The sequence below is a fragment of the Danio rerio genome, chromosome 3 (genome assembly GCF_049306965.1).
Source record: "Danio rerio strain Tuebingen ecotype United States chromosome 3, GRCz12tu, whole genome shotgun sequence".
NCBI lineage: Eukaryota > Metazoa > Chordata > Actinopteri > Cypriniformes > Danionidae > Danio > Danio rerio.
The window spans coordinates 44,310,911-44,432,687 of record NC_133178.1 but is presented as its reverse complement, the minus strand read 5'-3'; the positions used below and the strand labels follow the sequence as shown (position 1 = coordinate 44,432,687).

Sequence of the window (121,777 nt, the reverse complement as noted above, 5' to 3'; positions counted from 1 at the left end):
CTGAATATTACTCGAGCAAATTGTCAAAAGTGGTTTCTATCAATTATAGAGCATTGCTTAACTGAAGCCTTTTCTGTCTTTTAAGGAGTTGGAAATGATTATCAACTTTTTTATTAGTTCCAGACTGGACTATTGCAACTCTTGTATTTAGGAGTTTTGCCTACTTGAATTGTACGCCGGCCTGCAGCTGCTTCAAAATGTAAATGTTCAAAAAAAGAGGTGGCAGGGCTTTTTCTGTCACTGCCCCTCGTCTGTGGAATGGTCTACCTTTACATATCAGTTCATGCTCTTCCTTGGGCGCTTTTAAGTCTCATTTTAAAAATCACCTTCTGTTTCTTGCTTTTGACTAATTAATTCATTCATTTTCTTTTCGGCTTAGTCCCCTTTATTAATCTGGGGTCGCCACAGTGGATACAGTGGAATGCCAACTTATCTAGCATATATGTTATACACAGCGGATGCCCTTTCAGCCACCACCTAACCCTGGAAAACACCCATACACTCGTGCATTCACACACTTATACAGCCAATTTAGCTTTTTCAATTCACCTATACCACATTTCTTCAGACTGTGGGGGAAACCCACGCCAACACAGGGAGAACATGCAAACTTGACACATGAATGCTAACTGAACCAGCCGGGACTCGAACCAGCAGTCTTCTTGCTGATAGGCAATCGTGCTATACCCACTGCGCCTCCGTGACGCCCTGATTATAATTATAAATATAGAAATATAGATTTTGTTTGTTGGTTGTTTTGTAAAGCACTTTGGTCAACATCTGTTGTTTTTAAATGTGCTTTATAAATCAATCAATCAAACAAACAAACATTTATTATATTTAATTTTATATTTACTGTTAATTTAAATTGTTAAAATATTACAATTTTTGATGGTGTTTTTCTTACAGGATCAGCACTTTTACATACGATTTATTGTTTCATAAGAGGCCCCACATCATGTGTCTATTTTAAAGACCAAAACAACAATCATTGTCAGTCTACTGCTTTTATTTTCACAATTACACAATTTCTCAGAAATAGGAACGAAAAACACGGGAAAGAAAGAAAATTCCTTTGGGCTACATAAAAAAGTATTAAACTGTCTTTCTAAAACGGCGAATGTGCTTCAAAACTAATCCAGCTGTCTACCTAGATGTCCAAGTCATCGCAGCGCATGCCCATTCATGCGTTCTAAAAAGTGCAGTCTACCTAGGCAGCTCAGTGCGTTTTTGAGACGCCGCCCTTGCAGTTGTCTGTAAAGGGAGGAGGGCAGAGCTGCTCTCAAACTCAGCACACTTCCTGCTCTTGCTGTAGTTCCATCAGTCAGTCAGTGAATCCGTGAGTCCGGCAGCGGGAGTGCAGAGGAGGGATGGCGGAGAAGAGCCCTGACCCGAGCGGCTCCAACGGTCGGCGGTGTCCCGCTCCTTCTCCCGGAGAGAGGCTGCAGCCATCCGGAAGCGGCTCTTCCAAATGGGTTCGTCTGAACGTCGGCGGCACCTACTTTCTAACGACGAGGCAAACGCTGTGTAGAGACCCGAAATCTTTCCTGTACCGCCTGTGCCAGGCCGACCCCGACCTCGACTCTGACAAGGTATTCAAACTAGCTTGATTCACTAGCACGACAATGAGCATTATTTTTCGCTTATATTGGCTCTGAGCAGTTCGGTTAAACCGGGGAAACCCGAAATGACGGCTCTGCGGTGTTCCCCTTCGCTATCTTTATGTTTTTGAATATTTTAGCTTAACGGCTAGCTGATAAAGTTACATTAAACGGAGCCCCCCTTACTAGCTTAGCTTAACCGATAACACTTGGTGTAACGTTAACGTTACTGGGTGAAGTCAACATTAGCTGTAGACCTAAAAATATGGTCAAATATGTATATTTGTTCTTGTTTGAGCATTTCGCGTTAAAATGCATAACCGTACTCCAATACCGTTTCTTATAGGAGTAACGGTAACGTACATGTCACGTTCTAACTGATTAAGTTCCACTAGTGTTGATTTAACAAAACCTTAACTCTTTAAAACGATAACATTACCAATGCTTGCTCGAGTAAACATAAAATATTACAAAGATACTTTATACATGTTTTCATTTACCCCACTGTTTAAAAAAAACTGGGATCTTGAGTTACCAAGTCGGACTAAACTATTGAAATAGTGGTCACAGTTTACATCAAGTCTTTACCATTAATTAATACGACCTAGCAATGAGCATATTTATTTAACATTTTATTTTTAAATGTATAATGTGTACCAACAATGAGCTAACAATGCAGCATAATGTTGCCATTAAGATTGTAAATACTGGAATTTGTATTAATTGTTAATTGTATGTAATGCAACACATATTGTTAAATTTACAGAAAGTCCTTGCATTTTTATAATTGCTCATTTCTTCTGACTGCTGGGTTTCTTTTTTTTATCTTTATAATTTTTGTATTGTAATATGTAGTTGGTTTTTGCCATCCATGAACATGTCTTTGGATGTGAATTGGCAATAATGTGAATAACTAATTTATACATAATAATTTAACAGTGGGCATAAAGCATATGTTTAGGAAAAAAAGTTTTGATCTTTTTAATTTAATAATACATAAAGTAAACAAACCAACAAAAAAGTAATATTTGAAGTTCTGTCAAATGATTAATCACATTAAAAAAAAAGTTCAGATTTATAAAATATATGTGCATACTGCCTGTGTTATAACTATGTCATAACTGTTGTGTAAAATATTTGTGTATGCATCTGAATTATTAGCCCCCATGTTTATTTTTTTTCTGTTTAACGGAGATAATTTTTTTCAACACATTTTTAAACATAATAGTTTTAATAACTCATCTCTAATAACTGATTTATTTAATCTTTGCCATGATGACAGTAAATAATTATTGACTAGATATTTTTCAAGACACTTCTATACAGCTTAAAGTGACATTTAAAGGCTGAACTGGGTTAATTAGGTTAACTAGGCAGGTTAGGGTAATTAGGCAAGTTATTGTATAACAATGGTTTGGTCTGTAGACTATTGAAAAAAAAAATGCTTAAAGGGGGTAATAATTTTGTCCCTAAAATGGATTTAAAAAAAATTCAAAACTGCTTTTATTCTAGCCGAAATAAAACAAATAAGACTTTCTCCAGAAAAAAAAAAAATTATCAGACGTACTGTGAAAATTCCCTTGCTCTGTTAAACATCTGTTAGGAAATATTTAAAAAAGAAAAAAAAATTCAAAAGGGGGCTAATAATTCTGACTTCAACTATGTATAATTTTTTTAAATATATTTAATTTGTACTTTGTACAGCATGTGTGTATTTATACATACACAAATATACACACTACACATGCATATATTATGTAAATACGAACTGTTATCTTGTATGCGATTAATAATTTGACAGCACTGAATATTTTACATTCATCTCATAACATTTATTTTTCATTCTTTGTGATGTAAATGTCATTCTTATGAATGCTTTTTTTATTTTTTCCAATTGCAATAATTGGCTTAATCTTTTTAAAAAATAATAATTGATCTGCAAAACAATTAGCACACAAATAAACTGGTTATATATATATATATATATATATATATATATATATATATATATATATATATATATATATATATATATATATATATATATATATATATAAATATATATTTATATTTATATTTATATATATTTTCTTCTTCTTCTTCTTCTTCTTCTTCTTCTTATTATTATTATTATTATTATTATTATTATTATTATTATTATTATTTATTATCCTCCAGCATCAGTGTTTTTAATAAATCCTTCAGTTTCTTCCATGTGTCACAAGAAGAAATGGGGTTGCCTGCATGCCTTTAAACTTTTAAAGGTCACTATGCATCATTTATTAGGGCAACGACATTTGAAAGCCGCTAAATAGACAAAGAATTTCTTCTGTCCAAAAATATTTCTTCCAAATTAATTTCCCTATCACAAGGTTGAATTTGCGTGACTTAACTGTAAAGGTCGCTCTCCTGAACGCTTTAATGCGAGCGTGAACGCTGTGGAATAAAGCTGACTTTTCTGACCTCGGTATCGATCTGTGGTAATGATGTTGTGCTGGAGATGGATCAGCGTCCCTATGGGCTCTGCTGCATGTATGTTAAATGTCAGCCACACCTTTTCTTAACAGACACGCTTCTGTATCCATCAACCACTGTTTGCCATTACTTGAAAATTCCTTCGAACAAAGATCCAGAGGCATTGAAGCCAGATTTGGAGCTGCAGAAGGTTTGCATTCATCCTATAGGTTAAAAATAACAAAATATATATTTAATTTTCTAAAAATTGTCACTGCATAATAAATGTTTACTCGCATTGTTTTCTATTCAATCTCAGACTACGGCAGTGATAATGTAGCAGAATGCAAATAGAAAATAGTTTGTGATTTGTAAACATTTTGTAAAACAGAAGTAGTTTAGAGGATGTCATTTCACATGATTAATTTTGTCAGATTACAGAACAAACAGTATGGGTCAATCTGGAATCTGCTGACTGTAAAAAGTCATGTGGTTGTGATTTGCCAGCACATTTATATGACTGGATTGGACAATAATCAGATTCATGGATTGATTTACTCACCTTTGACTTGTTTCAGAATAATAAAGATATTTTAAAGAATGTTGGAAACCTGTAATTATTCACTTTCATAGTATTTGTTAAGGATGGGAATGGTTACAGATTTTCAGCTTTCTTTAACTTATTTTGCGTGCAACAGAAGACTCGCAAACTGGTTTAGAACAAATCAAAGGTGATTCTTAGTTTTTGGGTGAAATATGCCAAACAAGGTCAAATATTTTAAAACATTAGTTAAGACTGTAGGGCTGCTCGATTATGGGAAAATCATAATAACGATTATTTTGGTCATGATTGTAATCACAATTATTCTAAACAAATGTACAGTTGAAGTAAAAATTATTTGCCCTCCTGTTATTTTTTCTTTTTAATAATCATTTTCCCAAATGATGTTTAACAGATTCAGGATTTTCTTTTGCCGCATTTTCTATAATATTTGTTTCTTCTGGAGAAAGTATAATTTGTTTTGTCTTGGGTAGAATAAAAAAAGGTTTACATTTATTTTTTGACCATTTTAAGATCACTATTAATCCGCTTAAGCAATATAAAAAAAACTACAGTTCTACAATGACTTTCCTTATTAACCTAGTTAAGCCTTAAAATGTAATTTTAAGCGGAATATCTTAATAATATGTAGTAAAATACTATTTACTTTCATCATAGCAAAGATAAAATAAATCATTTATTAGAAATGAGTTATTAAATGTGTTATGTTTAAAAATGAGTTGAACAAATCTTACTTCCATTAAACAGAAATTGGGGAGAGAAGGGTCACTTATAATTCAGGAGGGCTAATAATTCTGACTTCAGCTGTATATATATATATATATATATATATATATATATATATATATATATATATATATATATATATATATATATATATATATATATATATATATATATATATATACATATACATACAGATACTATGGATGTCAGTGATTGCAGGTTTTCAACATTCTTCAAGATATCTTCTTTTTTGTTTAACAGAAGACAAACTCAAACTATAAATATATTTTTTTGTGATCTGTCCCTTTAATTGATCATGAAATTTATTTAGTTTAACTTAAGGAACCCTTTGAAATGTTTTACTTTATCAAATTTAGTTTTATTCAATGTTAACAGTGAAACATTTAAGATGATTTGTGGCATAATTATTTAAAATAAAGTTTATATTATTAGTAGTTAGGAATGGGTACCAAAACTCTGTACTTTATAGGTATCAGTGCTACATTATAAAAGACAGAAGTATCGATAAGCTTTGATGTTAACGGTTCTGCTATCGATACTGGAGAATTATTGCTGAATAAACATTACTTACAGTAGCATCCCGAGTGGACAGCGACAATGCTCATTGCAACAAAGTATCTTTCAAAAAGGCATTAACTGCAGAACGGCTAATGAAAAGTTTTTGACTGCCTAGCTAATAACGCTAACGTGTTACATCATCCACATTATTATGCCAGCAGTCGATCACCTAAATTAGTATGATATTAATAGTTAAATAAACACACACATTTGTTTACAATGACAACAGTATTTTGTATATACATTAAAAATGTTTTTACATCAGCTGTATTTACAAATATAGCCTATTATTCATAAATATAGCCTAATAATAAACTATGCTTATAGCAAATATAGCCTAATAATGAACTATGCTTATTAAGAAAAAATTTTTTACATTGCAAGATGCTTCAAAACTTCATTAAAACACGGGTAACTCTCAAAACACTGTTAACTCATTTTTGTGAATGCGTTAATGAAAAATCATAAACATTCTCATTTAACTGCATTTTACAACTCAAAGAGGGCATTTTCAACTGCAGGGATTGGAAACACAATAAACCAAGAAAGATCCGACTTCTGTCAGAAAAGGCAAACATGTTGATTTTTCTCCAGAAAGTTTTTTTTTCTCTTCATTTTTTTACAGAAAAAAAAAATATATATTTGTTTTACAATTATTGGTTTTGTTTTATTTTACAATAAAAACGTGATTGTGTAAAGTGTTGTTAATTCTGTTCAAATAGTTTTTTGTATTTTCGGTAAAAGAACACTACAAAAAGTACCAATAAGAGAACTGTTAAAGTACCGAACCGATAAATGGTATCGATAAAATTGATAATACTGTTAATAGCTCAACGATACCCACTGTAATAATAGTAGTGGTATTTTATTTACAGCTGTATTATATAGATGTACATTATTGTGGAGAAACTGATATGAAACAGTATTTTGTATTGTAATAGCGTGTATATTACAATGTAATAACGTGGTTAAAATAATTGAATGTGCTTTATTGCGTATAGTATTTGTTATATTTATAAAATACAAACCTACTGCAAGCTCCACTTTCATAGTCCTCAGTTGTATAAATGATGTTTGTCATGCTAAAATTCTTCAGAGGTCAATACTGTGTTTCTAAAAATGCTGTTTTCTCTTCTAGGATGAAACGGGTGCTTATTTGATAGACCGAGATCCCACTTATTTTGGTCCAGTGCTCAACTATTTGAGACATGGGAAGCTGGTGCTGAACAGAGGCCTGGCAGAGGAAGGTATGACAGGAACTTTAGGATACGTTCAGACATGCTTTAAGATTTTTTCTGTTGTTTAACTGACGGCTAAATTCAGTTTTAACTTGTTTGTTAGCTGTTTTTGTAGTCTGATATGCGGTTTATGGTTTATTATTTAATCAGTGAAATGTTCCCCAGGTGTGCTGGAAGAGGCTGAATTCTACAATATCACTTCACTGATTAAACTGGTCAAAGACAAAATCAGGGAGAGGGATTGTAAGACCGCTCAGGTAAGATGATTTTATTTTATTTATTTAAATGTACTCTTTTTCAACCATATTTTCTAACTTATTTTATCCTTTTGAGGTGATCTTTAACACTGTTAATCCAAAAACAGTTTTAGGGTCTTTAGCCCAAAAATAAATTGTACAAGTTTAATATCATTTATAACAGTATTATGATTTTTCTCCCAAAAAATTAAAAATAAATAAATAACTATAGAAGCTGACATAATGTTAAACAAACAAATGAGAAATAATATGATGCTCTGCTCTTCTTTTAAGTGAAAATCTCCTGTTACTTCCTCTTTTCACGCTGTTGAGGTCACACGTCTATATATAAACAGTAAAAAGATGCTAAGTAGTAGGGCTTGGCAATTCAGCAAATTTACAATTCACTAATTTACATGTTACTATTTGGGTTTGCCTTTTTATCTTGGACTTTGTTTTGAATGAAGCACATTTGCAAGAGACGACGTTTTGGTTTGGAGTTTGCACCTAGGTAGATGTTCAAGTAATGCCTTTGTAATTTGTGTTTAGTAATTGTATGTTCTGCTGGGCGATGTGAAAAATCTTATATCACAATAAAAGTCATCTCATATACTGATAACAATATATCATAATATATTCAATCATGTAATATTGACCACATATAAAATACTTTTTAAAGTATATACTCACGTTTGTACTCCTTCATATGTGATTATTTTTTTTAACTTTGGGCAAATGTTTGATGTAGGAATGTAGAAATCTAAAATCAGTTGTAATAAAAAATATAATAATAATAATGCATAATAAATATTTGCATTTCTAACATAAAATATTGATTATATAAAATGCCAAAAATTTTACTTTTAAGCTTGACAGGGTTTCTGTGGTTTCATAAAATCCAAATTTTAAAATCCTTAATTTACTGAAATATTGTGTTGTAGGTCTTAACTTTCCTTTGTTCCTGAATTGCTATCCAATCTGGCCAACACCCATACAATCTATCCATCTCTGGACAAACTGTTGTGCATAGATTTAGTTTATTAGAGTTTTTAAACTTTTAAAACATTTGTTCATTTTGATTTTTAACTTTAAAAAAAGTTTATTGGAAAAACAGTGTAAAGATAAAAAGTATAGCTTGCTTGTTTTTACAGTCTTTCAGATGTTTTGCTTAAAAATATGTAAAATATTTGATTTTATATTATTAATTTTAGTATTGTATTAAATTATTATATTTTTTGATGGGTCTAATTTGAAATTCCTTTTGAGTCTAGCCCTTTATGAGTCTAAAACTTGATTCTGAATGGTCTCAAATGTCTTAACTTTTTGCTTGAGACTTCTTCATCATGCTGTTGATGCATAATTCCTGCCTGCATTTAGAATTTGCTCATCCAAATAATGAAACATTATTACCAGGGATCGATGCTAAGGATTTCTTCTAGTGGCCTGGTTGGGCCAGTGGTAAAGATTTTTACCTGCCTTGCCAAAGGTTGAAGGTCCCAGATCACCAGTTGAAGCAACAGAAATCTTCTTAAAGTGAAATTAAACCAGATTAGTAGAGTGTAGCATTACACTAGTGTATTTCATAAAAAAGAATATTTTATACAGTTTTTCTGTACTCGCATTCATAGCTTCAAGTCAGTAATCCAAAACAGTCCATCTCAAAAAGGTTAAGATTAAGACAATACTCTGATTAAGAGTCGACCATGTAAACAGCAATTTTTTATTACCTTAATCCAAATAAAGTCATAATCAAACTAATCAGAAATTGAAATGAGGCATGTGGACTGTCTTTTTTAGTGGCATTATTGAAGTGCAGTACAGACATGCAAACACCGCAATGAAACTATTTTCGTCGCATTTTGTTACAGGATATTCCACACACTCTCACACACACATGCTAGTTTGACACTATTTTCTGCACCTATCGAGTCAGTGAAGGACCACAGATACCCGCATTGCAAAATGCAGTTTTTTTTTTTTTTATTTTTTTATTTTTTATGTTTTTAGCCATTTGAATTCAATTTAAAAACAACACCCTTCCATCAGTCCTTACCTCATATTCTTAACCAGTACCTCAGTTTGTCACAGGGGCATGCATAAAATGTTCTTGATTGAAAGTGAAACTGGCAAAATGTTTTTAAAGTCGAAGAATTAAAAATGAAACGACCAAAATTACGTGAAACATGGACAGCATGGTGACGCAATGACGTTAATAGAATTGTGTGCTATAACATCTAACACAGGATCATGAAAGGAACATCCAAAAAGCAACTCATGTAAACACCTCAATCATATTCTTGTCTTATTCAGATTAAGGCAAATAATTTGGATAAGGATGTCCATGTAAATGGAGTCATAGTTGACCTGATTTTAATATGAGCACTCTAGCACTCTAGTACAATTTCCTGATGAGCGACATCATGCACACGCACACTGCATGTTAGCCATGCCCACTTATTTACATGTCACGGTATACACGGGGGAAAAATCTGTTACGGTTGACAGATATTTTTTTGGTAATGTTATATACAGCCAGTCCTAAAAGCCAGTTTTGCATAAATTGGGTAGTTTTTTTTTTTGCCTATTTCTTTAGGAGACAACATTTACACATTTGTTCTTTCTGTAGAATTTGACGCAATAAATGATCAAAATGTCTTTGTTAGATCTGCAGATCTGTCTTTTGCATGGGATTTGTCTTACACTGCATTTCCAGGTCTTGTCAAAATGCTCCCGCTGTATCCCATGACAAATGTGTCCTCTGAATCTGCCATCTCAGCACCTCCGTCTGATGACATCTGTGGGTCTGCAGGAGTGCCCGAATCATTTCACAGCTAAATTACAGCACTGTCAAGAAGAAAAGTTGTGCCATGCTGCTTTTTCATAGTTGTTTTTTTTTTGTTGTTGTTGTTTTTTTAGCTTCCAGTAAAGCACGTCTACAGAGTCCTGCAGTGTCAGGAGGAGGAACTGACTCAGATGGTCTCCACCATGTCAGATGGCTGGAAGTTTGAACAGGTGATTAGAAATACAATGGAGTATTGGATTACACTGTTTCACAGTTTGTCATATGATAGATGATCATGTGTTATATAGAGATGAGGAAATCAGCTTCCATGAAACGAATGAAGCACAACAGTCTTAAACACTGATGATAAAACATATTTTTGAGCAGTAAATTGACATATTAGAATGCTAACCCTGGTTGCGGCTGGAAATCTCTGGGAAATATTTTACATAATATCCTTTCATATTTATTGGCTTATTTTCAGTTGGATGCCCTGTATAATTGCAATCCCCAAAAATTCAAGAATTGTGTTGATTCAGCTCATTTAAAGTAATTTTAACAAGAAGCCAAAAACCGAATTATTTTAGGGTTTAAAAGTTTTAGCTCAATCTTTTCGTGTTTATTAGCTGTAGTTCAGTCAGGCACCATATATAATTTGGATACAAGCTATTAATTGTGTGTTTAATATAATGACCTATTTATTCTGTGCTGGTGAACAAAGTGTGATGGCATTCAGCTTACAGTGTGGACAGACTGCGGTCATTAGTTGTAGACAGTGTGTAACAGCCATAATTAATACACTGTTCCTTTTAAATGTCACGGTTTAACCATCTGTGATCCTAAAGCCAGTGGTTTGAGTAGGTGCCTCTGCTATTTTCAGTGGTTAGATGTTACTTACAGAGTCAAATTTTGGGGATGCTAATTTTACTATGATTCACCAGTTTGCAAAACATTCTGCTTGCATCTGTTCTTTGAATGTGCTTTTTCTTTCTCTTTGTATAGACAGCAACCATCTAATTAGAATCCAGAGCTAAACCTAGAGTGAGTGGCGTTTGCTGTTAAATGAAAGGTATACAGTGTTGAATTGAGCAGCGCAGGAGGGTTTTCCCTGGTGCAGTGAGTGAGTTGTATGCACTTCTGACCTGCATTTGGCTCGTCTACAAGTGTAGCCTTACATGGGCAGCTGGAAGGTGACAGAATGTCAGGCATTTCGCTCGAATGCACCTTTTAAAATGCTGTGTATAGAAAGCGTAGAAGATAAAATCTAGTTAACAATTGTAGGATGATAATATCTGTCGTGAAATGCCTTTGTTTTAAAATATTATTTTTTTTCTAGTCAATTTAAATTTGATTATGCAATTTTTTTTTTGTTGCGATTTTATTAATAAGTTTTTATCTCTGTATATATTGTTATGATGATTTTGACCTAAGCTGCAAGAAAGTTACATTAACGAGTATAACAAAACGTGTATATATATATATATATATATAATTGAAGTCAGAATTATTAACCCCCCTGAATTATTAGCGCCCTGTTTATTTTTCCCCCAGTTTCTGTTTAACGGAGAGATGATTTTTCCAATACATTTCTAAACATAATAGTTTTAATAACTCCTTTCTAATAACTGATTTATTTTATCTTTGCCATGATGACAGTAAATAATATTTGACTAGATCTTTTTCAAGACACTTCTATACAGCTTAATATAACATTTTAAAGGGTTAATTAGGTTAACTAGACAGGTTAGAGTAATTTGGCAATTTGTTGTATAACGATGGTTTCTTCTGTAGACAGTCAGAAAAAAATAGCTTAAAGGGGCCAATAATTTTGACCCTAAAATCGATCATAAAAAATGAAAAACTACTTTTATTCTAGTCAAAATAAAACAAATAAGACTTTCTCCAAAAGAAAAAAAAAATATCAGAAATACTGTGAAAATTTTCTTTCCCTGTTAAACATAATTTTGGAAATATTTAAAAAAGAAAAAAAAATCAAAGGAGGACCAATAATTCTGACTTCTACTGTATGTATCTTTGGAGAAAGTCTTATTTGTTTTATTTCGGCTAGAATAAAAGTTTTTTTTTAATTTTTTAAAAATCATTGTAAGGTCAAAATTATTAGCCCCTTTAAGCTATATATTTTTTGCGATAGTCTACAGAACAAACCAATAACTTATACAATAACTTGACTAATTACCCTAACCTGCCTAATTAACCTAGTTAAGCCTTTAAATGTCACTTTAAGCTGTATAGAAGTGTCTTGAAGAATATGTAGGCAAATATTATTTACTGTCATCATGACAAAGATAAAATAAATCAGTTATTAGAAATGAATTAATAAAACTATTATGTTTAGAAATGTGTTGAAAAAATCTTCTCTCCATTAAACAGACCAATCAGAGCAATCAAGTATTTCAAAAAAGTACTTTACAGAAAAGTCTGATTAGTTGATGGATTTAAATAAACAGTTAAGGCAGATATGTAAAACAGTTACTGTGAATATTAGTTTAAAAAATATTATTTTAATAGTTTTCAATAAATTATGTATTTTTGTTATTAAGCCCATTTATTATAATTATTATAACTTGTAATCAGATTGCAACTTTTTTTTTTTTTTTACATCATCTAAGATTAATACAAGTATTTGTTGTTGTTCAACTATCAGAACCTTATTGCTATACTGTATATCAATCAATATTTCAGCATCTAGTATGCCAAATGAATTTGAAAATGTTAATGCTTAAAGTAACTAAGTCTCTAAGCATGTGGCACTGTTATGAACATCATTGCACGTATAACATGACCATTTAAAAAGCACACTAAAAGTTTATATACTAAATACTTATTCACAGTATTTTGAAGTGCACAATATATCAGTACTGATATATAAATCGTATTAGTGTATGTCTATTTTAAGCAAAAATAACTGAATAATTATTAAACAAAGAAATGATTATGCGTTATAATTATCCACTTCAGCATGTATACTTTTATTGTGTTATTACTCCGATATTTTTGCTTAGCGAGTGCAGTCTATAATGTTTTAGGGGCTTTAAATGAAATATTTTTTAAATATGAATCAATCCAAAGTTGTAAAGTTTTTTTTTTTTAATCAAAAGTAAACCTAAAAAAATAATATTATTGTTATTATTATCATCCTCATTATTATTATTTATCTATTTTATCTTATGTATTGTATATGCTGTTTTTTAAATGTGAATCCTTCCAAAATTTAACAGTTTTTCTATCAAAAGTAAACCTTAAAATATTTTTGTTTGTGTTGTTATTATTATGTATGTATGTATTTTATTGTATGTGCTATTTATTACTGTTGATGACTTATTTTTATAATTATGGAAAATTATATTTTTAAGATGTGGTAAACCTAAACTTTTTTTTTTTTTTTTGCCATGACAGCCAGAGAAGCTGATATGGAAATAAACTCAAAGCTCTCTGTATCATGTTTAGATCACCTAACCATCTAAGTTCATGTAAAAGCAATGGAAACTTTTTTGCAAGATTGCTTTTATTTGAATAGCAGGATGCACATTGTTTGCTTGCTATTTTTGCATATTGGTTTTCTTGCGGTGGCAGGGTCAGGCACAGAAACGCGCTTGGGGCGTTCGAGGGACAAGCTGTAATTTGTGGTTTAATGGGGATGTTCGAGGCTCAGATATGTTAATCTGCAGTCAGTGGCAGGTGTGAGGAAGCGTCTGTGGTTCAGCATCCTGTGCTGAGTGAGGCGTTTAAAGTAATGTCTGCTGGTTCAGTCTAATCAGCAAAGAGACCGAGGCATCAGAATTCAAGTGGAGTTAAATGGTCACCTTTGTGAAACTCTGACGGTCTGACTCTTAGTCCAAACCAAATGTTGATTGCGAATAATTTGTGATTTTGTTCATATTTCTTGTGTACTTGACATTTTGTCTTGTGCTTGGTATTAACAAACCATCTATTCCACCCAACATAATGCAAAATATAATCAAATTAAGCTGTAAATCAGCTGAAATCAGCATATTTCATTGTTAAAATTCTTGTACAGTAATGATAATTTGTAATGTTTACAAGTTTAGAACACTGCCACAAGATTAGTTACTTAAAGCAAAAAAGTCAAAGTCCGAAATAGTCTTAACAGTGTCACTAAAACTGCCCCTAATCATACCCTTATTGTACCCTTAAGCCTAGTTATAATGCTTAATCAAACCTAAACTGTATCCCATGTCAATAACAACGACATTGTTTTGCAATACAACATAAACCATAGAGTACATTGTGGCTTACAGTCTTATTTTAATCTTTTATTTAAATGGTAAAATATACTTAATATAAAGTGAAACTTTGTTTTTTATATATATAATTTAATTAAAATATAGCTTGGAAATATTTTTGAGAGTTTTGAATTAGATTGTCAGTGGTTTGAAAAAAAAAAAAAACACTATTTTGGAAATAAGGTCATTTTACAAGACCCCTAAAGTTGTCTTAATTTCTGGCTGTGGTAATAGCATTGTTTTAGCTTAGCTTAACTTAGCATAAATCATGCATTCGGATTAGACCGTGAGCATCTCTGTCTAATTAAATTGTCGTTTAATAATGTAAAGTAAAACAAAATGTAAACTGCCATTAACCAATCAAACCTAATCATAATGCTTAATCAAACCTAAACTGTATCCCATGTCAATAATACAACATTGTTTTGCAATGCAACATAAACAATAAAGTAAATTGTGCCTCATGGTCTTATTTTTATCATGTATTTAAGTGGTTAAATATACTAAATAAAAAGTTGGACCTATTTATTTTTTTATATTTTGTGATAAAATACAGCTTGGAAATAATTTTGAAGGTTTTGAATTAGATTGTCCTGCATGGAAGTCAGTGGTTTTTAAAGAAACACTCCACTAATTTGAAAATAAGCTCATCTTACAAGACCCCTATAGTTGAGTTTTACCATTTTTTCATATATACATTCAGCCAATCTCTGGGTGTGGTAAGTGCACTTTTACCTTAGCTTAGTATAGCATAAATCATTGATTCGGATTAGACCGTTAGCATCTCTCTCAAAATATTCTAAAAAAGAAGTTTTGATCATTTTCATATTTAAAGCTTGGCTCTTCTGTTTTGGCTTTGTGTATTTAGACCGGCCAGGAACTATACTCTTATTTTGGTGTTGTAATCAAGGAAATTCACTGCAGTACCATGGTTGCTCCAAGCACAGTGTTCTTACAGTACAGTGATATACTGTTTCTTAGCTGGAAACTATTTTCTGATGCTGCATAATATTGTGCCATGCAACCTCCATGGTACAACACGAAAGTTACTTGAATATTATGCCAGAATGAGAGTATAATTCCTAGCCATATCAGTGTAAAAAAAAAAAAAAAAAAAAATTGTGTTACTCCTAGTTCCCAACGTAACTAGAAGAGTCAACCTTTAAATAGGAAAATTGTCAAATTTTCAAATTGGCAACAAACTATTTTGTAGCTAATGTTCTAATCTGATTCAGTGATTTATGCTACACTAAGCTATAATTACTCCCTCCAGACCTGGAAATCGGCTGAATGGAGTCAAAAATATTGAAACTCAACCATTTGGGTAGTTGTAAAATGAGCATTTTTCTAAAAAAATAAAGTTCCTTTAAGTCAGAGATGCCCAAAGTAGGGCCTGCGGGCCAAAGTTGGCCCATTGTAACCTTTGATGTGGTCCACCATCCCATCTGAGAGGAGAAGTGAGTACTAATTTGACGCAACCTTTTTCGTTTGTTTTATTGCTGAGCTACTAAAAAACAACTGAAATTAAATGTTTCAATTAAATGTTGTAAATTCATTCATTCATTTTATTTTCGGCTTAGTCCCTTTATTAATCTGGGTTCGCCACAGCGGAATAAACCGCCAACTTATCCAGCATATGTATTACGGAGTGGATACCCTTCCAGCTGCAACCCACCTCTGGAAAACACCCATACACTCCCATTCACACACGTACACTACGGCCAATTTAGCTTACCCAATTCACCTGTACGGCATGTCTTTGGACTGTCGGGAAAACCTGAGCACCTGAGGGAAACCCACGCCAACACCGGTCAAAACTGACTTAGCTGAGGCTCGAACCAGCGACCTTCTTGCTGTGAGGTGACCGAGCTACCCACTGCGCCACCATTCAGCCCAAATGTTTTAAATTAATCAGATTTTGTAAAATACTGATTGTTTTGCTTTTATTGTAATATGTTCATTATTAGATGTAAAAAAAAAAAGAATACAGTCAATTTCTAAACACTGTTAAATAAACTAAGAAATTACCCATAGCAGCTATATTTACCTTCAGCCCACTAGCCTCAATCAAGTTTGGTTTTTGGCCCTTCATAAGAAATAGTTTAAGCACCCCTGCTTTAAGTAGAGCATCCAGTGTTTGGCCTCTGTTTCTTACAAATACAATTACTCATGATTAACAGCTACATATATAAACATTGAAAAAAATTGTGGATTCGTTCATATTTCCTGAACAAACAGTCATCCAATCAGCTGACTTTGAAACGCTGTCGTCATGTGTTTTCCTCTCTTTCTCTCTCTCTTCTGGCCAGCTGGTGAGCATCGGCTCTTCATACAACTACGGAAACGAGGATCAGGCCGAGTTCCTCTGCGTGGTCTCCAAGGAGCTGCACAATCAGTCATACGGCACAAACAGCGAGCCCAGTGAAAAGGCCAAGGTGAGGCTCTTCTTCTCCCTCGTGCACCCACAGAAATAGTCACTTACGCACACATCGTAAGAAAAAAAATAAAAATCCCACAGCTCCAGTCTTCACATGATCACATGGCATAACAGCAGTCAAAGAGAGCCGATTAACCACATCAAATGTTTTGTTCTTTCCTGCATGCCATGCGCACTGAGGATGTGGAAATAATGTTTTCTTTTTTTTTTTCTCTTTCTTGGTGAGGCATCATTTACATATCACTTAAGCTGATAATTAGGTCTCTGCTGAATGCTGAAGAGTCGCACTCTCTCTCTCTTTCTCTCTCTCTCACCCGAATCTCTCAGTTTGACGCTTGCTAGATATTAGAAAGCCCTAGATTTATGGCCTCAGCTCATTGAAGGCTTGCTTTCCTACTGGTAGATAAAGCTTAATATTTAATGCGCTCTCATCAGTTGCTGCAGCCACGAGTTTTAATCACAAAAATGCCTTCGTTTGACTTTGTTCCAGCAGTTTTCTGACAGGGTGGTAATGCAGGTTCGGGTCAACAGGGGCTTGTGTTGTAATAAACACGCTGGGATGATTTCATCAAGGCATTGTTGTGCGCTTCCTGTGAAGTTCACACAATCACTTATCCAAATATAAGCGAAGGGCTCACGTTTAGGGCTGGGTCATTTAGTGTACAAATAAAAAAAGTACATGTTTTAGTATTTATTATGTGCTCCGCAGTGGCGTATGGCTACACATATAAAAGTATTATTTTTAAAATATTCATTTATTTATTTTTTTTTATTAAGGGAACATGCATGCCTCTAACAATGTAAATTTCAGAGAGGTAAAATAGTTGTAATAGATAATAAATCTAACACATTTCCACACATTTTTGTTGTATCATAGATCACAAATATATTCAATATATTTATTGTAAAATATACACCCACTGGCCACTTTATTAGGTACAACTGCCTGTTGATACAAGTTTGTAATCAGCCAATTGCATGGCAGCAACTCAATTCATTTAGGCATGTAGACATGGTCAAGATGATCTGCTGTAGTTCAAACCGAGCATCAGAATGGGGAAGAAAGATGATTTAAGTGACTTTAAACATGGCATGTCTGTTGGTGCCAGACGGGCTGGTCTGAGTATTTCAGAAACTGCTGATCTACTGGTATTTTCACACACAACCATCTCTAGGGTTTACAGAGAATTGTCCAAAAAAAAAATATATATATACAGTCCGTGGCAGTTCTGTGGGCTCAAATGCCTTGTTGGTGCAAGAGGTCAGAGGAGAATGGCCAGACAGCTTCCAGCTGAGAGATAGGCAACAGTTGCTCAAATAACCACTCATTACAACTGAGGTATGCAGAAGAGCATCTCTGAACGCACAACACGTCCAACCAAGAGCAGAAGAAGACCACACAGGGTGCCACTCCTCTGTCAGCTAAGAACAAGACACTGAGGCTAAAATTCACTCAGGCTCACCAAAATTGGACGTTAAAAGATTGGAAAAATGTTGTCTGGTCTGATGAGTCTTGATTTCTTCTGCAACATTCAGATGGTTGGGTCAAAATTTGGCATCAACAACATGAAAGCATGGATCCATCCTGCCTTGCATCAACAGTTCAGGCTGGTGGTAGTGATGTAATGGTGTGGCTGATATTTTCTTGGCACAGTTTGGGCCCATTAATACCAATTAAGCATAGTGCCAATGCCACAGCCTACCTGAGTATTGTTGCTGACTATGTCCATCCCTTTATGACCACAGTGTACTATCTTCTGATGGCTACTTACAGCAGGATAATGCACCATATCATAAAGCGCGAATCATCTCAGACTGGTCTCTTGAACATGACAATAAGTTCACTGTACTCAAATGGCCTCTATGGTCACCAGATCTCAATACAATTGAGCACCTTTGGGAAGTGGTGGAACAAGAGATTCACATCATGGATGTGCAGACCAACAAATCTGCAGCAACTGTTTGATGCTATTATGTCAATATGGACCAAAATCTCTGAGGAATATTTCCAGTACCTTGTTGAATCTGTGCCACAAAGGATTTAAGGGCTGATCACACCAAACACGATTTTTTATGAAGAAGTCTCTTCTTCATCTTCAAAAGTCTCCGTAGTCATCTTGACAATACAAACATTGCAGGAACCTTAACGGAAATCCCGCCTTTGCTTTCATTTAATTGGAGAAAAAAAAGACGCAAGACACGTAACACACTCTTTTCGCTCAGTTGACTTTTTTAACTGCGAGTGCACGGTGCATAAGGGTAAAAACTTTAGCCACAGCAGACGCTTTAAACGCAAGGTGCGCAGGGATGCATAAGCAGTGCGCAAAACGCTCACGGCCGTTAGTAAACCATTCAAGAAAAACGCCCCTCAGCGCATAAGGCGCGTTCGATGTGATCAACTTCTAAGGCAGTTCTAAAGGCAAAAGGAGGACAAACTTGGTAATAATAATGTGTACCTAATAAAGTGGCCGGTTAGTGTATATAAAACATTTATAAAAACAATTATTTACATCTTTTTTTAATAGTTGTGTGTTTTGTTAAAAACATACGTTTTGCTTTATCTAAACTACTATTTATTTTAATTTAAATGGGAATGTCAATTTGAGCAGTTCATTTCATAAAACAAACAAAAAAAGTATGCCATGTTTTCAGAAAGGTTTATATTCATTTTAGACCACACTGTGATGTTAAGAAATCAGTTTTTCTGGAGGAAAAAATCTCTGAATATTTTCATTTATGTTTTATATTACAAGACCATTAATTGTAAAAAAAAAAAAAAAAAAAACAGTATGATTTAACTCTAATCCATACCTAATAAATTCAGAGCAATTTCCATGCATCTTACAATTTATTCCATAGATCTATGTGTGATTTATGCAATTAAATCAGATAAATAATAATAGCTTTTTATATATGCAGCATTATTTATGTAGCGATTATAAAACTATTTCATGAACAATTATAACAGATACTATGGAGATACTTCAGTGAACATCTGCAAGTTCACTCACAACCAATTATGTCTCTTTAGTGCTGAATTATAAATCCTGTATTGAATAATTGAGTAGCTTCTATTTTATCCTGCCATCCTGACTTTTACCCATCCCATCCATTAACAGTTGTTTCTGTCTTGCAGATTCTTCAAGAACAAGGCTCTCGAATGTGAAACAGCTCGTGTTTTATGGCCTCGGGATCTCCTGCAGTTGCCGGGCAAAAAAAAAAAAAAAAACAACAACCCACCACCATATCACACTGAGAGAGAATATTCAAGTCAAGCGGAATGACAACCTATTTGGAATGGATGTTCTGTTTTGTTTTGTTTTAGATGAAATGACACTTGTTTGTGCCTGCACAGCTTGACCGGACTGTTTATTTCTTGACATTGGCGGATCGTTTCCGAAACGTTATTTTTGTCTGGAAGGTAGGAATATGCATGTCATTTAGTAAGGCTCAATCACGTCTGGTCCAATCATGTTTACTCAGGGTCTCTTTATCGGCTTTCACAAAATGTTTATCATGCCGTTTGTGGTCCAATGAGCAATTTTGTCCGAAAAAAAGGAAAATATTTACAAATGTATAGTATGCCGGAAAGTTAAACCTCATCGTTTAAAATCGTAATTATGAGAGTTGAGTTTAAAAAAAAGAAAAGAAAAGAAAGAAAAAAAAAGTATTTTGAGATTTCTTTATAAATAGTGGCTTGCGTGTACTGGTGAGGGGTTGGTGGGTTTTTATAGCAAAGATTTGTTTTGGCATGTTGGTAATAACAGATAAGACTGATCTTTTTTTCCTTCTATTGCATAGTGTTAGTTATGCCAGAAGGGTGAACAGTCTTCAACAGTTTGCCTCAAAGCTTCCTCCCGTTTGGTGAGGTTTGACTGTTGCTGCCTTGAATTGGCTGATGAGAACAGAAAATGTTTGTCTTCCATCCCCACGTGTTCATTCCACATGGACTCTGCTTAAACTGGAACTATTTTAAATGCCTTTTTTTTTTGTGGGGGAAGGGTTGAAAAACAAAACACCTGACACTGTTGACTAATGAAACGTGTTCAATTTGCAACAGATGGTTTTGGTTAATTGGAGAGCATTCACGGGTTGTTTCGCCGCTTCATTTAATCATCCTCGTGTCATTCCATGACCTGAAGACATTTTGTTGATGTTCTGTAGATCACTGAAGAAGAACAGCTGAAACTGGTCCTTTGTGAGAAATACAATGCACGGTCCTAAAAACAGGATGCAGATAAAACAAAGTTAAAGTCATTAAGCAAAAAAAAAAGAACGAAAAGAAGAAGAAGCTGAACATTATTATTTACAGCATTGTTATCTTTAATCTGTAATAAGCAAAGGTGGCATGGTGGCTCAGTGGTTAGCACTGTCACCTTACAGCGAGATGGTCTCTGATGTCCCCCCACTGGGTCAGTTGGCATTTCTGTGTGGAGTTTGCATGTTCTCCCAGTGTTCCTGTGGGTTTCCTCCGGGTGTTTCGGTTTTCCCCACAGTCCAAAGACATGCGCTATAGATGAATTGAATAAACTAAATTGACTGAAGTGTATGAATGTGTGTTTCCCAGTACTGGGTTGCAGCTGGAAGGACATCCGCTTTGTAAAACATATGCCGGAATTGATTAATTTTGCTGATAAACAAGGGACTAAGCTGAAGGAAAGCTAATGAATGAAAGTAATAGGCAGGGGTGTAACAGTTCACAAAATTCACGGTCTTGTTCGATGTGACATCTTGTTCTTGTTCGATGCTCTGCGCCAGAGCATGCGCTTCACGCGGAAGGATCAATCAGCGTTTAGCATGTTTTTTTGATAAAGCAAAAAGACGCTGATTTCCTTAATGTTTAATTTTTTGGCAGCATTTTTTTATTAAAACTAAGATCATTAATCATGACCTTATTTTGTACTTTCTCAGCAGCTTATAAACAGCTCTTTATTTTATTTTATTTTATAGTAATAAATAAAAATCAAATACAAAGAAAATAACACTTTTTAAAAAAATAAAATATGGATTTGACTATATTATTACTATATTCGTGTGTTTTTACACAGATCTGCTTGATGTGATAATGTCGCCTGCAGTGGGACAACTTCTTGGCTTTTTGTTTTAGACCTTTCACTTCATTTACCCTATGGGAAAAAATTACTAGGAGTAATAAAAGCTCAAAGTGCTTGCTCTACAAACAACTGTTTATGAAAGTACAAAAAGAGTTTAAATATAAGACAATACAAGATGGCAACATCAAACAGCATAATGAGCTGTTCTACGGCTAAAAATAAATAGAAGTAAATGAGACCGAAAGACTCGAGGCAATAAAGTTCCAATGGCAGCAACCACTCGTGCGTGAAAGAATAAGACAGTCAGGAATTACGGTCTGTCTGGGAAACGGGCTTGGGAAGGAATAGTGTAAGGGGCCATTCACACAGAACACATCTTTGTGTCTAAAAGCACATGACACATTGCTTGGAAATGCTTTTCCTCCATGATGGCATTCAAAAAAAAAAAAAAAAACAGTCAACGACACCGACTTGCAACGTAAACAGGAGCTCACAAAACTTGCCCCGCCTCTGAGTATTTCTGATTGGTTCACTGCTTTGGAACTGTCATTGATGAGCTCCACTGCATGTAAAAACCTCTAATGGCGTCTCAAAAACACAGCGCTCATTTGATGCGGACAATTGTGGGATTGTCATCTACATTTGTTTTACACACTTTAGACTTTTTTTATCTTTCGATTAAAAAAAAAAAGGGTTAACTCTTTGCTTTGTAATTCATAACAAACCAAAAGCGAATGGTTCAAGACGAATAATGCGACTGTCATGTGCATTCATTTCACACACTTCAGACTCTTTTATAATTCTGTTTGTAATTCATACCAAACTAAAAGTTCAGTATCAATTTGTGTATTGTTACACCCCTTCATAATTACATATGCACTGACGCTGTTTTGTTCTGCCTACTTTTTAGACTCTCAAAGAGAGAGGAGTTGAATTACGTAACGCAAATCTCCAAACACCACTGTTTCAGCTACAAATCTCCTTTAATGTTCTACTGAAGGAATTAAAATTGCGCTGAGGATGAGTGAATCGACAGCATTTTTGGGGGCGAAACTTCCTTTAAGGCAAGGCATGGCCACAACGACATTGAGTTTAATTTGTTACGGCAATACCATTGAGAACAATGCTTTATTTACATGACAGCGACTGTTAATCAGTAGTGTTGTAGGGCTTATCGCGTTGACGCTTTGAGACGGAGACTGAAAACTTTTAGAGGAGTGACACATTTAACAACGATTTTGCATTGCATCGGTTTAGCTTTTTAAAAGTTGAACGTTTATTCCACGTATACATTGTCCGGTTGTTTATTTAACAAGAGAAAAACCATTTTATTTTTGACAATGTTGCCTTTAATGAACCTCCACAAGATCTGAATTGATTTGGAATTGTGGTCAGGGAAATAACACATCACTTTTGCTAGGCTACAAGCATATCTGATCAACATCTTGTATATAATCTAAAGAGCATCATATTCAGCGCATGTTATTTTTCCTAATCCTCTCTCTCTCACACACACACACACACACACACACACACACACACAAAGGGCTTTTACTAGTGGAATTAAAGCTATAATTTTTTGCCGAGATTCAAATCTCGTAATATTGCCTGATCAAGGCAGAGTTTACATGGTTAGTGTTTTATAAACAATAATACTACACGTTTACTTACCTTGACTTATGTGACGCCACATTCTAGTTTGGTTTCAAGACTTGTATGTTTACATATCTTCTTCGATTTACCTAGTTAGTTACTGTCAACCTTGTGTCTTAGCAGCTAGAGATCGGCATCAGTCAGAGCGTTAAGTTGCTCGCTGTTTCTGAAAGGTGAAATTGAGGCTCCACAGTGCATGACGTCCCGCACTGAAAATGCCCACCGTTCACTGCTGACGTCCAGGCCGTGACACTGGAGACTGCTGGTCATCACTGTGTCGGGTGCCGAAGCCCTTAAATTAGCTTTTTTTTATTATTATTTATGTTATACATGTCGTCTGCATCCGCAGATTTTGGTGGAGATCTTCGTTTATCATCTCCGTTACATCTGCTGGACTCGGTCAGCCATGTTTTTTACATTTCAGTTGCCCGTTTACATGAACTCGTTTCTGATGGGCACCAGTTGTTTTGTTTGTATTCTTGAAGCAGGCGTCTGATATCCTGCATTGGATTATTATTTTCTTTTGTTTTAAATTTTAAGCGTGCAATCTGCAAAACGTATTTTGAAAATGGGCAGAAGCAAACTGAAACGTCTTTTGCTCCACTTTGGTCACTGCTGTTCCTATACTTATTATTCTATAAAATGTTTTTGTATTTGTATTTTTTTTTATGCTTACAATTTGTGTATTCACATAGTATATTATATTATATTATATAAATATGTAATTGCAAGTTACGACTGGGGAAAAATGTATATGATGGTAATGCTAGAACCCGGTCAAACTAAATAAACACTTTTGAATTCTGCAATGTTTTTTTTTTTTTTTTTTTTTTTACTGTGATTTCTAGTTGTCTTTTTACCTTGGTATAAGTTCACAACAAAGAAGTGAAGGGCTTTAAAGCTTCTTAATCTACAGGATGTTTGCTTAAATCTTTAAAAAATGGTATTATGAATGTAGCCTTGTTAATAGTGTCCTATATGAACATGTTTTGCATTAATTTTAGTTAAAAAAAAATTGTATTTTAATATGCAGCAACTATACAGTGCATTCGGAAAGTGTTCATAGTATTTTACTTTTTCCACATTTTTTATGTGACAGCTTTATTGCAAAATGGATTAAATTCATTAATTTTCTCAAAATTCTGACAGTGCATGTCAATGCACAAACCAAGAATGAAGACAAAGGAATTGTCTTTAGACCTCCGAGACAGGATTGTCTCGAGGCACAAGGCTGGGGAAGGTTACAGAAAAATTTCTGCTGTTCTGAAAGTTCCAATGATCACAGCGGCCTCCATCATCCGTAAGTAAAAGATGTTTGGAACCACCAGGACTCTTCCTAGAGCTGGCCAGCCACCTAAACTGAGTGATCAGGAGAGAAGGGCTTTAGGGCGTACTTACACTATGTACAGTTGTCTTGAACTGGCCAAAGCACGCTTCTTCCCCGACAGCCTGCACTTACATTACATTCGGGCACACCTCTTCCAACCAGGCCAGGGCTGGCCAAGTGAACCTTGCCTGAGCCCGATTCAGAGCACTCACACTTCTCAAATGATCTGGGAAACGGGCCTGGGCACGGTTCGCATAACATAGTGTGAGTGTGCCCTTAATCAGGGAAGTGATCTATAACCCGATGGTCACCCTGTCTGAGCTCCAGCGTTCTTCTGTGGACAGAGCAGAACCTTAAAGAAGGACAACCATCTGTGCAGCAATCCACCACCCAGGCCTTTATGGTAGAATGGCCAGACAGAATCCAAAGTGAGCCTGGAATTTGCCAAAAGGCACCTGAAGGACTCTCAGACCAGATGTAACTTCTCTTGTCTCATGAGACTAAAATTGAACTCTTTGGAGTTGAATTTTACAATACATTTGGAAAAAAAAACAGGCAGTGCTAATTACCAGGCTAACACCATCCCTACAGTGAAGCATGGGGACGGCAGCATCATGCTGTGGGGATGTTTTTCAGCAGCAGGAACTGGCAGACTAGTCAGGATAGAGGAAAAGATGAATGCAGCAATGTACAGAGACATCCTGAATGAAAACCCGCTTCAGAGAGCTCTTGACTTCAGACTGGGACGACGGTTCATCTTCCAGAAAGACAATGACCCAGAGCACACTGCCAAAATATCAATGGAGTGGCTTCACAACAACTTGGTGAATGACCTTGAGTGGCCCAGCCAGAGCCCAGACCTAAATCCTATTGAACATCTCTGGAGAGATCTGAAAATGGCTGTACACCATCTCTTCCCGTCCAACCTGATTGAGCTTCAGAGGTAATGCAAAGAGGAATAAGCAAAAATTCCCAAAGACAGGTGTGCCAACCTTGTGGCATCATATTCAAGATGCCCTGTAGTTGCTGGTGGGCAAATGTGTTGTACCCTTCAATGTAAAATTGTAATAGGAGAAGAACATTTGGAGATGTTAGTTTTACTCAAAGGATATTGCTGTCTATCAAAAAAACTCTAGTTTAAAGTAAAGACATCAGTTGAATGGTTATGTTTAAATGGGGTACTATGAAAGCAAATATCATTAAACAAGACTATAAATAACCTTGATTTATTAACACATTATTCCCTAATTTCCCCATGATTTATATACTTACAAAGTATTTGCCCAACTGAACATTTAACAGTATACAAAAAACTATAGATCTCTTGAAAGATTTGATTGATTTGGATGAATCTAGGGACCTTCATGATTATTTTGTTAAACATTGATAACTATAAACTTCGACAGCTAGAGTTGCCGGTGGGCTTAAATGGGTTTTTAAGTAGAGAATTAGTTTCTCTAGGTATGAATTTAAGGTAAATGGGTCTTGGTGTTTGGTTTTGGTTTGTTTTGTTTGCAATGCAGTGACAGATCTAGCACAGCAGAGGGCAATTTTAGGTTTTGAGTTGGAAGAAATGTGAACGAATCACAAACAGTACATTCTCAACTAGTATGTGTGCGTGAGTGTGTGCTTCAATAAGTTGTATCAAATAAGTTTCATTTTAAGACAAATAGAGCTATTTCACATACAATTTGTCAATTTATGTTGTTCATGTTATTTTAAACATTAAAACAGACACACTGCTGAGTGTAATATTCAATAGGGCATTTAGGGCAACAAATTTACATTTTAACATAAAATAACATCGGAAATAGTTAATATTATTGACAATAAATATTTCTTTATTTGCAAGAAAAGAGACCACAGAACTATATTTCATTTAGATTTTAATTTAATTACTCAATAAAAATCAGTTTTTTTTTGGAAATCGAAATAAAACACCCAAAATTCTGTTATATTTCTCTCTTTTTTCTATGTATTTTTTTACAGGACACCTTTAAAGTTTCCAAATGTCCTCAACCAAGTAAAACCCTAGTTATTGTTGTCAAATGAATTAAAAAATAACAGATCTGCTGGAAGTTTGCGTACTTCCTACATATGAGACCATATTGATTACATAGTCTTACAGTGTTCATACATTTAAAAACCAGCAATACAGGGGGTTTTAAAAACAATACCACAACTTTGAAAATCTGTATTTAATCAAAGAAACATGATGGAACCTTGGCTAATTAAGCAATGGGAAAAATACTTGGTAGGGCTGGGAAATCAATCGAAATCGACATTCAGCACCTATAATCGATCAAATTGTCCAGGTCAATTTTTTAAAATTATTTTCTCTACTGCGTGTGGAGTCCCGTGACCTCACTTGTTTATCGCCAATTCATAGTTTTGCGTCGAGCACATGTGTATGGTCCGGTGCAGGCTTCTTGCGGTCTCATACCTGCTCACCTTTCAAAAAAGGTGCACATTGCTATTTACTTCACTTTTTATAGGAAAAAGGTAACGCTGTTTTTGGCAATGGTTGTTTACTTTTAGTTGTTCAACGTTGATGTTCACCTTTCATTCAAAAATCTCCCACTTGTAATATGTGAGCATCTTTACTGTACATAACTTTTCAGTTAACAATGAGGGCAAAAAATGAATAAACAAAGTAATTGGTCATTAATCGTAATTGAGATAAAATGTTCAATTAATCAAGATTTCGATTTTAGGCCAAATTGCCCAGCGCTAGTACTTGCCACAGTTTTTCAAAACTTCAGAGCATCCCTAAATCAACGACAAAAACAGCTTAGCTCTCCTTTTCTCTTTTGCAGAGTTCTTGATTTCCAAAGTTGTGGTATTTGTTTTGAATCACCCTGTATTTGACGTATAAATTGCAGTGCCCACTACTAAAGTGAGTTCTGAATACTTGTGCCTAACAATTGCCCCAATTTTCTCTTTATTTAACCCAGGAGTGATCCTTTTGAACAAAGTGTCAGTTGATGTTTTTGCAGAAAGGTGCATCGTTCATGCAGACGTCAGAGAGTGTGGTTCAGGTGCGTTTGTGCAATTTCCCATGATACTTCAACAAGCTGCGACTCGCTTTCCTGCTGTGTGTATCTGTTTCTGTGTGTTCATTCAGCAGTGTGGGAATGACCGGTTTCTCTCAGGAGTCGCTGCACTCTGACTCTTAGCAACAAGCCAGCCAATCCTCCATACAGCCTGCTCCATGATCCGATTCCTATTGGCCAAGGAGCGAGACAAGAACTAAACGTTATAAAAGAGAATTTATCCAAACAGGTCAGTCCTGTTGCATCTTCACCTGATTCGGTGGCGGGTATGTAAGGAAACCACTACTTTAATTCCAGCAAACACTATCAGACACATGGTTTTTCTTCAAGAGACATGCAAATTTATTGAGACGTGTTGTATTTTGTGTGAAGACTGAGAGATTCAAACAATCTGCTCAGATTGATTCATATGATAAACTTTAATGCAAATAATAAACTTTTAAAATGATATCTTCTTTAATTCAAATGAGGACTGCATCTATACATCTCTGCAATGACTCAAATAACTTAATAAAGTCATCTGGAATGGCAAAGAAAGCGTTCTTGCAGGACTCCCAGAGTTCATCAAGATTCTTTGGATTCATCTTCAATGCCTCCTCCTTTATCTTACCCCAGACATGCTCAATTATGTTCATGCCTGGTGACTGGGCTGGCCAATTCTGGAGCGTCTTGAACTTCTTTACTTTCAGGAACTTTGATGTGGAGGCTGAAGTATGAGAAGGAGCGCTATCCTGCTGAAGAATTTGACTTCTTTGTAATGTAATAAGCAGCACAAATGTCTTGATACCTCAGGCTTCTGATGTTGCCATCCACTCTGCAGATCTCTCGCACTCCCCGTACTGAATGTAACCCCAAACCATGATTTTTTTTTTTTCTTCACCAAACTTGACTAATATCTGTGAGAATTTTGGGTCCAAGCGTGTTCCAATAGGTCTCCAATAGACAGATTGGGACGCAGTACAACAAATGACTCATCAGAGGAATTAATTGATCTTCTGCCACTTAAGTCAAGTTATTTGTTGCTCTTACAACTGGGATCAACGACATGACTTTTGTCAGGTAGTGTACTTCTGGCGAGATTCTGTAGTGTTCATCCAATGGACGCTACACTATCCCATAATGCCTCACAGGGGAATTCATGAATGAATGTGAAGCGACTGTTGTAACTTGAACGGGAGCAGGCGGTCTAACAATATATCGCTCCCGAATTCCGACATTATTTTGGAACAGCATCTCTGTGATTTCCTCATTCTTAATGAGCACCAGTACAGCCAGTGCTCAAGAATATTATGCATGCTGAACGCAAGACCAGTGCTTTCTGCATGTGCCTTTTTTTTCGTAAGTCTGCGTGCATCATCTGCATAACGGTCCCCAAAGCAGGCTTTAACAACATGGGAGAGCAAAGTGAAGGTGCACTGTTCTTCAGCTTGAAAACGGTCAGCTTACTATTAGGGAACCCCCATTAGGCAAGTCTTACCCTTTGCGCAATGTGAATACCTCAAAGTTTTACCCTTTAGCAGTCACAAGACTGGAACCTCAGGTTGATGGCGGCACTCATGTGTCATCACAAAGGGGCAAACAAATATTTTGGTTGTACCCAATTTTAAACAGCAGATTTTAGAAACCAGAAGTAAATTTAGTGGGAACGGTCAGGTAAAACAGGGGTTTTCAAACATTGAGGCGTGTACTCGAGTAAATTAGGATGATGATTTTTTTGCGTTCACTAGAGGGAATATTATTATCGACGTTAGCTCCACAGCTAACTATAAGCCACCTGTAGAATTAAAGCGTTGAAGTAAAATATATACAAATAAACTCAGCGCTAATGACAATGTCTGACAAAAAAGTGCCCTTCTGGGATCTTTCACTTATTTTGAAGACTACTGACTAAAGCCTGTTTTATACTTCTGCGTCAAGTGACCAGCGTAACCAACGGCGCAGGCAACGCATGTAGCTGTGCATTTATACTTCTGCGCGCTGTCCCTGTTGGTCTGCAACACCACTTCCAAAACCCTAGTTGGCAGTGAGGTGTAAATGTGTCTCTGTGTCGAGTTTCTTCGCTGCTGTTTTGTTTTTTTCTGAAAGCTTCCTGTACAAGTGGCTCAAACTAGCTCATTTTGAGGCAGGAACCGGCGGACGTGCAACAACTTTAACTATGAGATAAACACAAAACAAAACTTTCCATCCGGAGCTCCTTCCCGGGACTCCGCACTTGTAAACAATCGCTCCATTGGGCTTAAACGTTTACATGGACATCAGTAAAAGTTATTTGCCTTAATCTGATTAAGACAATAATATAATAACGTGAAGTGCTTTTTGAATGTTGCATTACCAAGCTATTTACATTTCCTGCGTCTCATGTAATCTGCGTCTCATCCATTCCCTGAGTCTCATGTAATTTTGGGTGTTTTATCTTCAGTTTCTCGACTTTAACTGTAGTTCGGCAGTTTAACTTTCACTCATTCATGCCCCCGTGACAAACTGGGGTATTTGACGTGAATATGAAACACTAGTGGAAGAGTGTTTTTATTGATACCGCACGTCGAATGAAAAAAAAAAAAAAAACTTGCATTTCGTAATGTGTGTGTGTGTGTGTGGTCCTCTACTGACAGCCGCATGTATGGATCTTGTCACAAAACGTGACGAAAAGTCCTACATGACAGTAATAATTTGATTGCGGTGTTTACTTCAGTAATGCCACTAATATACGCATTCTCCACGTCTTTCCATTTCTGTTTAGTTTAATTATGACTTCAGTCAGATTAAGGTCATCAAAAATCGCTGTTTACATGGTAGCCCCTAATCAGAATATTGTCTTAATCATATTAGATTATTGTTGCCCATGTAAACATATTCAATGTTCGACTCAACCACACTGTCAGGGCTCTTTGAACTTGTCTTTGCGAAGCAGCATTTTCTGTATGTACGTACATCAAAAGCAAGTACGCTGTGGCTCATGCTTATTGACAGTGGAAGATGATTTACAGTTAGTCGTGTCAGGAATCCGTCCACAAATTAGCATGTTGTCCTCACAGACTCAGCTATCACACTGAATCAGGTAAGCTGTATATTTATGTTTCAGTGTAATTAATTCTACACACTTTAAAAGCAGCAAGTAATATGTAAATGATTTTTGCTCATGCATTATAATTTTGACTCGAGGAAGAGGTGCCTGGGGGGCGTGAGTGAAATTGGACAAACTTGGAAGTGTGTGTGTCCTAAAAGTTTGAAAACCTCTGGGGTAGAAAACAGGGCAGGTCGGGCAGCGGGTAAACAAAGGCTGAATATACGGCGGGAGCAGTCGAGTGTGGAATAAAACATTGCAGGAGCGGGACTAAAAGAATTGTCCAGTGCAGATCTCTAACTCACTGTTCAGCTGAGCAACAAGCCAGCCAATCCTCCATCCAACCTGCACCGGGCTCACATTTCTATTGGACAAACTGGCAGAAGTAATTGATCTGTTGAAAAAACAACACAAGAACTAAGCATTAGATGAGAACTCAAACATGTCAATCCAGGTGCATCATCGCCAGATTCAGTGCCAGGTATGTAAGAAAAACATTGCTTTTCTTGCCAACGTTCACTTTCAAACAGATTGTTTTGCCTCAAGAGATGGTCTAATAAAGCTTATATGACTTTTTTACGAAGACATGCAGCCATTTATCTTGTCACTTACATGAAAAGGTGATAAACGACGTGCCTTTGAAGTAAATGACTCATTTTCTGCTTCTGATCTTGGATGACATACATCATGCGGCGCTCTGAGGATCCACAGAATTATCCCAATCCACAGGGAAAAAAGCAATAAAGATATAAATGAACAGTCATTAAAGGTCATGCATTTTTAATCCGTGTCCTATATTGAGCATCCCAGCTCTTCTTTATTGGCATGAGGTCTGTGTGTAGATCAAGTGTGCTGTAGAACGGTGGGCTTCAGGGGGAGAGAAGAAACACACTGTTGGGATTCAGAGATGCTGGTCTCATGTTACAGCAGACCTCAGTCAAATGACCTTCAATACGCAACAACAGGATCATCAGTGACGGCGGTACTAAAAATACATTCATATAGTGTATATATACTCACCGGCCACTTTATTAGGTACACCTTACTAGTACCAGGTTGGGCCCCACTTTTGCCTTCAGAACTGCCTCAATCCTTCATGGCATAGACTCAACAGGGTACTGTAAATATTCCTCAGAAGACTGTGGAGGCCATTTACTACGGTGAACTTACAGGCATGTTCAAGAAATCAGTCTGAGATGATTATGATTATGACATGGCACATTATCCTGCTGGAAGTTGCCATCAGAAGATGGGTAAACTGTGGTCATAAAGCGATAGACATGGTCAGCAACAATACTCAGGTAGGCTGTCGCGATGACACAGTGCTCAATTGGTATTAATGGGCCCAAAGTTTGCCAAGAAAAAAAATCGCAGCAAAATTGAATCTTCTTTTGGTCAATTTTGGTGAGCCTGTAGGCTGGATGTGTCGTGTGTTCAGAAATGCTCTTCTGCATACCTTGGTTGTATCAAGTGGTTATTTGAGTTACTGCTGCCTTTTCATCAGCTCGAACCAGGCATTTTCGCCCACAGAACTGCCGCCCACTGGATATTTTCTCTTTTTCTGACCATTCTCTGTAAACCCGAGAGATGGTTGTACGTGAAAATCCCAGTAGATCAACAGTTTCTGAAATACTCAGACCTCAGATCTGTCTGGCACCAACAACCATGCCATATTCAAAGTCACTTGAATCATCTTTCATCCCCATTCTGATGATCGGTTTGAACAGCAGCAGATCGTCTTGACCATGTCTACATGCCTAAATGCATTGAATTGCTGCCATGCGATTGGCTGATTAGAAATTTGTGTTAACCAGCAGTTGGACAGGTGTACCTAATAAAGTGGCCTGTGAGTGTACAGTCTATGGTTGTAGAAAACCTGTGTTTATATTACTATAGCTGTATGTTGGTATTTTTTCACAGATTAATTCTAATAATGTGGTTCAAAAGCAATGTAGTGTTTACTATAAGTTACAATAGTACTTATTTTTCATGTGGTTGGTTTTTGTTCATTACTGAACTTTATTTTTTTATTTTTTGGAAACTAATTCACTAGAGAAATATATATTTCCAACAGAATAATTCCAAAACATGAATTCTCCACAACACTACAATGTGAGTCTCTGGTTGAACAAGAGCTTTTTTTTTTTTTAAATAAATATAATCGAATACTCTTTCAGAAATAAACACGTAAACTATTGTGTTTTAAAACCTCTAAGTAAGCTGCAAGTCAGTCAGTACTGTAGCCCTAAAAGTAGTGTAAGTGTACTATTATTATCCACACCAACCTAACCTACTGTCAGCCATCCGATTTTATTAAACGATTTAACACATAACAGACTGCATGTAATCCATATACTCTTCATGGCATTCATTTTGTGTGTGCGAGTGCATTTATAACTCAATACGGCACCCTGATACGACAGGCTGAAATCCTGTTTGACGAGATTTTCAAATGAATCTAAAACTGTTTTTTTCTGTGACTGAGAGAGCAAAAACACATTTTCTTTCACATTCTGCATACATGCTGTGCAGTGCTGGTCAAGACAAGTCCACACATTTAGTGTGCTCAATCCTTCACTGTCATCTATTCCTTCTGAATACTGAAAGGCATCCAGGTTTTTACACTTTCAGAAATAAAGGATCAATGTAAAACCCAAAAAGTTAAGGTAGCTCGATCCATTTGAGAAAACCGATTGCAACAAACCATTTAAGTTAAAAAACGAATCCTTAGGAGATCTGTGAACTTAATCTATTTGAGTAAATGAAGCAATTCGAGCACAGTGAAACCCGATAAATGAAGAGAACTCAAACCAACTGAGTACTGTAAAACCCAATAAGTTAAGGCAACTCAAAATGTTTGAGGAAACTGATTGCTGCAAACCATTTGAGTTAAAAAAAATTATCTATATAAGTACTGTAAACTTATCTCTTTTAAGTTAAAGTAATAAGTAGACCCACACGGAATCTGCGTGTGCAGATTTCCGCAAATTTTTGGCCATCATTGATTCTGTTTATTTACTTGTGTAAACGTGCGTAAATTCAGATTTCTTCAGTTTTTTAAATTAATTTCAGTATAATTATTGACTAATGTGAAAATGTTCATATAATTTATGTACAATACAGTTTGTAGAGTAAAATTTTCTTTAAGTAGCTGTATTATATAAGACTTGATTTGTTTATCAAATAAAGTGGATCTAACTGAATTTGCTTTGTAAACATTAAATACAAGTTAAAATGTACTTTTATTTCGTATATTAAGGTTTTAGTTATGATACTCCCAAAATAATTCCGCATAAATCCGCAGATTTGAACAAAATTCTGCGCAGAAATAGCAAAACATGTCTGCAGATTCCGTCTAGCCCTAGTAATGAGGTATTTCATTTCTCGTTACCTTCAACACTGAGTTCAAAACTCTTTTTAAATAAGTAGAATTAACTGTCTGTATTTTGAGTTAGCTACACTTATTTCACTTGATAAAGTTGGCTGTTTTATAGTGTACAAAAATTTCTCCAGGGGCAGTACAGTTTCAAAATGTACACCTCCTTACTTTTTATGCACGAAATTTTAACCATTTGGATTAATGTGCACCTTTTAAAAAAGTGTTTTTACCTTTATTTCTCTGATTGTATGGCATATAATAAATAAAAAATATATATATCCAAACCTTTTCGAAACCTAACTGTTAAAGGTAATTCAAATATAAACATGTACAAATATTATAATAATTATTATTATAATATAATAATAAATATTATAATAATATTATATATAAACAAATATTTCTCTTTGCTATAGTTTGTTTCTCTCATGAAGCATTCATTTAAATTGTGTAAAAGGGACATTTTTCTAGTTTAGTAAATGGTCAATTCAAACGATACTGTGTAAAAGAGGCTGGTAATCTGTTTCACACTTAAGTCTTAAAAATTAAGGCGCCAAAATGGAACTATAGGTGACGCGGTGGTGCAGTTGATGCTGTCACCTCATAGCAAGAAGGTCGCTGGTTCTAGCCTAGGCTGGGTCAGTTGGCGTTTCTGTGTGGAGTTTGCGTGTTCCTCCTGCATTTGCGTGGGTTTCCTCCGGGTGCTCCGGTTTCCCCCACAGTCCACAGACATGCGGTACAGGTGAATTGGGTAGGCTAAATTGTCTGTAGTGTGAGTGTGAATGACTGTGTATGGATATATATACCAGAGATGGGTTGCAGCTGGAAGGGCATCTGCTGCGTGGTGACCCCAGATTACAAAGGGACAAACCAAAAAAAGAAAATGAACGAATGAAAATGGAACAATATTTGGTTTCCCCCCAAAATGTTCATTAATCTGTTATTTAAAGAACCATTTTTTTACGTGACGATAATTATAACAATAAATTATAGACTAAATGAAACATTTGTGGAATGAAAATGTTCCATTGATGTTGAAGGTTTTCGTGGAATCAGTCATCAATGCCATTGAAGAACATATTTTGAAAGAGTGTCGAGCACTGTTCATTATGTTAGAGTAATCTGACACTGCGAATTTGAGGACACCCCTAATCCATCAACACCAGTCTAGCAGCTACCAGAAACTACCTTTTTTTTTTTTTTTTTTTTTTTTTATTAAAGCGTTCAACAAGAATACAAAAATATACAAAAAAGGTACAAAACCTTTAACAACAAGGGTAGAGAACAGAACAAAACAAAATGACAAACTAAAGAATATGCCAGGGGGAATATAAATTACAAAAAGCACTTTAAATTTAAAGCAAGGTCACAGTGATGTTTACAAGATCACATACAATACAGTCATCTATTATAAAAAAGAGAGAATGCTACCAGAAACTACCTGAACGAGGCTGCTGCTGCTCTGTGACGTCACGACGCACCGCCGCCCTGCAGTGTGTTCAGTGATTTTAGGAAAGCGCTGGAGGACGCGACGGCACACCAACACGCTAATATCACTATAGGAATCCGCTAGATATTTACCGACAGACCGGCTGTCAAGAAAACTGCTGAGTCGAGGAGAGGCTCACGCAAAACCGCTCGGATTTGGGCTGCTCGCCGAACTCTTCATCTCGGTCGGGCGCGCGCATCTGCTGCTGTTCTCTAGCATCGGGCTCGCGCCGGACAGTGCGACGGCTGGATGTCACATCCAAATATACAAACAAGACAAAGTATTTCGCCTTCGAGCCCAGCGCGTAAGCATAACATTTAGCGGTCGGAGCAGAGCGTCATTGCCTGGGTGGAGTTGCAGTGCACCGTTCAATTATGCATGAAGAAGCGGTCACGGCTAGCGCGATAGCAGCGCAAGCTAACAACTGCCCCGTATTATGACAGTGATCTGCATGCCTACCGCGTTTGCCAGTCAAGCGCGTTTGACTTTAATGCTAGTGTCGGGCACGTTCCCCAGTGGAAATTAACTTTTGCCAGTCATTTCGTTGTCATGGCAAACGGTTAGCCTGGAAGGGCCTAGCTAGCCACGGTGTTAGCTAGCAGAAATCACTTCACCGGATTACAGACGGCATGCAAACCGCAACTGTTTGTTTTCAGTGAGTAACACCGGGGTCCGACGGGCGTCTAATTCAGGATGCGGAGCGAGTAGAGGCTGACAACCAGCTGCAAGTAAATAACCGGCTGCTAGGTGACTGCCAACTTGACAAAACAGGTTTTAATATCTGGAAAAAAGTGGCAGGCGTGCGCGTTTCACAATGCATTTTCTTAAGGCGAGATCGGGTTGTGTCACCGAAGCAAACACTTGGATAATAGAGTCACTGCCTCCAGCTAGCTAGCTCTTCGAGGAGTTACATGCCAGATCTTGAGTCGATTTTATGGTCTAAATAAGCAGCCAGCGTTTGCACTCGTTAGCCTCGGCTGGCAGTCGTAGCTCGATTTTCTCGGAGAGAGGGGATGCCCTAAACACTTCAAGCATGTCCAGCAAATCTTCCAGCAAAGAGAAGAAGTCCGGCTTCAGCAAGAAGCTGTTCCGCCGGGGTTCGGTGCGCTCCGTGGGCAGTTTTATGAGCAGGGTCCTCAAGACCCTCTCAACACTCTCTCACTTCGGCTCTGAGCTGCACGCGCCCGATGGAGAAAAGGACGACGGCGGATTCACATCCTTCAAGAACGAAGGAAAGGGCTCAGTCGCGTCGGACGAGAGCGACTGCGGGGGCTTTCTGTCCAGGGACAAGATCCCCGGCGTGGCCGGTTTGAAAAACCACGGCAATACGTGTTTCATGAACGCTATTCTGCAGTGCCTGAGCAACACAGAGCTGTTCGCCGAGTATTTGGCCCTGGAACAGTACCGAGGAGATCAGACTGACGACGAGAAGCCCAAGACCAACGGGGTCGTGGGCAGAAAGGGCGCTCAGGACCGGGGAGAGGTGACCGAACAGCTGTCCGGGCTGGTCCGAGCCTTGTGGACATTTGAGTACACACCGCAGCACAGTCGAGACTTCAAAGTAAGTTCACACCTGGGAATGTTTAACACTTCTGCTGCAGCCAAGCGTAAAAAGGTCTTGCTCAGAGGTGTCCAGTCTTGTTCCTGGAGGGTCACTGACCTGTGGAGTTTAGCACTAGGCCTAAATACACACCTGGACCTGCTAATCAGGGTCTTCAGATCTTACTCATCTCAAAAGTCTTCAAGGCTTTGGCCCTCAAGGAGTAGGATTAATAGACACCTCTGAATTGACTTGCAGGAAAAGGCCTGTCCCACAGTTGAGGTTTTTTTTTGCGCTTGACCACTTTTGGTGATGCAATTTGGTCCAAATTTGTGTGAAAATCATAAGTTTCTGTAGGATCTTTGCGTTACCAATCCACTTTTAAATCTATTGGGAGACTGTATCTGGATGTCTACTCTCCCGATAGCAGTTTATGCCCACTGTTTAGTCATATCACACATTAAAGTCAGTCTTTTACTAAATGAGGGTGCACAATGTGGTCTCTGCTCTTGCCGCATCCCAGACACTAATGTTTATAAAAGACGAATCGCTGTCTGACCATCTGAGATTAGAAATGGATCTAAACATTACAATCATGCGCTTTTCAATAGCATCACAGCACACTATGTGCGTACATTAGTTCCTCATTTGGCATCTGATGGTAGATGGTAATTTGTTGGCAAAAGAAAACTAGAGCAAGGTATTTTTTTCTGTTAAAGTTAGTGTTTGATGGCCAAAGTAATTATTTTAGACAGAGAAGAAAATCGATTAGAGAGTGCAAGTAATGTAAGGTCAGGTGATGAAAAGTTTTTAGCTCTTAAAAATGACCATGGACTCAGATTATATTGCATACAATAGAAGTAGGGCTGTACTATATTAAAGAAAAGTGCCATAGCATGCTAAATAAAATTATTTAATTAGCTATATATATAAACATTGTTATAAACAACGTTTCTTATTATTTAATGGAAAACAAAGTGCAACTTCTGAAAGTGACCAGCCATGTATAACTGTTGCATACAACAAATTATAGACATTGTAAACAAACAAAAATAAATTAAATACATGTCCACACTTTCCCCTTTGGTATAGTTTTATCTATCAGACATAGCTTGATTGCATGGTCATATTTCAGGATCCATACTAACAATGTTACAGATTTCTGGACATACATACAGTACATGCATGCATAACTAAATGTCCACTCTGCTTGGTTTCAGATAAGCTGAGAAGTCTTTCAGAGGGTGTACTAAACGCAGGCACACGAAAATAATTTACTATTAACTCACTCATTGTTTAGAAATCATTGGCATATGTATATTGCAATATGTACATTTTGCTAATTTAAATATTTTTGGTATATTGGGCAATCCTTAAAGAAGCCATCAAAATCAGCAAAAGAGTAATAATTTGTAAGTGCAGTGACTTAGTTTGCCTAATCCTTAATGCGAAGCAATTTTTGTTATTTAATTATTTGTTTATTTTAGTAATTATAAAGTAGATGGAATATCGAATCGTGCACATGCAAAAAAGTGTTTTCCCCAAAAAATTTAGTTGTGGTTTAATTTAGTTAATAGTTTAGTTGTAGTTCTAATGCTGTGATTTAAAGGGACATAACATAAACATTAGGGGTGTAACAATATTAGTGGGATGAACTCAGTGGTTCGAACCGCAATACTCTTATAGGGAACCAAGTTTATCTTTCCTGTGGTCAAATACAGTCATTTGTGTAGAAATGCTGTCTTGGTCATTATTCACATGAACTCTATATGAAAGTTGATTCGTGGAAAGGTACTTGAAGCTATGATAGATAGATAGATAGATAGATAGATAGATAGATAGATAGATAGATAGATAGATAGATAGATAGATAGATAGATAGATAGATAGATAGATAGACAGACAGACAGATAGATAGACAGACAGACAGACAGACAGACAGACAGACGTGTAATGTGTAACATCTAGTTAAAGTAACTTATGGTGCTGTTTTTTCCTTGATATCCCACAATTTTGAGATGGAGTTCTTAAACCTGATGAATACTGACATCTTTAAGATGGTGTGTGTTTAGTGTTTGTTAGTTCACCTAAAATGTAGGTTTTCAATTAATTTACTTGCCGTCAGGTCATTCAATTAGCATTAAGTTGATTTTTAGCAGAAACTGTGGTCCGTGGTGATTTATAAAATGCTCTAGGGTCTAATAAAATAAAAAAAATAAAAGTAACATACTGGCAATGAAAAATGAATAATCTTGGCACGGTATGAAGCAAGACTTTTAAAAACAAAAGATCAGTTTGTGTGAGAAACTGAACACTAATTTCAACACTATACCACCATCTAATACACAGTTTTGCCAAACAGTGCCAGGCTTATTTTTGACAGTCTTAAGCATGAGCTTTGTGTTGAGTAATGATATGTTCAGGCTCAACTATTTTGTTGATTTATGAAAATAATACTTGTGCTGGGAATTGCTGCCTATATTATCCTAAAAGTTGTAAACGAACAATCTCAGTGCACATCTGACATCAAAAAATGTTCTAATGAAGAAAAAGTAACATCTTGAATGGCCTGAGAGTGAGTAAATCATCTGGAAATATTAGTTTCTTTAGGTTAACTTCCTTTAGGTGCATTAAGCTTCACCATTTTTGTATGCATACTGACATATTGTCACGTCACATTTTATCACATGTTCTCAGGTTCCTAATAATGAGTTCACACTAGGCATGGGACGATAACCGTTTTCAAGGTATACCGTGGTTTGAAAAAGTCAAGGTTTTAAAACTGCTAAAATTTTCTATAATACGATTCCTAAGGTGTCTATTTTTCAATTACTTTTTTTTTAAAAAAGCTTTTTAGGACAACAGTATCTCCAGCAGAAAAAATATCCAAAAATGCCTTTTTAAATTGTAAAGAAAAGTTGTCATACCAATTCACACTGCATAATTTTAGCCATGATTTTAGCTTCAATGACGGAGTGTTAATGATCAAGGATGTAATCAGAGAGAATTGTTAACCTGAAATATTTGGCATAAGTAAAAATCAAGCTGTGTGAAAGTGTTCAGGCTGAAAAAATCTTCGCCAGTGACCTACAGCCAATCAGATAGCAAGACACAAGGCAGCGTGGAGTTTGGGAAGGAGTTCTAGACCACCAATATCAGAATGAAAAAAACTTTGCAATAACATTAAACCAAACCAGAACAAAACAGCAACATTGGGTGGGGGGGAAAGCAAATTTTATTGCGATAAGTGAGATTATTATCATTGTGAGACCATTTTAAAGAGCCCATATTATGGGTTTTTGAAAATTCCCCTCCATGTAGTGTGTAACACAGCTCTAAGTGAAGTGAAGTATCCAGCTAAGGCTTAAATCTGTAAGAATACAGTGTTTAAAACGGTTGATTCATCTATAAAAGAGTCGACTCATAGTGCTTCAAACGAGTCGCCTTGATACCGATTCATTTGGTGTTTCGCCATGACGTACGAACGAAACCAAGTTATTCACGTGCACGCGCAAACCCGGGAGATTTCAAACCTGAGGCCCCGCCCTCTGACGCAAAACCCAGACACACACACACACCCACAAACACACGCACACCCACAAACACACGCACACAAACATGCCGGTCGATTGAAGTCACACTGCAGATGGATATTATATTGAGTCTCTACCCAAAGATGAAACATCAGCATTATAACCAAGCAGTTGGAAACTTCTGGAAGCTACATGCTACAAAGAATACTTCATCTGAGTTTGTTAAAGGAAGGATCAGTAAAGAGTAACTGATGGACGTCAGGATGGGTTTCTTCCATTTCTCAAGTGTAAGTACGTGCGGTTAAAGTTGTTGCCTCGTTGACTCTAGCTTGCAAATGTATTTAGTTGTGATTTGTTACTTGTAACCGCGTGTACTGTATCAGGTTAACTGGATATATTCTCTTATCGCTTGCAGTCACGTTAAAAACGCGACGCGTGCTGCTTTGTTTATGAAGCTCCGTGCTAGAGTTCTGTTCCCGCGATTTATTCGGAAATTTATTCCCGCGCCGCAGAAATCTGGCCGCAGAAATAAATTTCCGAATAAATCGCGGGAGCGGTCGGTAACGTGTTTAATTTGGGATGGGAGCGGGCTGTCTAGCAATATCACGGATATTGCTATGCGAATTAGAAAGAGAGAGTCTGCTTGGTGCTTGTGTGTGTGTGTGTGTGTGTGTGTGTGTGTGTGTGTGTGTGTGTGTGTGTGTGTGTGTGTGTGTGTGTGTGTGTGTGTGTGTGTGTGTGTGTGTGTGTGTGTGTGTGTGTGTGTGTGTTTAGTGCGCACGCGCGCGTATGAGAGAGAGCGAGAGAGATAGAGAGAGAGAGAGAGAGAGCGAACGAGCTTTGTGTGTTTGGTGCTGTGTGTGTGTGTGTGTTTATACAGACAACTTGGCTGTCTGGACTGTATACTGGGTGATTTTTGGTTGTGTTCTCCTCCGCTCTAGCGGGATCGGGCGCGGCGGGCAGAAAACGGAGCGGGTTCTCAGGCTAAAACCTGGCGGGTGCGGGCGGAAGTGGGAGCGTTGTGTTCCAGAGGTGTGTGTGTGTTTTTGTGTGTGTGTGTGTGGTATGGCGAGTACACGACTGTCTCCTTCGTTCGGTTATCCGTGGCACTATCCACTCGCCATAGTGTGGCAGCTAAAATCCACGCCTACACTATCGAGCGTGTATGAACTGTGATTACTTTTTATATTGCTGATTGGCTATTGGCCATTTCACTCTCTGACTGAAGGCAGTCGACCAATTGCGACAGACTGTCATCGGTCCAATCAGCGCAGATTAGCTTCGCGCTAAGGAGGGGTTTGGGAACAAATGAATCACTGGACGATTCATACGGGAGTCGCTGGGATAATTAGGTAAAAATAAATGCAGATTATAAGACCATGAAAGTGTTTTTTGACCTTGCATGCATATTAGACTGTTGTTGGAGACCCTTACAACCAAGATATGACCCTATTTCATGTATAATATGGGCTCTTTAACATTTTAACACAATAATACCATCATAATGCAAGTACACTCTTTTAGTGAACACATAATATTTTAATCTTAAGAATATTACATTTAATTATAGTAATTTTAACAAATTAATTATTAGATATTGGATTCAGAACATGAAAACGAATATCCTAAACCAATAAATAAAATTAAAAATAAATGTTAACAAAAATGTCCAAGGTAATTTGGAAAAAAAACTGTATAAACAAGGGTGGGGCTGATAGACGATGCCATTGCTGCTTCAGTCCTTCACTTTCACACTTGTACTTAGTAATTTTAGTGAAAACCTCAGATACTATTGGTTGTGCACCTTTTTTACCGACCAACCTCTCGTGGAAAAAGTGATTGACAGGTGGTAATTTGTGTGCAACTTAGGGGTGTAACGATATTAAAACCGAACCGAAATATCGCGATACACCAACCACGATATGTATCGCGAAACTCTCGTGGCGTACCGCGGTACTCTCACGCCCCCTGCTGCCCATTGTTGAGGTTGACGTCACTTGTCTCTAACTAATTGAACCAATTTAAAAACATCTTTATTATAATATTTGATTAAATTGTTTTAGTAATGATGAGAATTTGTTCTAAATATTATATTCTAAAGTTAGTATTTTAGTGCATGTTATGTCATGTGACTTGAGAAAGCATCACACTCGTTACTACTGGACGCAGGATGGCTGCTTCACATAGTACTGAGATTGCAGATCCCCAAGACACATTTAAGTCATCTGTGTGGAAACATTTTGGTTTTCCAGTTGAGTACAGGAATAGAATTCGTGTCGTAGATAAAGCGCACGCCAGTCTGTCTCAACTGTTTCACGAAACTTACTTGTAAGGAAAAACATTTTAAAAGTGTGGTAATTTCACAATGTGAGGGTGTAAGCAACAGAACTGCCAACAAAAGTGATTTAATGTACAAAAGTGAAACCAGAATAATGCCCAAATATACAAAAAAAAGAGAAATATTTACACTAATAAAAATAATATAATAAAGTAACAAATTCAAACAAAAGTATCAAACAAAAATTAGTTAAACTCGAGCAAAGGGGTGATAGTGAAGACAAACAAAAGATATAAATATAATAAAACAATTCTAACTCATGAATAACTCTTACCTCGCTAAAACTGATGAAAAGAAAAAAAAGGTCTTCAGCGCCGTGCGCCGCATTCTTCCCTATACTGAATAAAATAAACAAAGATGACCTTCACCTCTTACCTGATGTCTTTAACAATACATTTTCTACGTGTTTGCAAAATGGAAATCGTATGACATTTTCCCTATCCACCTTACACTAAGACTAAACTTGAGGAGATGCAGCTATATTGTCGGAAAGGAGCGGAGCTAAAAATAATATACAAATCAATTGAAATAATGTACAAACCTCACAAAATGTCTTAAAGTGGGCAAAAGTAATGCAAAATAATTTTACCCAAACGAAAGTTAAGCAAAAACAACGAAAATCATAGTCATGTCAAAAAAATACACGAAAAACGAGATCAAAGGAAAAAGCGCTCTCTCTCCCGCTCTTCCTGAATTGCTTTTTACATTCCCGCGCTGTGTCGCCAAATGATGATAGATCGGTCTCCTGACCAATCAGCTGTCAAAAAGGCGGACCTACAGAAATGACAGGCATCAGCTGACGTGAAGGCGGACCTACATAAATGACCGGCATAGAGGGAGCGGGAGAGAGAGAGAGATCGGGAGGCAAACATACAGCCGGCTACAACCCTAACATTAGTTTCAGACACAACCGCAATGTATTTTACTGGTGAATATGTCATGAAAAAACACTTTACAAACACAGTATATGTATATTTTTCATTAATTTAAACGGAAACCTATCTATCTAAATAAAACCTTATAATTAAAAATGAGCGTCTGTGTCAGCACAGAGATCAAGCCTCTCATCGGAGAATGTGGATATTATGGTGTTTTTGAAGAAGATCTTTCACTAGTCTACACTGCAGTTATTAATTTTTATTAAATAATTTTATTTTACTTAGTTAAGATGGCTGCACTAAAGAAAATTGTTTTTTTTCTGACTAGTCTATATTGGAGGTATTTATTTAATTCTAGTTGTTTACTCGGGTATCCTGACTGTACTAAAAATGCGATGACAAAGTTAATAAAGAAGAAGTTAAGATGTTCTTGTTATTAACTGAATTGTCCCTTAGCATTGCTGTTAACATGACATCAACCCTAACCCCACATCAAACAGAAACCGAACCGTACCGAACCGAACCGTGGCTAAAAAACCGTGAACCGAACCGTTCCTTTTGTGTATCGTTACACCCCTAGTGCAACTTATCTTTATTTATTTATGATTTGTTTATGGGTAAAACAAAGACCATGCGGGTCAGATAGTTAAAACGGTAGGCTACAAATAATTAATTTGTTATGAATTAATTATTCATAAATAATTAATTCACCTCTGCCTATAACGACGAAGCCATCGTCCATCATGATATTTTACATCAGACATCGTACGATGCCAAATTGGTCGACATTGCCCAACCCTAGTGTGAACTAGAAAAAAGTAACAGATCTACTTTCAGTCATCAGGCACCCACATGAAAAAAAATAGTAATAAAGTATAGTAATTTATAGTAAATACTGTGACACTGACACCTCCAATAGAGTTAGAGAGGCTGCACAATTGTTTTTTCATGCATCCACGATATATGTTGCATCACCAAAAATGATTGAGGACATGTTCACGTGTTGTGTGATAAGTCATTATTGTGACAGGTCCACCCCAGATAGTTCTGCAATCTGAAAGCAATGACTTTGACAATCATGGAGTGTGAAGTCGCCGTAAGAAAGAACAGACGAGTTGGTGTCGGGGCTTGCCCGTTATGCACTTGTCTCTGTGACACCTCAAGGGATGTGATTTAGCTTGAGTCAGGTGTTTATGAGGATAAATGTTAAAAACCCATTTGAACAAGTGGTTTATGAGTCAGAGTATTTAAATCTAGTCAAATGCTTTTTGAGTCTTGAGATCATGATAAATAAGTTTGAAGTTTTGATCCTGTTATTGTAGATGCTCTAGTAGATGATTCTACAAACAATGCTTTTTTGATGTTTAGTTAGTTGCTTTAAAGTAGGGCTGTGTGATATACATTTTTTCTGTGGTTTTAAAATGGTAATTGATTTAAGCATGTGCAATTTTGACATTGAGAATATTGCAAAAGCCAAACAACACACACATACTGAATGCAAGCATATGCAGCTGTGTGATGAAGTCTGGTTATAAACTGGTATTTACTTCTGGCGTACTGACACTATGTACAGTTGCCTCGAACCGGGCTGAAGCATGCTTGTCCCCCTTCCCGTCTCCCCCGACGGCCTGCACTTACATTGCAATCGGGCCTGGGCACGCTTACGTCATCGATGAAACGCTGGTCAGAAGCGCTCTCGCTCAGCACAGTGGAGATTTCTTCAGTTATGACGCTTATTCGTTTGGGATGCGGTAACACGCAGTCAAATATTTCGCCGAACAGATCAACCTCTTTGACGCTCATAAACAATCATGAAGCCCTCATGCTGCAGGAATTAGGAGGTTTGCTAAAGGTGCAGCTGTCGTGCAGTGAAGGGTTTGCTTCCCTTAACCCCTTACAGTCCCTTAAAGGTCACGTCTCGCTTTCAGTTTCAGGCTTTGGCATGTTTTGCACTCACACACAAGCGTACTGCGCCTTAGCCCAAGTGAGCCCGATTCAGCGCACTCACACTTCTCAAATGATCCGGGAAACGGGCCTGGGCACGGTACGAATAGCATACTGTGAGTAGGCTCTTAGATTGTGTTTTTTTCACTACATGGTTCAGTTCGGTCTATGGCTGCATGATTCTGGCTAAAATTAGAATAATGTTCATCAAGATCACGATTTTCTCACGATTCTGTAGATGTAAAATAAAGGTTAATGTGAGTAGGCTATTATCATTGTATTGTAGTAAACCAATAATAATATAAGGTCTATGTGTAGGTTTACTATTGGTTAAAATGCTACATATTGTAAAGACTGAATGGTGCAGTTGAACAGACTTTAAACACGTCCTGTTTGTTAATTCACTTTAAAATGATGACATCAGCGTACAACTATTCATAATTCTAAAGTTGAATTATTGTGTTTGAGATGTATGCTTGCAATCTGTCTTTGACAATTATTGACATTATTAGACCAATTTTTCTTCTGGTAAAATCAGATATTTGTCATTATCAGATTCCCTCATGCATTAGTCTATATTAGGGTTGGGCATCTAAGCTATAATGCCGATCCGATACGCATCTCGATACAAAGAATACGATCCAATATATTAGCGATACGTTTGTGACATATTGCGATGCAACACGATACGATTCACACCCATATCACGATACGATGCGATATTTCAGCACTAACTAATTAGATCAAGTTTATGAGATGATGTGAAAGAGGATGCTGTGCCATTGAATGAGTTTGATTATTTATAAACCAAGCAAAACCAAGACTTTTTTTTACAAACTGGCTCTTCTCTCAGAGCCAGAGTGTCAGTTTACAGTAGAGGGCCATTTTAGAACATATAGCACATATTATTTAAGTATTTTCAAGATAAACAGAATGTATAAGTGCAATATATATTAAATATATATATATATATATATATATATATATATATATATATATATATATATATATATATATATATATATATATATATATATATATATATATTTGCACTCTTTCAACATAAAGGTTTACCATTGCACAACAAGAATTGTGATTTAACTTTTCAACTATGAAAACAAGTTTTACAAAGATATTTTGCCACTGATTATTCAAAACTTAAGGTTGTGAACTAGCAGTGTTATGCTGCTTTCAAACATCACTGTCACTGTAAACAACAGGCTAATAAAAATATAACAAACCAGCAATCTTCTTGCTGTGAGGTGGTAAAACTACCCACTGTGCCACCGTGACACCCATTATTTTTATCATTATCATTATTATTATTAATATTATTATTATTATTATTATTAAATAAAAATTAACAGGAGGAGGTGTCTAAAACCTTCGTTCTCCGTGACACTAGGCTGAATATCTTTGCAGATGAACAATGCAATAGCATTCGTTATTGGCGTAGAGCGCACAAAACTGTTGCGCACAGGAAAAAAAACTTGCAATGCTTTTCTCACCACTTTTGGAGCTGGTTGAAGCAGTGCGAAAGCCGGGGATGCAGGAACACTGGAAGATGCTTTCACAACAACACCGTGGCGCCGCTTCAAGTGCGATTTCAGATTAGTCATACTGCCCGCGTATTTTACAGATGCGCGGCATATTTTGTAAATTGCATCTGTCCTGTCATGTCGTACATCCTTAAATCCATAATGTTGCCATACTTTAGATTTAAAACTCAGTGAGGAATAAAATGTTTGTTTTGCTTCTCGCGCTTTCTGAGGGCGCTCCACTAGCTTCATCTGCACACCTGACAGAGTTGTAGTGTAAGTGTACACATCCGCAAATGCGTTGCTAAGGCTTACTTTATGTAGGTCAATTAAATTATGCGCCAAAAACAGGTTGACAACACTTGTTAATAAATAAAAAATACATTCTATATTAAAAATATAAGCTCTATCTCGGAAAAATCGATGCATCTCGCAAAAACCGATGCATCTCGATTTGCTTCCAAAATTTCATTCATCCTCTGCTGCTCAACCGATGCACTCGCATCGTGCACGCGCATGACCGTGTATCGATACATATCGATGAATCTTCCCATCCCTAGTCTATATCTAACATATAAGCTAGAGTAGTTATACTGACACTGTTAAACTTTTATTCTCATGCACAACACTTTCATACCTGTCAACATTAGGATTAGAAAATAAGCGATATACCCACGATAATAAAGGATGCCCCCACACCCTCCCTAAAAAAAATCTTCAAACTACTAAATATGTTTTTTTGGAGCTGTTTCACTGAGAAAAAACAAAACAAAAAAAAAACTGTTAAACGGTCAGTAATATGTTTTATTATTGTTATTATTTACAAAAGAAAAAAAAATAGTATGTATTAGCAGCAAATAAATTAGCGAACAGTTGAGCTTATTAAAAGTAATGGCTTTCATAAAGAAATAGAATCAAGTTATGAAATATCATTTATCTTTTCTTCACTGTGTAACTTACACATTCTGATTAAAGAGCTGTGAATTAATCTCATTTATTAGAATTTTTTGTTTGATTACATTAAATAACAGGTGTCACTTACAAAAATGCACACATCTAACGTTATAATGAAAGCATTCGAGTGCTGTCCTAACTTTTTATGCTCATTTAGGACAAAATTAGTTGGGTTTGGAAAAAAACCCACAAAGATCTTCATTTTTAGATGTTCTTATTAATTATGTGTATATGTCTGTTCAAACACGCACCCAAAACCCAGAGTTTTTATATTCATTTCAATGTGTTTTCATGCCTAAATAAAGTGAAAGCACAGAACTCGCATTTAAGAGCAAGGGGCGGCCCCTGGTGGTTTGGCGGTATGGGTTGTGTATAGGAAGGATCGGCTCTTAAAGGGCCATGAAACCCCCTCGTTTCAGCAGGGTGTTTTCACACCTCTACTTTGGAAAAAGTCAGAAAAGTGGGCGTGTCCAGCTCTGTTTAGGGGGGAGTGTCGGAGGAACTAAAGTGGGATGGTGTGGGAGTGTCTATTTGTGCACGCGCAAGTTTCAGAGTCAAAATACACAACCACAGCGGACAATGTGACTGTGTTTACATGGACATCTGTAGTCGAATTATTTGCCAAATTATTAAAAGTTGGACTTTAACTGCAGTTTGGCTCTTTCATTCAGGGAATTCATTCATGCCTCTCGCGACAAACGTGATATTTGATTCAAGGAACTGCTGCAAGCAAGTATTTTTCATGCAATGTTTGATACCGCACAGCGAATGAGAGAGAAAAAAAACTCCGCATTTCCCGGAAACTTAGATGCACACGGCAGGTAGCATCAGAAAGCCGCGTGTGTTATTCCGGTCACTAAATGCGGTGCTAACATTTCTGCACTCAGTGCAATAGTAACTTAATTCGGTACGAACAAACTGAATAAACAAAGAGCACTGGTCGCTCACTTACCAAATCTGTAGAGACAGGACAATCACCAGCAACTAGAGCCGCGTCTTTATGGAGAGAATACTACAAGCGAATTCAGATTTCAGCGTTTGCAGATGAGAACAGCTCTCAGGTAAACAATAATCCTCAGACACGTAAGTTATTGTTGTCGAGCGTCGCGTACACTGTTAATCCACACGTGAGACTGAGCTCTCACAGAGAGAAAATGAAAACGAAACTTAACGGCAGCAAACTATAAAAGCAACACTTCACGCTTGTTTTGCCAACACAACGTGGCGTCTTTGTGGCGTAAACACGGTGACACTAATGAATATTAATGAAGTTCCACAATAGAGCGCGCTGATTGGTTTGAACCAAGCCTTACTCATGCATTAATGTATCACACTGTAAGACGTAATAAGACTCACTCAGGCACAGACGTCCAGTCTGCATGCTGGAATACACGCTATTATGTCATGGCCGTGACGCAGCTTCAAAAATTCGTTTCAAACAGGAAGTACAAATTTGCTTGAAATAACGCAAAAACAACCAATCCTCTCAGTAGTAAACGGTAAACAGTGTGTCAGCTCGTGTCATTTCGCGGACATCAATACGTCATTATATGAAGACAGAAATGACATTTTTGGTTGAATTATACCTTATAAATAAAGTGACTCTTTCAATACCATTTGGAGCTGTGAAGACTTGTGCCACCTCCTTATGCTTCTCCCAAACTTGAAAATATAATTGTCTGAATCGTAGAGATGCTGAAATAAGATCGTGTAGGGGGGTCGAATTGAGATCATGGTCTTTTTTTCGATTACATGTGCAGCACTAGTTCAGTCAAATTCAAATGTATTAAAGTTTATATGAAATGAGCCTGCTCCCTAGCAGGTTTGATCTACCAGAACTGTTGCTATGACAACTCTCGGATCAGTTTTGAAGAACGAAATGATCCTGGATCGTGTCAAATCATCAATAAACAAATCCGGCTAACTGAGGCCCCGTTTACACTAGGGCTGTAACGGTATGAATTTTTTACGGTATGATAATCGTCTAAAACAATACCACGGTTTGACGGTTTTGCGGTATACGGTATGTTACAAATGTTACAAAATAATAGAACAGTGAAGCAAATTTGACTTTTTCCAAATAATATATTTTCAGTTACTATAAACAACACCACTTACAATGAACAAATAAAAAATAAGAAAATAAGAAATAATGTGTCAAAGTCCAAATAAAGTCCAAATAAACATGGTGCAAATCCTCAGTAAAAAAATAGATATAAATATTTACTATACTATAAATAGTTACCAAACGAAACTAGATTCAATATGGAACATCCTTAGGTTTTATGTGCCAGCATGGATATGGTTGTCTGTGGATATGGATTTGGATGTGGTTGTATGCAATGCAGACAAACAGCTGCACCTTCATTTGCGTCTTTTGAAAACAGCAAGAGCAGCAGTTCGTCTTTGCTGTGTCACTGTTTTGTCATGTTTCTGTGCTGCTGTGCATGCAAAAGTACTTAGTATGAGAATTATTTCATGCAAAACTTTTTTTTTTGCGTTTTATTTAGCCGCGCATAAATGTATGCCTATCTCTCATTCCGTGTTGTTCAAAAAGCTCATTGTTGGTCCACAAACAAAAGCGAAACCTATGCTTATTGGTTGTGATATAGCGAGTTTGAACCAATCTGGGCATGGAGGAGGGACAATGCATCAATGTATCATGTCTGGTTTGTCCGGAGACACAGTGACGAGCGTTTCTTTGTCAAATCAGCGTTGTCAAATTTTGATGACATAACCTCACTGATTCCGGGGCCTCTGAAAGTCCGCAAATGTTATGTGATACATCACTGGAAAGCTGAGATTCTCTTCTTTATGTCAATCTTTGAATTGTATGAATCGGATCAGGGGATCAAAAGTTATTAAACATTTAAGAGCAATACTTATTTTTAGCCGTGGGCGGCTGTCTCGGTCTTTAAGGGTTAAAACCGTTGATATGCAATTGTTCATGGTATGATAATCGTGCACGTTCAAATCCTGGTAGACCGTCATACCGGTATATTGTTACAACCCTAGTTTACACTAGTGCGTTTTAGTTTTAAAATGGCGTTTTGGAATGAAAACGATCCGCGTCCACACTAGCGTTTTAACCAGCATTTCTTAACTGCTCTCCGTCCACACAAAAGATCTTCTACCCAGATGAAGATTCTTTCTACCCAGATGAGAGCTCTGCTAGTTGGACTGCTCATCAAGCATCTCCCGCTGGATCTAATCTCACTATATTTGCTAAATGTGATATTTCATTCATCTTGTTGTCTTTATCTAACGACATGTTCCCCGACTTTGGTCATTGGAATCTATTACTTGTTCTCAGGTGTTTTGGTTAAGCGCAAAGATAAATTAATGATTAATCCATGTACATTCTGTATATTGACTGATCGCTTGCCTTTATTTCCTATAATGTATAAACTTATTGTATGTTATACTTTTATAATTATTGCTTATTAAAAGTGATATTCAGCAAAAGAGAGGGTGTGTTTCGTATTTTCACTAAAATTGAAAGGAGGCAGTTGTTATCGGCTCCGTTTTGTTATAAATATCCACACAGTGAAGATAACGCTCATATTATACAGCGCGACGCCTCAACATTTCTGCTGTCTGTTAAGTTGTTAATATCAAAATGAAAATAGGCAGTTCCTTTAAATCATGTTTTCATTTTATTGTTGAGAAAGTGAAACAACGTAGCCAGGGTGATGTGAATGAAGTTATAAAGTACATTGTTCCCTTTGAAGATTTAGTCTGTTTTCCATATCAAACTGAGAAGGGGGAGAATGCAGCCTTGATCAAACGTGTGAAGTCTGACTGTCAGGATGTGAGACTGAACTGTGTGTGTAGTAGGGTTGTAACGGTATGAATTTTTCACGGTATGATAATCGTCTAAAACAATACCACGGTTTGACGGTTTCGCGGTATACGGTATGTTACAAATGTTACAAAATAATAGAACAGTGAAGCAAATTTGACTTTTTCCAAATAATATATTTTCAGTTACTATAAACAACACCACTTACAATGAACAAATAAAAATAAGAAAATAATAAATAATGTGTCAAAGTCCAAATAAAGTCCAAATAAACATGGTGCAAATCCTCAGTAAAAAATAGATATAAATATTTACTATACTATAAATAGTTACATAACGAAACTAGATTCAATATGGAACATCCTTAGGTTTTATGTGCCAGCATGGATATGGTTGTCTGTGGATATGGATTTGGATATGGTTGTCTGCAATGCAGACAAACAGCTGCACCTTCATTTGCGTCTTTTGAAAACAGCACGAGCAGCAGTTCGTCTTTGCTGTGTCACTGTTTTGTCATGTTTCTGTGCTGCTGTGCATGCAAAAGTACTTAGTATGAGAATTATTTCATGCAAAACTTTTTTTTTTGCGTTTTATTTAGCCGTGTATAAATGTATGCCTATCTCTCATTCCGTGTTGTTCAAAAAGCTCATTGTTGGTCCACAAACAAAAGCGAAACCTATGCTTATTGGTTGTGATATAGCGAGTTTGAACCAATCTGGGCATGGAGGAGGGACAATGCATCAATGTATCATGTCTGGTTTGTCCGGAGACACAGTGACGAGCGTTTCTTTGTCAAATCAGCGTTGTCAAATTTTGATGATGTAACTGCACTGATTCTGGGGCCTCTGAAAGTCCGCGAATGTTATGTGATACAGCACTGGAAAACTGAGATTCTCTTCTTTATGCCAATCGTTGAATTGTATGAGTCGGATCAGCGGATCAGCGGATCAAAAGTTATTAAACATTTAAGAGCAATACTTATTTTTAGCCGTGGGTGGCTGTCTCGGTCTTTAAGGGTTAAAACCGTTGATATGCAATTGTTTATGGTATGATAATCGTGCACGTTCAAATCCTGGTAGACCGTCATACCGGTATATTGTTACAACCCTAGTTTACACTAGTGCGTTTTAGTTTTAAAATGGCGTTTTGGAATGAAAACGATCCGCGTCCACACTAGCGTTTTAACCAGCATTTCTTAACTGCTCTCCGTCCACACAAAAGATCTTCTACCCAGATGAAGATTCTTTCTACCCAGATGAGAGCTCTGCTAGTTGGACTGCTCATCAAGCATCTCCCGCTGGATCTAATCTCACTATATTTGCTAAATGTGATATTTCATTCATCTTGTTGTCTTTATCTAACGACATGTTCCCCGACTTTGGTCATTGGAATCTATTACTTGTTCTCAGGTGTTTTGGTTAAGCGCAAAGATAAATTAATGATTAATCCATGTACATTCTGTATATTGACTGATCGCTTGCCTTTATTTCCTATAATGTATAAACTTATTGTATGTTATACTTTTATAATGGCCATTATTGCTTATTAAAAGTGATATTCAGCAAAAGAGAGGGTGTGTTTCGTATTTTCACTGAAATTGAAAGGAGGCAGTTGTTATCGGCTCCGTTTTGTTATAAATATCCACACAGTGAAGATGACGCTCATATTATACAGCGCGACACCTCAACATTTCTGCTGTCTGTTAAGTTGCTAATATCAAAATGAAAATAGGCAGTTCCTTAAATCATGTTTTCATTTTATTGTTGAGAAAGTGAAACAACGTAGCCAGGGTGATGTGAATGAAGTTATAAAGTACACTGTTCCCTTTGAAGATTTACCCGTGTCCTCGATAGTCTGTTTTCCATATCAAACTGAGAAGGGGGAGAATGCAGCCTTGATCAAACGTGTGAAGTCTGACTGTCAGGATGTGAGACTGAACTGTGTGTGTGGGCTACTTAATATTGAGGAAAAGCCCCAATCAGATAGTCGAATGTCTGTAGCCCCGCCTCCGTTTTCAGATGTCTTCGTTTTCCTCCGTTCACACTGAGACGGAGTTTTCAAAACACTCCGTTTTTGGCGCTCGAGAACTCTGGCGTAGTGTGGACGGTTGGCGTAACCATAGCAAAACTTATGCGTTTTCAGACTAAAACGCATTAGTGTAAACGGGGCCTGAGTAATCCACGTACGATGAACAGACCCCATGGTTTTACACTCGTAAAATTTACATGAGAATAAGGAAACAATGGTTTCTGAGGCTCACAGTATGGCAGTTTCTATATACTGGTCTCTTATTTTTCGCCTAGATATACTCAGATTTTCTTTATAGGGCACTATTAAGCATTGTCTGTCCCTGATGTGAATGGATCTACAGAATATGAAGAATATCAAAAAGTTAGTAGTCAACTGTCCAGGATACTCTTTAAAATAGCAGAGCAATAACACACCCAGTAAAATATCGTCTGTCATTTCATTATATATTTATATCATCACACACCTAGGTAGATTATTTTTTTTTTCTGATGTTGCAACTGTAAAGCAAGCCATGGCTAATTGGATTTGAATGAAAAGGCTTACTTTCCAAAAATTTGGGGAACCAGATCTTTCTTCATGTCAGTTGCTTTACTTGATTAATTGAACTGAGTGATTTAAATGTACACTAAATCACCTAGAGTGAAACGTTCAAGCTTTAAACGTGTTATTAGAAAACCAATGATTAAAATTATAGCATTTAAAACTAGTGATTGTTTAAGAAATGTTAAAATAAACCAGGTTGTGCTTGTTATCCAATCAGAACACTTGTATTTAACTTTAACAAACAATGATTTCTTTGCAGTGCCGATTGGTAGGTTATTAGTCAGCTTTAAATTAAAAAGGTTTCTCCTATCCCACTGTACAGCTGTAAGAAAGATAGATATATTCCATGGACACAAATAAACACTGCAGTGATTTTGTCCAAGTAATTCTGGGAACCGTTTGAAAATGTTCATATTTTTGGATTGTTGTGCAATGACGCCATAGTGACACAGAAATTATACAAACCTCCTTTAATTTATTTAAGTGGTCCCTTGGCAGTCGAGACCTAAAACACTGACATTATTTCAGAAGATCTACTGTTTGCAAATGCAGAATGCATGGTTTAATTCAGTGTCATATTTAGGCTACCTTTAAAGCCTGACATACTGTATGAAATGATGGACAGAAATATCTAGATATTTTTATTTTAGTTTTTATAGACCCGAATGGGGAAAAAAATGTGGTTACTGTATGGGTATGTATTTAAATAAATTGGATCTTGCAATGATAATAAGAAACTTTTTTAACAGTATACTATAGATTGTTTACATATAATGCATATCCTTCTATTTAAAATGCTTTGAATGTTTTATATTTTGTTACAGACAAACGTTGTCATCCTGCAACTGTTTTGCAGCAAATGAAATATCCCAAACCCTATTTTTAACTGTCCAAAATGGGATAAAATGTTGTTTTTAATCTTTAAAGTTAAAGCAAGTTAAAAAAAATCCATGTTATATATGCATTAAAAAAACATTTAGGAAATAGAGTTTTATGTAAATTCGGACCACGAGTCTACATATTTGAACATCATTTTTTCTCTAAAAGTACATCATATCAAAAGATGATACTTAGATTTTTATTCTAATTAGGTTGCAATAAGCCTAAAAAAAAAAAAATTCATTTAAAAAAAAAAAAACACCTTGGGCCTTAAGAGGATGTGTCATTAATCACTTTTCTTTTATAATAATAAATTCTGACTTTTATAGTTAAGAGTTTGTAGTGTTGAATTTTTAGGGGCAAAACAATCCTAAAAACTAAACTCTAAAACAAAAGACTGATGTTTTTTTTTTACTTTTATATAGAGTTGGGCGATGTGGCCTAAAAAATCCCTAATTCTTTTTTTTTTTATTATTCCAAAAAAATTATTTACAATTAAAAATACTTGCAGTTGAAGGTTATTAACCTACATAACCGTATACTTATAATAAAGTATAGCATATATAAATGCTAAAGACAAAAAGCTAAAGCTAAATGAACAAGATTTATTTATAATTCCATACAAGACATTTATAATAATAATAGTAATAATAAGATTAATAATAATAGTATAAATTAAATTATTTTATACAACAACAGTGAAATTAAACTCATAATGATTCTTAAAAAGAGGACCTTTGCCAAAATTATTAATTTAATCTATTTTTTTTTTCAATTAACTCATTTTTATTTATCTTATATCAGTTCATATAAATTACTCAGGCTAGGCTAGTTAGGCTAGTTGGCTGAAGCGACCCGACGCAATAAAATGCATCTGGTAGATTAGTCTAGTGCACTGAGCAGGTTTTGTCAGTGTTGATATTTACAGCAATGAATGACTTTGCGGCAGGGTTACATAATTTTTCCGGAAACCGCAACGTTGGATTCCAACATTAGACTGATAACAGTTCTTTTCATCTTTTCTCAACTTGCTGTCATGTTGTTTGTGTGTTCCTCTGGCACACTCATGTTTATTGATAACATCAGCCGTACTCTTATATTATTTTATACATTTTAATATGCTTCCAGTTGGATACTCAAGTCAACAAAGTTGTTGGGAACACTTTACATAAGGTTGTATTAGTTAATGTTAATGTGTATACAAACATGAACGTACAATGTACAATACAACTGTGTATCTCACTTCAATACTTGACCAATACCCTTGACTAATATACTGTTTTTTTTTTTTTGGTAGAATGCTGTTTCTAGGAGTGCCATGCAATATCGGGGAAATGCACAACACGATGCCCAGGAGTTTCTTCTCTGGTTACTGGACCGCGTCCATGAAGACCTCAACCATCTGGTACACCCCAACATCAGAGGATCTGTTAAGGTATGGCTCATACCATAACTTAAAATCCTATTTCTTGCTAGTCATAGTTAGGGCCAGACGGAATCTGCGGACGTTTTTTGCCATTTCTGCTGAGAATTTTGGTAAAAGGGAGTATCATAACTAAAATCTTAATAGATGGAATAAAAAAAATTCTATATTTTTAACTTTTATTTAATGTTTAAAATGCAAATCCAATTAGATTCACTTTATTTGGTGAATAAAGCAAGTTTGTCATAATATATCTAGTAAAAGACAGAAAATAATACCTTACAAACTGCATTGTACATAAATCAGATGAACATTTTCATATTAGTCAATAATATTACTGAAAAAAAAAACTGAATAAATATAGATTTACACACATTTACTCAAGTAAATAAACAGAATTAATGATGGGCTAAAAATCTGCAGAAAATCTGTGGAATTGTGCGCGTAGATTCCAGGTGGGCCTAGTCATACTTTTACATCATAAAGGGTTGTAATAGATAGTTCATGACAAAATCACAATTTACTTGCCCTCAAGTGGTTCCAAACCTGTTGGAGCTTTCTTCAAAATAAGATATTTGAACTCTTCCCCAACATTGATGAAATATATTGTCAATTAAGAGACGACACTTCGCTACAATTGATAAGTTTTTACAGCAATTCATATTTTAGATAAATTCCAGTAATGAAAACCCTAGTACATGTCCTTAATGAGTTACAGAACTGTTCTCTGCTTTTTTTTCATAAATGTTGCATTTTTAATGAAGCTTGTATCTTCATTTATATGTTGATAAAATGTGAATACATGAACATAAGATAAAAAGCTTTTGTTTTTTTTTTAAAGCAGAAGTTTTTTATGTATATAATATGCTATTATTTATGATGTTAAAATATGGTCATATATTCCTCTGGCAGAAAATTATAGGGTCATCAAATTTAGGTGAAATCATTATAAAGGATGGAGTTGGCTGGCAACGTTTTCTTTAACACTGGAAAGATTTCAAGAATGTGGGTAACCAAACAGTTGACTGTAGCCGTTGACTTCCAAAGCTGGAAGAATGGCCACTGCAAACTGTTTATGTTCCGTTTTTCAACGGAAGAAAAAATTGTAAATGGTTATTTTAACAACCAACCAACATTAATTTAACAAGCAATATTTCCATATCATTGCATCCCATATTTATTAGCTTTATTAAATGTATCTATTTTTGTTTCATCAGGCCAATAATAATGACATTAAAGGGAGAGATCACCTAAAACTAAAATACTGTCATCATATACTTCTTCACTTGTTCCAAACTTTTAGTAAATGTATCTATTTTAGTTTAATCAGGCCAGTAATAATGACATTAAATAGATCACAGAAAACTAAAAATATTGTAATCATATACTCTTTCTTTTGTCCCCAACCTTTATGAGCATCTTTCTTCTTATAAAGAGAGAAAAACATATCGATATTTTGAAGTAAGCTGAAAACCAGGTACTATTGACTTCCATAGTATTTGTTTTTCCTATTATGGGTGTCAGGTTTGAAACCAGTTAAGGGTGATTAAATGCTGAGGGAATTTTCATTTTGGGGTGAAAATAAGCATTTATTAGCTGACACCAATATGTCCGCTGATCTTTTTTGAGTGATCTATCACTTTAAGGTCATCTGAATTAGGAGACGTTAACCACTCTAGCTGTTTACAAAGGCTGCACAGAAGGGGTTTTGTATTGGCAGCCCCATAAAAGTTTGAGATTTCAATCGTTTAAATGGCAGAACAGGAGACGAGCCAAACGTGGCTGGATTTATAGAGCTATTCTGCCCTGGAATGGCAGCTCAGAGGTTCACATCAGACATCAGTCTGACAAAGATCAGGGCGAAGGAGTTTAGGGGACTTAAATTCTGCCCTTTGTCAAGTCCATTGGACGGTAAGTCACATCCTATCAGCTGTTTGGAAGGAGGGCTCATTTGGTTTCTTTTTACAGCCTGTGGTGTCCTGGTCAGGGTCGGCCACTTGCATCCTCGCATGAGGTCATTCAGCTTGTCCGATTGATTTAGATGAACGTTGTGGTTTCCTGGAGTTTGTGCCAAGAAGCTGACAGTTTCCTGGCTGACTGACTGATTCGCTCACTGGCTGACTGCACTGCTCTGGAGAGACAGATGCTCAGCTCAAATCCCAAACTTATAGAAGAGTCTCTGAAATTATTCATTATTTACACCATCTTGCCAATATATACAGGGTTTGTTTATTGAGGCTTTACCTTATGGTGCAGCATAAACAAATGCATCTTGACTTTGGCCTGTGAGAGTGATCTGGATAATGGAAATAATGCTGAATTTCAAAGGAATGTATCCACGTGTCTAGATTACAAGTTCTGTTTAGTCAACACCATTAGACTTGATTTCAGCCTTAATTATTTATTACGATAATATTAATTTCCTTTTGAAACATCACAGGCGGAACAAATATTTGTAACATAATAACTGTCTCCTGCCATTTCAAATAGGATTAATGGATCCTAGTTTACTAAAACTTTATTTCTTACAGCGCATTTCCACTGGCATGTTGAAAGCACATCATAGTTTCCATAGGGTATCCACAAGGTCTTAAGTCTTAATTTTTTTTTTTTTTTTTTTTTTTTTTAGTCCTAAAAAGTCTTTTCATGTATAGCTACCCTATCTGGCCATTAACAGTTACAATCACCAACAATTAAACTTTTAACTTTTTATTTAAGAATGGCATTCACTTACTTTCTTTACAGTAACATTTTCTTAAAAATTATTTACTGCTGAAGTTACTGACCTGACCTATATTTTTTATTATTAAATTAATATTATTATTATTATTATTGACAGAAGTAATTGACAGCTACAGTTGAAGTCAGAATTGTGAGCCCTCCTTTGATTTTTTTTTTTTTATTTTTCTTTTTTAAATATTTCACAAATTATGTTTAACAGGGCAAGGAAATTTTCACAGTGTGTCTGATTATATATTTTTTCCTTCTGGAGAAAGTCTTTTATTTCAGCTAGAATAAAAGTGGTTATTAATTTTTAAACACCATTTTAAGGACAAAATTATTAGCCCCTGTAAGCTAAAATTTTTTTCAATTATCTACAGAACAAGCCATCATTATACAATGACTTGCCTAATTACCCTAACCTGTTTAGTTAACCTAATTAACCTAGTTAAGCCTTTAAATGTCACTTCAAGCTGTATAGAAGAATATTGAAAATTATCTAGTCAAATATTATTTACTGGCATCATGACAAAAAGATCCAATAAATCAGTTATTAGAAATGAGTTATTAAAACTAATATGTTTAGAATTGTGTTAAAAAAAGAAACTTCTCTGCGTTATACAGAAATTGGGGAAAAAAATAAACAGGGGGTCAATAATTCAGGAGGGCTAATAATTCTGACTTCAACTGTATGTTTTGTTCTATTCTTGTTAAGGGTTATGGAATTTGTAAATGGATATATTTGAAAACTAATAAAAAAACAAACAAAATTATTATTATTGTATTATTAAATGGATACAGTTTTAGTAATTGTTTGAAGGGGCAAGTGAAAATCTTTTCTAACTGCGATGTTTGAAAAGAATCCTTAGCATTAAACCGTGTATAAGTCTAAAATTTCATTCACAATGGGCTTAATGTCCTAAAGTCTTAAATTTAACTTGGTGAAACCTGCAGAAACCCTATTTTAGTTCATTCATATAAAAGTCAGGATTAAACGTCCATACAGTGCATTATGGGATTGAAAGTGTCATGACAAAAGCATTGTAAATTGTATGGCAATTGTAAACGCATCAAACGGATATGGGTCACAATTCAAAGAACATGTAAACGGACAGGCAAAAAAGTCAGAAATAGGCAACAAATCGGAATTGGGCATCAAGACCTAACAGTGTAAACGGGGCCTTTGTCTCTATGGAGCGCTTCAGCTGACAGTCACGCACCAATACATTAACTGACTGGTTTGAGAATTGCATAGGAGGGCGACGGCACCTATAATGAAAAGGAAGGGAGTCCCGCTGTTTTTTTATTTATTTATTTTTTTGTATTTTATATTCATTTCAAAGTGTTTAATGGCCAAATAAAACTAAATCTAGATAAAAAAAAAAAAAAGCCAGGGGTCTCCTAGTGGTTCGGCGGTATGGGTTGCGCATAGGGAGGATTAGCTCTTTAGTGACTTAGTGTTTATTGCCACCCTTTGTAAAAAGATAAAAAAATATGTAGGAGAAATACTGGAAAATATTATGTGATGATAGCGGGATAGAATTGTAAGAATTTCAGGAAAAAGAGAGGGTTGACAGGTATGCAAGGGAAGGATGCAAGAACTTTGTGTAGGCTATTTAATATTAAGGGAAAATCCCCAGATAGGCGAATATCTGCAGCACCGTCTCCGTTTCCACATGTGTCCGTTTTTCCCCCATTCACACTGACACAAAGCAGCAGCATTTTAAAATAAAAATGGCCTCTTCAGCATTTTTAAAATGCTCTGTTTTAAGGGCTCGAAGACTCTGGGGTAATGTGACCAAAAGGTGTGACCGTAGCAAAACTTGTGTGTTTTAAAACAAAAACGTATTCGTGTAAACGGTGCCTTAGAAAACATTGTGCAATGCTGAGTGTGCTTCACACAGATGAGTGGTAGCTACTAATTCAGCACTACGCCTATAACTAAGGTATATGACTTGAACCCTGGAGTGGACACACTCACTCCTCTCCATATGCACCAGACACTTTCCTATCAACACTCTATGTTTCTGAGAAATTTGTGCAGATATTTTTTTAAACAACCTTAAGACTTGTCATAACATCCATATATTGCTGATCTCTAGTGATTTGAAGTGCTTGTTATCCTCCCTTGTAAATTGCCGTATCTGCTATATAAATAAATGTATCACTACATTTTTCTCGCTCTCATGTTTGCCGTCATAGCCACCCACAGAGGAAGACGATGCAGCTTTAGAGGGACCTTCCCCTCCTCTGTCAGCCGGCTCATTTGTCCAGGAGCTGTTTCAAGCTCAGTACAGGTATGGCCATTGATTTCTGCCTGGTGACTGCATGTAAATGTTTATCTTAGTTGAAATCTCTCACTGTGGTCTTTGTTGGTTCCAGATCCTCGCTAACCTGTCCACACTGTCAGAAACAGAGCAACACTTTTGATCCTTTTCTGTGTATCTCCCTCCCGATTCCATTACCTCACACACGGTAAGAACCACCAGCTTTGGAAAGGCTTTCTCTGAACTTTGAATCTAATACTCTCAAATAAGCTTGTACAATTTTCATACTCTACAAAAAATAAGCTTTTATTATAATATACGTTTTTTTGTCAACATGTTGTAAGTTACTAAACATTGTAGTAGCTAAAAGTACTAAATCCACAGGCCAATAAAAACTTTTATTAATACTTTATGCAGTCATGTAAATAAAAATATCTAATTTATTTTCTTTATTACAGATGAGCTTCTAATACCAGAACGTTGAAAGTGCTTATATTCACTGTTTATCAAAAATAACATGCAATACAAAGATTATTTAAACATCCCTGCATGTTGCTTACAATTAAATTTAATTAAATTAACAGCACATTAAAGGGTTGGTTTACCCAAAAATTAAAATGACTTTAAATACGCACACACTCTTGTCAATCCAAACCCCTGAGATCTTCTTTTGTAATATATGAACTTAAATTAAGATATTTTGGATGAAATTCGAGCGCTTCTTCATCCTCCATAGACAGAAAGGTTCCAAATAAAACACACACTCAAAACAGTTCATATGTCTTCAGGGGTTAAATCTAAATATTATGAATCTATTAGAGTATTTCATTGAACAGTTTCTTCTCCTCAGTATTAGTATGAAATGTATTCAGAAGAGCGCTGTGTGCTAATCTATATCCCGGATGCCCACATGTGGCTATCTCTGTTTGAAACAAAGCCCAGATGCATCTGAGGTTTATGGCAGCAGCGTGACGCATACATCGTTCTTGGGAATGCCATCTATATACTGACACTGAGGAGAAGAAACTGTTAAATAATTCTGGGTGAACTAACCTATTAATGGCTATCCATGATATAAAACTTTATTCAATAAAACAAACCATTTCAAGGACACTGCATTGGTGTTTAAGAAGGATTAGTCCAGCCGTAGTTCATTTCAGAAATCTTATTTGTAGTCAAATACATTTTATTAGCATATTTTAGCTGATTTTATTAATGTAGCTGATTTAATAATTTAACTCCTAGTTTACAGATAATGTTTAAGCCTAAAAATGTGATTAGACTAAAATGCAAGTCTAAACTGTTTCAACTGAGAAAAACTTGCACTAACTGACCTTAAAATATATGTATGTTTTATTTGTTGTTGTTGTTGTTTCCACTAGGGATGTAGCTATTCACCTGACTCACGATTCGATACGATTTACGATTTAGTCATTATTATTTTTTTTTTTTACAAAATTATTAGAAACTAATTTAAGTTGCATGTTTTTTGCTCAATAATTTATTTTCTGCCATAACTAAATTGTTATTAAAATAATAATAATAATAATAATAATTAAAACTAAAAACACCCCTTAATATAAACAAATGTGTGACTGCTGGTATTTGACATTTTTAAAAAAAAATATCAGAATATCTATTTTTTTTTCCTGGTATAAGCTTTAATTTTGTAATTGAGCTTCAGCTCAATATTCTGTATCATAGCTTCTAACTGCTAATGCTGTGACTGAAAAGAAATCTACTAGTATTAGCAAATAACTCTGAAGTTGAACTTTGCTTGCTACTAGATTGAGTGTCACTGGCAATACTTTAAGTCGATTTTTTTTAGCGAGACAGTCCTCATATAGCTGCCTGTGCTGCTTTTATAGGTGCTGGTTGTTGTATTTCGTCATGCTGTGGCAGCAATTTTGCGACAGCTCTTACAAATTACCTGGTTTTGTTTGGTGTCTGTGACTTTAAAACCAAGATATATCCATATTGTAGACATGCTGTTTTTCTTTGATATTAATTTATCTAATAATTCTTCTGAAGCGGCAAATGCCATCATCCCACTTGTTCATTTCCTGTTTGTTCGTTTTTTATTGTGGATGTTCCACATAGTTCGGTTGTGCAATTTTGATTGGGCAGAGCAAAAATGTGCTCATTCAATTGGCTAGTAAGACTGTCACACACAGACAGCAGTCATGCATTTGCTCTGAGCAGGGGAAGTTAAATAATAAACATTTTATATTACAGCCTCAGCTAATACGATTCAATTTGATTTCAATTAATCGCACAGCCCTACCGCACACCCCTCGCCGTGACTGACACCAAAAATTTAACTACACATCACGATGACGTGTAGTGCAAGCTCTGTGATTGGTTGGCTTGATAGCGCTGATGAGTGTAGGGGTGGCAAAGAGCCATGGAAGAGGAGCAAGCCTGTTATGCTATGTTTACACCAGACGTGGAAAGCGAGGATTAATAGCACTATTCGTGCGTAAATTGACGAGTGAACATTTGAGTTTACTTGCTTTATTCGTTCGTCAAAATCTGCTTTATTTGCCTGTCAAATCCGATTTATTCGCGCGCCAAATTCACTTCACAACAGACGCCGATTCTCGTCATGGGCAGGGCTTCTGTCTGCACGTTGACTAGCTTCATTGCTAAAAGGCTAACATGGATTTTATTGTGAAATAACTGTGTTTATGTGCTTTATGAAGGCTGAAAAATAGCGTCGATTCGTTTGAAGCAGTGTCTGAGTCCACTAGATCCTTTCAGGGGTGCACCCAGCTCTGTGAGCTCATAAGCTCCTCCAGAAAATTAACCTGGATAATGGAAGCATTCAGCGGTGCTTCTGACTGAGCCAAACCCAGTTTGATGAACTGTTGTTGGTGTGTGCAGACAACAACCAAGCTAGCTCCTGATTGGTTAAGCTGGCGCGAATGTGCGCTGAAGTTTAGATTTTTCGAACTCGAGCGGTACACGCGATTTGCACGTTAAGTGCTTTAACCGTGCAAAACACTCAATTTGCGGGTATTGCGCCGTTCGTGTCATTCGCACCACATCATTCACACCGCCAAATGTCTATTCACGTCTTTGCATTGACTTAACATGTAAATCACTCGCACTTGATGCTTCTTCCGCGTCTGGTGGGAATGCAGCATTAGAGTGAGGGTTTACAAGTGCTGATTGCTGTGAAGCTGCTTCAGTTGGAAACTTGTGTTTTGTGTTTACTTTGATTACAGTGGTTGCACATCCACCGCTTCCTGCCTCTGAATCAGCCAGTTTTAGGCACTTGTACATTAAGGAAGCATTCAGAAAAAACAAAACACCTGCAAACAAACATAAAATCTCGCTGCCAGCTTGCATTTCATAGATGTTATAGCAAACAACACAAACAGCACGCAAAAGTATAAATGCATGACAATGCATGGCTTACGCCCTGGGTCACGCCAATCAGTCGACGCAGAAGTATAAATCAGCCTTTAACTTCATAGCTTTTCATTGTAAATATATTATTATACAATACAGATATTTTTCTGTTTTCTATGGAAATTGACAGCTTGCCACAGACATATCACGAATACTCGTTAATACAGTTTAAATTCCACTGACTTAAAACGCTCCTTCATAAAATATAACACTTTTGAAGAAGCCGTTTCTCCTTGATCAATGTACTAAATATATACCTCTCCCTTCAAATGATCATACCGCTCTGCTTCTCTCTTGTGATGCTATTTTAGGAGGTCATTGTAGTGGTTGATCAAGGCGAGCTCTACTCTTAATCCAGAGGCATTTTTAAGCTGCTGAATTTATTAGTGCACATTAATGATTAAAGAAGCCGCGCTATTAGAAGATGGACAGTGATTTACAGCACACCTGCCCCCTCGTAGTACAGCAAAGATGATGAAAGTGTGAATAATAGTCCCTAAGAGAGCTGCATAGCTGGATAGACTTCACTTCCACAGCATTATTGAGTGAAACCCTGGTGGTAACCTTATATCATTCCTAATCCGAGACGTTCTACATCGTAAAGAAGAATAGTCTGGTGTTTTGACCCGTCCGCCCTCGCTGGCGTTCTGCACTGTCGGCACTCTAAAAAAAAAAAAACATTAGTGCAGGGAAAGAGTAGATTTGGAGCTTATGTTCTGCCAGCATGAAAAATGACCAATCCGACAGAGAGGAAATTTGCTTTGTGAGTTCAGCGATGTGCGGCATAAGCGATGGATGCCTCTGGTCTTCACAGTCGGTGGGAGCTGATTTTATTTGAACTCTTCTTTAATTCTGTTTGTCCATGCTTTGCAATTGCCGCTATCTCTGTGTATTATTTCATAGGACCATTTATTCCCCGCTGTTCCTTGTTTTGCCACTTCACATGGGCAGGTATTGATGAAGGGTTGTTGATTTAGTCAGTTAGAGTTGGCCTGCTGGGGCCACGGCTCTCTGCTTTCCCTCTTTACAGACGGGTTTGCTTCCTAATGCATTTGGAGAGGTGATCAAGCATCATTAAAGCGATGCTAAATGCTCTCAGTCCTTTCAGGCTGCTGAATGCAATAAAAGGACCTTAAGTTGCGGTGCGTTATGGTGCAACTGCTTGGATTCTATATTAATGGGTTTTCTTCTTCTTGGGGATGTTTATTTTATCTACATCCTCACTTAAATTAAATTAGAAGATGCAATTGTGCATGATTATAGTAGCATTAATATTTTAAGATAAAGTTTAACATTAGTATGCAAATTCTGTTTACATACACTTTCCCTTAGTGTTCTTTAAAAAAAACTTAAGTTAAGGATTTTTTTAATAAAACGTAAGAGATTTCTGTTTGCTATTTAACCACTACATTTCATGATCAAAGTTACAGCACACATCCTGCATGAGCAGTTTCTGTAACGCTTTATTTGAAGGGTGTGTTCACAAGACACCTTTATATTCATGAATATGACCCATTTCATGAATCTCAAGATTTTATTCTTGCTTACTATAACTGTTAAGTGTCATTCACTCGGTTATGTCATTTTAAATGCAAAGATGACCTTTGTTTGAGATGTCCTTTTTTTATGACCACTTCACAAACAAATACATCATAACTGTCATGTTCAGGTAGAGAGGAGATGAGGACTCCATTGTAGTAACTCAAAATGGGTTCATTAATAATACAAATGAAACAAAAAGGCAACAAAAACAACCCGAGGGGGACAATATAAAACAACAACAACAACAACAAATAAACAAACAAATTTGACTGGGCAGGCTGGCGGTCCTGTCTTGTCTTTTATGTCATGCTTGGCTCAAGTTCTTTGTCGTGCTCGGCTCATTCTGTCTTGGTCTGTGTCTCTTGTTGTTGTGAGCTGCTTGCTTGCTCTTGTGATTGTGTGCGATTTCATTCTCAGCGACTTAGTCTAGTTGGTTTCGGTTGGCGTGTAGACGAAACATGCACATTTTGCAAGGTAAATGTTTTTATTTATTGTGCTCTCCTTTCTTGCATTCTGTTTGTGTTGGTGTTGTTAAAGCACGTGGCCTGGTGTTTACATTGTGGCCGCATGCTTTAGTGTCATGAAAGCAGCTAATAAAACACGACAGGACAAGGTGATAATTGATGATGGACTGGCACAGAACAGCAGACAAGAAGAGACTATAAATAGAAATAATTAACAAACAAACAAATGAACATAATAAATTAGCAATGGGTTAACAAGGAGGGTGGGACTAGACAATAGATGAGGAGAGCACATGACACAAATACACAACACAAGCCATGTGATCATGTAAAACACGACTTGAACATAGCCAATGAGAGAACTCATTAACCGCGTGTTCACATGAAACATGACACTAAAGCATGCGGCCACAATGTAAACAGCATGCCACGTGCTTTAACAACACCATCACAAACAGAATGCAAGACATGAGAGCACAATAAATAAAAACACGGTGCACAATGTGCATGTTTCGTCTCCACGCCAACCAAAACCAACTAGACTGAAACGCTGAGAATGACATCGTACGCTGCAGACACGAACACGCAGCTTACAACAACAAGAGACACCGACCAAGACAGAATGAGCTGAGCACGACATACAAGACAAGACAGGACTAGTGTCTGGACTCTGCCACCAAAACAAGTTAACAAGAAGTAGAAGAATTGCTTACAATTGCCTCTTTGTTTTTGTCATGAAAATTTCATGTCACAATTGTAGGCTGAAGTAGAGCAACTGATCCTTGTAGCAAAGTTTTTGGAATCCTCTTTCGGTAGGAAATAGTAAGATGGTGGAGGTTGATCAAACAATTCCAGTGGCTTCACTGCTTCTCACCAGTTCAGAATGCAAAGAGCAGTCTAGTTATTCTTTATAGATCAGGGGTTTGGACACAATATGAACAGCTCCATAAACAACAGGAAGAGGACGTATTGGACAGAAGATCCTGTTCTTGCTTTTTGCCAGGTGGCTGTTTGTCACAAGACAGCAAGCTTTATTTTAGCATGGGTGATTGCTGTAACAGTAATTTTACAGTGTCATGTCTTGACTCGTGTGTTTTTGTTGTTCTGCCTTGTTGCATTCACTTTAATCGAATATCGTTTAGCAGCAAATCTACTGTAGCTCCACTCTTATGGTACCGTTCTGTTGTGCTAGGGACCCTTGTGAAAGGGTGCCAAAAAAGTGGTACGGTTTGCTATTTTGGTACCTTTGTGATACAGTAAAAATAGACATGGATGCATTCTATGCTCTACTATCCAAACTCGCTCAGTGGAAACAGGCCATAACAGTTAAACACATTGTTTGTCAGCTAAAGGCTGTAGGTTTTGCCACAACTATATATTGTGTCATTACTCTGAGGGGTTCAACAGAATTCTAGCATGTACTGATTTAAATGAACGATTGTTTAAAAAAATAGATATTATATATTTGTATTTGTTTTACCCACAAGTGTTGAGTTCAGTTAGGAAAAAAACAGCATCAAATAAACAATATTGCATAAAGTTATTTATGAAGTTTATTGTCTGATGATATTTAAGTGTGAAACAATAATTCCAGTGCTACCATCCACGCTGTTATTTGAGTGCAAAGCAACATGAAGTTCATCCAAAAAAGGCCCTCACTTGGCATACAATGGCATCCCACATGAACAAGCTTATACTCCGAAGATCAGTCGCCCGATCGCAGTTGGTCAACTGAGATACATTATCACTTCCACTACCATTAATGGTTAAATGTGTCTCTTGCAATCACTTGTGTTTGGGTGTTTGAGTACTATTGAATGAATGTTCCCTAGAAAACACTCATGGATAAATGTGTGGAATATAAACAAATAAAAAGGATGACAATTACAACTTAAAAAAACATCACAATTAAGCATGAATACCTTTTTTTTTAGTTCTCTTTCTCAAACCTAGCACATTCAAGCTAATTTATCCTTCAGCAGTTAAAATACGAAAGCTATCTGATCCAATGCGTTTTTGACTAGTGCTCATAACATTTAAGACCTGTTTACTTGTGATCAATAGGATTACTTAATATCATACGTGGCCTGGGTTGCTTTATATTAATTTATTGTCACTTGTCATCCCTCAGGCCTCTGTATGTGACTGTGGTTTATCAAGGCAAGTACTCTCACTGCATGAGGATCGGTGTGGCCGTACCGCTCAACAGCACTGTGTCCAGACTGAGAGAGGCCGTGTCACGCGAGACCAAGATCCCACCCGACCAGGTGCACTTTCCATAGATTTTGTGCTTAATACAACATTATTTCCCAGGTTTTGGTGTAACCACACAGTTTCCCTGAATACAATAAACGCAATATTGATTCTCCATTTATATTGAGGTGTGGCCACTGATGGATAGTTAATTGCTGTTTGTATGTTGTGTGTCTTTCCACATAATGTCATCAGCCAAAGCCGTTTCCTGTGTGTTTGCCTCGTTTTATCAAGATGTTGAGTGTAATACACTTCTGACCATCCGTCTCTCTTATGTCTGTGCAGTTTGTCCTGACTGAAATGTATTACGACGGTTTCCACCGCTCCTTTTGTGACGATGACGACGATCTTGATATCATTCAAGAAAGTGACTCAGTCTTTGCTTTTGAAACCCCTGAGACTTTTAGATTAGAAAACATTCGCTCTAAAAGAGGTACTTTTTCATGCATTGCACTTTGGTTGGAGCCCAAGGCATACATCAGTTTTGCCGTAAACGCTTATTAAATACAAAAACTATTTCAATGTTTTTTTTTTTTTTTTTCAAAGCATGCGCAGGCATAGTTTCATCCTTATCCATTGTTGTTCGGCTATTTTTTTTCTTCTAAATTTATTTGTCAATTTTTTTACAACACAGGCTCATTGTGAAAATGTACCCCATATACATTTCTGAAGAGCTCGAATTATGTAGCCAGAACTACATATAACGCCACATTTTGTCTTCAAAATGAATGCATCTGGGTGTCACAATGTCACCAACGGCTTTAGTTTCTTTTCATGCTACACCGACCACTTTCCTTCATGTGGATGGCTTTTCCGCTGTTATAAGTTTGCCCAGTAGCTCACTGCATACGTCTGTGAACTTGAGATGTAGAGAAGAGTTGACCGCAAAGACGGAGTTTGAGTTTATCAATTCCAGAAAATAGGTAAGGCAAAAACAAAAGGCAAAAATAAATAAATAAAATAAACTATTAAATAACAGTGTGAGAATAATGTGGTAAGATCTGAAAACGTAGTAAAAATCAGGGCTTTTGTTTTTCTGGATTAGTTTTGAAAATACTGTTGGTTGGGTTTTGGGAAAGTGGTGGGTGGGGGGTCGGTTGGTCAGTCAGTCAGTTAACAGTGGCCTCTAGTGAATTTGCGCAAGAACACCAGGCACGAATAGCACTCGCTAGAGAAATTTGAGATCTAAAAAAACGTACACAGCGGCCTCTAGTGGATTTATGCAAGAACACAAGCTGCGAATGGCATTCGCTAGAGAAATTTGAGATCTGAAAAAGTGTACACAGCACCCTCTGGTGGGTTTACGGGAGAACACCAGACACGAAAAAACTCGCTAAAGAAATTTGAGATCTGAAAAAGCATACACAGCGGCCTCTAGTGGATTTATGCAAGAACACAAGGTGCGAATGGCATTCGCTAAAGAAATTTGCGATCTGAAAAAGCGAACACAGCAGCCTCTGGTGGATTTACGCGAGAACACTAGGCACGAATACCACTTGCTGGAGAAATTTGAGATCTAAAAAAGTGTACACAGTGACCTCTGGTGGATTTATGCAAGAACACTAGGCGGGAATGGCATTCGCTAGAATAATTAGAGATCTGAAAAAGCTTACGCAGCGGCCTCTGGTGGATTCGTTAAAGCAAAAACTGGAAAAAAAATTATGTACTACCTCTGACATACTTTGCATTCTCCAGAAGTGAATACAGGGGTACATATCAATAATTAGTCTGGGTTGTTTTTTGTAATGACCGACATCTGTTGTGGTTTAATTTCCAAGAGGTTAATGTTGCAGTTCTGTCTCGTTTGTTTCCTTTTCACCTTTTCACCCAACCAAAAAACAAATACAGAAATGTGAGCTCTGGATTGTAATATTCATACGATTACAAAAATGTAAATGAGCACTTGTATGTTCTCTAGCGTACGTGTAAAAAACTGAAGTATACTTTGGGCTGAAGAGAAACTAGTGTGTAGTCATGTCAAATAATCAATCAGCATTTGTTAAAATATTATATACATTAGAAAGAATTAGGCTAGAGATTCTACAAAAACAATAACCTAACTTGGATCATAAAAGTAGATAGCGAGTAAGAGTTTAAAATATTACTACTAGATCAAGCCTTTATTGTCTGTTACTTATTGAAATATTTAACATGCTTAACTATTTCCAGGGAGCCTCCTTGCGAATCTGAATCAAAATAATTTGAAATACGGAGCAGAGAGCAGCCGGACGCCGTCTTTCATGCAGGGCGCAGTGAATCCAGCATCGCCCAACAAAAACACTGGATCTGAGAAAATGATTCTGCTGATCTGTAACAGAGCCTGCACTGGCCATCAAGGACGGAGGTAAAAGCAGCAGCCAAAAACAGCCCGTTTATTGTCTTCCCGTCATGCTAACACAGCAGTTTGAAGTCCCATTATTTTTGACACAACATCTTACAAGTAGGCGCTGTAGCAATCTCTTCGATGTCTTCTAGTTTATGGAAAAAGGATTGGACATTAATGTAGCCCAAAGTGGAAAATCAATGATGTGCTTTCTGTTTGTTTTAGGTTCGGCCTTCCATTTGTACTATATCTAGAGCGCAGTGTGACGTGGGACGTGTTACAGAAGGAGATCCTGGAGAAAATGCGTCACCTGACAAGGCCAGGGGTTTACGTTCAGGTCAGTGATGCAGACAATTCAGCTTTATTTACATTGAATCATGAGATGTCTGTAAATAGAACTTGTGATAAATTAGTTGGGTTGTTTTTGTTTTTTTTAGATTGGACCCTTCAGTCTGCGAGTTGTCGGAGTGGTTGGAATCACCTATCTGCTGCCGCAAGAGGAGCAGCCCCTGTGTCATCCAACTGTGGAAAGGTTTGTTATAGATCAGCATGGTTTTCAGGGCATGTTGTGTGAACTTGAATTTTAAATGTCTTGCTGACTAGTTTTGTAGTTACCAAATACTTTACCTTTTATCACAGAGACATTATTAACTGCACAAAGCCTCCAAAGATGTTTTATTTTACAATAGGGGTTTAATAAGGTATACAAGATGTTTAATATTTTTATTATTAAATTTTAAATATTGTAAATTTTATTTTTTTAAATGTTTAGTATAGTTGAACATTTATCACAATTATTCTAATATGCAAGCTAGGTATTCTTTAAATGTAACAAATCTATTACAAGTAAATTAAGTATATTGACCTTATTCTAAAATGCGGAAGAGCGCCTGTTTTTGCGATTGTCTTAGAACTTCCGTTTCAGTCGCCTATGGGAGAAATGACAAGGAATAATAAACAGCAAAAAACGGTCAAACTACTTGCTCTACAAACAAATGTTTGCATGACTATACAGACCAAGTAGAATAATATAACAAGGACATATCAGTTTACAACATCAAACAGCGAAACGAGCAGTTTTTAATGTCTAAAAATGAATGGAAGTGAAGGAGACCGGAAGTCTTGTGCCAAAAAGATTCAAATGGCAGCGCCCGCTCGTCTGCGGAGAATAAGGTCAATACAGTACAGATCAAAAGTTTGGACACACCTCATTCAAAGAGTTTTTGTTTTTTATTTTCATGACTATGAAAGTTGTAGTTTCACACTGAGGGCATCAAAACTGTGAATTAACACATGTGGAATTATATACATAACAAAGAAAGTGTGAAACAAATTCTAGGTTCTTCAAAATAGCCAACTTTTGCTTTGTTTACTGCTTTCCACACTCTTGGCATTCTCTTGATGAGCTTCAAGAGGTAATCACCTGAAATGGTCTTCCAACAGTCTTGAAGGAGTTCCCAGAGATGCTTAGCACTTGTTGGCTCTTTTGCCATCACTCTGCAGTCCAGCTCACCCCAAATCATCTCGATTGGGTTTAGGTCCGGTGACTGTGGAGGCCAGGTCATCACTCTGCTTGGTGAAATAGCCCTTACACAGCCTGGAGATGTGTTTGGGGTTATTGTCCTGTTGAAAAATAAATGATGGTCCAATTAAACACAAACCGAATAGAATAGCATGCCGCTGCAAGATGCTGTGGTAGCCATGTTGAATCAGTGTGCCTTCAATTTTGAATAAATCCCCAGCAGTGTCACCAGCAAAGCACCACCACACCTCCTTCTCCTCCTCCACGCTTTACGGTGGGAACCAGGCATGTAGAGTCCATCAGTTTACCTTTTCTGTGTCGCAAAAAGACACGGGGGTTGGAACCAGTGGTCTCAAATTTGGACTCATCAGACCAAAGCCCATATTTCCAGTGGTCTAATCTTCATTTCTTGTGTTCTTTGGCCCAAACAAGTTTCTTCTGCTTGTTGCCTGTCCTTATCAGTGGTTTCCTAGCAGATATTCTACCATGAAGGCCTGATTCACACAGTCTCCTCTTAACAGTTCTTCTAGAGATGTGTCTGCTGCCAGAACTCGGTGTGGCATTGACCTGTTCTTGAATCTCAGCTGCTGTTAACCTGTGATTTCTGAGGCTGGTGACTCGAATGAACTCTGATGAAGCAGAGATGACTCTTGGTCTTTCTTTCCTGGGGTGGCCCCCATGTGAGCCAGTTTCTTTTGATGTTTTTTGTGACTGCACTTGGGACACTTTCCAAGTTTTTCCAATTTTTTGGACCGACTGACCCTCATTTCTTGAAGTAATGATGGTCACTCATTTTCTTTGCTTAGCAGTTTTTTTTTTCTTGCTATAATACAAATTTCAACAGTCTATTCAGGAGGACTATCAGCTGTGTCCACTTGACTTCTGCACAACACAACTGACGGTCCCAACCCCATTTATAAGGCAAAAAAAACCACGTATTAAACCTGACAGGGCACACCTGTGAAGTGAAGACCATTTCAGGTGACTACCTCTTGAAGCTCATCTAGAGAATGCCAAGAGTGTGCAAAGCAGTAATCAAAGCAAAAGGTGGCTACTTTGAAGAACCTAGAATATGACATATTTTCAGTTGTTTCACACTTTCTTTGTTATGTATATAATTTCAAATGTGTTAATTCATAGTTTTGATGCCTTCAATGTGAATCTACAATTTTTTTTAGTCATGAAAATAAAGAAAACTCTTTGAATGAGACTGTGTCCAAACTTTTGGTCTGTACTGTACATGTATGTGCGTGCATTTCTATACATAATAAATAAATATATACATGCATATATGTTATGGGAATGCACACTTGTCTTGTACACATTTAGTCAAGAATAATCAAATGGATAATTAAACAACAATGCAGATAAACTAAATTTGGCATGCCTAACTTTGTTTTGGTTTGTTTTTTAAAAGTCTAAATATCTCCATAAAAAATTACAAATTATTTTTGAAATCATTTCTTTTTTTCCTGAATCTTTCTTTATAGAGCATATAAGTCCTGTGGGCCAGGAGGACCTCCTCATGTTAAGATTGTAGTGGAGTGGGACAAGGAGACAAAGGAATAGTAAGTAAAACTCTGCAACAATGAAGGATTTTTTTTTTGTGTGTTTTTTTTTTGTTGTTGTTTTTTTCCCCACTGGGTTGCGGCTGGAAGGGCATCTACTGTGTAAAACTACTGGAATAGTTGGTGGTTCATTCCGCTGTGGCGAAAAATCAGAGACTAAGCCGAAAGAAAATGAATGGATTCCTTCAAAATATTTGCAGTTAAACCACATTTAAAAGGGCTTTATGTACATTTGTTATTAGTGACATCAGCGACCATTAAGTGAACTGCAGCCAGAAATGTATTGATCACAAGATAACAAAATACACTGTGCTTTATTTTTCTCTCTAGTTAGAAAGACATTTGCAGTTTATGTGAATACCCCAATGCTGTTCGGTGCTGATTTTCCTACTTGAGTTAAATCATTGGAATTTGAGAAATCTGTTGCTTTGTTTTTGTTTGTTTGTTTATTTTATTTTTGTCTAACGCTATGTACTTTCTGTGGCCATTGTATACTATGGCTGTGTCCGAAATTGCAAACTTCCATACTATATAGTACGCTAAAAAGAGTATGCGAGCCGATTAGTATGTCCGAATACATAGAATTTGAAAAACAGTATGCGAGAAGTACCTGGATGACTTCTGGTGATATTCTGAAGTGTGCATCCAATGCATGCTGCACTATCCCATGATGAGAGAATTCATGAATGGGAGTGAAGCGATGCAACTGACGCGGGTAGGTCACGTGATCATCACAATGGCGCATATAGTTTGTCCAAGTTTCATTCATACTACTGATATTCATAATGTATAGAACGTACTTTTCGAAGGGCAGAGTAGTACTGTACATTTTAATTCAAATGCAGTACTTACTGAGTAGTAAGCGATTTCGGATGCAGCCGATATGTCAGTAGTTTGTTGTGAAATCCACTCTATGCACTCTGGGATTTGAGGCAAGTGTATGTTCTGATTCCCACAGTTTGTTTGGACACACTGAGGAAGAGTACATCCCTGATGCTGAGAGTGTGTATCTGCACAGAGAGCAGCACCATCAGCCGCAGGCCTGCACCCTCGCTCAGTGCTTCCAGCTCTACACCAAAGAGGAGCAGGTAAAACACTTAGTCTAATTCACATACGAGTTTTACACCTAAAGGGGTAGTTCATCTAAAAGTGAAGATTCTGTTGTCGTCATATCTTTTTTCCAAACCTATATGATGGACTTTCTTCTATGAAACTTAGTTTGGGACCACAGTTGTCAAACAAGAAGCTCTTCATGGAGTTTTTATGATGTTTATTATGTAATAATGTATAGTACTCATTTATTTCTGTTTCCACTGTATAAACCATACCCTATCACTTTTTTTATCCTTTCTTAAATGTAGTTTAATGATGGCACAGATTACATGAACTCTTGTGCAAACATTTTAGTAATAAAAAGAAAATGATAATTTGAACAGACACTAAATAAAAAAAAAAAAATATATATATATATATATATATATATATATATATATATATATATATATATATATATATATATATATATTAATAGTACGTATTTAGTACATATTTAAATTCGATTTCAGTATTTTTTTTGGTGACTGTTTTCAGTTATGCTTAATTTTAGTTTTGCATTTATTGAAAAACATTCATTTATTTTGGTTCCACTTTATATTAGGTGGCCTTAACTTATACTGTTCATTCTAACTTTGTTCATAATGTATTGTAGAACACTTCTGGTGGTCTTGAGGTCGGATATGGGCAGGGTGTGGGACAGGTTTGGTGGTATGGGTAGTTCTAAGGGTGGTTTAAGGTGTAAGGAATGTTCAACAGTGTACTTTTAAATGCAATTACAAACATTGGATGTAGATGTAATTACTTGCCGGAATTTAATCATAATTGCAATGAAAAAACATGTATTTGCATTAACAAATAATTAATTTCAGTGTAAGTAGATATTAGTTAAGGCCGCCTAAAATAAAATAGGACTATTTATAAGTTGTTTTATTTAATGAAAATAATCTTGGCCAATATATTTAGTTTTAGTTTTTGTTGAATAAAATAGCCTTGGTGTAGACCAGGTGTGGGCAAACTTGATCCTGGAGGGCCAGTGTCCTGCATAGTTTAGCTCCAACCCTATTCAAACATACCTCCCTATAGAGTTCAAGTGATTTTAAAGACACTGATAAGTTTGTTCAGGTGTGTTTGACTAGCGTTGGAACAAAACTCTGCCGGGACACCAGCCCTCGAGGATCAAGTTTGCCCATCCCTGGTGTAGACCATGCTTAACAAGGCATTCGAGTTTGACCGCTCCGTTCACTTTGTATAAAAACAAACAGCTTGGAGATTCTGCTTAAATATCGTAGTCATATAGTTTTTAAAAGCAAATAAGATCGAGAGAACTTTTTTGGGTGAACTATGTCATTAAAAAAGTTCTTGCACTCCCTTTTTAATTTAGCTAATTTCCACTTCTCCAGGGCTGCCTTTGTGGACACACATGTCAAGGTTACCCTATTTCTGCTGTCAGTGCTGTTTTAAAATTGCTAGTTTTTTTTTTTTGCAAACACATCTTTAACCCTGGAAGAGGTCCACACAGCGTATAAATATACACTGTGGTTAGCCAGAGCCAGCCTCAGGCAGTAAAGAAAGGGATTGGAACTGGCTGTGCTTTAAGGAAAATGAAGAAACGGGCAGATTTGTAAAATGTAAAACCCTTCTGACTGATTTTGTTTATGTCTGCTTCCTGAATGCCTTCCAGTTGGCCCCAGATGATGCCTGGCGTTGCCCACATTGCAGGCAGCTGCAACAGGGACGGATCAAACTCAGCCTGTGGACCCTGCCGGATGTTCTCATACTGCACCTCAAGAGGTTTAGACAGGTGCTGTACTCATCAAATCACATCACCTATGCCAACGGTGCACTCAACATGCTGTGAAATGTGCGGTAGAGTACATGTGCTGAAAGTTTGGCTCGTAAACATTTGAACCACTAGGGGAGATCCTTTGGCTTTTATGATGATTAAGAGAGAGTTTCTGGGGCTTATGACCAATGGGGATAAAGCCTGGTTTATACTTCTGTGTTGAGTGATTGTCGTGACCCACGGTGCATGCCTTGCGCGTTGCTGTGCATTTATAATTCTGCGCGCTGTTTGTGTTGCTCTGCAATAACATTTCCAAAATGCTAGCTGGCAGTGAGGTTTTTATTTTCCTCTGTGTTGTGTTTCTTCAGTGGTATTTTGTTTTTTTCTGAACGCTACCTTAATGTACAAGTTGTCAAAACTCGCTCGTTCCAAGGCGATAACTGGTGGACGTGCAACAGCATTAATCATAAGGTAAACATAAAACAACAGTTTCCATCTGGAGTTCCTTCATGGGATTTGAAACTTGTAAACACTCGATCCATTAGGTTCGCGCGGCTCTCGCCCCTGCCCACACTCGTCAGCGCTACAAAGCCGACCAATCACAGAGCTTGCACTATGCGTCGTTGCGATATGTACATTTTACATTACATACATTTTTTGAGAGGTGCGCATCAGCATTGGTGACCGAGCGAAGGCTGTGCCAGAGCATACTCGTGCACTTGACTCAGAAGTATAAATCAGCGATAACGCATTACAAGTAACGCGATAATATTATATAACAATAATATAACATAATAATATTACTTTTCTAAGTAATGAGTAAAGTAGCATAATACTTTTAAAAATTAAATAGTAATATATATATATATATATATATATATATATATATATATATATATTTTTTTTTTTAAATATACTTTTTAGTTTGATTAATTCAATTAAAAATAAAATTGCTGAATTAAAATGAACGTAGTCACATTGAATCCCGAGCGCAATAAGAGAATGCAGGAACAGAGAATGTATGGCAGAACCTTACGTTTTTGTTATGAAAATATTCTCAATATTTTGAACACATGGAAGAAGATTGTCTTAGCAGACAGTGAGTTCACTTTTAAATAAGACAAAAAGTACAAAAGTAACAAATATATTGCTATTAAACTTTCATTAATCTGTGTATACCGCATGAAGAGCAAAACCCTGCAAGTTAAGAAAGAGTTAAAGCCGCAGCCAGGTCAGAAAAAGGTAAAAAGTAACGAAGACAATACTTACTATAAAAAGTAACTAGTTAGTAAAGTAGTAAAGTAACACAGCTAATTACTTTTTTGGGGAGTAACTCAATATTGTAATGCATTACTTTCTAAAGTAGCTTTGGTCACACTTTATTTTGATGGTCCGTTTGTTGAATTTAAGTTACATTGCATCTACATGTCAACTAATTGTCATTAGATTATAAGTAGACTGTTGGGTTGGGCTTATGGTTAGTGTAAGTTGATATGTACTTGCAAAGTTTCTTGTAGTCAGTTAAATGTCTGTTGAAGGAGCAGTATCAACAGATATTAAGCAGGCAATCTACTAACACTCAAACGGACCATCAAAATAATGTGTTAACGTAACTTTCCCCAACACTGCTTATTTAATTTTTTTTGTTGTGATTAATTACTGAAGCTTTTATCACCTTGTATGGTATAGTCACGATATTGACCTGAGCTGGAAAAAAAGTTGGGTATGAAAACTAAGTAGTTTAGTTTGCATATGAATCAAAGTACAATTTGCAGTAAATTCACATTAATAATTGTTAATGGATTCAACAGTGAGAAAAAGGCAGATTAATTAGTTATTGTGTTAATATGAGTAAAAAAAAATACAACTTTTATTTGTTAGTAACTCAATTCATTAAAATTATGACTTTTTTGTTTAATATTATATTAGGCATTTACTAAGAAATGAACATCAGCCAAGATTAATAAATGCTTTTGTAATTGGCATTACATTGACTGTAGCTGAATCGGAATGAACAAAAGACCTTTAAATAGTCATAGAATTTTTAGCGTTATAATCCAGATTGATGTGTCGAAATGGTAATGTTTGAAAAGCTATTAAGATTAGCATCACAGTCAATGCAACAGTCTGAAAATGTTTAAATCATAAACAAGTATTCACGGAATTTTAGTATGTCCACAATATCAATAATGTACATGCTCATTATTACAATACATCTAAGTATTAAATATTGAATTTGTTTTGTTAGTATTTATGTAGTACCTTTAAATAAAAGTGCATGCTAAATGACTGCCTGCTTAATACTAATTGAATTAATACTAAAGTCTGTGTTTTTTTTTTTATGTCTTCAAGGAAGGAGATAGGAGGGTTAAGATGCAGAACATGGTGAGATTTCCTTTGCTTGGTATGGATATGGCACCACACGTGGTGAAAAGAAGCCAGAGCAGCTGGAGCTTGCCTTCCCACTGGTCACCTTGGAGAAGGCCTTACGGACTCGGACGTAACCCAGACGACTACCTGTATGATCTCTATGCTGTGTGTAACCATCATGGCAATATGCATGGAGGACATTACACAGGTAACATTTTAAAGTGCATTAGCTTGCTTTAAAATCAAATTTAGATTAAAATCAAAATTAGAAAACAAGATACAATTTCTTACATTTAAAAGGTCACTGCTAAGTCCTGATTGATGTAATTCTTATAGGAGAAAATTGCAATTTTATTAAAAACATAGTTCATAAGTTCACTGCAAAAAATGTTTTTCATAGATTTTTTTTCCTGTTTCTAGTCAAAATATCTAAAAAAAATTTAAATCAAAAAGCATTTTCTAAACAAGCAAAAAATATTGTTTTGTTTTATGAAATAATACACAAAATTTAAGCTGCATTTTCTCTCCCTTAAAACAAGCTAAATAATCTTCCGAAGGGGTAGGCAAAATAATCTTCTTTTCCTTTTGATTTAATATTATGTTGCAATTATTTTGCTTGTTTATAGGAAAAACTTAATTTCGACATTATTCCTTAAAACAAAGCAATAATATTCGCAATGTTTTGGTTGTCTAGGAAATGCTTCTTGATTTATGGATTTTTAAATATTTGGACAAAAAAAGAGCAAAAGCTATAAGTAAGAGGATTTTTGCAGTGTTGCAAATACTTAAAAGCAAAGTATAAAAACATTAAATGGGATATTTAAAAAAAGAGCACTGATTATAATATTAGAAAACACTTTCAGATCCTCCCAGCTATCTGTGTTAATCTTGCACCTGGTGGTAAATCCCTTTAATTATATGACAAACCCTATTTAATTAGCAGCCTAACTTAACAGTTTTCACAGGCTGCAAAATAGTGAGGCGTTCTAAACTGACTGAAACCCTCAGACAGCAGGTTGTCCAGATGGAGGCCAAATGGATGAGCCTTTCAGACATAAAGAGAAAAGCTGGTCGCTCATAACTTGTGATTTTCACAATATTGCTTCTTTTAAGTCACCCAAAAAAGCTGGTCGTCCACTAAAGGCAAATGCATGAGAGGACAAAATAGTGTGGAGAATCTCAATGGTCAGTTGGTTCAACACTGCAGCTGAAATTAGTCATTAATTCAGCAGGATAAATACATACAGTTTCTCAAAGGGAATTTAATTGAATCTTTTCTGAAGAATATGTTGTCTGGTTCAAAGATCTATTTTTTTCTGATTTGAAACGTTATTGTGTGCTGAAAAAAGATCTGATCCTATTAATTTTTGACTGCAATTACCAATATTTTGTTAGGTATTTCTTTGTGCTAAATCATTGCTGTTCTCTAATTCTAATTTTTATTTTTCAATTAAAAAGTAAAGTTATATTATTTTGTAAAACATTGTTTCATTAGCATGGTAAAGCCACAGCAAAAAAAATATTTCTACAATCTATAATTATAATTTTTTCTCTAATTGTGATTTCTTATATTGTTTGGTGGTTTTGATGGGTGGATTCGATATATCAGTTTCTGTGTTTTCTCTCTTGCAGCGTACTGTAAGAATTCCATTGATGGCCAGTGGTATTGCTTCGATGACAGTGAGGTGCAGCCTGTAGCAGATGAAGACGTCTGTCAGCAGACCGCATACATTCTGTTCTATCAAAGGAGGACAACTATTCCCTCATGGTCGGCAAACAGCTCTGTTGCAGGTGACTTTTGTTCCTTAGTGAGTTTTGGGTTGACACAGTTTGCTGACTAATTTGTCTTGTTCGTTTAGAAAGCCTGTGATGGTGCTGGTATGTGATTTAACTGACCCTCTTTTTCACAGTCCGTTGAAACTGCGTCCTATTAGTATGACACTCTTTGACGAGACTGAAGTAGGGCCAGATTGTATTCTGGAGAATTACTAATTAAAAGAGTTTGATGTGCTGTCCAAACGTATCTAGAATTGAAGGGCTTTCAAAAATGGGTCGTTCAGAATCGTCATAATATTGACATCAGGGTCATGAGCACATCACCTAAATAGTTCATCAAAATTATTGATGTCATTACGGTTGACATAGCTTGTGATATAGATGTAAATGTACGTTGAAGTTTTTTGATTTACAATTGAAGACTACAATTGACCATTGGATATTTAGTATTTGGTCATGACAGTGTGAAACTGTGCATATCTTACCACAAAAAAGTCATTATATTGTTTCAATAGTGTTTTTTTTTTATATGAAAATCAGGAGCTCAAAGAAAGTATTTTAAGTAACAATATTAGGATAATGCAAATGCACAAAACACTGTTGCTGTTATATGTAATGTAATGTTACATTTATTAAAGGTCTGCAATATAAAATAAAATATATATTGTAACCATGGTTACAGTTGGTGTTTAAATAAATCTGTGTCTTAAGCTATTTTAGAGGGGAAAAGTTTTGCGTCATGAACATCAAATAAGAAATCCAATGACCCTGTATTCAAGGACCCTGATGATCAACAGTGATTTATCACAACATTTCTTCACACGTCTTTCAGATGAGATGTTAAAGGGCCATGAAACCCCCTCGTTTCAGCAGGGTGTTTTCACACCTCTACTTTGGAAAAAGTCAGAAAAGTGGGCTTGTCCAGCTTTGTTTTGGGGGGAGTGTCGGAGGAAGAAAAGAGGTATGGTGTGGGAGTGTCTATTTGGGCGCGCTGACTTTCAGAGTCAAAATACACACAAAGGGGACAAAGTGATGGTGTTTACATGGACATCTGTGGTCGAATTATTTGCCAAATTACTAAATGGTGGACTTTAACTGCAGTTTGGCTCTTTCATTCAGGTAATTCATTCATGTCCCTTGCGACAAACGAGATATTTGATCCGAGGAGCTGCTCTAAGCGTGTATTTTTCATGCAGTGTTTGATACCGCATGGCGAATGAGAGAAAAAGAACCTCCGCATGTCCCGCAAACTTAGATGCACACGGCAGGTAGCGTCAGAAAGCCGCGTGTGTTATTCCGGTCACAAAATGCGGTGAAAATTCTACACGAGGTAAAAGTGTGGTTGTAGTGCTAACATGTTTACACTCGGTGCAATAGTTTGTTCGATACGAAAAAACTGAATAAACAAAGAGCACTGGTCGCTCATTTACCAAATCTGTAGAGACAGGACAATCACCAGCAACTAGAGCCGCGTCTTTATTAAGAGGAGACTACAAGCAAATCCAGATCTCAGCGTTTGCAGATGATAACAGCTCTCAGGTAAACAATGTTCCTCCTTAGACACGTAAGTTATTGTTGTCGAGCGTCGCGTACACTGTTAATCCACACGTGACTGAGCTCTCACAGAGAGAAAATGAAAAAAAAACTTAACTGCAGCAAACTATTAAAGCAACACTTCACGCTTGTTTTGCCAACACAATGTGGCGTCTTTGTCGTGTAAACACGGTGATAGTAATGAAAATTAATGAAGTTGCACAATAGAGCGCGCTGATTGGTTTGAACCAAGCCTTACTCATGCATTAATGCATCACACTGTAAGACGTAATAAGACTCACTCTGGCTCAGACGTCCAGTCTGCACGCTGGAATACAACGCTATTATGTCATGACCGTGACGCAGCTTCAAAAATTCGTTTTTTAAACCAGAAGTACGAATTTGGTTGAAATAACGCAAAAACAACCAATTGACACTTTTTAGTGAAATATATGTGTCCAAATAGTGTTTTTAGCAGTGTCGGACACATGTACGACTGTCAACAGCTCAAAAAATGTGTTTTGATGTTTCGTGACCCTTTAAACCAAGGTCCTCTCTGTGGTAATTTGAAAATCCCATGGCGTTTTTAAAGAGTAGGGTTGTAACCCTGTTGTCCTGGTCAAATTCGTTTCATCTGCTCTTAACCATCATGGCCTACCAATCATCCCCATCCACCGAATTGGCTGTATCACTGTCTCTCCACTCCCCCTATAGCTAGTTTCTGGTGAGCGCACTGGCGCCGTTGTCCTGTGGCGGCCGTCGCATCATCCAAGTAGATGCTACACACTGGTGGGGATGTGGAGAGACCCCCCTCATGATTGTGAAGCACTTTAGGTGTATGGCCATACACAATAAATGCACAATATAAAAACACACATTATATTACATTAACATTTAAATGTATAGCACCAAAATAGTTAGTAGTCAGAAATGGCTAATTATGTTTTTATTTAGTGACTTACTGAAAGCTTCAAACAGCCTTTCAGACATAGAGAGAGAAGCTGGTCGCTCATAACATGTGATTTCCACAATGTTGCACTTTTGCAATGTCACACACTCATTCAAGTCACCCAAAAAAGATGGGTTGTCCACTGAAGGCAAATTTATGAGAGAAGAGAACAGTGTGAAGAATCTCAAGGGTCACTGATTTAACACTGGAGCTGGAATTGATTATTAATTCAGCAGCATAAACATTTGTTTTTATGTAATTTAACCTTTTCTGAAGAAAACGATGCCTGGTCCAAAGTTTAATTTATTTGTGTCTGATAGAAACACTGACCCTGTCCTCTACAGCCCTACTCAGGGGCTTGGTTTGTATTATGCTGATTTAGGGGAAAACAATCTTGCATTCTGAAGAACAATTTGAGAAATTCAATGACCCTGTATTCAATAACCCTTTTGGTTAACAGTGGTTTATCACAACATTTTAAATAAATCGCATCAAAATAGTTAATTGTCAGAAATGGCTAATAATATTTTTATTAGTCAAAAAAAGTGCAGAGCATGACCTCATTTTTGCATTTGTCCAAATATCTCAGGTTCCACCAGTTCATCTTTATGTGAACACTGGGTTAACCGACTGCCAGGCAGCAGGCCACCTAGTTTGGCGTCCGGAGCCTCCTCAAGACGTACATCCCTGATCTCTCTGGCAGAGTCGGTGGAGTTTCCCGGTGACCGCAGTGAAGACGATGGTGAGGAACATAAACGTGCTTCTAACATGGATGTTCATCTTTCTGGTGTCTTTGATATCTATATCTTTAGAAGCTAAGTAGTACCATATTTTGCCTTCATCTTCCTTGTGTCCTGTTATTCTCTGTATTGTGCCAGTGTTTTACTCTTGCCTTTCTTTATGATGTCTTCTCTTTCTTGTAGCTTTAGCGCTTACTAACACAGGATCTCCCGCCTTGCTCAGTTAAGACAAAACTGCATGCCAATGCTCTTTTCTCAATCAGCCTGGTATCAGCGCATAAGTTTAAATCTCTCTTTTCTTCTTTTTAAAGGAGGATTTTCAACAAGGCCCTTCGTGAGAAGCATTCAGCGGCAGAGCTTGTCCTCCAGATCATCTGTTACAAGCCCACTGGCTTTCAGCGAAAATGGGATGAAACCTTCCTGGTCTCTGTCCACTAAACTCCAAATGAGATCCAACTCACCCTCGCGATTGTCTTTGGACTCTCGCTCTTCACCTCCTCTAGAGAGGATAGGAGAAGCTTGTGATGATAAAGTGTCCACGTCTTGCTTTGGCGGCTACAGCAGACATGAGCGTCAGCCTAGCAGTAAAGCCCCGTTGGCCATGATGGAGGGTAACGGTAGTGACGATGGTAATGGCAAACGAATCCTAGACGAGGCTTACTGCCGAGCTCCACTACAGGCTGACAAGAAAAGTTCAAAAGGTGAGCCGGTTGACAACAATAACCAGATCAATGCTGTGGACCAGAACTCTCTCGGACCGCTCTCCAAAGAACAGAAACATAAGAGCTCAGAAAAGAAAACTGAAGGGTCTGGCAGCAAAAAGAGCTCTACTAAGACCAAGGGGGACCAAGAAAAGCCCTCCAAAAAGCGGCAGAGCACCTCCTCTGTTACAAAATCTCCATCCTCCCAAGTGTCTTCCAGCCCTCAAGTGAAGGGCACCAAAACGACCAATCTAAAAGAAAAGAGCAATTCTCCCAAAAGTACCAAGGGTACACCTTCAGGAACTCCCTCCAGAAAGAAAGAGTCTTCTGAGTCTCCAGTGTCAGGAGGCACAAAGGGAAAACCGTCCCTTACTTCCACACCCCAGTCCTCTGCCTCTCCCTCACCTACATCCAAGAAGAGTTCCTCGCTGGCTGAGAGGAACTCTGTTTCTGGCAAGAAGAAGCTGGTAGAGAGAGGCTCCAGCAAGGATTTGACACACACCAGTCCCCTTGCGGAGAAGTCTAGAGTCAGTGCCACCCCAGTACGGACATCCCAGCCTAGGACTGCTGAGGGAAGCCGTCCCGAAAGGAGGACTGTGAGAAGCTCCAGTAGTAGTTCCTCAGTCACCAGCCTGCGTTCCCCAAGTGTCTCCTCGAGAGACCTGTGCCGCAGCAGTAAATCTGAGGAAAAGGGACTCTCATTTTTTAGAAGTGCGCTTCGGCAAAAAGAAACCAGACGGTCAGCCGATCTGGGAAAGACCACAATTCTATCCAAGAAAGCTGCCGAGAGGACAGCAAAGTCCAGCAGCCAAAACAAACTCAATGCCGATGAGGGCGAAGGCTCTGGAAACTCTTCCCAGCAAGTCTCTCCGGAGCCTCGCTCCAACAAGTCTGCCAACAATGAGAAAGAGTCCTCGAAGAACTCCACTCCTAGCAAACGCTCACTCTTACCAGTAGGCAAGTCCAAGTCTTCCAATTCTGAGACTAGTCTTCTGTCTCCCATCAATGGGAAGAGGCCTCTTGAAAAGGTGGCATCCTCTAGAAAGCTTTCTTCCAGCATGCAAACCTCTGCACGGCCAACACAGACGCCTCAATGAAATTTTAATAGCAGTTCCATTATTTTCTGTAATGCAGCTATTTTTTGATGTGCCTAAAAAGAATATAAAGTATATAGTATATACCTGTATTTTACTTTTCTCAAAGAAAATATGTAAATTAATCAGAAAGCGCCTTTCTATCCTGCCATGGAACCAAATCATTGCCTCTGGCAAGGTATGGTATATGAATCTACTACTGTTCACGACTCTGATTAGGAATGTTTTAACTTAGCACTTTGTACATAATTTGTTTTCTCCCTCAAACAATGCTTCAATGTAACAGATAATATGTACAATACTTTTTAACTTGGTACCATTCCTTTATTTCTTCCTTTTTTTTTTTTTTTGGACAAGTCGCTTATGATGAAATTAGATTCTTGTGATATTCCTTGGAGTACTGTACCAATTCACTCCACTTCTACACTTGGTGCTATTTACAGTCCAGTGTTCCCCTGGCACTGATACAGTATGAGATCAAGAAGAGTTACACCATGAAACCGAGCTGAATTTGAAGACTTAATGGGGTTCAGCACTAAACAATCTCATTGGTACCTCTCTCGAATCCTGCTCTCTTACCCTAACTCTTTCCTTTTGTACTCGAGAGCAGTTGTTTAAGTAGCATTACTGCCCTTTGAAAACTGTGCAACAGCGCCAACTACAGGCCGATAGCTGAATTGTTGCTGTGTGAATGTGATCCTTTGAATGGTATATTAGTGGAGGACAATCTTTAAACTCACCCAGTTTAGTTGATACCCGCTAAACGCTGGAATACGGATATTAATGGAGGCAGTGTAAACCCTGCATGAATTAGTTTTGTATATATTTGTTTTTATAGTCAAAGCCACATACAGTAATTATACTTGAACCATTTCATGCCTGCCAAACTCCAATGCCAACATATATGAGCGGTTTTCATTTGGCTTGCTATCTATCACTTCGGGTTAAACCCTCCTTATTTCTATATTTATCTGTGGACAACCAGTGCAATAGTTTTCAACACGTTGTAGAGAACAGATATATAGATATACAGATATATTGACCTACTCCAACTGGGAAACATGCTAAACTTAATGCCGTTTTTAAAAACAAATGGTTTTAAAGATTGATACTATGCATATGCAATAGTAATGTAAGACCTTTAATCAATGTAAATCGAATTCCTGTTCAAGATTGTAATACCTCACCACAATGATGAGGGTTTATTTTATTATTAGTATTATATTTTTGTCTGTGTGCCAATTTATTTTAATGCCCAACTTAAATTTGGCCTTTTTTTACTACATTTCCTCCTTGAGTTTGCTTAGACTAAGTCATTCGGACTAATTCAAATTGTTGTATATGACAGGAGAAATGTAAGGTTAAATGGGTCATTATTGTTACATCTGCATAACGGTGTCATTACGTCGGCCACTGTTCAGCTTGCTGCCCTATAATTAAAACATTAATCCAAGCGGTGCTGACGCCAACGTTAAACCGCTCTCATTTCCATGCTGATTTTCGAAGCCTTCAGCACACCTTTTTCTTAAAAATGGATACTTTAGCAATGAACCTAATGTGTAGCACGCTTCTTTTTTAATTTGCAACAGGCCCATATTGTGTGTGCACTGAAAGTTTTTTGTAAAAAAAAAAGCAGTATTGCATGATTACATTAACGCATGCAGTTAACTATGCAAGTGACTGTGGCTAAACAAAAGTCTGGTTATCGGTGTCTGCATTTTTTATATACATATACAAAGGAAAACGCATGAATAGTTTTCTTTCTATGGCTTTTTTTGCACACTCGTCCAACTTTTCGTTTCTTAAATATTGTAATATGAGAGCATAAATTATTAGCTTTACTATATGTATTCCAAACTTGCAATCGGCATAGTATTTTCACGCTATCTTTGTACTATTATTTGACTTCGTAAGTTGCGAATACGACCTCGGTTTCTTTTCCTTTGATATTTTTCACATTCCGCTGGCGTGATGTGGTCTGCTTTCACGTGTTGTGTATATAGGGAGTATCTTATATTGACTATATACCTTGATCCATCAGCGTTCATTCAGTGCACACAATTCCTGCATCGCTTGCAATGCTGATACACAAACAACACTACGTTCACTTTGTCTTTCATTCCTCGTCTTAAGTTGTCAAGTTCTCAGACCATGAATTCAGAGAAGTGCTATTACCCTCTGTAAATCTTAACGCATAACGGGATGTTTTCAATGGCGCAAGTGCTAATATGACATGGTCTTACCAAGCGTTTGGATAGGACTTTTATCAATATAATGAATGAAGCTGCATCAGTCTTATGATATAAAATGTGTGCTCTTGGTTTACACACTGGACTTGAATGATTTCTCTCAGCCCAGGGCAGTTTTCATGTATTGTTCACAGATATATTGGTAGGATTATAACTGGGCTGTTATTTTTATTATACTAAAGTCAATCCAGGTTGACCAAAAAGAGGAACATAATATTGGTTGGATGAAGCAAAATGTTTGGTTGCATGAGACTGCGTCAAATGCTTTTTTTGTTAATTTATTTGTACGTTTTTTTTTGTTTTGTTTTTTTAAATATGTATGCACTTCTTTGTTTTTTTACTATTATTTTAAAGAATGCATTTCTTTGAAGAGTCATTTGTATTCATAACATTGTCTCCCCAATGTACGTTGGCGGTTGAATTATGATTAAAAAAATAGACCTGCATTAAAGGTCTAACCTCAGATTTGTCGTTGATGTTTGTTATTTTTCTGTTCATTTCATTTGCTTGGCTTAGGTTGGACATTTAATTTGCTGGAAGTATTGTAATAGCCAATATTAACCACAAGATGGAGCCCGCCACCTTTTTTTATTTTTATTCTGCGATTATGTTTCTTGTGAAGGCAAAATAGGCACTCTAAAGCTTTTTAAAGGAGTCTCAGATCACTCAACTTAAATTTTATGAATGAAAGATGCTCATAGTCAAATCAGTGGAATCTGTCAATCTACAGTAGTTTGGGTGCTTTTTGATATAAGAAATGGTCTCCTGAAAGATGTATATGTACATTTTTCCTTATGAAATGTTATGAATATTTTGTATTTCCTCACTTTAAAACTTAAAAAAACCTGAATCAGAATACCTTGTTAAAATCCCCAAAATAACTTGTAAATTTAAACATTATACATAGTTTTAACATTAACCCTGCACTGTGCTTACAAAAAAAATAATAATAAATTAATCAAAAAATCGTTACTGTTCTTAAAGTAAAAAAAAAAAAAAACTTCCTGTACTGTAAAGTATTATCATAGTAGCCTATTTATCAATACCTAGAAATATAGGCTATATGTCATCATATTTATGTATAAATCTTTTTTGATACATTTATAAATATTTGTAGCATGTACATAGGACATTTAATTCCTCTGCGTACCTCTAGAAGGAAGCCCACGTACCACAGTTTGCGAACCACTGCTTTAAAGCTTTGTAGTCAAATCCCAATTTAACATCTAAATATAATGCAGGCTGTTCACGGGGTATTAAAAAGTAAAAAAAAAAATGATTTCTTGAATTCACAAAAATATGGTGTTGGAAGTGAATCATTTTAAACGGGTCCTAATTTTAAAAGTTGTCGAAGTTACCCAGTCGCCCCAACACCCATCCAATCACCAACAATCCATCTAAATAGTTTTTTTTTTTTTTTTATTGCAAAAAGATGTTTGTTTTGTAAGACATTTTACAGCGAATTATCTTGATTAAATTCCCTAATCAGGAAAATCAGGGTGTCCGCGGGGTCTTAAAAAGTATTAACAGTTGATAAATCATTCATTCATTCTCTTTTCGGCTTAGTCTCTTTATTAATCCGCGGTTGCCACAGCGGAATGAACCACCAATTTATCCAGCATGTTTTTTTTTTTTTTTTTTTTTTTTTTTTTTTTTTTATGCAGCGGATGCCCTTCCAGTCACAACCCATCTCTGGGAAACATCCCCACACACTCATTTACACTCGTACACTACGGACAATTTAGCCTACCCATTTCACCTGTACCACATGCCTTTGGACTGTCGGGGAAACCGGAGCACCCGGAGGAAACCCAGGGAGAACATGCAAACTCCACACAGAAACGCCAACTGACCCAGCCAAGACTTGAATCAGTGACCTTCTTGCTGTGAGGCGACAGCACTACCTACTGCGCCACTGCGTCGCCAGTTGATAATTCAATTAATAGAACATTAGGGCCCTTAAAAGTTACTAAAAAGTCTTAATTGTGTTTTTATTGAGGTCTTCAATTTTATTCAAGCTTTGTCCAAAGTGTTTGACTCCAAAAAAATAAATAAAACGTTAATATATTTATTTTCCTTCTATATTAACAATGGCGTGCTCGATATATACGATTGATTCAGGCCGGGGCGTGTCCTGCCAAGGTCCTCCGTCAGGATGATGTCACGTAATTTGCGACAAACGCGTGAAGATACTGTGATGCTGTTTACATGTAGTGAAACCATAGAGCAAAACAGACGTCATAATGGGAAGATGACTCAAACAAGTTTAAACAGTGCCTGAAGCCTGTCGCTGAAAACAACTGCATAATTTATTCTTTCAAGCTTAGTTTCTTCTGAGCTTATCTGAGTTCTGTTGCGTGGTTCTGCTTCATTGATTTATTTAACTACAACTGTTTATTAAGTTTAAGGTTTGATACTGATTAGAACTCGAAGTGGTGATGAGCTCTTAAAATATTCTGAGGTCTTTAAAAAGTCTTAAAAAGCTATTGAAATTACCTTTAGGTAGGTAGTGCTGTCGCCTCACAGCAAGAAGGTCGCTGGTTCAAGCCTCAGGTGGGTCAGTTGTTTCTGTGTGGAATTTGCATGTTCTCCCTGCGTTCGCGTGGGTTTCCTCTGGGTGCTCCGGTTTCCCCCACAGTCCAAACACATGCGGTATAGGTGAATTAGGTAGGCTAAATTGTCCCTAGTGAATGTGTGTGTGGGTGTTTCCCAGAGATGGGTTGCAGCTGGAAGGGCATCCGCTGCATTAAAACATGTGCTGGATAAGTTGGCGGTTCATTCTGCTGTGGCGACCCTGGATAAATAATGACACAATTCCTCATGATGATAACAGCAATATATCCCTTTCCATGATCTTTCATTTACACAAAAACTATTTACTTAAGTAGAGAGGATCTAATATTTATATATTGGCATGAAACTTGAGGTTTTTTAAATTGGAAAAAAAGTGTATAGAGTATGGAAGTTACTCAAGGTCACAGATTTTGTCATTATGTGGAATACAACATTATTTGATCATTGACAGCCTATCATACCACTGTCGATCACTCCAAACTGTAATGCTTTTATTTAATGTGCTCAAAATAAAATGTCAATAACATATTGATGGCACTTCAAAATAGAGAAGTACTTCTACTACTGCACAACTAGAGTTTTCTTGTTTTGACACGTTAAAATATGTGGTTTAGAAATAAGTAGCCGCTGTTTAGCCGCTCAGAAGTCTAAAAACTCATGCATAATGGGCTTAAAATGTCTTAAATTTCACTTGATGAAACCTGCAGAAACCCTGATATTGGTTCTAGGGGTGTGAATATATATAAGTATTCTGAAGGGTAAAATATGCAAGCCGTTATCATTTATCATGATATCATTATTGTTTTTTTTTCCTCTTAGTTTTTATTTTTTGGTTTCTAGACTGTTCTGGACATGTTAGTTTCTGGTTTCTAGAATGTCCTCTGGCCATTATATATAAATAGTTTTCTTTATGCAAGTAGAACATTCCCTCAAGGTTAGAACAACGTAGTAACAATATATTTATTACAATATTTGTATATCTTTTATTTATTTATTGTTAAGTTGTTACAAAAAACGTCCCTGCAATGTTGGTATAGTTAGTTATTGATTATAAAAATAAAAAAAAGAAAGAAGAAAAGATCCAAAAGGTAATGTTCTCATTTGGTTTCGCAAAACAAAACCAAATGTGCTAAACAGGAACCTAAAAGAACTGCTCTGTGTAAATGTGTGAAATCAATGAGTCCATATGGAAACAGGCCCTTTAATAGTAAATGTTCACAATAGGTTACAAATCAAAATAATTCATGGTTATTTGCTGGCAGTGCAACAAGATGACTTTTCAGTTGATTTTTCTAATGATGTTTCAGCAAATACCACCATTTATTCAAGTCTAAAAGCCCATGCACACGGGGACGCTTTTTGCTTGCGTTTTCCGTCGACGTTTAACGCCTTGTGACTAAATAAAGGGTGCCAATGTGATCGTGCACACCAACGTGCAAAATGCAAGGCTTAAAAGCCTCATGGTCATTTTATTTATTATTATTATTTTTTGACGCATCAAAACCTTCTCCACCAATCAGATTGGAACTTTAGTTCACATGCACGGAGCTGCTAAAGTTACAGTAAACAGCACTTGAAGAAGCACAAGTGCAAAACTGTCAATGCGAGCGCACATTGATGAAGATGCCCAGAGGCGATATGAATGTGGAGCTGCTTATTGCACTGGTGAACAATAATCATTTCTCTATTGCTAGAGCTGCTACTTGAACCATCTATGCTTGTTCGAATCGCTAGTAACTTTAACAACAAGCGTGTCAACTTTCTCTCTTCTTCTGTTACAAGCGGGTGTCATTATACATCAAACGTCAAGGAGTGATTTTGCACACTCTTCTGCTGGACGGCAGTGAAAATCACTAGGGTTTGAATCTGGAAAAAAACGTCTCAAAACGCTGACGATAAACGCAAACGAAAAGCGTCCCAGTGTGTACGAGCCAAAATCGTTCATGAAGGCACAACAAATTTAAGACCCAAAAAGTATGTTATTGTAAATATATAGTAAAAATCTATATTTCAGGGAGGTTTTTTGTCACCAGTGTACATATAATATTACAATTGCAGATATCTATATCTGAAAGCTTTCCTCTCTTCTAAATATTCCACCGTCAACAGTTGGTGGTGTTATAAAAAAGTGTATGAACTTGGAAACAACAGCAGCTTGTAAAATTACAGAGCAGTTCATAGCATTCTGAGGCTCACAATGTGAAGACCTCCAAATAAGTCAACAGCTACAGACTACAGAACGTTATGTGCTCTTTCGATGAGCTCAAGCAGAGTGTGTGAAGAACTTCATGGGTTTTCATGGCTGAGCAGCTGCGCCGTGTCTTATCACTAAGTGTAATGCAAAGCTTGTGATGCAGTAGTATACAGTAGGCCACTTCTGACTCTAGAACAGTGGAGATGTGTTCTCTGGAGTTGCCAATAACACTTTTCTGTGTGGCAAATCTGTGATCGACAAATCTGGGTTTGGCAGTTGCCTGAAGAATAGTACTTGCCTTATTGCACTGTGCTAAAGTTTTCTGGAGGGGAGATTATGGGCTGCATTCCATTCCAATTTTAAATAAGCACTTGGTAACTTCCCTAACCATATCCCCTAACCCAGGGGTGTCCAAAGTCGGTCCTGGAGGGCTGGTGTCCTGCAGATTTCAGCTCCAACTTGCCTCAACACACCTGCAAGGATGTTTCTAGAACGCCTGGTAAGAGCTTGATTAGCTAGCCCAAGTGTGTGTGGTTGGGGTTGGAACTAAACTTTGCAGGACACTGGCCCTCCAGGACCGAGTTTGGACATGCCTGCCCTTGGGGGAATCCTCTTTGTCATTTTAAAGTGTGTTCTACTTCATCAAGTGAAGGATGGAAGTTTACACGGATATACCCTCAACCCTTCGATTTTGAGCAAAGCAGCGAATATGCTTCATATGTGCATAGCATCTGTATGTTCTACAATGCAATGCGACAGTGGCTTGCATTCACAGTGTGTAGTAGTTTCCAAGTGCTTAGGGGTTTAGGGCATTCAATTTAAGCCCATTTAGATGTTCTGCCAGTAGTGGACACTTGTTTAAGATAATCAATGTCATACATCCGAGTCAACGAAACAGCAAAGTTAGTGAGGGATGTGCATAAATATTGTGACTACAACGCAAACAAGGTGTCGAGTTGTTTTTCAGGGTTTGGCTTGGAAACAGTTTGGGAGTATTCCCTTCATGTTTCAAGATGACTGCACACTAGTGCACAAAGCAAGGTCCATAAAGACATGAAGGAGCGAGTTAGTTGTGGAGGATCTAGACCAAGCGGCAACCTCCCGCTCTCCCTCAGGAAGCCAATACGGAAGTAACTAAAACTGCAATTCATGCGAAATTCCGCTAGTCGTGGCCGCTCCTGGCTCCAAAACAGAGCAAATTTCAATTGAGCCCACTGTTAGAATGGCCAACTTTACAGCAGAAAAAAAGTTGTTTACAGCCTGGAACAAAAAAGGATATTGGTTAATACAGGTAATATTACCCTTCATGACAACTGTGAGGGGGGTGAATTTTTTTATAACTCATCCGTTTTTTTTATATTAAGTTATATTAAGTTTGCATAATTAAGGGCGTGGCCACTTGAGTGACAGCTATGTCTCGCTGGTCGCCGTCACGTCACCTCAGCTGAATCCTGCAGATTAGCCACTGAACTCGGCGTATTTATCGTATTTCTGTGTTGTTTTATGTGGCTTTACACAGTCAACTGCCTTTTGGACTTGTTTCCCACAATTATTAGATGGCATGGCATGCTGAGGGCACTTAATTGTGCTCACAAACCATTCACGTGGCCTCCGTTTCCCATGTGAGTAAAGTTATATACTTATATACCATCTCTGTACATGTATTTGTTTTATTTAAGATCATTTATCGTTTATATTTATATTTAGAGCTGTAATGCACTCCAGAATCTGTCAGATTGATTAGCTGTAGGCTCTAGAACAGTCATCTGAAGCGTTGTCATACAGTGTTATGCTGGATTTCATCAATATTTCATCAACATTAACTAACACAGACCATATCTGAAGTGTTTGGAAGTAATTCGCGTTTTCCTCCTGTTGAAAAACGTCATAAGACCAATGTTTAGTGGCTCAATGTATTACAGCAGTGTTTTTAAAAGTCTAAACACTTTACTGATATTGTGTACAACCAAGCACAAGTGGTCAGAACACAAACGAGTCACAGGTGATAAAGTATTAAGCATTTCTCCCAAAGTAAAGTGTGTCTGAACCAGGTCCAAGCTAAATGCTAGCAGGTGTCTGTAGCTCCGCTCACTCTCCGCCTCTTTGCCCTTATTTGGTATCCCGCCGTGGGTGTGATGACGCGTGACCAAAATGGCGACGGTTGGCCGCGCCTATTTGTGGCTTCTTTTGCGCTCTTCAGAAACCTATGGGTGACATCACGGATACTACGTCCATATATTTTACAGTCTATGATCTAGACTGGCCAAACTCAACTCGATTGAACACCTTAGGATAAATTTGAGCGGAAACCAAGTAAGGCCTTCTCGTTCATCATCAGTGCCTGACCATGTAAAGAAGAAAAGCCAAAAGAATAGACTAACGTTCCCATAAACACACTCGTAAACTTTGTGGAAAGCCTTCTCAAAAGTGTTGAAGCTGGTTTAGCTGCAAAAAGTGGGCCAAACTTCATATTAAACCTACTTACGGTTTGGATTCGATTAAAATTGATATGCTTGTAAAGGCAGATTTCCCAAAACATTTGTCAATGCAGTGCATCTCTTCCAGGTTGAAATTTGACCCCAGTGTGTTATAAGGGTGAAGGGAAGATCTAAAACCTAATCTAAATGTATCCGATTAGTGCATAATTTCCGTAGTTTTTATTATCCGCACAGCAGGTGCATGTTCTGTTGTTGTGCACGATTGCTTGAATAGCAGCCTGAATGCTTTTTTTTTCTTTTGTTTTTTTTGCGCTGCAGCAAAAACGAGGCTATTATTTCATCTGAGGCCTCAATATAGGTTACACTTCAGCCCAAGCAAACACTTTTGAGGCCTTATCCCTCCCTCAGCATCCCAGACCTCCAGGGACGACTACAATATTTATTGTTTGCTTTTAGCTGAACTTCACTCAGTTTTCAGGCTGCTCAGCAGAGGTGAACGGCGTCTCTGAGCAAAGCGCTTCAGTAAGGTGTTCAAAAGCTCCGGCAGACCTCATACATTAGCATGTGCTTCGTTTCAAACACTTTTTCTGACTCTTTTTCTTTTTTTAAAAAAAAGCAAGACACTAAAATGCTGGGTTATTTTAACCAAAATTGGGTAAAATATGGACAAACCCAAACATTAGGTTAAATTTGGTTCTATAAATTTCCTATAAAAATAAATAAAAACATTTATATCACACCCAGAATAGATTTTTTTTAGCACTTTCCTTTTTTCATTGATTGCGTTACACAGTAAAAAAAAATCCTGATTGGCCTAAATTTTTTAAGCTGAATCAAATGAACCTTATGAGTACATTGAACTTATGTTAAACTGACTTAAAACAGCTTGTGTGACTTATAAAATTAAGTTAGAACATGATTAACTTAGTTTAATAAGTTACAATGACCTAAAACATGCTGTCAGGACTAATTGATCATATAGTTTTTAAGTGTACAGTTTTTACTTTTTTGTTAACAACTGTTTACAGAGTTTTTCAGGAAACAACATAAAACGAGACAAAAACAAGTGCAAATTTAAATCCCACCCCTGCTTGACTTCGAAAGATGATTAACTTAAAAGATTATAAATAAATAAACAAATCAATAAAATAATTTTGTAAAGATTTTAAAAAGGATGACAAAACATCAAAAGCTGAATGTCACATAACAGTTTTCACGTTAGCACCATGTATACGGGAGGTTGAGAGTTCCATCGAGAGAATTAGTGTACAGTTTTTAAAATATTTATATTTTTTAAATATGCAAATAAAGCATTGTTTCATTAAATACATGCTAATCTATATATATCTCTAGCAAAACAAAATTCAAATTCAAAAGTCTTATTATATTAGGTATCTTTTCAGTTCGATCTCATAAGGAAACTATCTGATGCTGTGTCTGAAAAGTGGCTAATTTATACAATTCCGTATGATTTCATTTGTATGAAAAAAGGAGACATGCCCCTAAACTGCACCCCTAATCCTATACCCCTCATTGGGGAATAAGCAAGTCATAATAAAATGTATTTTTGGAATATCTAATCAATTCAATGCGTGTTCAAAAAAAAGGTGAGAAGAGTTTTTCTTCAATGTCCAAAATCTTTTTATTTATTGGATACAAATGAATAATTCGATTCACAAAATTCTGTTACCCTTAATGCAATGCAAGAGTTACATTCAGGGGTGCACAACAAATTTAATTTCCTGATTTGCTCTTTTATAGGCAGTTGATATTAACAGGTGGAGTTTAACGGAATTTGTCACTTGTCAATCATTTTCCAGTCCTCCATTGGCCGCACTCATACATACATCCTCTTTTTCTACTAATTATCTGCACAACATTAAAAGCACAAAACTTGTCAACTGTAAATCTTCTGTGATCACAGGAAGTTTTGCTCAAATTCATTTTAGACAACCAGCTTCATCTGCTTCTGCAAAACTGCTTCATTAATATGCAAAACATATGAGAAATCCAGTAAACATATAACCTTTAAGCAATACAAAATGCAATTGTTTAATGAAAAGAAAAAGAGACAAAAATTATCAAAAATATTTTCCTTTTCACAACAGTACGAATGAGATCATACTAATTAATACCAATTAGAGAGTGAATCAAAAAGTTTCGAATTGCCTTGGTCTTTCGTATAAGTTTTTCAATCCATAATTACTCTGAACAATTCAAATCCTGTATATAATTAGGCATGTTATGAACAAATCCCTTGGTAACGAAAACATTCAGAAAATTCTATAGATACAAATAAAATTGTGACATTTGAACTTACACTGTTAAATTCATGGAGAGAAAAAAAATAAAAAAATTCAGAATAAAAGCTTTAAAAATATTTATTGAAATACGAACACAAATTGGTAAAGTGTGACAGATTCAGCATTATAGTGTATATTTTATTTTTCTTTACATTAGACTGAAAAACACCAACGCACTGTATTTAATTGACAGGTCTCTGCGTGAAAAAAAAAAAGTCTTCAGTGTCTCACATTAAATACAGCATCATCAGCATCACCCTTTCTCTATATTATCACTCATTCCAAATTCTGACAGCCGTTTGTGAGCGAACAGCCAAGTTCTTGTGAGTGTTGTTATCATTAGCAGCTATTTTTTTTTTTTTTTTTGAGAACTGGCAAGTGCTCTGGGTGTTGAGTGCAAATGCACAGCTGAATATTTAACATCAGCCTTATTAATTAATTCAGCCAGTCTAAAAAGAGGCTCACCTAAAGTGCTCTGTGTGTCGTTTAATCCGTCAGCGATTTTCAGATTGGAGAAGCCTCATTGATAATGTTTCATTTTTATGATTGCCATAAAGTAAATAGCTTTTCTCTTTATTGTTGTTTGGAGATTTGGGCGCTCTATAAGCTCACTCTGAAATTCTGACTATTGGCAGCGTCTCTGAAAGCTGCACAGTATTTTTAGACAGATATTTGGTGCTGCCTGGGCATGCTGAACATTGGAACGGTTTATTGAAGAAATATTTTTCAGTCAGAAATTTAAGGAAAGTTCACTAATAAATTAGTATTTTTTTATAAATTAAGAAAAAGCAGTTGCCAGTAACCTATTGTAAATCGAATACATCTAATACAATCTAAAAAAAAAAAAAAAATATATATATATATATATATATATATATATATATATATATATATTTGTATTTAAAGCAACTTTTATCTTGTTTACGTATTTATACAACGGTTCTATCTAGCTTTTGAATCTGATTGGTTGATAGCTGTGATATATTCTGCCAGTAACAGCACTCGTACTGCCTTTTCACCCTCTTCCCTTGTGTATTACTCTGCCCACATATAGCAACAAGCAGAGGACACTCTACAGTTTGACAAATAATGCAGCTGTTGCGCAATGTAATATTCACGTAAGCGCTGAATATTTGCGACACTAATTTACGAGTTTACTAGTGATAGTTAACCTGTAATACGACAACACGTTGTGGAAGTTGTTTGTACTCACTGTCCGTCTCCTTATTTAATTACTGCGTGCCCTGTGCAACAAATAAAGCTAAACACAGAACAAGACATGGTGTCAGAAGACAAGTTTAATTTTATAATGGATTTAGCTGGAGTACCATCACCGCACATGAACTGGGAATCGTCTAATTTACCAGACGCATCGAGAAAATTCAGACAGCATGCAGAGCTCATGTTTGCGGGTCCACTGAAGAAAAGGGGAGAAGATGAAAAGTGCAGCTATTTGCTCCTATGGATAGGAGAAAAAGGAAGAGATAAATTTAACACCTGGGCGCTGACAAGGTACTGCAAACATACTATGACAAGTATGAAGCATATGTGATGCCCAAAACGAACATATTCTTCGCCAGATATAAATTTCATGAGCGAATACAAGAAGCAAATGAAAGTTTTGAGCTATTTGTATCTGAGCTAAGACTATTCGTGAAAGACTGTGCTTATGCAGACAGTGAGGAAATGCTCAGAGATCGCATTTTGTTTGGCAATAACTCTCCTCGAGTGCGAGAGACACTACTGACGGTTGGTTCCGAGTTAACGCTAGACAAGGCCATGGACATAGCCAGATCGCATGAAGTTGCACAAGCTCAGCTCAAAATGTTCCTAAACAGCGCATACAATCCCCGCGATGAAGTGCTGCACGCTGTCACCACACAGAGAGAGTCACAGAAGAGAGCAAAGAAAGCTGAAGTGAAAGCTTCACATCGCAGCAGCAATGACGTCACGGAGCGTGGCAGAAGTTGCGGTTACTGTGGCAACCAGACTCACGGTCCATCTGAGAAATGCCCTGCTAAAGGTAAACAGTGTGGCAAATGTGAAAAACGTAACCATTTCGCCAAAGTATGTCATTCTGCTTACAAAAGGAATATGTATGCAGTGAGCAGAGGTTTCACACTGTGAAGAAGACCCACCTGCAGAGGTTTTTGTGGTCTCACAAACACCAGGTGACATGGAACAAGCATTTGGAGACATACTACAAGGAGTAGAGGAAACTGAAGTTAGTTTCAAGTTGGACACTGGAGTGCAGGTAAATGTCATTCCACTGCACACATTTGATACTAAAAGCTAAATGCAAACTCTCACCGACTAAACACAGTCTCACTGGATTTGGTGGTCAAGTGCTCACAGTAAAAGGAACATGTGCACTGCCATGCAGATAGAAGGACAGAGAAACTCTGTTGAACTTTTACATAGTCAATACGCAAGCACCGCCCATGTTAGGTCTAAAAGAATGCCAGTTCTCTCAGTAAATGCACTTAAATAGGACAAAAGCATCATGGAGGAATATGCTGATGTATTCGATGGCATTGGATTATTCCACAATCCATCTGAAATCCGATGCAACTCCAGTCGTGTATCCTCCAAGACGGCTACCTCTGGCCCTATTAGGCAGACTGAAAGAAGAGCTGCAAAATATGGAGAGACGAGGGTAAGAGAGGCCACTGACTGGGTAAATGCACTCATAGTTGTGGAAAAACAGCAAACCGGCAATCTCAGAATACGCTTATACCCCCGTGACAGGCACGTGCACACATAGGGCTCAACCTGTGCAGTGCACACGCCCTTTTTAGTCTTGAATAGAAAGTGCCCTTTCAAAGTGATCTGAAGTGCACTAGCCTCACCTCCCGCTCTTTAGTTTTCGCACGACAAATCCCTCCCCCAACCCCCTTCCCCCCGCTATTCATTTCGATCGCGACAACAACCACCCTAACCCCACCCCTGTTCAGGGTACTGGACAATCAAACTGACAGAGGAGTCATCTAAGCTAATGAAATTTAACACTCCATTTGGAAGGTACCGATTTTGACGTCTCCCATTTGACATCATTTCCGTACAGGATGAATTTCAACGCAAAATTGATGAGATGTACGAAGGTCTAAGGCACAGGTTTAAACTAAGTTTCAAAAGGGCCGCAGCTCTGCACAGTTTAGTTTCAACCCTAATTAAACACACCTGATCAAACTAATTGAGTCCTTCAGGCTTGTTTGAAACCTACAGGTAAGTGTGTTGGAGCAGGGTTGGAACTAAACTGTGCAGGGCTTCGGCCCTCCAGGAATTGAGTTTGACACCCCTGGTCTAAGGGGTGTCGTTGCAATCGTCGATGATATCCTGGTATACGGACAAACCAAAAAGGAGCATGATGACAACTTGCACGGGATGTTGCAAAGATTTCGTGAGAAAGGTGTAAAACTCTACCCTGAGAAAAGCATTGTGAGTGCTACTGAGGTTCGCTACTTTGGTCACTGGTTTTCTGCTGAAGGAATCAAGCCGGATCCCGAAAAGGACTTAGCGATCAAAAACATAGAGCCACCAAAGAGCAAAGCAGAGCTCGAAACAGTCCTGGGCATGATAAATTACTTGTCAAGTTTGCTCCCTGTTTATCGAACATTAATGCGCCACTTCGTCAACTGCTTAAACAGTCCAGTGAGGTCAAATTGGATTCTCAGCATGATGATGCATTCAAAAAAATGAAAGACCTCATAACTAAGGAACCTGGACCAGTTCTTGCATAGTATGACCCGCAGAAAAAAACTGCACCTTCAAGTGGACGCATCGAAGTATGGCCTTGGATTAGTCCTACTTCAGGATGGAAAGCCGTTCAGTTATGCATTAAGGTCACTGACTGAATGTGAGGTGAGCTATGCTCAAATAGAAAAGGAGCTCTATGCGGTCCTATTCTGCTGCAAGCATTTTCATCAGTATGTTTATGGCCGTGAAGTCATAGTAGAGTCTGATCACAAGCCACTTGAATCAGAAAAAACCTCATGTTGCAGCTCCGCCGCGACTCCACAGAATGATTCTACAACTCCAGAAATATGACATCACTATCATACAGCGACCAGGAAAGAAGATTCCAGTGGCAGACACCCTCTCTAGAAAATCCATAGAGACAGAGCACGACAATCTCAGCAAAGGAATGGACATGCAAGTCCACATGGTACATAAAAGCTTACCAGTCAGTGACACAAAACTGCAACAGATCTGTGCTGAGACTGAATCACACAGCCAGCTCATTCGGCTGAAGCAAGTGATTCTGAATAGATGGCCTGGAGAGAAGAAGAAGTGCCCTGCAGACGTCAGCGATTTCTGGAACTTCCGAGACGAACTCTCATTGACTAATGGAATCATTCTCAAAGGTGAGAAAATAGTCACACCCACCTCACTCAGAAAAGAAATGCTCACACGCATCCATGTTGGTCACATGGGTGTCGAAAAGTCCAAGCAAAGAGCATGAGATGTGTTATTTTGGCCGGGAATGTGTAAGCAAATAGAACACATGGTTGAAACGAGTGATACTTGCCTGGGGCAACGTCGTTCAAACACTAAGAAGCCCATGATTTCTCACGAAATACCAACCAGACAATGGCAAGTCGTAGCTTCAGATCTTTTCACACAGAAAGATTCTATCATGTTCGCACATCAGATGCTCAGGTGTATTGTAGAAACCAACGTCAGTACAAAAGAGGAAGCTATGGAGCCTTGCGGTTCTGCAAACATTGAAGAAAATCAAAACAGCAATACATCACCAATGTTTTCGGTACATGCTGAAATACTAGCACAGCATTTAAAAGTCAGAGAGGTACAGCCCATACAATACCTTACCAGTAACCGGCAACACATTGTGGAATAAAAGCTGGAAGTTGTTGGTAATCACTGTCCATCTCCTTATTTAATTACTGCAACAAATAAAGCTAAACACAGAACAAGACAGGCAATATAATGTACTTTTGAATGTTTAGATTGCAACTATGCAATTTATAAGGATGGTGCCTATTTAAAAATGTGTATAATTTCTGAGAGACAGCCCATTGGTTTTGAGCAAAGACAGTTGACGATGTTCATCTACAAGATGGCGACAGGGACCGCATAATAAGCCCTTAGAGTAAACCAGCGTAATTTCAAACTACAGCTGATCAAAGCATTATTTCACAGGTAAATTACTTTTGTCGATCTCTCTCTTTTGTATGTTGTAGTGCTGTATTATACCATAGTAATATTGTGATCTCCCGATTGCAACAGAGAAATACTGGGAAATGTCTCTAGACTGATGGCATTTCATGCCGTTCAGCCTTATAATCTTAAAATGTCAGCAAAATCATGTTTAGTCATCACTTTGGACATTATGCTAGAATCATTCAAATACTAGCTCTAAAGTGACGTTTGTGAAGTAACAACAGTTTCTGCTGTTCTGATATCAGCTGCTGATGTGAGGGAGTAGGTAGGTAGGCTACTTTATTTATACCTGATGGTGTATAAGGTGTTTGGTTTGCAGTCAAGAGTCCTCATCTCATAACAGTGGAAAACAAAAAAGCTCACATAGTAACAACAACAAATGAACATTAAGACATAAAACATAAACATAAAATCACTTATAAAGGATAAATAAATAATCACTTAACAAGTTCAATTCAGTTAAAAAGTGTCATTTTGTGGGTGTGTACACAGGTCGTTATTTTAGGGGTATGTTGCTTCACAGGAAAATTAGTTTCGACTTCCTGCCCAACTTAAGGGGGCGGAGCCAAGAGCTCCCCCATTTTGTGTAAGGCAACAGACAGGCAGAGAGAGAGAAGCAGCATGAGTGAGCGGACCAGCATTCAGCCGTTTATGTACGACCCATAGTCACAGACCAAGCAGAGACAACCAAATCATTTGTGTCTTTGTATAGTTTTACAGCCAACTGTGTGCTAGTTTAAAGTTCCAAGCTTGTACACCGAGACTGATAACCACACACACTCTGAATTAACTTTGACTGAGTCTATAACTAAAGGGCATCACACACCGGATGCGCCGCTCAGAGCCGCAACACGGCACACCAGATGCGCACATTCGCATGTTATTTAAAATAAAACTATTCGGATGGCGCTCTGTTGTGCAGCAAAAATATTAACAACAAAATGCAAATGGCTGAAGTTTAAGGAAGACGCAATGAAAAGTACACGTTTGCAAACCCACCTAAAGTTACAAACGATTATGTGGTGAATGTTGATCTTGTGTTGAGCCCAATGAGCCTTACATCTAAAAATAGAGCAAGGGTGTTTTTTTTTTGTTTTTTTTGGTGACATGGCTTTGACTCGCACGGAAAATGGCAGACGTGAAACAACAAACTAATGATAGGGTAATGCGCGCCTGTCAATCAATATTGGTAGGCAGGGGGACCGCACTCCTACATCAAGCTGCGGTCGATCCCAAAACCACTACAATTGGTCCACCATTTTTATGTTGTTAAATTGAAAAAAAAAGGACTGGGTGTGTTTACATCACCACAATATGATGGTCTATACCAGGGGTCACCAACCTTTTTGAAACTGAGAGCTACTTCTTGGGTACCGATTAATGTAAAGGGCTACCAGTTTGATAAACACTTCTTTAAAAAAACAAATTTTCTCAATTTACTTTTAATTATATTTTATTATTAATAATTAATGATATTCATCTATGTGAAGATACTGATCATGTTAATGATTTTTCACAATAGTTGTCAACAATGATTTAACAAGGAAACAGATATATATCAATATGCAACACTTCATTTGTCTGAAATAGTTTTTAAAGTTTTTTTATATACAGTATAACTTAATTTCATTTTCAGTTTTACATCAATGCAAGTGTGATGTAAAAAGAATAGCTACACAAATATTAGATGCAGCTTTCTGGTATGTTGTGCTATGGTGAGCTATTTTTAGAGCAGGCCCGCGAGCAACTCATGTGATCCTCACCGGCTACCAGGTGCCCGCGGGCACCATGTTGGTGACCCCTGGTCTATACACTATTCCTACACATAATATCTGTCCAAAGAACTTTAAAAGTAGATTTTTTCACCATAGGTTCCCTTTAAATTTGAATTAGTGATTCTCTTTAGCTGCCTGGTGTAAACAGCCTCTAGATTGGCAAGTGACACCTCGATCAGCTTACTGGACCAGTAAGCTATTTGATTTAGTGAGTTTTTATTCTTGACAGAGAGATTCCCAAACCATGACACCTAAGCAAAAGATAAAACGGTTTCAAAAAAAGCATTGTAAAATGGCGGAAGAAAGTAGTTCCTCTTGCAAAAGGATTTTTAGTCTTCGTGTTTGATTTTCTTTTAGATACACACGATTGTAGCGTTGAACTGTTGTATAAACACAATATCACACACGTAGCAATGGAATGTGGCTGTATATCGTCACTGGTGGGGCACTCGGCCAATGCACTCCTCCCACCAGTACCGATATACAGCCACATTGCACTGCTACTTGAGTGATATTCCTCATTTACAGTGCTGTATACCTTTACTGTAAAATATACAGTAATATTCACAGTGCAACTTTGAAATACAGTACTGCATAACTGTCCTACAGTAAAGTACAGTTTATATTACAGTTAAATTTGGTGTAATTTACAAAAAAATTACAGTGTAAAGATATAGATAGCTCATACACTGTTAACAATGTCCTGTAAAATTTACAGTACTGGCAGCACTTTGCCATTAACTTACATCAATTACAGCAAAAAAAAAAATAAAAATAATAATAATAATAATAAAATAAATAAAAAGCCGTATCGACATTTAAAACAACATTTATCTTGCTGTATGTGTATTTAAAGTATTTCATATCTTTACTGTAAAATATACTCATTTTTACAATACAACTTTAAAATAGTTTATCATATTGCATATTCGTCCTACATTAAATTACTAAAGTTCATATTGCAACTTACTAGCAGCACTTAACTGCCAGTAACTTACTGTAAATCTATTTCATCGAAAAATGCCATGTCTACATTTAAAGCACCATTTACCTTGCTTTATGTGTATTTAAAGTATTGTATTTCTTTCTTGTAAAATATACAGTAATTTTCAAAAAGCAAATTTAAAATACAGTACCATACAACATAATTGTCCTACAGTAAAATTGAGTTCTTATTACAATTAAATACGGCATAACAAAAGTCGTTAAAAGTGGAAGGAGATACACTGTTATCAATTTCCTCTGGAATTTACAGTAACTTACTGCCACCAGTAAATACAATGTAATTTACAGTGAATATTAATTGCTTTACAACAGGGGTCTTTAAACTTTTCAGCCCACGACCCCTAAAAGAACAATTCCAGTGACCCTCACTATTTTTTAGACCCCCACTATGCTCGGAAGAAGTGATAAACATACAAATATTGCACACACATCAATAGGAACTATATAAACATGATCATATTGACAACACATAAAAAAACAAACAGTCTAACAACCATATAATCTTTTTATAATTATTGTTCATTTGTTTAATTTAATATTATGTCACCTAGTAAGATTGGTGGGCACAATGTATTCAGCACAAGACCATTCTTGGTATAATTTTAGAGACCGCCATTTGGAGATCATCATCAATGTTAAGTTGTGTCGTAATCCAGCAATCCAATATATAAAGAACTGAAAGGCTAGTGGCTTTTTATTTGCATGTTTTTTATTTTATATTATGTAACTAATAACTATTAAGTATATATTAAATGTATTATAAGTTAAAAGCTATTTTTATCTTCCTTAGGTTATGGATAAAATATGGTAATTTTAATAGATTATTAACATATATGAGATTTTTGGAAATCACCAAGCGACCCCCACTCATTGTCTCGCGACCGCACTTTGGGAACCACTGCTATATAACATTCAATTAAAGGGAAATGTTAAAATTAAAATGATAAGAAAATGAAATTTTCATATTATTACATTCTAGTAAATGAAATTATATAAAATATGTAAATAAAAATACTACTAATAATAAATCAGTCATAAAATAGTTATAGCAAAAAAGCCACAGTCAAAATGGCAGGGTCAAGAAAACTTCATTAATTGTAATACTTAAAATTTTAAAATTTTACTACTTTTAAATTTTTGGTAATTTTCTTTAAAATCTACCAAAAATCTATGAATGTGAATTATTTTAAACTTAAAATTAATTAGTATATTTGGCTGCACTTTGATCCTCAAATAGAGTCTCTTAATATTCAGTCAAATGATGATTTTTTAGTGAGTGTTTCTAAGCTAACATGAATTAATTATGAGCATTTAATAATCATAGTTCAACATTTACTAATGCAACATCCAAATTCATGCTTGTAAACGGTAGTTGATAATATGCGATGAGTTAACATGCACTAACAATGCATGAATTTCATGTTAACTAATATGAACAAATACTTTAATAAATGTATTGTCCGTCGTTTGTTCATGTTAGTAAATATATTAACTAATAAAACCTTGTTGTAAAGTGTTATCAAAAATACACTAGTAAAAAATATTACCTTAATTATTGTTACATTAACATTTCCTCCTTAAAATCCTTATTTGATCCATTAAAAACCACTATTGATTTTTCAGAAAGGTGATGTAGTTACGATATCTTCCAGCAGGAGCTAATGTGGCGCTTCCAGCATAGCCAACAATCTTAACCTTTACCTGTGACCTCATTCAGGCTGACCATGACATTTGAGTTCACCGCATCACTGCAAATCCCAACACACAATCCTAGAAGCAACCGTTTACACGTCCCCTGCCGATCTGCATTCTGATCACTGCGCTCATCACCATTCTGGCTGATTGTGTTGGCTAATTATGACAGTTAGTGGTGTGGACTGAGAGAGTCATTCACAGGCCATTAGAGCTCAGGCCATGAGGTGAAATCATCTGTCAGATCCTCTCAAAATCCCCCCCGTCCACATAACACAAGCCCTCAGACAGCAAACTATAGAGGAGGACCCCGGATGCTCAGACTAGTGTGACTTAATAGAATGTAAATGATGCATATTACTGAAATGAGACCCTGAATCACTAAACCGGTCTTATGTCTCTCTGGTATATTTGTAGGAATGGCCAAAAATACATTGCATGGGTTGAGGAAGCGAGTGTGCTATCTTTATGCCACCTGAATAACCTAGTTTAGGTGAGTAGATGTTATGGGTTAAATATATACACTGTAAAAATATGTAGATTAGCAGGTTTTAGATCTCTCCTAGAGCTTTCCCCCTGTTTATTTATGGTTTTAAATTGCATTATGGGACCATGATCTTACTTATTGATAAACTTTTAACCTTGAAAAGTTCAGTGAATTGACTGTTATTAACATTTTTAACAGTTTAAAGTGATATATACAAAAACATTGTAAAAAGCTGCCAATACATTTTCTGTTATTTTACAGAATTATTTATTTCTAGATTATTTCTTAGACAATATATTTTTTCAAACTACTAAAATGTGATAAAAATCATTTTGTCAAACTGTAGAGTTGAATTTTCAACGTCAAAAGTAAACAGAGATCAAGCTCACATAATGCTATTCACAAGTGTAAATGAACAGAAAACACGTGTAAAGCACAAAATATGAAAACTGTTAACATGTTTTTTACAGTAAATTCTAATCATACTTGACAAATGGGGCAGACAGAAATGTATTTAGAGTTTTGTGGGTTTAACGTGTATGAAATGCAGGAATTAATATCAACTTCCACCTAAATAAATGAGCTTTATAAAGTTAACTGGCGTCTTTTCGCAGAGTAAGGGCTGAGTGATATGACAGTGCATAAACATGCATTCTACATGTGTTTGTTGCCTCATTACAAATGAACACATGTCTGTTGCCTCATTACAAACATATGACATATGAATGTAACAATATATATGTAAACTAACAAAATATTTATGTAAACAGTCATTATGCTTCTTCGGGGTGGCATTGAATAAGCGTGTAATCCATATATCCTATATTTTGTGTTCTGACGAAGTGTAAACACTTCATTGTTGCCTGCCTGCCTTTTCACCAAAGTGCCCCTTTATGCATTGATCATAAAGAATGGGCTTTTTGTGATGAGAAGCACATTTTCAAAATGATTTACTAAGGGCCGGGAGCGTTTTGTGTGCTGATTATGTGTCCTGCGTGCCTCACGTTTTAACCGCCGTTGTACAGTGTGAGCTCGCAGTTGAAAAAAAGTCAACTCTGAGCAGAAAATGTGATACAGCAGTCAAATCATTTTCATTCTCCAATCAAACGAAAGCAGAGGCGGGGTTTCTGTTGAGGTGACAGCAGTGTTTTATGTTGTCAAGACGACTACAAAGACTTTTAAAGCCGGAAGAGAGACTAATGGTCACTGTTTTGAGTTAAACGGAGCTGTATGATTTCACAAATTTATCACAATATTGTTGAAGAGCCCCTATTGTGCATTAAAAAGGCCATATTTTGTTTTTGGGGGTCTCCAAAAACAAGCTAATATGCAAAAAAAAAAAAAAAAAAAACACTTTCATTGTCTTATAATATGCATTTACTTTTACCTAATTATCCCAGTGACTCCCACATGATTTGTTCAGAGATTCATTTGTTCCAAACCCCTCTTTAGCCTAATGCTAATCTAGGCTGATTGGTCCGATTGTGATTGGTCAACTGTGTTGAGCGAGAGACAGAGAGAAATGCCCACCATGGCTTATCAACATTGTTAAAGTAGTCTGAGTGCAGAGTATATGTATGAGCCCAATGTAGGAGTGCATTAAAGCAATGCAGTCAAACACCACCAAGCTGAACTATTTTGAAACTTGACCGGCGTGTGTAGGAACAGCTGACGATGGCCAGAGCCATGAGAAACGACAGAGGATTAAGAGCTCAAAACCACATAAATCCGTAAACAAAGCGGTACGCGTTGCGTTTTCAATGTGCATTTAGACACAATTTTAGATTATAAAGAGTTGACAAGATACAGCACAAGCCGTGTGGAGCAATTAAAAGTAACAAAACACAATTTAATACATAATTTACAAGCTAGAAAAAACAAGAAAGCAACCATTTTAATGGCACTTGGAAAAAACTGATCCATGAACTGTGTACTGATAAAGTTCCCATCAAGCTCTGACAATTCCCATACATCTATAGTCTTTTCTGATCCTTCCTTTAACAAACGGCAGACTAATCCTCTGTGACAGGATAGAATATTGCATTAATCACCAGAACGTTCACTCATTAATGTTCACTTATCTTCAGTCATGATCAGTCTCACACACACCCACACTCTGCTAGTGTTTGAAGGGAAAGGAGCGTGTACGTTTTACCGGATCTGACACAGAACATATTTGGTCTTGTTTCATACTGACGTCAATTCGAACGAGCAAAAGAACCGGACAAACGACAAATTATTTAAAGGACTCTTAAGTCGAATCTTTGATTAAAACATGATGCACTTTCAGATTTAAACCTCAGCTGGATGTTTTCATTCACTTAGAGCTGTGTAACACACTGCATAGAAGGTCATTTTCAAAAACCCTTAACAGGGGCTTTTTAAATATTACAATTATAACAATATTAACAGCAACAATCGTACACAATACACAGCTGATTGAGTCAATGCCATAGTGACATAAAAAGCCAACCAAAAAAAAAATAAAAAATTAAAAAAAACAGTGCGGTGCACCTCGCGTTTTCAGATTTGAAAACCGTGTTTGGTGTGATCGACTCCTTATTTTTCCTTATTGGGACAGTTCACCTAAAAATGAAGATTCTGCGAAACCTGTAACCACTGTATTCCATATTAAGAGAAACAATTAATATGGAAGTCAGTGGTTACAGGTTTTCTTTTTATTTTGCTCAATAGAAGAAAAAAAGACTCAAAAAGTGATTTGAAACAAATCAAGGGTGAGTAAATGGTGGCAAATTTTTCATATTTGGGTGAACTATCCCTTAAAAGCTCATCTAATTTATAAAATAAGAGTCCCACATACATAGTAAGTACAATAGAAGTTTAGGTAAACTTTAAAATAAGGAGAAATCTCACTAGGAAAAACGGTGGTCAATTAAATGCAGCCCGAGGCGTGCATATTAATGATCCCCTGCAGATCGCCCTGTCTGTGTTTCACCAGGATTTTTTCACTCATGGGATGTATACGAGAACGAGGAAATAATAATGTTTGAGGTCAATAGCATGTCCTGAACTCAATTTTTTTTAGCGAATTCAAATTTTTTAGCTATGCCAAGGTATATTTAGATTTCCATTTTATGACACCTTTAAGCCATACAAGTCTTAATTCCCAGCATTCCCTTTAAATCCGCATAGCAAGCTCTGCACTTTAGTTTCTCATGAGGTAAGATTGCACTTATACCTAGTGCTTTAATTGCACACTTAACATGATCTGGAGATCTTCTGAAGCTGTGAGATATAAAGAACAAACCTGCAAACCACTCTCGACTGTTTCACATCTAACCTCAGCGAAGGCAGAAATAAACAAGACCATCAAATTATGCTTATTTACCTTTGAGATGCAAATTTGCTACTTTTACGCCGCTCCTGTAGTCAAGGGCAGAGGGACGATGAAATGATGAAAAAATGTGTTGAATACCGATCAACAGAGGTCCCTTTGTGCACATGCTGACCTCTAACCAGGACTGCGCTAAGAAAGATAATGCACTGGTCTCATTAGAGCGACGGGACTGGGGGAAAAAAGAAAAGAAAATTGTTTCAATATGACCAACAATAATTGCTGTTAAATCATCTGGAAAACCTTTGATAAAAGGTTTGTTCACCCAAAACATGAACATCCTAATCATTTATTCATCTTCATGTTGTTCCAAAGCCATAAATAAATAAATAATCTCACAGTAAAAACAACTCAAATTATTTCCCTCAACATTTTCAAAGGAGGTAACATAAAGATGCTGAAACTAACACTGGATACCTGAGGTACTTTTATCTGTATGCTTAAATTTGCTAGCATGGCTTTCTGCCATGTATTTTTTGCATTATTTTTCATAAACAATTGTTTCCAAGATAGTGCTTATCAAAATAATTTTTGAAAAATAGGTAACTTTATTTTGATGGTCCATTTGAGTGTTAGTAGACTGTCTGCTTAATATTTGCTGATACTGCTCCTTCAACAGACATTTAACTGACTAGAAGAAACTTAGCAAGTTCATGTCAACTTACACTAACCCTAACCCCAACCTAACAGTTTACTTATAATCTAATGAGAATTAGTTGGCATGTTGATGCAATGTAACTTAATTCAACAAACGGACCATAGAAATAAAGTGTGACCCAAAAATAGGCTTAACATCATGCAGTGAGCTTCTCAACAAGGTCATCTGTAGCTTAAATTGCATGAGCCCTTTATATTTCAATGGATTCTGACTGGCTGACAGTATTGTATTGTTTATTAGCAGAACCAAATCACTCTGAAAGTCATCTCATGTATAACATTTCTCTACATCTTTATTGTTATAGTTGTGGTCTGCTGGTGTTTTACATTCAGAGCAGTTTTTTCCTAGAAATCTTTATCATTATCTTTATAGGTATTGTGCTTGGTGTAAGCCTGTGCTTGTCCTTAATGGGCCTACTTAGAGATAGCTTAATGGCTTGTTTCCACTGAGTGGTATGGTACGGTTTTCTATGCTTTTATGGTTGTTTAAACTGTCAAAAGGAACCAAAAAGCAAATCATACTGTACCACATTTTGGGTACCCTTTTGAAAGGATACCTAGCACAACAAAAGGGTACCAAAAGGCGGAGCCGGTGAATGGTATTGGTTCACAGAGATATGTCACTAGCGTGTGCACAAGTCAAGAGAATGAAAACTAAGCACCGCCATTTTTAATACACAGCCGAGACACTACACCGTAATACTATATACATACAACGAGTCATGGTCAATCCGAGCTCAAACTAACTTTGTCGTCGTCTTGATAAACAGCCATAAAAGAGCAGAGTCTACCCTGTGCCCCGTAGTTGTTTACAAGCCAGTCTAAAGCAAGAGTGGTTTTGCTTTGCCGGGAGAACTTGCGTTCGTGTCTACATTTGAAATAACAAACTTCTTGAGCTGATGATAATAACGTGCGCATGATTATTGAAGTGCTTCTGACATCCGATCCTTTCAGAAATGCACAAACGTGAGAGTGACATGCGAAAAAACAAAGAAGCCATACAAAACAAAGGAGCAAGTGATTCTTTCAGCAACATAAAACATGTTCAAACTGCCATGATTAACTATTATCATCACCTTTTGGACTATTATGAACTCAGAATGATGGAATTACTTTCTAACAAGAGGTAACGTGCTGGTGAAGGTTATTTTACATAATCGCAGACATTACAGTTGGCTATTTCACACTCATTGATCTGCAGTTATAATTAAATCTTGTTCATAGAATGGGTAGTAATGGACATTTATACACAAGTATTTATGTGTATAAGGCATCTATATTGTGAGAAGTGGTCCTTATATGATATGTGAACGACCCTTACAGCGTTAGTTTGACATTTCTCCGAGCAAGAATGACGTTGACTGAAACTTTCTGTTGTACACCACACCCACCAAAAGGATACCATTTTGGCAGAGGAAATGCAAACCTGATAAAGGTGACCCGTACCGACCTGTACCATACCATACTGAGCCATAAGGGTCTTCGTGGGTTTACTCTCTGGCAAACCATTGGTCCCTAGTGGACACTCAAATAATCACTTAATTATCTCATTAACTTCATCAATGCATTTGTGTTCTTAAACCTGTTTCTGTCATTGAAAAAACATGCAAAGATGATGAAAATACATTGTTGAAGTTTTAACCTTTTGACTGTTGACTCAATTTTTCTTCAGTGAAGTTCTGCTATCTGAGGTTCAGCCTCAGCAGCAAGCGAACTTTAAAATAGGTCAGGTTTTAGTTATGTGGGAGGTTTGTAAGTGTTAGAAGAATGACACAAAAATAACAGTGGTAAGAACAGGTGTTTATTCACAAACAACACAAAGAAGAAACTGTTGAAAGCATACAGTTCAATGTGCCATACACTTAAAACTGTCCAAAAATCAAGTTGTGCTGTAAAAGTCCCAAAGTGATAGTCCAGTGTACACTACCTGACAAAAGTCTTGTGGCCTATCCAAGTTTTGGGAACAACAAATAATAACTTGACTTCTAGTTGATCATTTGGTAACAGAAGTGGCTTATATAAAAGGCAAAGGTCTCTAGATTACATAAAATAAAATAGTTCCATGCCTTGATTTTTAATTATTTAATTAGGAAAATAAGGTCTGACTTTGCTCAGACAAAAATCTTGTCACTTAGCAGAAATAATATACAGTATAGAATATAAAGTCATGGTGCAATGGAAAATAATATTGTGAATGACTCCCAGCTTGGAGGACTGCATCCGTACATATCTGCAACGACTCATATAACATTAATAAAGTAATCTAGAATGGCAAAGAATGAGCATTCTTGCAGGACTCCCGGAGTTCATCAAGATTCTTTGGATTTATCTTCAGTATCTCCTCCTTCATCTTACCCCAGACATGCTCAATAATGTTCATGTCTGGTGACTGAGATGACCAATCTGGAGCACCTTGACCTTCTTTGCTTTCAGGAACTTTGATGTGGAGGCTGAAGTATGAGATCCTGCTGATGAACTTCCCTCTCCTGTGGTTTAAATTGTAATGGGCAGCGCAAATGTATTGATACCTCATGCTGTTGATGTTGCCATTCACTCTACAGATCTTTTGCACGTCCTCATACTGAATGCAACTCCAAACCATGATTTTTTCTTCACCAAACTTGATTCATTTCTATGAGAATCTTGGGCCCATGTGGGTTCCAAAAGGTCTTCTGCAGTATTTGTGATGCTTAGGATGCAGTTCAACAGATGATTCATCAGAATAATCTACCTTCTGCCACTTTTCCAAATGATCAAGTAGAAGTCAAGTTGTCATTTGTTGCACTTACACCTGGGATCAATGACAAGACTTTTGTCAGGTAGTGTATATACACTCCAAAATCGTGATAACACAAAAACACTTGTGAAAAATATTCTGGAATGGTGAGTCAGGAAAAAGGAAACTTCACAATCCAGAAATGTTTGGAAGCTGTTAGTAACCCTCTTGTGTTGGCCATGCTGCTCTTTGTATACTGTTTCCTGTTCTTAAAGACATACACACTCAAATTTTAAAAGGTATGAAGTGGTCTGACAATGTTTTTAACATGTTTCTCATGTGGCAGTGTCACTCAAGTCAACAAATCAGGGTAGGGACCATTTTAAATCTTCAGTTGTCAAACTTAAAGTGGGGGCCTTTCAATACAGCGTAGGTCAAGTAAGAAATTCCTTGGGGCCAGGTGAGGGCAGCCCATCTAGAGGTCAACATTTAGCCATTATTCAAACTCTCAAGGACCCAGTGCTGGCAGTCTCCTCTGGACTCAAATGGGCTAGCCCACACCAGACCTTCATGGAATTTATGTGGACTGTTGGATATTGTGGGCAACTCACACAGAGCCTGCAGTGAGCCTGCAGCTGTGGGTCATACTTTGGCTCACCTGCACTGGGCCTGTTTAGATTTGTGGTGGGCTTGCTGTAGACCACAAAAAGCCAACATGGGTCCTTCAATTTGGAAATTGTGGGATTGTTCTTTAATTTTGATCACTGTATATGGACAAAAGCTATAGGTTTGAGGACAAGTTGGTCATTTTAGTTTCATCATGTTTGATTTGTTTTGAGTCTTTAAATGGCAGAGTTGTGTGTTTGTGTGGATATAAAAGAGAGAACAATCTCTTCAACTGCTAGAGCAGAGTGCCCAACCCTGTTCCTGGAGATGTACCTTCCTGTAGAGGTCAAACACAATTAAACCAACTAAGTAGGTTCTAAAGAGGCACTTGGTTATTAAAGACCGGTGCATTTGATCAAGGTTACAGCTAATCTCTGCAGGTTTGCAGACTTCCAGGAACAGGGTTGGGTTCCTCTTTATTAGAGCATGTTATTGTGAGTTGAAAACTCTTTTTAGTATGCTTGCACACTCCTGCTGTTCCCATTGGTTTCCCAGTAATACAAGAAGTCAGACATCTTCTGGATCTTTTTCCCGTAGCACAACAAAGACAGGTAGACAGCAGCACATGAAGCAACCCGTGGTTGAGCTCCACTTCAGCGCAACAAGAGGGTTTTAAGTGGCACAGATGGCGTCATTTACACATTCACCTCGTCCATCGTACTGTGTTCTTCTTGTTTGGACTCAATAATTTCTCTCTCCCACAGTAGAGCAGGTTACCTTAGTAATTCACCAGTGGTTTTCATCCCCTTTGTCCCCTTTCTCTGACTCGGCCCTGGAGAGTGAACAGAACTTTGTAAGAAAATCAATAGTAATTGATTCCTCCAAGGCTAGACATAGAGGGCCACTATTCAGAGCCGAGCATAGGAGCATCAGAGTGAGAGGCAGAGGACCTTGGGTTTAACATGCACGCAACAAACCCTGCTAAAGGTCACCAGTGTGCTGCTGTTTACAGCCGCAGATTATCAAAAAGAGCCCGAGCAACTGTGTATTTACAGCTTTGTGGCGATGAGCCCCAATTACAGGGAGGCTGGCAGTTTTCTAAAGGTTATTTGAAAGCGTACTTTTGAGATCTGGGAGATTAGACTGTATTGTGCGCCTGTGAAATGTTTGCTTGATGTGCCTTGTGTTGCACTTTTGTTGAGGCTCTCCTTTTTTGCTTTATTTTCTGTGCTATATATTTCACTCTGGTCGCTGAGGGTAACGCGGAAGTGAGAATAGACTTTCAGAAAGAGCAAATCTGGCAGAACTTGATTTCATCCATTAGGTATTGATTGCAATAGTGGGTGTTAGGCATGAAAAATTAAGCATAGCATGTGGGTTTGGGCAGTAGTTGATTGTGGAAATGAGGATTTGGGCTTGACTTATTTATTAATTCATTTCTCTGGTGACTTCTATGTGGAGGCTGAAGGTCAAGAGCAACTCTACATATTGCCAGTGGTCCCTCTTTTTCATCCCTGTTAAAATAGCTGAAAACATTGTTAGATTGTGTCCTCATATTTGATTTTGTGCAATAGTTTGCATTCCTCCATTTGTCTGTGTTCATTGATTCCTTAAAAAAATGTTACAAGCGTCTCTAGTGTCCCTACATTCCTCTACTATCTTCTTTCTGTTTCAGTTTGTCTTTCCTCAGGTGATTCAGTCATTACCCGAACAGATTGACACATCAAGCAGAAATACAGCAGAAACCAAACACTGCACGCGCGGCCACAAATAAAGCGGTGCGAGGTGTGTCTCTCCCGCGGTGCGATGAGGTCAGCTGGGCCGACAGCTTTCAGATTGATGTGGGACATCCTCCAAAACCACGTTGAGAAACTGTTGAACAACAAAAGCGGTAAAGCGAGACTCCTGCCGGGAATTCTGGACATTGGACTCCCCGTGGTCCTGATGAGCCTCTCCGCAGCTTTACAGCCTCGCCATCAAGAATTGTTTCAGGACATTTATCCTCTGAAAACCCTTTCCATTCCTGCAAGAAAACGCGCACTGAAAACACAATGCGGGTGAAATATTTTGGGAGCCCATTGTTCTCTCTTTTTTTCGTCTCGAGGTGACTTGCAATAATTTCCTTTTCTTTCCTGCGTGATGTTATCTGCCGAAACAAATGCAGAGTTTATCTGGCATGGAGACAAAAGCGCAGTGTTTGAGTGAGATCCAAACCCGGGCTTGATTTTAATATAGATCTTTGGGGTTCATGTAGCATACTCAGCTCAAATGACAGATGATTTTATCTACCCTCATGCTGGATGAGTTGCTCCAAGATATTGATACTCAATCTGTTTCACTTCATCTGGCATCTGGAAGACATGTCTGTCTTTAGGTCTGTCGTATGTTGTACTGGTTCCTCTGAGCTAAATGTTGAAGGTTTAAAGGTGCCATAGGATGTTCAGTGCATGGCAATGACATATTTTGAGCCTTAAACAACATTGCTTCCTCAGAACTGCTTCCCCACTCTCAAGTGACATAATAATATGCATGCCTCATGCAGTGTTTCATTGGTCAATGTTTTTCACTAATGAGATTCAAAAGATATTTTTCTCATATTTTTAAGTTTATTTATTGCATTTGCGACTCTTATTTCGGTAACAGGAATGTTGTTGTAGAGCTCTCAGGTAATGCAACCAGGCACAGAGCATCTCAACTCACCACAGCTCATCATCAGACTGCAAAAATCTGAAAAAAAAAGATTATAAATGAATTCAGTGACTCTACCATTATAGCAAGAGGCATAAAGTCTGTTTACTTGTTTCTAGTGTTAGTTTAGCATGTATATTGGGAAATGTGTCATATATGTTTGAAATGAGGCTACAGACACATGTAGACTGCTAGTGTTTAATGCACGTTTATGCATAGTGTCATATCACTTAGCTCTTACTATGAGTGAAAAGACTTCAAAAATTGAACTGTTTATGCAGAGGTACATAAAAATACAACTCTGTCTATTGTTTTTGTGGTCTTCTTGTTCATTTTTGACACTGTAAAAAACAGTTTAAAGGGTCATAAAACCCCCCTCTTTTCAGTTTCCTCTTTCAACAATTGTCCGCTGGCTCACAAATTGAGACACAATCCGTGAGGAGACCCATGATTTTACAGTTTACAAAGTTAAAATACAAATAAATAAACAGTAATTTGTTGTCCTGATACATATGTTATTCATAATTTCATATAGACGTAATCACAATTTGTTATTTCATTATAAAGAGTATCATGTTTATATAAACACTATAAATGAGGAGGATTTCTCTCCTCCTGAATCCCTGGGTCTGAATGCAGACAAAGTGGAGCAGTGTAGCAGGTCTCTTGACCTGTCTATTTCAACCATTAGCCCTGGAGGATTATAATCTGGAGGATTTTAATCATGGGTAAACACAGCTGTACAGATAGGCGATGTGTCTAAATGGTAACAAACTCAACTGATAAATTTTCCAATTCTTGCACAGCTCTCCTGACTAAAATACTTGCTGCAAACCAACAGCTTTGCTGTATCAGCCCTCACAGCATCACAGGGAAAAAGATGCAACAAAGCCTGTGGATAATAAAAACAAACACATATGACCCTTTATGAACAGCTAAATACTGCGTGCCGTGGGCCGACGTGGTATCACAGCTTGGCAGGTCTGCCTTGCTCCGGAAAGCATGTGAAAAAATTAGCTGACAAAAGCTCAAAATTATCCAATTTTCCCCAAAGCTGACAGGTGCTAACGCTGTCCTAAATGATGCTCAACACACACAAATCTGTTAAAATTTTTTTTAAAAAGTACTTGAGGGTTTCTTGAACCTTTAAAGTGCATGTTCAAGCTGTGCTTACATTGTCTGTGCGGTCAGAAAAATCAGCCAATGAGAGTACAGAACGTGTGTGATGATATTCGCTTCACATAAACACTCACATACACAATGAGACTAAAGTGTACTTTTGACTTAAAGGATTCTGCGATGGTTAACAGAACAGGCAGCTTAAATTCCAGTCTGATCAAAACACAAAGCTGCTATATGGCGTCAAAAGACTTGCCATGGATTGTTTTATGGTGCTTTTTTTGTCCTCTTTGAAGCTTGAAAGCTTCAGTTCACATTTATTATAACTGCATAGGGGGAAAAAATCAACCAGCACTTTCTTTTGTGTTCCACTGATAAGAGATATTCATGTGCTGGGTAAGAAAATGATTACTTTTATTTATTTATTTATTTTAACTATTATTTTAAACTCCAATTTAGAATGCAACCTGACATCCTGTTATATGAATTCAGATTAAGGAATTAAATCAGTCTTCCAGAGGTGCAATATTTTTATAGGCAAAAATAAATAGCCAAAATTTTAAAAGTCATTGCACCTCATACGTGCTTTTACCCCAAGTTTTTTATGCCTTAATTGAGAAGTTTTTAGGATATCTTATCGTTTTTTTTTTATTCTGTTTTTTCGGCAAACTTTTATTTTGGCATCCTTATTTTTGGGGCTTTATGGGCTTCAATTCCAGAGATATTGGGATATCAGTGAAACTGAAAGAGCAAACTGATGCATTCAACACATTTCTTCACATTTTTCAGGAAACAAAAGCAAACATGCATCTCCTGTAGGTAATACTTTTTCTTTTAAAGAGAAATGGCTGAAGAACAGCTACTGTAACTGAAATGTATTTCTGTTAATATTTTGCCTTTAGTTCCACACAACATACTATTTTTTAAATGTTTGCAAGCCTTTAGCATTAAACATGACTTAATCCCCTTTTAGATTCCAATTCTCAACAACAACATTATCTTAATCTTAGAGGTCTTGGGATATCAATCCGTCTAAAACATTTTTTTATTGCTCAAATACACACAGAGATCGCATTGAGTGCATTAGATACTTGAAGAATGCCTGAACAACAAATACCTAAACTAGATAAAAGTGTCTTGTTTTAGGCACTTGCATACAACATTTGAGAGCAAAAAAGTTTTTTTCCCCCAAACTGACATATTACATTGCTCAAGAAGTAATACATATATTTTTATATAATTTTAGATTCTAGTACAACTGAATAGTTGAATACAGCTTCATAAACTTAAAATAGAACAAAATCCCTCGTGTCAAATGTCCCTAAAACCAATCCAAATATAGAACCTTATGTGCAAACTA

The 121,777-nt window shown here is 36.9% G+C and overlaps 2 protein-coding genes and 1 long non-coding RNA gene across 7 annotated transcripts; 2 read left to right on the top strand and 1 right to left on the bottom strand.

Annotated features, from left to right (window-relative positions):
* The first annotated feature begins 1,338 nt into the window (after positions 1-1,338).
* Positions 1,339-21,153, top strand: kctd5a (potassium channel tetramerization domain containing 5a). The gene is given in 6 exon segments (NM_207049.1): positions 1,339-1,592; positions 7,061-7,169; positions 7,326-7,417; positions 10,313-10,408; positions 16,753-16,878; positions 20,017-21,153. Coding segments are annotated over 6 exon segments (675 nt in total). The 5' UTR covers positions 1,339-1,370; the 3' UTR covers positions 20,047-21,153.
* Positions 21,154-26,787: 5,634 nt separating this feature from the next.
* LOC141381271 (uncharacterized) lies at positions 26,788-37,147 on the bottom strand. 2 transcript variants are annotated; one of them, XR_012401183.1, is made up of 4 exons: positions 35,852-37,147; positions 31,644-31,728; positions 31,337-31,425; positions 26,788-28,137 (listed from the first exon to the last, which is right to left on the bottom strand). It is a non-coding gene; the product is annotated as an uncharacterized lncRNA (long non-coding RNA). The 2 variants fall into 2 exon arrangements; XR_012401182.1 differs by lacking the exon at positions 26,788-28,137 and having other exon boundaries at positions 28,403-31,425; positions 35,852-37,067.
* Positions 35,906-90,090, top strand: usp31 (ubiquitin specific peptidase 31). 4 transcript variants are annotated; one of them, XM_005164228.6, is made up of 17 exons: positions 35,906-37,460; positions 57,177-57,314; positions 62,226-62,320; positions 62,406-62,498; positions 69,842-69,977; positions 70,249-70,396; positions 72,133-72,307; positions 72,512-72,623; positions 72,724-72,818; positions 75,299-75,376; positions 76,335-76,464; positions 78,114-78,233; positions 80,568-80,793; positions 82,218-82,376; positions 85,433-85,585; positions 85,767-85,805; positions 85,895-90,090. In XM_005164228.6, the coding sequence occupies exons 1-17, from the start codon at positions 36,933-36,935 to the stop codon at positions 87,379-87,381; spliced, it is 3,912 nt and encodes a 1,303-aa protein (XP_005164285.1). In that variant the 5' UTR covers positions 35,906-36,932; the 3' UTR covers positions 87,382-90,090. The 4 variants fall into 4 exon arrangements, with proteins under 4 accessions (XP_005164285.1, XP_073801048.1, XP_005164286.1 ...); XM_073944947.1 differs by lacking the exon at positions 70,249-70,396; XM_005164229.6 differs by lacking the exon at positions 85,767-85,805.
* The last annotated feature ends 31,687 nt before the right edge of the window (positions 90,091-121,777 follow it).

Bases quoted from the DNA above. Each gene is read 5' to 3' on its own strand.
- usp31 (XM_005164228.6), top strand. From the start codon at position 36,933: ATGTCCAGCAAATCTTCCAGCAAAGAGAAGAAGTCCGGCTTCAGCAAG. The intron at 72,308-72,511 runs GTAAAAGCAGCA...TGTTTGTTTTAG, and splicing joins ACTGGCCATCAAGGACGGAG to GTTCGGCCTTCCATTTGTAC. The intron at 85,586-85,766 runs GTGAGGAACATA...TCTTTCTTGTAG, and splicing joins TGACCGCAGTGAAGACGATG to CTTTAGCGCTTACTAACACA.